The following is a 144179-nucleotide window of genomic DNA, read 5'->3' on the forward strand; positions in this document are numbered from 1 at the left end:
AGCCCCACAACTGGCACACATAAAGGGTGGCTTCAACAGGCCACCAGAGCCCACTGGGGCAAATCCCATTCAGTGGGGTAAGCCTCCCACACAGCAGTCCATAAGCTGTAGGTGTGGCCAAATGCCACAGCTAATCAGCCTGAGGGTCAATCCTATTCACTGACCTGCCAATAGCAATCAAGGCTCAACTATAACAGGGGAACATACGCAACCCACACAAGGGACACTCCTGGAGCACCCAGAGCAGGTGACCAGGGAGATTATTGCACCAGGGCCCCACATTGCACCTATTAGATAAAGCCACCCGACCAAGACTGGGACATCTGCCTAATGCATGGAAACAATCACAGAAAGGTAGCCAAAATGAAAAAACAAAGAAATACATCCCCAGCAAAAGAACAGCAGAAAACTCTAGAAAAAGAAATACACGAAATGGAGGAAAACAACCCACCAGAGATAAAGTTCAAAACAATGGTTATAAGGAAGCTCAAGGAATTTAGTGAGAACTTCAACAGAGAGACAACAAGCATGAAAAAGGACACAGAAACCATAAAAAAGAACCAGTCAGAAGTGAAGAATACAGTAACTAAAATAAAGAATGCACTAAAAGGAATCACCAGCAGACTAGATGAAGAAGAGGATTGAATCAGTGGTTTGGAAGACAAGGTAGCAGAAAACAGCCAATTGGAACAGCAAAAGGAAAAAAGAATCCAATAAAATTAGGATAGTTTAAGAGACCTCTGTGATAACAGCAAATGTAACAACGTCCACATCATAGAGGGTACCAGGAGAAGAAAGAAAGCAAGGGATTGAGAACCTAATGGAAGAAACAATGACTCACAACTGTCCTAACACAGTGAAGGAAATATACATACAGGTCCAGGAAGCACAGAGAGTCCCAAACAGGGACCCACACCTAGACACATTATAATTAAATTGGCAAAGCTTAAAGATAAAAAGAGAGTCCTAAAAGCAGCAAGAGAAAGGCAACTAGTAACTTATAAGGGAGCTCCCATAAGACTGTCAGCTGATTTCTTTTTTTTTTTTTTTAAATTAGATTTATTGGGGTGACAATTGTTAGTAAATTTACATAGATTTCAGGTGTACAATTCTGTATTACATCATCTATAAATCCCATTGTGTGTTCACCACCCAGAGTCAGTTCTCCTTCCATCACCATATATTTGATCCCCTTTACCCTCATCACCCACCACCCACCCCCTTACCCTCTGGTAACCACTAAATTACTGTCTGTGTCTATGAGTTTTTGTTTCTCATTTGTTTGTCTTGTTCTTTTGTTGTTTTTGGTTTATATACCACATATCAGTGAAATCATAGGGTTCTCTGCTTTTTCTGTCTGACTTATTCCACTTAGCATTATTCTCTCGAGATCCATCCATGTTGTCACAAATGTTCCTATATCATCTTTCCTTAACGCCGAATAGTATTCCATTGTGTATATGTACCACAACTTCTTTATCCATTCATCTATCGAAGGACATTTTGGTTGTTTCCATGTCTTGGCCACCGTAAACAAAGCTGCAATGAACATTGGAGTACACGTGTCTCTATAGAGAAATGCTTTCAGATTTTTTGGGTAGATACCCAGGAGAGCGATTGCTGGGTCGTATGGTAATTTTATTCGTAATTTCTTGAGGACCCTCCACACTGCCTTCCATAGCGGCTGCACCAGTCTTGTCAGCTGATTTCTTAACAGAAACTTTGCAGGCCAGAAGGGATTGGCACAAAATATTCAATGTGATGAAAAGCAAAGACCTACAACCAAGATTACTCTACTCAGCAAGACTATGATTTAAAATTGAAGTACAGATAAAGAACTTCCCAGATAAGAAAAAGCTAAAGGAGTTCATCACCACCAAACCAGTATTGCAAGAAATGTTAGAGGGACTTCTTTAGGATGGGATAAAAATCAAAATTATAAGTAATAAAATGGCAATAGCTACATATGTGTCAACAAATATTAGCAATGTAAAAGGATTAAATGCTCCAATCAAAAGACATAGGACAGCTGAATGGATAAGAAAACAAAATCCTCACATATCCTGCCTACAAGAGACCCACTTCAGATTTAAAGACACACACAGACAGAAAGCAAAGTGATTTTACAGAAAGTAAAATGATTTCATTTTCATTTTTCATGAAAATGAAAACAGTAAAAAAAGCTGGGGTAGCAATACTTAGACCAGACAAAATAGACTTTAAAACAGAAGCTATAAGAAGAGACAGTGAAGAACCCAGTAGCCCCACTTCAGGGTATTTATCCAAAGAAACCCAAAAGTCTACTTCAAATGGATATGTGCATCCATATGTCCACTGCAGCCTTGTTTATAATAGCCAAGATGTGGACGCTACCTGGCTGTCCGTCGATGGAAGAATGGATAAAGAGTAGGTGGTACATATATATACAATGGAATATTGCTTAGCCATGGAAGGGCATGGGTTCTTTACATCTGCAGCAGCATGGATGGACCTGGGGGGTGTTTTGCTGAGTAGAGTGTGTCAGACAGAGAAAGACAGATGCAATGTGATTTCACTTATACGTGGAATCTAAAGAACAAAATAAACAAACAAAACAGAAACAAATTCATACAGAAAACATTTTGATGGTTGCCAGATGAAGGGGTCTTGGGGGTGTGGGTGAAAGAAGGGGAAGGATTAAGAAGTACAAATTGGTTATTACAAAGTAGTTATGGGGACATAGGTATAGCATAAGGAATATAATCAATAATATTGTAATATCTATGTGTGGTGTCAGATGGGTACTAAATTTGTTGGGGTGATAGATGGGAGGGGCCAGGTGAAAAAGGTGAAGGGATTAAGAAGTACACATTGGTAGTTACAAAATTGTCAGAGGGATGTAAAGTAAAGCATAGGGAATATAGTCAATGATATGGCAATAACTATGTATAATGCTAGATGGGTACTAGACTAATCAGGGGATCACTTCTCAAATTATATAAATGTCCAACCACTATGCGGTACACCTGAAATTAATATAAAATAATATTGAATATCAATGATAATCGATCAATTTAAAAAGGGGGAAAAGGGAAAAGAGAATAAGAGGTCCAAATTTCCAGGTATAAAACAAGTAAATCATGGGGACGTAATGTACAGTATGGGGAATATAGTCAGTAATATTATGATAACATAGTACAGTGTCAGATGGTCGCTGGACTTATCATGATCACTTCTTTAACTCTATAAATGTTGAATAACTATGGTGTACCCCGAAATTAACATAATATTGAATGTTAGCTTTATTTTTAATAAAAATCTTTTTTAAAAAAGACATCATTTCTATGAAAAAGGTTGGGAAGAATTTATCTAAAGCAGTGGTCATTCTTCCACAGCAAACCTTCCATTCCCTTTACCACTTCCCTTTACCTGACTCCTTCTTCTCGTTCAGGTTACATTTGGGAAGCATCTACATTGTGTCAGGGAAGACACAAACCCCTGCCTTTAAGGAGCTCACATTTCAGCAGGACAGAGGCATATACACACACAGTTACTATGCAGCATGCTAAGTCATGTGACAGTGGCATAAAGAAAAATTATGGCTTGTACATCCATATACCTCAATTTGAATACCGGCTCTGCCAGTTGTCAGCTCTGCAACTTTGGGTGAGTCATTTAACCTTTCTGAGCTTCAGTTCTCTCATCTGTCAAGTGGAAATGAGAATAACGTCCAGTGCCACAGGGTGTTGTGAGGATTAAGTTCAGTATCAGAACTCAAAATTATTATTACTCTCAGTGGCAGTGGTAGTCCATAGTCAGTAGTAGAAGCAATAGGGATAATAGATGATGTCTAACCCACAAGTCACAGCAAAGAGGAGAGGGCCGTGACATAGGTGTTATTAATCAGGGATGTTCTCACAAAGAAAGTGACATGTGATTGGAATCTTGAAGCAAGAACAGGAGTTAGTCATGTGGAGAGGGAGGTAAGGGTACAGATGGAATAAAAGAAACCCTTCTTGGGGGATGCAAATTTGTCCAAGATGAGAGACGGAGAGTGGGGTTTCCTTATATGCCTTAGGTCTACTAAAACTCTGGTGACCATAAGAATGAGAGGGGGCTTTGCCCTTGGATTTGGACAAGGGGACCCTTTCAGTTCTTTTTAGGACTAAGACAGAAGAACTGACCTGGCCCCTCGTATTTTTCTTTGTCTTTCCTTTTTCTCATGGATTCTTTCATGCTGGCTTTAAGAGGGTCACTGATCTAAAATCTTGAATACTTTCTCATTGCCCTGAGATGCCCTGTAGCTGCCCTGTATCATCCCTCATTGCAACAAGCAATAACCCCACCCGTTTAACTACTGGTGTGTTTCTCCTGGTCTTTGGCTGAGGGCTTTGGCCCTGGCCTTGATCCCCTACTCAGCTGATTTCAGCCACATCTTTCAGTTAGTTCCCTGAAGACAGAAAGCTCCTTCCTGCCTCGGGGCTTGGTATTTAACAGTTCCCTCTGATTGAAACACCTCACCCTCAGGTCTACTTCTCATTCAGATTCTCTCTCATCATTTAGATCTCAGGGGAAAATAACCACTTGAGAGAGGCCTTCCTGGCCCCTTCTCTCAGTAATTCTATAATATTGCCTTTTAGATTTCCTATATAATCCGTATCACTCTAAATTACATTATTGTGTGTTACCTGTCTGCTCCCACCAGAATGTAAATTTTAAAAGATAAGCAATTATGTTGAACTTACCTCTGTATCCCAGTGCCTGTAAGGTTTCCATGAATGACTGAAAGGTCCTAACTTACCTTGAGCACAATGGCATCTTCTTAATGGACCTCTCTACCTCCAGCTGCTTTTACCTCTAATACAGCTCTTACATAGCTGTATGGATTATTTTTCTAAAACAGACGGTAGAAGCCAGTATCGTCCATTTTCAAATTTTTTTCATAGATTCTCTCTTGAAGTTGTCACCAACTCACTTCTCTAGTGTCATCTGAGCTTCAGAGTGAACAGTCTCGAACATGCCACATACATTTGTCCAACAAACTCAAAAGAGTCTGGAGGCTTTGGCTAGAAATAAATATACTAAAGTTTATTCAAGGGTCTCAGAGTTTGCAAGTTGGAACACAGGTAGGCAAAACCCAGGAAGTGTTCCGAAGAAAGAAAACTTAGGAGTTCTTATAGTAAAAAGTGCCTTCTTGAGAACGATCAGTCCGGCTTTCTGAGCCCTAGGATTGGTCCAGGACAGCTATCAGTCAGGTGTCAGGCAGTCTGGATGATGGATGCCCGGTGGCCTAGAGGAGGGGCTCCAGGAGGTCTGGTCATGTCTGGTGGTCTGGATATGCAAGTGCTTCCGGGGGTATTCAGAGGGTTATCTGGAGGTCTGGTGTACGTCCAGATGCATATTTAGGCATTGACACAGGACTGAAAACTTCAAAACATAAGTTCCCAGGCTGGTCTGGTCAAGAACAGTCTTTCCTCTTGCCTCAACCTTCATAATGTTAATAATTTTAGCCTCTTGGTGAAAGTGACTCCATTTTATATATTCCCCCTCTTCACTCTTTCCTTATTTTCCCCTTTAGATCCTAATTTTTCTATCAGACAACACCATAGATCAAACATAACATTCTAAAGTGCCTCACTGCCAGGATGGCAATGCCTTCTCTGGGTCCATCATGTCCCTTTGAGGGGCATATGGGCTAGAGACATGCCCGCCATCTTACATCCAGCTCAATATTTGTGCCAATTTTTATGTTGCAGTATTAGGAAAGGCCCAATTAAGACATTATTATTATGTATCAGTTTCAGAAACTTCAGAAAGTCTTGGTCTGGGTAATAGTTCAGTTCAGTTAAACAGTGGTCTCTCATTTCAGGAGGCCATGATGCAGGTGGCACACATAGAGCTATGGTACAAGCAATCAGGTATTTGATTAGAGGCGTCTCTATGAAAAGAAAAGAAAAAACAACGGCAATTATAGAAGCCAGCTATAATCCCAGTTTCTGAGTTGTGAAGGCAGCTAGTTGAGAAGATTTCTAGATGACTGGCTGGAAGCATCTTCAGATAGACTTAAAGCAGGCAGCGATGATCTGATAGATTCTCCTGGTTTGTAGTTTGAGTGTCTCTGGTGATTCTTCTACAATAGGCACAAAGATTGTCAATATATGAGCTGTTGTGGTGATTTCTCTGAAGTTTACGTCAAGTTGTCCCACTTTAGTTTGTGTGGCTTTGGGAAAAGAGAAGCTTTAGTTCTCAATGATTCCAAGTCAGAAGGGTGGGAGAAAAATGGGAAACATCAGTTTGAAGAATCATAGCCAGATACTGGAGGAAACTAGAATAATTCAGGATCTGGTCCAGTTTACCGGTAGGAACAAACTTCAAAAGATAGTGAACACCACTAGAATCTAATATCCACAAAGGTGTTTTACTAAAACATAATTTCTCTAAAATCATCGTCATTTTTTACCAAAGGTAGACAAATTAAGACTAGTTTGTTTGCAGAATAAGTCTACTTTTAATAAACTTGGCCTGTTATTTACATAGGAACAGCAACAATAGTAATTAACCATATAGGCTCTTTTAAAACTGCTTTACTGGAATTTTTCATGAGGAATCTTCATATAGAACTTTAAAACCTCTATATGAGAAAAGCCAGGGCAAGGTCTTGCCATCAGACTTCACTGAAATACTTACAGATTTGGGTGACTTTCCTCTCTTCTCAAGGTCCCCCAAATATCTTGAGGTTCCTGCACCTGTCAAGAAGGGACCTTCATTACTCATCTGGTGAGGCTGCTGGAAATCCTGTAAGGAAGGTAGCAGGATGATGTTTCCAAGAGTTTTATTGACTTCCATAAATCAATCTTAATTCCTTAAAGCTGTCTGGTCATATCTGAGTCTATGCATGTTTTTCTCAAATATGAATTCCAGTCACAGCCTCAGTAATATAACCATTTTTCAATTTTGTCCTGTTACAAGAACAGATTCTTACTGAACTAATGCAACTAACAATATTGCCATGATAATAAGAATACTCACTTACAAGTTTCCAAATTCTGGAGGGATCAAGTGGGGAGAAAAATATAAATGTTTCAATTCTGCTCACAAGGATATAACTTACCAAATTGCTCTAGGTCATAGGTAGCTTAAGAGAAAAATGTTTCTTTATGTTTGGAAAACAAAAAATTAAAGAACCAGCCATATTTCAAATAAAAAGTCATAAAAATTGTAATTGTCCACATCAGTTTGTGCAGTCTTATCTTATTGATTCTTATTGGTTTTGATCCTTTTGTTAGCAGTTTTATGAATCCAATTTTTCCTCAGAGTTCTGTAAATCCTCAATCAGATTAAAGCTATGATCTAAAAGCTTATCAGAAACCTGAATTTTGTAGTAAGTGTCAGAGTTCTCTCCAAGAATCTCTCTAAAGATGAAACATGCTTTCAAAAAGTATCAGAGTAAAACAATGACTTGGCAAATGACAAACTTAAAATGAAATGGTTAAAGACCTGATTACAATGCTATTGACAAAGAAATTTGCTTTTTTCTCTGTAACACACAACATCTGAAGATAACATTGTATCAGGACATTGTAGATTCTTTGACATTTTATATAATTTCTAGAACATTTATTTTAATAACATATGCATACAAACACAACATAATTATTTCTTATTTGACAATGTTTTCCATGTAATTTTAGCATATCAAATAGGTTAAATTGGCTTAATTTCCCCTTTTTATAAAGAGAGAGCATTTCCTTTGAAATGTTTCAGGAATCCTTATGAAAAATCTCAAATTTATAATCAGGTTAAGGAAAAAGACGATTTAATTTTGAATTTTGGGAAGTTTGTCAAATATATCAAAAGTTTTAAAACATTTGGTCAAGTGGGATCATAGGTTGAAACAGTTATCTATTTAATCATGGTGACAAAAATTTCACAAGCAAATACAAAAAGTTAAATAGTTATAAGCCAATTTAACTCTTTTAATATTACAAAGACTTGGTTTACCTAAGCAATAAAAAACCTGCTGATATAGAACATAGGAAATAATTTTAATAAAATACAAGTCTTCGCTTTCCCTTTATGATCTTTTATTAAGAGCATACCAATAGTATAGGAAAACTTTGTTCTTTTAACAGAGTGAGAAAACCAAATTCTAATTTTGTATCAATGTACTTTTGATATTGAAATAGAGTTAACTTAAATAAATCCATTCCAATTTTAGTTAGCTTGACCATATATAAAATTTTTTTCTCAAGATTTTTGTTCCACAAACCTACAACTGTCCTTATCCCTCTTAATTTGTCTCTTTTAATACATTCAGAAATAACCAACTTATTAGGACAAACCACTTGAAAAACTTTCTCTCAAAAATGCATTTCTATACTTTATACCTTCTTTTACTGAAAACACATATTATTTCCTTCCACATTAATTTGAATTATTAATCCTCAGAAACCCTAATTTCTAATGACAACTAAAGTTAACCAATTAGCATTCCTTAGATTGGCAAATGTGTTAATATATTTCATAACCTCTAGAAACATGGGTTCTTTTACTGGCAAATATATTTCATAATTTTTAGAAACATGTGCTTCTCCATGTTTCTAAGAACAAAACATATTCATTAACAGATCCAAATTTATCTTTTAGTTTCTCTGTTATAAAAAGTCAAAAGTAGATAAATTTAGACTACTTTAACAATTAATTGTTTCAGTATTTTATCTTATTTGGAAATGGTCTAGATATTCAATGAATTTAACTTGACCCATCATTAACTTGGCAAAACTCTGAGGTTTCAAGTTACAAAACGATTGGGAAACTAAGTAGACATGCAATAAAACATAAATATTGCTGAAAAGCTTACCTAAAATATTTTAATCCCATCTACATCTATTTATTTTACTTGTTCTCAATAATTATGTTTAGGTGACTTATGTAAATTTCATCATACCGAGTTATTTTTCTTGCTGACAAATTTTGCAATAGAGATAACATGAACTTATTTGACTAATAAACACAGGTAGAATAAAAGTATTATACTTAATTCTGATAACTCTAAAGACATTGTTATTTAACCAAACCAAACTCGAATCAGCTTTAACATCAAATATTCTCCCAGATTATGTGATCCAGAAAAGCATTTTGGGTTAACTTCTATTATATTTTTGAGAACTTTTTACATAAGTACTTAATTCCCTTAAGCCAATTAAACAGAGCTCTTTTACAAATTAGCAATACCATCCAAAGATAGAAAGTACAACACAACACACATGAACATACAGACAGACACAGAGACTTGATAGTTTCGTTTTTAAAATTTTAGCCATGAGACAGATACGATAAGGCAAAAACCCACTCCAACTCCACTAATTCGTTAGCAGTTGGAGTAAGTTCATTCTAAGGCATTTTCTTATTACTATTTGTGGAGAAGACAATTAAGATTTGTTATTTGTTCTTAACAAGGAGCGTTGGAGCCAGAACTGCTGTTTGTGCTTTAAAAATGGTTTTTTTCTCCTTCAGTCTGAGGAACTGAGGATGGTAAAGAAAGGCGGGCTTTTAATTACCTGCTCAGATGATCAAAGTTTCTTTTAGGATCTTTTTAGAGCTGTGTTTTTTGTTTTTTTTTAAAGTTATTTTGTCTTCTAGAAGCTTCTGCAAATCAAAGAATGCATTCTATTGTGCCCTGAGAGGTTTGGTCTAAAAAGGGGCCATGGGGTGAACTGAAAACAAAGTTTTTCCTAAATGGCCATCAGAGTTTTAAATTATTTTAGCTAAGTTGGTGCCTTTTATTGAACAGACAGAAAAGGAGGGACCAAAATGTTTGTACATATAACCAGCTAGAGTTCCAGAGAAAGGAAATTTGAGGGACTTTCAGAGGGTGAAAAATCTCACGTCAAAGATAAATTCTCCTGATAGCTGTCAACTATTGCTATACAAAAAAGCCAAAAGAGATGTCAATCAAAAGCCCCAGGTAGTCTGTTTAAATAGATGCCTGTCTAGTGAGATCCGCAAGCCCAGTAGTTTGTAGGAGGCTGGGCCTGGACAACAGGTTTATAGGACTTATGCAAATTTCTTTCTTATTTATCAGCCGAGGAAGTTTCTGAAAAAGAAGTAAGTTTAAATTTTGTGTTTGTTTAGTTCAGAATTTGCTTTAGTTAGTTTCAAATTTGTTTCTTGAAGGAGTCTATCTTTGAAACTTTTAATTTCTTAGGGGCCTCTAAATAGCAACTAAAAAAAAGCTTCTCATTCAGCTTGTTTAACATATCTTAAGACTTTCTAATTGTGCACACAAATATACGAAATTTGGAATCTCGAAAGATATCCAGAGTGGCCACTGTAATGTCAAATTGTCCTTCTTATCAGAAGTCCATCAATATAAATATTTAGCAGAGGCTAGACCGTACATCCGGGGAGCATTACAGAGTGGGGTTGTCCTTCTATAACAGACTTAGAAAGAGGGCACTCCATTACAAAAAAAGGTATGAGAGGACCCAACAATAAAAACTCTGAACCTCAACCAAAGGAAGGAGATTTGGAACCAAGAGAACTCACCACTGGAATCTTGAGCACAAAGGGCTCAAGCAGGAACCTTGCACGAATCTAATGGCAGCACTGGAATTAAAGTGGAGAGTTCTGCAGATTCCATGACCCTGACACCATATATGTCAAAGGGACGCAGGAAGAGTTTGGAGGCTTTGGCTAGCTATAAATAAAGATTTATTCAACGGTTTTAGAGTTTTCAAACTTGAACCACAGGTAGGCAAAACCCAGGAAGTGTTCCGAAGAAAGAAAACTTAGGAGTTCTTATAGTAAAAAGTGCCTTCTTGAGAACGATCAGTCCCGCTTTCTTAGCCCTAGGATTGGTCCAGGACAGCTATCAGTCAGGTGTCAGGCAGTCTGGATGATGGATGCCCGGTGGCCTAGAGGAGGGGCTCCAGGAGGTCTGGTCATGTCTGGTGGTCTGGATATGCGAGTGCTTCCGGGGTTATATCAGAGGGTTATCTGGAGGTCTGGTGTACGTCCAGATGCATATTTAGGCATTGACACAGGACTGAAAACTTCAAAACATAAGTTCCCAGTCTGGTAAGGTCAAGAATAGAGTCTTTCCTCTTGCTCAGCTTTCATCACGTTAATAATTTTAGCCTCTTGGTGAAAGTGACTCCATTTTATATATTTCCTATCTTTGTTCTTTCCTGGCCTTTCAGCAGCCAAGCCTTGACAAATGCTGCTTCTTCTACCCAAAATGTTCTTCCACACCCCTCCCCTTTATTTTTTCCTGAGTGCAAAAATCCTAGTCGTTTTCAAAGCCTAGCTCCCTCCCAAAGTGCTTCTTACGAGAAGCTCTCTCTAATCCTTCCTTCCTCTGGGCTCCCACAGCTCTTTGTGGTACTTATGGTATTTCTAACCACATTTCTGTCACGGTTGGTTGTATACCTATTGTTTTTGTCAGGAGACCGAGTGTTTGCTGGGCAGGGAACGATCAGCTCTCTGTGCCTCTGTTTCTTCAGTTGTAAAGTGAGGGTCTGTACCGTCCTCCTAGGGTTCTTGTGAGGAACAAATCAATTAGAGCCCGTAGAGCAATGACACTGATGCCTGGCAGAGCGCAAACACCATATAAACGTTTGCTGTCATTAGTATGCACTTCTGTGTCCTTAGTACTGGACCGGAGTAGACGTAATATTGTATTGCTGCTGAATTTGGTTGGTGTGGGTCTGGAAATTTCTCAATGGTAAAGCCTTAGAGCTGAGAAGCAGGCTGGGGTTTCTTTCCTAGTGGCTTGCTAAGTTATTTATGTAACTCTCATCCCTCCCTCCACCCCAAGCTTTGGGGATAGGAGCCAGGGCCTGTTGAGTAAGAGAAGAAAAAGTAGTCCTAAACTTTTCCCTAGTGGTGTGGCTGAAGGGTTGGTGTGATCTGAAGAAAAGACACCTGCCTCAGAAATTTGTTTTTAAAAAATCTTCTCTCAGTCCTTTGTTTAAATGACACATCATTTAAAGGAAGGAGTAATATATTTAACCATTATCTCAGAATGCGTCCCACTTTTCACATAATATCAGGGGAGAGATGGGATATACGACCACCAAATTATAGAAGAGATGAGGGGTGGGGTGAAGAGAGAAGTCTGTTATGAGTGGCTGTTCCCAGAGTTCCAAAGGCTCATTGGAGGTAAGGGGACTAGAGAACACTGGACGCCAGTGTGAAAAGGACATACACCGAGATATCGTTTCCTGAGATGAGGTTGGTCTAACGTGGGGAAGGCCCTGGACTAAGATCTAGTCCTCATTCTTCTACTTTCTAGCTGGGACATTAGGGCCGATTACTGAATCTTTCTGGCTCCCTGTGTTGAGTTTAATGATGGGATCGAACTAAATGAAGTTTGAGTTCCTTCCTGTATTAAGAGGATGGTGCTGGTGTATGGCAGGATGGCCCTAAGTCTAAACGCATGCATTAGCACATTGTGAGTGGAGCCGTCGTTTGCACATTTCCACGGCTCTCTAAAGAGCCTGCCAGGCTTCTCCAGAACTTGTCTAACCCGCCTACTGTGAAAGCCATCTTCTGGGTGCAATGAACCGCCCAAGTCTCAACCCTCCAGAAAGGTGGACGGTCCTGGAGGCTGTGTGAGACTGGGTTAGCCTCTAGTGGCCAACGGCCCACAGACACAACAGGGTGAAGCCTAGGCTGTGACAGATGGATCCTGGGAAGCAACTGCTTTTTCTCTGAGACACTTACGGAGCTCTCTTCATTCAAAAGCCTTACATTGGTGCAAGCTACTTGGGACATTAAATATACTTGACGTTTGGATAGCGTCTACAAGCACTTTCAGATACTCAGTTTGTCTAAACCATTAACAACCTATGAAGTTAGTATGTTATTTCCATTCCCAAAATGAGGAAGCTCAGAAACAGTGACTTGTCCCAATGTTTGGAAACATAATAGGTTTTGCCACAAAGTTTGGTAAAAGTCTATACTGGCTTTATCCAGGGAACGTGAATTAACGAGAGGGAGAACGTATTTTGGTACAAGATGACCTCAGTCGCTAGAGTCCCATGGCAGGGGTCGAGTGAAGTGAGTTTGGGAGCCAGAACTAAAACGCCAACCCGGTCATATACTAGTGGAAGGACCTTGGACAAGTTAATGTTCATTCTCATTTCCCTCATTTGTGAGAGACCGTTCTCTCAGAGGATTAAATGACATAAAATTGTGTCGAGATGCCTGACATAATTAAGAAAATGCAGTGTTCCGTTTCACACTACCTTGAACATGTAGACAAAAATACACGACCTCTTAGCAGTTTTTCATATTTTTCTCTATGTGATTTTCCACAACTTAGTTTCAAATTGACCACATACGGGCTAATCAGTGTTCTTCTGTCTTCTAAAGGCTTGACTAGGGTTCAAATACTTGATTTGAGACGTTACAAAAGAAAACCTTCCGCCTCTGCAGGCTGGCAGGTGCACGCAGGGGCAATGTACCTTTGCGAGGCTGACTGGCTTTGGGAGTTTTTCCCAGGGGCCTGGCATCGTGGAGATTTACCCAGCACTGCCTGACTGAGCCTGGCCTGGCTGGGAGGATTACATTTCATTCAAGGTTGAAATCACTTGAAATTCCCCTTGTTCATCCAAAGATACAGAAATAAAAGAAGCAACTCATGGTCTTGCTGAGGTGAAAGCTGTATTATTAGCCATTCTTCCATCTTTTATTTTCTATCTGCCAAAATTAGGTCAATCCCAGTAATAGAAGAATCACATGCACATGAATTTTCTTACCTCACACCCCACACACATTTCATCAAAAGATCAAATTATATTTTTACTCTGTCTTTCTTGGTGGAACTTAGAGCTCTATAGAAGCTTTGGAGTGGAGAGATGAAATTTTTGTCTCTTTCACTTTGAATGTACCAACAATCAGAGGATTCATTCTTGGGTCTGATACTTGCAGCTAAGGTGGGATGAGGCAGGAGGCCAAACCATTCTTTTTAAATACCCTGGCCAAAACACTGTTGGTCACACACACACACACACACACACACACACACACACACACATCAACTGAAGTGATATCCAAATTCTTCATTTCTTCCTTTCCCTCTTCACCAATCCTTTTCTTATCTTGATGGAAGCCCCCCTGTTTTCTACATTTCTACTTTACTCCTCAACAGAGGAAGAAGGTGTTCAGCTACTTCATGAGGTGAAGATTCACCAACAAAAATCATCCTAAACAACTTTTCAGATAGGTCTCCCTGAAGTATTTACTCGTTCTCTCCCTGTGTGACCAGCAACACAATGAGTCATCCGTTGGGCTTTAATCCACAGCAGCCTGAAATAACAGCAATACCAGGGCTATGACTTTACATTTTCCATTTTTATTAAAACTCTCACTCCCCTCAAACCCGATTATCTTAAAGCTAATTTTATTCCATGCTTGGCCTTTGAGTTTGTGCTAATCTGAAAATCTGCAACCACCCACTTAAATCAATGCAAGAAGAATTTATCAACTCTCACACATGCAATTCCTTGACAGATTCAGGAAAATTGACTCTCTTTACCCACAGAGAGGACATTTCTGGAGACAGTGGATGAAAGGAATCCTCTTTACAAAATAAGTTAGGGACAAAGAACTAAATTTATGCTTTTTAATTATACACATACATAATATGGTTATAATGTACATATTAACTTATAATTTCTATGTTTGTAAAAATATGATTCCCCAGAGATCTTACCCATATACAGATCTAAGAAACAGAAGAACTAAAATCTAAAGATCAAATATCTCTCTGGGATTGTGGATGCTTAAAAAATATACGCGTACACTTTCACAACGTCACCCTTATACCCATGGTATTATAACATACACAGCTACAGCACTGGCCTAATTTCTATCCCTGAATCAATCTGTTTCATCCATTTCCGATAAGCATGATGCAATCAGAGCCATGCATCCTTATGTCTTTATTACTAAGGCTCGGTGCTCATTTCCCCCTTCCTTGATCTTTTTCTGAGGAGTTCCCCCACACTTCTTTGAAATCAAATTCCAAGCTTGTTGAAGAAGAAACTGACGCACTCCGCACAGTGCTTACACACCTTCTTATTTCCTCCCATTCAAGAGCCGGTACTTGTACCTTTTTCTGGACCCTCTGCCACTGCAAACACGCCTCTCATACGTAGATATTCCTTCACACGCGACTCAGAGCCTAAGCCATGCTCCAGATGTCTGAAACTTCTGCAGGTGTCTGTACTGCAACATCTGCTGAATAGAAAAACAAAACACTCGGAGAGGGGTCAATTCCTTTCAGATTTAGCAAGTTTGTAAGCAGTTATTACCCATTAAGAAATTTTAGCCACATCTTTCTCCATGAAACAGAAAGAGCCTAAAATACTACCCAGATAAATTTAAAAATACTATCTGGATAAATTTAAAAGCTTTATGTTAATACACAGGTACTTTATCAATCAAAACTATGGCTCTTAAGCAATAGAAATCATTTCAATAAGAAAAGCTTGAATGAAATACCTCTCTATGCATTCACTGGGGATCTACTTACGCCAAAATTACAAATGAAATAAAACCAAACAAAACCTCTAGGGGTAGCTGGACCTAATCATTTATAATTGCCTCACTTTTCTTCTCAACAGGCAACTCTTTCCTGTTCCTCTTCTCCTGATTTCTCTTTATTTGGTACTTAGTCAACCACTGAAACACAGCTAGCACCACCCTCCTCCAGGAAGAGGATCCCTGGCCCTCGCTGAGCTCCTTCCCTTCACTCCCTACGCTTCCCCCTGTGCCTTACGATTCCAACCTAGTACTGACTTCTCAGATGCATACACCCTTGTTTCCGAATTAGAGAGCAGGGGCTCGCTTCCCCTGGATTGCCATAAATTCATACCCGAGTCTTCTTGTAATACGCACTTCATGGAGTTTTGGACATGAACCTATGTGGGATAGGACACAAGCTAAGTCACCCATTCCACCTCATGCAACCTGTGGAAGCTACAGCCCGCTGAGACTCAAGGTTCATTTAAGGACACAGACGCCTCAAATAAGTAAACTAAATTGGTTGGGGCCCCCAAGCCAAGGTCTCGAGTTTTAGTTAATGGGTAGGAGGGAAATGATACACTATAGGCCCGACTGCAAATGACCTTTTCCGTCAATGCCCTCATTTACGGGTTGGCACCTTTCATACTGTCTTTCTCCAGAACAGTAAACACAGAGCTCTGCCCTTTTGTTGGGCAGCATGGAGGCTTTGCTGTATGTTGTTTCAGAATCACTGGCACTCCCAGTGGGAACAGAGTAGGCCTCACCCTCTCCTCATGACTGAGTCTAGAGAATGTGTGGTGGAGTTCTGTGACTTTTTAACCTGAGTGGTAGTCCAGCCATTGTCCTCAAATGCTTGGGTTAGAGGCAGTGACATTGCACTGATTACGATACATGTGTGGGAACCTGGTATAAGCTGTGCCCAACTCCAAACTCACGAACATCAGCAGCGGACACTTTACAGCAGATTCATTACCGCCCACGCCAGCTTCCTAAGTTTGCTGGGCCTCCTTTTCTCCCCAAGCAGAATCTTAAGATTCCCACTGCTCTCCTCTTTGCCAAGTACAGACAAATACTGCCTTTGACACTAAAATTGTACCATTCAATAGGGTAGTCCCCCGATCCACGGGGTACATTCCCAGGCCTCCAGAGGATGCCTGAACTGCGGACAGTACAGAACCTTCTGTTTTGTCTTAACAGTAAGAGATTAACAATAAAAAAAAAAACAACTATAACAATATACTGAAACAGAAGTTATGCGAATGTGATCTCTCTCTCTCTCTCTGATAACTGAGATGGCTAAGTGACTAATGGGTGGGGTATAGTGTAGATACTTTAGACAAAGGAATGATTCATGTCCTGGGTGGGATGGAGGGGGAATTGGTGAGATTTCATGATGCTACTCAGAACGGCGCACGATTTAAAACTTATAAATTGCTTATTTCTGGAATTTTCCATTTAATAATTTTGGACCGTGGTTGACCTCAGGTAACAAACCATGGAAAGTGAAATTGCGGATAAGCAGGACTACTGTATGGGGTTATTTTTCCAGTGCTAGGGATAGACTACATGGATATATTTTCCAACCCTACGTGGCAGAGGTGCAGTGAGAGAGGTTCATAATCAGGCCTCTAACGGGAGGGGCACATAGGAACTTGGGAAGAGAAAGATCTGGGTGCAAACTTACTGTGCCCTTTGCTAGGTGGGTAATTTTGAACAAGTTACACATTTCCCTGAGTCTGCTATCTCATGTGCCAAATGGGACTAACACTGCCGCCCTCAACGGGGTTGTTGTGAGAATTATACATAAAGCCGCGGCACACTGCTTCAATATAGTAGATGCTCAATAAATTTATTATCCAAGAGTTTGAATTGGTTAGAGTCCATGATTTTTAGTTCAGCGTTAACAGTCTTCTCAGAAGAGTCTAGGACTAGAATTAACAATGTACTTCTCCTGTGAGGCTATTAAATGTCCGCAGAGGTTATTCAGTGGGTAGAAAAGGGAGAGCATGGGGTAGAAGAATGCTGCCCATGCCCCTGCTTCCTTCTGGTCCCAACGTCCCCCAACCTCTGCCAACTAAACCTACATGCCCACTTGTCCATGTGTCCAACCCTACTTCATGAAAATGCCTGTGGTCTTAAAGGTTTTCAAAAACTTAAGAATGGGAAAGTGAGGCCTCAGTGGACTGTGTATATTCCATTAGAAAAGAAAGGGGGAGAGAGAGGGCGAGGGTGAGGGTGAGGGCAAGGGCGAGAGAGACAGACAGACAGACAGACAGACAGAGAGAGAGAGACACAGAGAGAGAGAGAGAGAGAGAGAGAGAGAGAGAGAGAGAGAGAGACAGAGACAGAGAGAGACAGAGACAGAGACAGAGAGGGGGTAACCGCTACATTTTCTTGTCGTTAGCATGATAGTGGCCTCCACGTGCGGCGATCCCAGTCTGATGAGAAGAAATGACTCGAAGATCACGAATGGACCTCACTGTCCACTGTGAAAGCTCCTGCAACACCTTTAGTCCCCAAAGCTTCTTCTCAAAGAGACCACCATCTCCAACAAGTGGGAACATCCCATCTGCCTCACTGAGGGGGATCTTGTGTTCCAGGAGCACCATTAATTCCTCCAGCTGATAAGCAAAGGCAGCAACCTGGAGCAGAAGGGTATGTATTGCTTGATGGAAGTCCCCTTCAGCTGGAGTGAAATGCACCCGCTGGTCTTCTAAGAGCCTAGTCAACATAACATGGAAGGTACGGTAAGCTTGGAGGTTCTCCTGGAGCCGCTCTGCCTCCGTCAGCTCACCCCACCGATCAGTGCTTGCCAGGGGTACACCATCCACAGAATCCAGGTTCATGTTCTCGTTCAGGCCCTGATGCTTCACCTGGCGGAGGATAAAGAAACACATCACATCTCCTGGAATCATCCCAACATCCTCACTTACCCACTGGTCCAGAATAACTTTTCCTTCCCACTGCAAACTCCTCCTAGACACTGGAATATTTTACTCATACTGGAGTTCTAAATATTTTAAACATACTTGAAAACACTGGCCACACCTAGGAAACCCTAGAATGTAGCCACTGTAGAATTTCTCTCACTGCGCTCTCCCAATGGTGAGGATAATCCTCTAGAGAATTCAGTGGGAATTAGTTAAAAAAAAAATTGGGACTTCAGAGTCTGATGTCTTACTGGTGGGGCTGTATGAAGCTCCTTTCCACAGGGTCTGGAGTAGTTCCACAGCAGGCCTTTCGTGGACTAATGAGGACCTCCCTCTATCAGAAAAGCAACCTGAACTCCTTAAGAATGTAACACTTCCCAAGTCCCCCGTGAAACTTCTAGGGAACCCTTTTGATAGTGTAGGTGAGCCTTCTATTTAGACCCGAAACACTTTTGATATATGTAATTAAAAGGTAGTGGCCAAAACTTTTTAGGAGAAATTGGCGGGGTTTATACCGCTCTTCTCCCAATTCTATAAACCTTTCGTTTACATAGCTCAGAAATTCAGAACAATGTATACAAAGAACCCAAACTTGGAGGGCTCATGGTTAATCAATTCTGGTAGAATTCAGAGTGTAGGCAACCAAATAAGGAACATCCTCCAAGACGTAGAGCCAATCCTACCTAGAAGCCCATGTACAATTTCTTACTTAAGAACTTGTCTCCTGAACAACCAGAGAAAGAACATAAGGTCATATGAGTTTCCTTAAGGGAAGAAGGGGCCATGTCAAATGATACATGCCCAACATACGACTGATTGTATGATTAGGGCTTTCATAATTGGTAATGGGACTGGATCAGAAGAGATGAAGTGAAAACAGACAACAGAAAAATAGGCAACTTACATAAGATTCCGTAATAGCAGTCAGGTCTGAACGAATCTTCCTTGCTAGCCAGATAGAGCGGCTACAGAGGTCCCGGCGGTGAGGGGTCAGCAGTGGATGCTCTGCGAAAGCCATCCCCTAACTCAACTGTCCCAGGAAACAAGCAAGCTAGGTTTGCTTGTGTCTACACTGGTCCAAATAAGAAATGTGACTCTCAGACTGAATCCACTGGGCATTCTCTCCTAATGGACTTGTGCACCCCACCCCCACCCCTGCCTGACTCAGAGGTGGCAACAAATTCCTGGCTATGGATTTTTGTGCCTGTGGAATCAAAGGCCCCTATTTAATCTTTTTTTCCTGCAGCGTCTGCCTCCATCTCTCTCCTCCACTGAGTGTGTAGTGTACTTGTTTTTATGTCATTGTTTTGCTTTTGCTCTTAGCAACAAGGTCACTATCACACTAATCCTCATGACACCCCTGGCTAATGAAATCTATTTTATATACACATAACAGCAGTTTGTCTTATTATTACCTTCCTTGTGCTCCCCATGTCCTTTCTTTTTTTATTAGCCTCGTTTTCAATATTGTTACATAATTATTATTGATATAGCTGCCACTTATTAAGCACCTACCATGGGCAGACATTGTATTAAAGGCTTTAAAGCCTTTATTTAATCTTTAGAATAATTCTGAGATAAACATTATTTCTCCCATCTTACCTAAGAAATTGAGGCTAAAAGAAATTAAATATGTACAAACTCCAATTACTACGCTCAAAATTGAAATACAGGTCTTTGATTCTACAGCTGTTTTCCCCACAAACTTTCAAATTTCATTCTCTAGATAGTTCACATTTTGTTTAAGAAACGAAGTTTATGTGAAACAAATCCTTTAAAAATATAGCTTCTTTTTACTCCCATCCTTTTGCTACGTAAAGTTAGTTTAATTTGCACTTTGATTAAAAATCAGCTAAGAAAGCATCCCTAATCTCAACCACGGTGCTTTCCTCCTAGCTACAGGATGAGGAAGGTACTGTTTAGGCCTGTTCTTTTCCAAAGGAACAGGAAACACCCAACCCTGACTTGGTAACATTTCTAAGGCAGTCTCACTCAAGTGACAACATGCTTTTCTTTTTCTTCCTTATCGCAGTCATACCACATGCTTAACTAAATTAGAGAATGAGTTGGGCTTTGGAATGAGGGCGTAAGTTTAAAAGCACTTGGAGAGTGGCTGTTCTGTGGCATTTAACTCAGTAGATTAGAATGTGATGCTAATTAAGAGTTGCAAGTTTCAACCTCCAATGAATCAATTAGCTTTCGCTATTTCAGATCATAGACATTGTCTCTAAATTGAAACACATGCCTTCTCTGAGGCCAATTTCCATAGGTAAACAACAAGAGGGACATGAGAAAGAAACGAGGCCTGGGCAGCTGTCACAGTAGGCCTTTTAAGGTAGAAGGATTCTATTATTTTCTTTTTTTAAAAATTAGTACTTGATGTGGACAAGAGAGTTTTATGAAGAAGCACTGATATTAAATGCTACCCAGGTTTTGCCATTCTCAGAGTGAAATTAACTCACAGCAACCTTAACATTCTCGCTACTAGATTAACATGGCCACCTTTCCTAGCAGAAGGCTGCTGAAACACGGGTTTTCCAAATTTGCCAAATGTTCACAGGATCATACGGCATCTCAGCATTAGAAATCAAGAACTAAATGGAGTGCAAAGTTTACCTGATTCTCAACAAGAGCAAACAGTATCTGCCACATAAGACTCGCTGAGGGCACTTGTTTTCTTATTTAGCAGCATCAGTGTTTTTGCCCTACGACAACTGTAACTCAGTACAACCAAGGAAGACCAGTTGCTTCCATGAAGACAACTTTTATTTTTCTTCTTTACATATTTATTTTGGATATGCCTTATCTAGAGTAAGAGAAAACAAGGACTTGAAAAGCAGAGTATCCCTTTTATTATAATTTCTTTGTACATAACCTTTTCAACCTAGATTCAGGTAACTACCTGTCTCTCCCATCAAAGGAGAAGGGTCCTGCAAATTACAACAGGCAAAAGGCTTTTAGGAAATAAAATATTTTAAATTGATCATTACAATTTTTCAATTTTTTTGAGTACATTGGAAAGTGGGAAAAAGACAGGAGAGAAAAATGGTATTTCCAATCACCAGACTGTAATAACCTCAGGTTTGATACACTCTTTATATTTTTTCTCCAAACAGGTACAAAGGAGGTTCAAGTGCTCTATGTGGATGCTTTTCCATACCTTAATATATATATTTCTTACTCCCAGTAATCCCGGCCAGTGTTAATCTAAACTCTCTGAAGCATATTAAGTCAATTATGCAAAATAACCCTGGGCAACCACAAAGGGGAAGCACAGAAATAATGCTTGTATGTCAACTTCATTTTCAGAATCTAGAAATGTCCAATTCAAGATGGAGAATATGCAGTGAGGAGAAAAGGTTATAGAATTTGAGTAAGAGTAGAAAATGCAGAATTTTAAGATTAAAAGAGCTCCTTGGAAGGACAATGAAGTAAACAGCATGAGGAGCAGAAAGGAAAAAGGGAAGAGGGTTCAGTACAAGTGAATTTACTTATACCAACTCTTTCCTATGCCAGCATCCTTTTCGCAAAAAGAGATAAAGTTCATGAAAAATATTTTAAAATGTATTGCAAACTGCTATAATTTATTGAAGCAAATTATAGGCAAATTGTAGCTATGAAGAGGACAAAAAATAGAGGAGAAAGAACATAAAGTTTCTAATTATTAGCAATAACTGTTTTTGGTGGGGAGAGGAGTACGAGATAGGAAAAAACCTATTTTCCTTTATCTCATTTATACATATATTTGTAATGCAGTTTGCTTTTGTGTATGTGGCTAAAATACCTGATGACTAACCAGTAAATGTAATTTATGGACACAAAGGATAAAATAAATGTGACAAAGGTAAATGTGGGGAATAGATGCTAACTAGTGAAATGGTACTAAATGGATTTATATGTGTGGGGAACAACTTGCGTTGTAGACCCACCCAATCAATCTTACAATATTTTCAAATCGATCCAACATACCAAAGCCAACTCCAAATCCTTACTGTGGGCAGGAAACATATTCTACACCCCTCCTATCCTTAGTTGATTTTCTACCCCCACGTTGGAAAGATGGCAAATCTGCAACACTGAAAAGAAACAATAGTGCATTTAAGGCTGTTCCCTGTAGGTGTTTCACTCCCTCTTCCCTGGCATCCCAAACACTGACACTAGTGGGTGTAAAGTGAGGCTCTTTCAGAGATGACATTTTGTTACCCTTCTCTTTGGGAAAAAAATAAATCAAAGAGAAAATTGATAAACTTTGTAGTTTTAGTGTTTTTGAAAAACAAGCTGTTCCTTATTTTGTTCTCAGCAAAACTTCATTCTTTCCAAAAGCCATCGCACATTTCTGACAAACTATGAATAGGGCAAGCCTTGAATTCCATCTTCTGAGGTACACAGAAGGATTAAAAATTGCCCTTTTAATTCCCTAAAAATGAGCCAAAATTGGTTTTTAGTCTGGAGTTATGAACTTGTACAAAAACAATACCTGTCTCTCTCATGGACAGTAATAAGCAATCTACCCCACGAAAATTCCTTCTCAAAGGAAGCAGTAATTCCCAGAATTTTAGGGAAAGCCAAAGCTACAGATTAACTTTGTCTATTGAAGCCTTTCCTTGTCTGAAGTGTTATTAAAAGGAAAACAAAACAGAGCAATTTTCTTTGACTTAAAACTGTGTGACTCAGATTATTCCTTCACTAATGGCAATGTCCTTCACTAACTGGGAGCTGGAATGAACCAATGATAAGGTGAAGCAAAAACAAAAACCAAGCAACGGGCCAGAGTTGGACCAATAGGGAGGTATGTGTAAAGAAATGATGGTGACAAAACAAAAACAAATTCGTAAGAGAAAATCTTTTATCTCTAATTCAGACCCTGGACGACCTTCCTCATCCCCTCAAAATTCCTAAATCTTAATGCTCTAAAACTAACAGAGCACTAATTACCACAAACCTAACAATCTTCCCTAACAAGGCTTCTGAAAAAGCACTAAGCTACTGTAGTGATTTTATTAGTGCTGAGGACCAGCTTAAAGGCCACTGGAGAGCTATGATTTTAGAGGCTGGCTGTGCTTCTTCAACCCTATATCTTGCCTTCAAAAGTACCTCTTATGGAAAAGGAACCCATGTCAGAATAATCCACTCTCTCCTAGCCCCACACAAAATAGCAACAAAGACAAAAAAAAAAAAAAAAAAATCACTTTCCGTTAATAAATAAGGAATCTCAGGTTCCACAACACAAAAACACACATGTTCAAAGTGCAAATTTCTGCCATTAGCCTGGGACTTTACTCACTGTCTCACTGACACGCAACCCTGTCCTATGGTCAGAGACACCATTGGGAGGGCAGCCCCCTCCATCGGGAGCCTGCTTCCAAGCAAGTGAGCACCACTAAGAACCACATAGAGGTGTCAGGAGGACTGAGGTGCTGGGGTAAAATGGGAGGGAGGTGGTCCCCATGTACCCTTCCTTCCTGAAGCCCAGTGGGGACTGGAGGAAAAGGGGGTGAGAGATGTGTGCTGTTTTAACAGCTCACCCTGCTAAGGGGCCCTAAAGTGCCAAGTCAAGCTGCCAGCCTCCAAAGATTAAAATTATATGATACTTTTCAGGTAAATGTCTGCAATGGGTAGAAGCCAGAACCACAGGGCAGCAGTAAAGGAGGAGTTTGGGTTTAGAGGACAGTAATATACTAGTAGGAGTTAAAAGCTGACCCAGAGCACATCAGAGTTGCAAGGTGGAAAAGGGGATCTGCTGATGAGCAGGAAGTCTGCCTGGTTGAAACTGAGTGTGAGGATAACCCTCACTTTAAGAGCTTCTTCTTTTTTGTCTACCTTTCTGGTAAAGGCAACATTGATTTTATAAAGGGGACAGTAGAGGGAGAAGAGGGAGGGGGTGGGTGTTATGTGTGTGCTGTGATCCAAAATGGAAATAGCAGGCCCTTCAGTTATTTTACTAGATTTTAAATGCTTTAAATTTTTTTTTGTCCTTTTTATCTTTTAAGTACAAAGTCTGAGCTGTCCCAGTGTCCAGTCTTCCCTTCTCCTAAGGTCCAGTAGAGTCTGAATCTTCAATCAGAACCTCTGTGGTAGCACCGAGTATGTCCGAGTTCATGACCAGCCCTTCAGCGCCCCCACTGCTGCCACTGCCCACAAAGATCTTCCCATCAGCCATCAGGCTCACCCGCTCCGTCCCACTGCAGTATGACTTTGACATCCCTTCCGCCTCTAGCAGGAGGCACTCTCCAGAGGTGGAGTTTCCCAAGGGCTCAGGAAGAAGAGGAAGACCCTGACCATCCGCAGGTTGTGTCAGGGACTCGGGGTTAGTGCCCAAGATATCAGTGCTGGTGATGAGGGCACCCGCGTTGGCGGCCAGAGCTTCAGCGATCAGCACCTCGGGGTGGCTTTTTGCTTTGTGCGCCACTACGCTGTCCTTCTTCTCAAATTTTTTGCCACAGATATTACAAGAGAACTGGTAGAAGGAGTCTGCATCATGCTTCTTCATGTGCCAATTAAGGGATGCCTTTTGCCGACAAGTGAATCCACAGATCTCGCATCTAAGGAGAGTGGAAGAGGAAATGGCTGGTCAGACAGAGAAATAAAGAGAACTCTTATTCAGTCAGGGTGAGAATTCAGAGGTCACATATACAAGCAAAAGTCAGTAACACATACTTCTTGTGAAAGATTAGGAAAAGTTACTAGATGGAACACTAATCTGCTTTTTTTCTTGCTTGAAAGACAGAAGAAAAAGGTCACTAAGTAGCTCCCCCCCCAAAAAAATGCTCACTCTAATTTGGTAAAAATAAAGAATAGTGGCAGCTGAAATGTTTGTAAAGGGGCTAACCCCCAGGGTATCCATCCTTCTCACCCAGACATTCACCAGTAACTACTCACTGTAATGGCTTCTCGCCAGTATGAATCATCCGATGCACTGCCAGGTTGTGGGAACTCTTGAAGGCCCGAGCACAGTATTCACAGATATAATCTCTTTGATCTGAGAAAAAAGATAATGTGGTTAGTGTTCCATTTAGTAGAATCCCCATTTTTTTTCCTGGTTTACAATAAGTAAGCAGATGATCAGGCAGTTCAATTTAGAGTAAAAGTAATACTGTTTTCAATGTATAAACACTTTGGATAAACAAAATTTTAAAAAGAAATACATAGTTTCATCTTTTTTTTTTTAGTCCATTTATTCAGTATCATAAGGACCTGTTAAACACAAAACAACACAAATAAAAAAAAACCTAGATAGAAATATGACAACTGAAATCCTAATCTTAATTTTACCAGTAATCCAGATCTTGGATGAATTGTTTTAACAAATAAACAGCTACCTTTTCCATGGATTTGATTCTTTAGAATTTTTTCCACATTATCATGAAAGCTAAATGCTTATGAATAAATAACCTGGCATTCAAGCAACAACTACAACAACAACAAAAGAATTTGGCATTTCCTAGAAGAAAAGTGATCTATATCTAAAGTAGTAATCTTATCTTCCGTTGCAGGTTTAAAAAATGTTTCCCAAGATAAACGATTTACAGTTCTCTCAAAAGATTCAAGTTGCTATCAAATATGTATAGCACAGGACTGTATTTACCCTTTGCTCCTATTTCACATCTTCTATACCACTCAACTACCGCCCTCTGTCATTTCACAAGCTCCCCAAATTTCAGAGAATTTTTGATGAACTGGTAACAGGGTATGGAATCTCTGAGGCAAAGGAGTATCATACTTAATTATTTCTTATCACTTGGTTTACACGACAGTGGACAAACAGATGCTCAATATCATTTGTCGAATGAATGACCACTACAATTTCTATGCCTTTCACTTAAAATTACTACAAATAAAGTGAAAACACAAGGATAAGTTAAAAGGCAAACAATAACAAATTTAATCCTAAACTTTATCCCAGTTTTAAAACTAAATGGGGGAGAAGCAAGTTTTTTTCAAGCTTGAATGTACTTAGGAATCACCTGGGGGTCTCACTAAATGCAGATGATGATTCAGCAGGTCTGAGGCAGGGCCTGAGATTCTGTATCTAACAAGAACTCAAGTGATGCCAATGCTTGTTGGTCTGTGGTCTACAGGATGAGCAGCAAGGCCTAGAAACTCACAGTCATAACCCAGGGAGAATTTTCAGTATCTCTTAGGTCTTGTCTACTTTCCCAGCCCCGCAGGAGCATGGCAAACTAGTGAAATATCCATTTGTTTACATAAATTATATTTTCTAAAGGCGTCCATATATACTAATTTAGAAAAGGAAAACACTCAACACTGATATCATACTATTGCATTAACCAAATAAAAGTATTTGGAATGAACTGAATTCTAAAGCAGTTTGTCCCGGCAGACTTGCGATATTTAGCTGAAATAGTCTAAAAACCAGTTGTCAGAAAGTACTTTTCTAAGAGAGAGAACAGTCTAACAGAAAGAAGGAGCAGAGAAATGACAGCACCTAGCAAGAAATACAGCGCATACAGCATTTTCTCTAAAAAAACAAAGCATAATGCAAAGTCTGTAGACTTTGGAATTAGGGTTTCCAGGCGGGAATTCCCGCCCGTTCTTGGGAAGTTTTTTTTTTTTTTTCCCCATTCCCGAATCCCGAGAAAAGTTGGTTGGGAAATCAGGAATATCGCCTCTTAAACCCAGGTGGTTGGTAGCATCGGCCGTCACATTGTGGAAATGATTCATCGTGGAGAACAGAAAACAGTTTGTATCTCGGGATTCCGGAATGGGAAAGCGAAAAAATTCCCGAGAATGGGCAGGAATTCCCGCCTGGAAACCCTATTTGGAATGATTTCAAATCCTGGTGTTTAGAAAGTCTACCAAGTGCCAGGCCCTGTGCAATAAATAGCACTTTATATGTTATCTCATTTCATCTTTATAGTAACTCCTGGTATTGGTGTCATTAAATCCTTATTTTACAGATGAGGAAAAGTGATGAGAAGAAATTAAGTAACTTGCCTAAGTGACACATACATGATGCAAAGGGTACATATATCAGTGTGACCTTGGGCAGGAGACATAGCATCTCTGTAACTGGAATTCCTAGCCTTACCCCGATTGTTAAGAAGGTAACATATAACAATCAAGTGGCTGGCACGTAGTTGATTACTGATTAGCTCTAATACCCAGCTCAAATTGTTCCCACTAGCTACACTGCACGGAGATTTTCGGTGATGGAAAATGAATGGAATCTGAATCCAATCCGTAATGTGCATTACTAAGACATTCAGTTTTTCTTTTTGATAGCTCCTGCGTGAGGTTACATGTGAACTCAATAGCTTTAGATTTCAATAGAAGCAGAAGTCCCAGGAGCTATTTAGTAGTTACCATAAACTATAAGCAAACCTCTTTACCATTTAGGTTTTCTCCTCAGACTCCTCCCTTTTAATCCGTAAGAGCTACTATAAGCATCTACCTGACGCAGAATTGGAAAATCCTGGTTTTGCTAAAATGAGCTGTGTGAACATAAGGAAGTTATTGACTGTTGCTAGGCCTCTGGTTTCTAGGCTGAAAACAGGGCCAAAACAAACTTGGTGATGCTGAGTGGATGGATAAGCAGCAATATGTGTTAAGTATTTGGTCCACAGCTGACACAGAATATGTGCTCAAGAAAAGATCATTATCCAGGTCATGAAAGCTCTTCACATAGAAGTCAAAGGAAAAAAATTAAAAGCCCTAGTTTTTCATCCTTTGTAAAACTTACGTGTTATTGTATTTTATTTTCCCACCTTTCTCTCACACTTCATTGTAGACTCTTTTAAAATTTATGTTAGAAAAAAATATATCATTACCAATTTACACTTAAAAGTACAGTGCCTTAGCTACTTGATAAAACATTTTTAAAAGTACCGGTATGATGTTTGGCATGTCGTAGAAGTTGCTTCTGGAGCCTGAAGAGTCGTCCACAGGAGGGATGGGGACATACATATTTCTTCTTCAGTAAATGCTGATATTTAATATGGTGCTAACATAGTAAAAGAAAGGGAAGAGGGGTGAAAATCAAGGCTTCCTGAATGCTTGTTCCTTTGCTAAGTCAAAAGTCCTGAAAAAAAGTCAAACACTTTGTACACGGATGGGGAGGCACTATAATCAAATGGTTCAGAACATCAGCTATGGCAACACACTTTCCAATCTGGGTCTGTCATTTACTAACAGCAAGATTTTAGATGTGTCCTCAAATATCGTAAGCTCCAGCCCCCATCTGTAAAATGGAGATCATGATAACTGTCCCACAGTGTCGTTGTGGGGATCCAGAGCTCATATATTGTACGGTGCTTAGTGCAGCAAATGGCACATAGCAAAAGAATACGAGGTATCATTATTATAACAGAACCAGAGTGAGAAAGCAAGGCCTTACTCTCACTTTATACTTGCTGCTAAACTAAAGATCAAATAGGCATTTCTTAAGCTTTAGTAATTAGTATTTCACTTTCATGTTTTCTGCCAGACCTAAACATAAGCTGTATCTTTACTCATATTTTAAAAATTTACTCACTAAAAACAAACAAAACAAAAAAACCCTGCAAATTAAAATTTAAAAATTTAAACGGTATTCAAGAAATCACTGGTTTGAGTTACTAATTTTGTTTTTATAAAGGTACATATTAAAATCTGTTCATCTGTGTCTTGATATGTAGTTACAATCATTTCCTATATCAGAAGCATTTACACCACAATGGGAAACACAGGAATTTCCCAAGATTCCAAGGAAATCCTTCCTTTGGGCTCAGGTTCTTAGACACTTTTCTTTTCCTTTAACACAATGAAGTAATTTTATGTTTAAATAAAGATTTTTCTTGATATTGCATGTCAATGATAGAGCCTACACAAGTTTACAAATTATAATGTCTCATGAGGTATGAGAACTGGTAATGGAACATAACCTGAAAGGCTGCCTTACGTAACAACATCACTGACCTGCAAATAGCGAGGGTGAGCAAGAACGGTTCCACATCCTTCCATCTCACAACGGACATACTGGATTGGAGGCTTTTTTCTATTATCAATATGTCAGAGAAAAGTTAGCAACAGAAAAGAGGCAGTCTGTTGCCTTTAATTCAAACTGCATTATTAGGGAATAGCAATTTTACAGTATGAAGAATTAAAATCTCTTTACTGGTCTATAGCATGCATAGAATGTTAGAAGTAACCAGAAATTACCCACTCATTTGCATGTCTAAGTACTGCTTTGAATTAAACTCTTCAAGCTTTTGAGAAGAGTCTCTGCAATAAAACTGCCAGCTGCTTGAGGCCACAATATGTATATGTCAAATTGTGAAATGTTTAATAACAATTATAAAAATTAATGCAAAACAAACTAGTAACCCCGCAAAAGGTAAAGAAGTATTAAGATTTTCAGAAACTTTCACATCCTGCAGTGGAAGTAAAACCATAGTAACTCCGCATCAAGGACATTAACGAAGCTACTTTTGTTAAAATTTTAAGTAGCCATTCCTGCAGGATTATTATAGATAAACATGTGACTAAAGTGCCTGCCACCAGAAACAAAGTACAACATAGAAGTATAAATTTTCACCTCCTTTTGGGTAATCGTGGACTTTTGTCATCTTTTCGTCTTCTTCCTCTCCTGTAATTAAAAAACAGAGTAAACTGTCCACATATTCTGGATTGAAGCTTACTGAGTGAAGGATGGCTGAAGACATACGAGGTGTGAGAAAAAAAATTCAGTGTTTAAACTTAAAAAGAAAATTATTACAATAAAAGACACATTGCCATTAATCCCCCTCAAAATACTCCCCTTGCTTCAAACACACTTATCCCATCGTCCTTGCCACTTTCTGAAGCAGTTCTGGAAGTCCTCTTTCGTGAGTGTCTTTAGTTGCGCTGTCATGGCTGCCTCGATGTCCTGAATCAATTCAAAATGTTTACCTTTCATGGTCATTTTGACTTTGGGGAAAAGCCAGAAGTCGCACAGTGCCAATCTGGTGAATAAGGTGGATGAGGACACACTGTAATGTTTTTATTTTGACAGAAACTGTCGTACCAGAAGTGATATGTGATCAACAAATACAGTGAATGATGCTGCTAAGTGCCATCCAATGGAAAGGCAGGGATCTTCAATATGGGGACACGGTACATAGAATCAAAGTTAACAGTGTGTGACAAGTTTCAACTGTTCAGTGCAGTTGGGTGTGAGCTACAGTTGAGAGAAGGTGTGTTTTAAAGTGTGCCGTAAATCATCCGCCATCAGGACAATGCTCCGTGTCACACATCGCTTCTGGTATTCAGCAATAAAAACATTACAGTATGTCCTCATCCACCTTATTCACCAGATCTAGCAACCATGCGACTTCTGGCTCTTCCCCAAAGTCAAAATGATTCAAGACATTGAGGGCAGCCATGACAACAACTAAAGATACTTCCAGAGCTGCTTCATAAAGTGGCAAGAACGAGGAGATAAGTGTGTTTGAAGTGAGGGGGAGTATTTTGAGAGGGATTAATGGCAATGTGTCTTTTACTGTAATAAACTTTTTTTATTTAAACATTCACTGTATTGTTTGATCACACCTCGTATATATTCAAGACCAAAGAGCAGATGGCAAAACAACAGATTACCCAGAATATATAGTCACAGACATATCTTGCAAACCAAAGATTTCACTCGGAAGTAATTTCACTTTCAAATAAGTCTGCATTACAAGTTACATACACCTTCCATAAACTATACAATACTATGGAAGAATTGGATAAACCTCAAGGTCACTACCTGAAGAGTTGTTTCAGTTAAAAGTCTATCACTTAAATTTCATCAATTTAAAAAGTAGAATAAGAGTTTATTATCTAAATATCCTAAAAATATAAACTGTACTCTCCTTGCAGTAGAAGCAAAAAGTCTAAAACACTTTAAAAATCTTATTTTTGCAACAGGAAATGATGGCTAGATAGAAAATTTTTCCGATCAAGGTTATTACATCATCGGCTTTATCTGCCCTTCTTTTGAAGACCAAAAGATTTGCATACTTTTCTAGCTGTTCTACTCCTTCTGAAGCCCTATACCTACTGTCTTACCCATTCATTTGTATGTCTAAGTACTGCTTTGAATTAAACTTTTCAAGCTTTTGAGAAGAGTCTCTGGCAATAAAACTGTCAGCTGCTTGAGGCCACAATATGCATATGTCAACATTCCTCCTCACTTTCCCACCCTTTTTTCCACTAGTGGCTTCAAAATCTGTTAGGTTTCCATGTAAGGAGTAATTGCCCACTCACTTTCTAGGAGGTTCCTCATCCTCCCTAATTTCATTCTCTTCTTCTTTCACCTCTACCTCTACTTCCACTTTAATTTCTTTCTTCTCCTTCTCTTCTTTCACCTTCCCTGATTTTCTCCGTGGCTTTGGGGTTTCCCTGAAAACACAAATACATTTCAACATTGGTATCTAGCAAAGGATTTTGCCAACGAAAACTGACAACAAGGTAAAGCCTGGGATTACCACTGATTTACTGTAAAATTATGATCCTTAGCTCATGAAATGTGATTTCCAGACAACCATTCCTCATACGCAGAGTAATGATAACTATTTAAAACCTATGGGATGAATCCCCAGAGTAATGATGCCCTAGAATGAAATCTCACTATTCTTGTAAAGAGAAACAAAATAAAAATAGAAAAGTCTAAGTAATCATCAGGCAATTCATGATCTCGTTATGATAATATGCAGACATAACAATATAGATAGGATCAAAATAAAGCTCTATAAATAGAAGAGAGGGCTGTACAAGAGAGTAGTAAGATGTTAGATTTGCAAAATAAGTATACAATTATCCATTTAAAGTAAGTCTATATCCATTAGTTTGGCAACAAGGCAAAATAAAAGAACGCAATAGTTATTTTCTAACTTATTTTTCATAGACAAGTAAAGTGAGACATGCCTTTCTAAGTGGGGTTTGTAGGTCTCATCTCTTGGGTCATCTTTGAATGGTATTTCCTCTTCACTGATTAACATCTCTTCTTCCTCCTCCTCCTCCTCATCACTACTTAAAAGAAGCAAAAAAAGATTAGAAATTCTAGTTGTTAGGATTATATCTGAGTAGATTTTCTAATTTTAGTATACGTGCTGCTGAAGTGAACATTGGATTTTATTCAGGAATTTTTTTAGAGGTAGCCAAAGATTCACAGTAAGTTACCTAGAATTTTTATCCTTATAATTTAGTTGAACTGCAATCTATCTGTTTCATCCTGAAGAACTGGAACTAAAATTCCTAGATATGCTATATATACATATGAAGTATATGTATACTTCATTAAATAAAGTTAATGACTGCTCAATGGCACTTTATAATGCTATGTCTAATAATCTGCTGTATCAAAAAACACCTATCAACACACATCTTTATCACCCAAGATACTGATAAAATTTCAAAAGCCTGGTCTAAAACACACACACACGTTTCATATTACTGCCTAGCATGGAATAAGACAGAACACAGAAGATACTCAAGACAATTTCTGAACTATATAACTAAAGATTATCTGGCTAAAGCTCTAATCAAGAACAAAGAGGAATCTAAATTGAACATGAAACTGAAGTTAATTTCTCTTAGAGCTCAGAATTTTCTCAAGTAGAAAACAACTTTGACTCATTTAATGTGACTGTGCTCTACGTCCCCAAGGGTTACATAAATGAAATATGAAAAGTGTCTTACCTAATGCCACCTGGAGATTGATGCTCTTCTGTAACAACTGGAAAAATAGAGGCAAAACAAAACATAGTGTTATATCTAAAGAAGTATTTTCTCCTACAGCCAAGAGACTCAAACCAAATTACTCTCTGAAGTAATCACACGAAAGGAGAACATCTACAAAATTGTCAAAAAGGAACCCTTCCTGTATACCACTACACCCACCCCTGAAAGTTACGCTGTTCTGGTAAATGTTCAGCAGAGCAATGAAAATCAACAGACAACTGGTTCCTAAATAATCATGCTCTACTTGCACGGTACCATAGTCAAGCTGATCTGTATTTGGTTCCGACTTGCAGATGAGCTGCAATGAACCAGTCTTCGACCTAGAGCTTCGGGTGTTCTCAGTGTCACGATGCCGATGGATAGATGTCCTGCTGCTGCTGCGCCAGCCCCGGCTGGGCCTCGTTGCTGCAATCGAAACTTCCTGAGGGAGGGTAGAATCGTTTTCTTCTTCTTTCTCTTCCTTGGGATCTAGATGAAAACACATGCCATTCTTACTAAGTTTACAGTTAACCAATAACCATCGCTGTATACCTACTATTGTAAATAGTCAATGAAAAGAAGATAATTTTTCAGAAGAAAAATACCCTCAAATTTTTAAATGAAACAATAGGAACAACAAAATAAGCGAAAAATCAGGTAAAACTTATCCTTACTGTCATCTCTCTGAAGAAAAAACTTCATGTTGGAAAGTAGCAATTTTATACTGCTTTATCTACTAAGACATGGATTGCTAAGAGGAGCATGTAAAATATACCAAAGAATGTAACTGAATTCATGGAATTCTAACATTTAGATGTAAAGAAAGTAAATTAAGTCAGTGGTCCTAGAAAGATGACTGGAACTACAAGAGGCATGAAAAAGAACCCTATGTCTAGATGTTTTAACAACCAAACAATGTTGCAAGGAATCTGCTAAAGAGGAATCCCATAACAGGAATGCCTTTCCTTGACTATTTAAATAGTTTTACTTAGAAACTACAGCATGAATTTAAATTAATCTACAGGGCAAATCACGACCAAGTCCAGCGCCAGCGTAGTTCTGTTTCAGGTGTCCTATAAGACACTGAGCACAGGCACACACACAATCTGCTATTGTTACTCTGTATTACCCATGCTTTAAAGGGAGGTCATCCCCTTCTGCGCAATCGATAATAAAAACTTAGCATTAGAAATTGGCTTTCAAACCTAGAGTAGCTTATTATTACTTATATCTATGTAAGTTAGTGTATATTAGAAGTGAGCCTATTTTGACTATGGAAGATTCTTTAATAACCTTGGAATGGAAAGGGCCTAAGACTAGCACAAAATTTCACATCTTAAGACTGATACTCCTGAACGACATAAACATAAAAATTTTCTGCATGGCAAATTCCACTATAAGCGAAGTCTAACAGCCCAATAGAAAAATAGCTTGGTAAAAAATATGGCTTTCAAACATACAAACAAATAACAAAAAGCTCAATCCACTCATAACAGAGAAACTCAAATGAAAATGATAGCATGATTCCACTATTCCCCTATCATATTGGCAATAACCCAAATGCCTGACAACACACTGTATAGGTAAGGCTATAGGAAACAGCACTCTACTACAGATAATGGCATGCGTATCGGCAAAACCTCTATGAAGGACGATTTGACAATATCTATCAAAATTATAAATGCACACATCTTTTCATGCTCATTTCAACCACTAGGAATTTATCCTACAAAACTACAATCACACTTATAAAATGACTTATGTATATTCATTATAGCACTGTTTTCAGTAGTAAAAGAGTAGAAAACTATCAGAAGGAGACCAGTTATATGAATTTTGATACAGCTAGTCAATGGGCAACAGCATGGAATCAACCCCAAGACACTTTATTATGCAAAAAACCTATATCCATATAACACGCAAATATTATATATGTACCTATGTTTTATATATACACGTGTAATATATGTAACATATTATGTATACTATATGTTATGTATATAATGTATTATGCGTATGTAATATATATAAAGATGCTTCTTATGGATGATAACAATACTTCTGGAAGAATATACAAGAAACTGATAAACACTGGTCATCTTCTGGGAAGGTCCAAATATACATCCAGCAATTCTACCTCTAAGTATCTACCTTAGGAAAATAAACTGACACATGGAGGTTCACTATAGCATGTTTATAACAACTAAAGAATGGAAACCACCTAATCCTCCATCAACAAAAAAGTATTTAAATAAACCATGCCCTATTACCAAGATGGAATATTATATAGAGGAATCTGTAAAAAACGACGCAGAATTATGGCAAAAACATTGTTACACGGAAAAAATAAGATATAGTATATAAAAAACTTCTTTATTTTTTTAAAGATCTGCAAAACACAGTTTCTTCCACTGTGGAACGAGGTGGTAACTTGGGGCTACTTCAGCTTGAACTATACTGTTTAAAAGTTTTATGAGAATATATTCAGGTAACACAATAAAAAAGGTTTGAAATGTAGATGAATAGCAGCGGAACTTCTAAAAACTTGACATAATTATTAAATCAGATGTGCATTTCGGTTCAGTTTTCCTTTCCAGCCATTATTGCCTTTGTCATCCTTCTCCTATCTGGCTACTGAAAGTATCAAAATTATAAAAGGCTAGAGTTGAAACTATCTTCAAGACTTTCTAGTCTAACTACAATCAACTTGTTCAAGATCACAAAGCTAGCTAAGCAGACCTAGACTTAAAAATCATGTCTTGAGACCATTTTACACATAGGTCATGGCCACTTTTAAGAGAATTTCTTCAAAGAGAGACATTCAACACCCTCCATAAAGTATTACAACATTAAATAATGGAGGGAAAATTCTTTTATTCAACCCAACTACACTAATATGGACTTTACACTCACTCCATAACCTTCTTGTACTCAATACAGTTCTTTTCTTCTTCATGATAAAAGGCCTGTATGCCTAACCCTTGTCATACTGTGGATCTTATCCACTGGACAAATGATAGCAATCTGACGAGAATTGCTTATTGTCATAAAGCATAACAGCCCATCTTATTGAATACCACACTCATCCCCCAAAACTCTAGTGATGGTGACATCAAGCAAAAATGTTTCTCGACAGAGACACACACACACACACACACACACACACACACACCTTGCCGAATTAACTTTGTAAAAACTCTGGGAAATAGTCAAAGGTTTACAGCAAACAAGTAAACACTGAACCAAGAAAAAGAGTTAAGCAAGATATTTAAGGAAATCTTTGTCAAATCATTTATTGAACACAAGCTGAAGGAAACAGCCTTTAGGAACAGCTAAAGGAAACAAGAATATGGTCTTTAAAAAATATGCTCAAAGAGCTATAGGAAACCATCAATAAAGAATTAAAGGAAATCAGGAGAATAATGCTTTGACAAATAGAAAATGTCAATGAAGATAGTAATTATAAAAATGAACCAAACAAATTCTGGCGTTGAAAAGCGCAACTGAAATGAAAATTCACTGGAGGGTTTCACTTAACAGCCGATTTGAGAAAGAAGATGAATCAGCAAAGTATAAGAGGTCAACTGTGAGTCTCTAGTCCAAAGAATAGAAAGGACAAAGAATGAAGAAAAATAAACAAAGCCTAAGAGACTTGTGGGACCATTACGCACATCAACATATCTACCCCAAAGGGAGAGCAGAAAATGGAGCAAAAAAGAATATTTGGAGAAACAAAGGTCAAAAACTTCCCCAAATTAATAAAAAACATGAATCTACACAAACAAAAAGCTCAACGAACTCCAAACAGGATAAACTCAGAGTTCCACACTAAGACACACTATAATCAATCTGTCAAAAACCAAAGACAAAGAGAGAATCTTGAAAACAGCAAGAAGTGACTCATTAGTATAAAGGATGCTCAATAAGATTAACAGCCTGTTTCTCATCAGAAACCATGGAGACCAGAAGGCAGAGAGAGACTATTCTTTAAAAATGAAGGAGAAATTAAAACATTCCCAGATAAACAAAAGCAGAGTTTGTTGCTAGTAGGCCTGCCCTACAAGAAATGCTATAGGGAGTCCTCCAGCTGAAATGAAAGGACACTAGACAGTAATTTAAAGCCATATGAAGAAATGAAAATAGTTGTAAAGGTAATTATATAGGCAAGTATAAAATAGTATTATTGTATTTTTGGTGCCTCAGAATTCTGTCATCCATTAGTCATTAACAAAAACAATTTCCATATTTTTAGGTATTTTGTGAAGCAACACTCCACTTCTGGTACCAAAATCTGTGTTAGTTCCCTAGGGTTGCCGTAAGAAATGACCACAAAGACCTGTTTATCTATAAATATCCCATTTCCAAATAACGTCATTCACAGGTACTCAACATCTTTTTTGGGGAAATAATTCAACCCATTGCAAGTAGCTCTAATACAAGATGATACAGACCTCAAGTCAAAAACTGGTATGAGACAAATACACTGTATATTGATAACAAACGTCCATCAATCAAGAAGATATAAAAATTAGAAACCTATATCTACATAATATATAAAGCAAAAAATGACAGAATTGAAAGGAGAAATAGGAAGTACTAAAATAAGTTGGATAGGTTAATACAACTACAATGGATAGAGTAACAATCAGAAGTTCAATATAAAGAATTTGAGCAAATCTACAAAAAAATTATGCCAGACATATAGAAACAGCAGAATACATGCACACAGAAGATTCTCCAAGGTAGACCATATGTTAGGACACAAAACAGGTTTCAAATTTTAGAAGATTGATATCATATAAAGAATGTCCTCTGATCACAATTGAATGGAACTAGAAATTGGTATAAGGAAACTAGACGATTCACAAACGTGTGGAAATTAAACAACACTCTTAAACCACCAATGGGTTAATGAAGAAATCACAAAGAAAATTAGAAAATACTTAAAGATGCAATAAAATAAAAACACAACATACGTAACTTATAGGATGCAGTGAAAGCAGTGCTCAGAGGAAAATTTTATATACATAAATGCCTACATTAAAAAAAGGAAAAAAAAGCACAGATCTAATCAATAACCTAACTTTATACCTTAAAAGTGTGTGTGTGTGTGTAATGAGGGGGGCAGAAGGGGGAAACCAAACCCAAAGCTGCAAGAAAGGAAACAAAGACAGAGATAAATGAAATAAAGAAAATAAAAACACAATAGAGAAAAATCAATGGAACCAAAAGTTCACTCTTTGAAAAAAAATCTACGAAATTGACAAACCTTTAGCTAGACTAAGGAAAAAAAAAGGAGAAGATTCCAATTACTAAAATTTGAAATAAAAGTGGGGACATTATCACTTACCTTATAGAAATAAAAAGGATTTAAGAGAACACAATGAAAAACTGTATGCCAACAAATCGGATAATCTACATGAAATAAATTCCTAGACACATACGTACTAACTCAAGAAACAGAAAATCTACACACTTATAACAAGTGAAGACACTGACTTAGTAATCAAAAACCTCCCAATGAAAAATGAGTCCAGGAACAGATAGTTTCACTGGTGAATCGTACTAAATATTTAAAGAGGAATTAATACTAATTCTTCTCAAACTCTTCCAAAACAATAAAAGGAGGAAACACTTCCCAACTCATTCTATAAAGCCAGCATCACTCTGATACCAAAGCAGGAGAAAGCTACTATAAGAAAATTATAGACCAATGTCCCTTGAAACCTGAATCCAGCGGCAGATTCAGACTACGCAGGATGTTAACACACTAAGACCAAGTGGGGTGCACCCCAGGATTTTGAGGGTAGTACAACATACAAAAATCAACTGATGTAATATACCACACATTAACAGACTGAAGACAAAAAGTACACGACCATCTCAATTGATGGAGAAAAAGTATGACAAAATTACAGATTTTCATGGTAAGAATATACAACAAACTAGGAACAGAATCCACTTCCTCAACCTGATAAAGGGTATTTAACAAAACCCCAGAGCTAACATACTCAGTGGCGAAAGACTGAAAGCCCTCGCCCTAAAATCAGGAACGAGACCAGGATGCCCTCTTTCTCCACTTCTATTTAACACTGTATTAGAATTTTAGCGAGAGCAATTAGGCAAGGGAGGTGGGGGAGAGGGAAACGCAAAATTGGAAAAGAAGTAAAACTGTCTCTATAGAGGAAATGACCTTATTTCTAAAAAAATTTAGAAGAATCAACAAAAAACTACTAAAGCTAACACAAGTTTAGCAAAGCTGCATAATACAAAAATCAACATACATAAATTAGTTGTTTTTAAATACACCAGCAATGAGCAATCCAAAAAGGAAATTAAGAAAATGATTCCATTTACAATAAAGAAGAATAAAATATTTAAATATTACTAAGATGGCAATATTCCCCAAATAGATCTATAGACTGAATATAATCACTATAAAAATCCCAGCTTCCTTTTAGCAGAAATTGACAACCTGATCCTAAAATTCAGATGAAAATGCAAGGGACCTACAGTGTGGTGCTAGAGTAAGGACAGACATGTAGACCAATGGCACTGAACTAAGAGTCCAGATGTAAACCCATACATCTATGGTCAACTGATTTTCAACAAGGCTGCCAAGACCATTAACGGAGAAAAGAATAGTCTCTTCAACAAATGGTTTTGGGACAAGTGGATACCCACATGCAAAGAGTGAAGTTGGACCCTTTATACCATATACAAAAATTAACTTGAAATGGAGCAACAAAGACCTCAATGTAAGACCTAACATTAAAAAACTCTTAAGGGCCGGCCCGGTGGCTCAAGTGGTTAGAGCTCCATGACTCTAACTCCGAAGGCTGCCAGTTTGATTCCCACATGAGCCAGCACAAGGTTGCCAGTTCGACTCCGGCAAGAGTTGGTGGGCTGTGCCCCCTGCAACTAGTAACTGGAGCTGAGCTGCGCCCTCCACAACTAAGATTGAAAGGACAACTTGACTTGGAAAAAAGTCCTGGAAGTACACACTGTTCCCCAATAAAGTCCTGTTCCCCTTCCCCAATAAAATATAAAAAAACAAAAACAAAAACAAAAAAACCTCTTAAAAGTAAAGAAAACCTAGAGAAGGGGAAAAATATCTGCAGGTCATATGTCTAATATCAAGAAGATATCAAGAACTCTCTCAGTTAAACAACAAAAAGACAAACCACGCAATTAAAAAACGGGCAAAGGACTTAAACACACATTTCTCTAAAGATATACAAATGGCCAGAAAGTACATGAAAAGATGCTCAACATTAAGTCATTAATGAAATGCAAACCAAAACTACAATAAGATTACTACTTTACACTCACTAGGCTGGCTATTACTAAAAAAAAAAAAAAGAAAGAAGTTGGAGAAGGTGTGGAGAAATTGGAATTGTTGTACATTGCTGATGGGAATGTAAAATGGCATAGCATAGTCTCTGTGGAAAACAGTTGGCAGTTCCTCAAAAATATATACATAAACATAGAATTACCATGACACAGCAATTCCATTTCTACATATACACTCCCCAAATCGAAAACAGGTATCCAAACAAAAACTTGTACACGAATGTTCACACCAGTAAAATTCACAATAGCCAAAATGTATCCATCAATCATTGAACGGATAAACAAAATGAAACATTATTCATAAAATGCAATGAACTACTAATACATGCTATGAATGAACTAATACATGCTATGAATGAATCTTGAAAATATACAACACAAGCCAGACATGAAAATTACATATTGTATGATCCCGTTTATATGAAATATTCAGAACAGGTAAATTTAATGTCTTAAGGTAAAAGTAGATTGTTAGAGGCTGGGGAGAGGGGGAAATGGGGAATGACTGCTTTTAATCGGGGTAAGGGGTCTAGTTTGGTCAGGGTGGAAATGTCTGGGACTAGATAGAGGTAATGAATGCACAACATTGTAAATGTACTAAATGTCACTGAGTTATAAACTTTTAAATGGTTACATTTTTGTTACATGAATTTCACCCCCCCAAAAAAATTATATCTCTCTATCTGGGGGGGAAAAAAGCACTGTCAGGTTCCCAGAGTAGAAACTGACAACAGAAGGATAATTCTTACATTAGGATAAACAATCATGACCAGATAGAAAAGAACCACATTTCTTCTGTGTGGTACTTCAAAGGCAATTTCTAGTTGTTTCTCATAATAGCTGTTGGTCTGAGGAGACTCTTTGATAAAGAGGAGAGAAAAGCCAGAGTGGCCTAAGGGAAGGAAGACATAAGGCAAGCCATTGCCTGAGCAAGATGCAAGCAGTGAATTCAGCCACGTCCTTGAAAGAGGAAGAAGGGATAAAGTATGAGTGGTTGACAGTGTGCACTGAGACAAAAAGATGCTAGTACTACTAGCAAGAATGTTTCTCCTAATTCTTCTAGGTAGCAAAAGATAAAACGTAAGAGTGATTTATCTCAATCCTACAGCAACAGGTAATTATTTCAAAACAAGCTAACTCATTAAATTCCAAAAAGGGATAGTCACTTCATTATGATAAAATACTTCAAGTTAGAAGGGTCATCCTAATATGATCTGGTCCTCTTTCAGGGTGCCCCATTTTTCTAACTCAAGCTTAGAGAAATCAAATTACTTGTTCAAGATTACAAAGCTAACATTGACTGTTGAGTGAAAATGGAGTGGTTGATTGATAGGTTGGGAAAAAGCTAAAGGTCTTTTCACTCCTATCTAAATACTTACATTTTCTCTGAGAAACTAATCCTTAAATACTGGTTAAGTGCCTGGCAGTATAATATTTTTTTCATCTTTCCAAAGTTGGCCCGCATAACCCTGTCAAGTGTTGTTATTACTTGTCTTTATAGAGGAGGAAAGCAAGTAGCAAGCGACTTCCCAGACTCACATACAAGTTGTAGAGCTGGAATTGGAACCCAGGGATAGCTAAATCCAAAGTCTATATTCTTTCTATAGACCATACCTATTCACATAAGAGGAACGGGAAAACACCAGTCCAAGGGCTTCACTCAGATTTGGCTCATTTCCACCCAGCTCAAGTGCCAAGAGGTGGCCCCATTTATGTAATATACTGATCTAAAAGACAAGAATTACTCCCTAAAAGTGATTTTTTAAATCTAAAACTGCATGTAGTATTTTATTATGTTTCAAAACAGAGAGCTGGAGGCATTTTTTATAATTAAAACCTAGCAAAAAAGCTGAGAGATCTTCAAAGTTTAATTAAGAAATTAAATGAGCTGCACATTTCAATCTGGTTTACTCATTTTTAAATCAACAAAACTGAGTGTATGTATATGTGCTAATATTTACATTTGATTTTTCTTTCTTGTTTTAGTTATTTCCTTCACTGTTTATTACATCTGTTTTTATTTTATTTCCAGCAGACACTAGCCACTGGTGTGTTGAAAGGAAGTAAAGGATAAAAGATATTAATGAGCATTTATGAAATTTCTAGATAAAAATCAGAATCACAACCTAGTTGCATTTATTTTCAAAGCATAGGTGTTAGGTGAATAAACTGTCTCTTAAAAACATTAAAACTGCTTAGACATAGGTTTGAGAAAGTGAAAGGATGCTTTTTCTTTGAAACTGCAGCTCTGAAAATTAGTGTTCATTAACTTCATTAACTTTATAGCTAACAGTTAGCTCAAAATTTAACCTTTCAGTTTGAATAAATATGGCTGGACTCTGAAGGATGAGTAACTGCCAGCTAGGTGATAGTATGAAGGAAGAGCGCATGTAAATGAGATGGGAATGAAAGTAAGAAGACCAATATGACTGGAGCAGAGCATGACAGAAACTGTCATCACTTATAATGTTGCTGAGGAGAAAGGAAAAATTCTAATAAAGAAGGAAGCCACAGAAAGCCAGGGAAGAGTTTAAACAAAGGCATGATCAGGTTTGCAGTTTTAACGTTCACTCTGGTTGCAGGTGAGAGAATGGCCTAGGTGGGGTAAGAGGAGATTAAGGAGACAAGCTAAAAGTCTACTGCTAACAGGTAAGTCTATTGCAACAGACTAGGCAACAAATAATAGCCCAATACAGAATAACAGCATTGGAGATAGAAAGAATTGGAAATAGGTGAAATACTTAGGAGACCGACAGACAGGACTAATAAAATGACTTAATAGGAGGGGACACAGAGAGGTGTCATACATTTAATTAGTTTCTAGATTTATGTCCTGAACAATTAGATGGATAGTAGGAGCATTCACAGAAAAGGATCAGGTGTTTTTTTTGTTGTTTTGAAGACACAGTAGAGAGAACATGTATTCCATTTTGGACATATGTGTTAAGTTTGAGATGTCTGCTGAATAAAACAACTGTGCACACAGACAATCCAATCAGCATTTTAGTAGTTTACTCTAAAAGTAAAAAAAAATTAGGGAACATCCGAAACTTGAGGAAAATCTCTAAGAAGAGAGCCTAAATAAACAAATGGGAAAAACAACTTGAAAGAAATAGGAAATTCAGGGAACAGAAACGTGTGTGCATGCATGTGTGTGTACAAATGAGAAGCAAGTACATCATTAGATAAAAATAGTATACTGTTTAACAAAATACTCAAAAAGGTCTTTGAAATTTAAAAAATATAGCAAAAATTTAAACCTTGAAGGTAAGTCAGGCTGAGAAAATTTCTGAGGAAGTAGAACAAAAATAGAAAGGGTTAAGAATAGAAAGGGTTAAAGAATAATGGGACAAAAGATAAAACTAAAGGCTAAAAAAAGTAAAAGTGATAAAAGTTAACAATGAAATAAGAACATAAAATCTGCCACAAATTAAGGATATATTGTAATGGTGAACGGTATGTCACCTTAGCTAGGCTATGCTGCCCAGCTGTTTGGTCCAACACCAGTCTACATGTTGCTGTGAATATATTTTTTAGATGTCATTAACATTTACATCAGTACACTTTGAATAAATGACTCTCCATAATATGGGTGGGTCTAAGAGCAAAGAAAGGGTCCATGGAAAAGGAATTCGGCCTCAAGAATGCAACATAAAACCCTGAGTTTCCAGTACTGCGGATTTTAGACTGAAGACAGCAACACCATCTCTTACCTGAATTTCCAATCTGCTGGTTTGCCCTGTGGATTCTGAACTTGACAGCATCAGGTGAGCTAATTCCTTAAACTAAATCTCTCTATATACATATCCCATTGGTTCTGTTTCTCTGAAGTACCCTGAGTAATACAAACTTTGGTACTGAAAGTGATTCCAGAGAAGAGAATCTTAAGGATGAGTTTTCTTTTTGTTTGTTTGCTTTTTAGTATTAGTTTTCTGAACTGGTTCTGGGGTTTCTGAAATTGGTTCTCTAATCTGATTAGATTTAAAGGCACTAATGACTCTATTTCCAGTAAAAAGTGACCACTAAAAGTCCATGGCATGATGTGGCAACAGAAATAGGCAAAATATCACCAATGGATACTCCCAATCAAATACTTGTAAGAGGCCAGTTTCTGGTAATCATGTATTTGATACCTTAGAACATTTCAAAATAACAAGCATGAGATTGGCTGGTTGCTCCTAAATTGCATTGGATAAAAGTGGGGAAATATAAGGACATGCTCAAGGATTCCAATTCTCAGCTCAAGCACCACATAAATAACCTGAAAGTTTTTATGCCTGCCCTGAAAAGAAATCCTTGTCCCCTGTAACTGCAGGGCTGAGATTGCTGAAAACAACCCAGAGTCTCACACCAAGGCCAACCTGGCTGTAGGTATTGCTGAATGCCTAATCTGCTAGAGCAGAGACCAACAGAGTCCCTGATAATGGCACCATTCCCCAGGGTGATCGGTCAGCTACCTGGTGGCAGGCTCACTGCGTTGGACCACTTCCATCATGCAAGTGACAGTGCTTTGTTTTGTTCGTATTGGAAGAGACACCCTGGATATGGATTTGCCTCCCCTGCACACAACGCTTCTGCCCAAACCACCATTCATGGACTTGTAGAATACTTTATTCACAGTTATGGTAGCCCACACAGCATGGATTCTGGTCAAGGGAGCTCACTTCACAGCACATGAAATGCAGCACTGGGCCCATGCTCATACAATTCACTAGTCTTCCATGTTCCCCACCATCCTGAAGCAGCTGGTGTCACAGAACAGTGGAATGGCAATAACAAACATTTGTGAGGTTTTGAAGAAACAGAATCCATCATCTACTAACAGTGGAAACTTAAGTGTCATAGCCACCATGGAATACCATTTTGTTAGTTTCTTAAAGATGAATGGATAAATCAGACGCAATCAGGAATGTTCAAGGTGGCTGTGGATAAATCAAATGGCGTATTTCCATACAAAGGAATAAAAATATCGATGTATGCTACATGGATTAACCTCAAAAATATGTTAAAAGAAACAAAATAAAAAACACAGACTGTATGTACAATTCCATTTATAAAATGTTCAGAAAAGGCAAATCTATATACAGAACTGTATGCTTGAAATAGGTGAATTTTATGGTATAAAAATTTTGCCTCAATAAAGTAATAAAACATGCATCACAGCAATAGTCATAAAGGCCAATAACTAAAAGCTACTATCAACAGTAAAATGGATAAATTGTGATATATTCCCACAGTGGAATAATAGACAGCAATGAAAATAAACAATCTACAACAAACACAAAGAAATATCACATAAATGGTGAGCAAAAAAAACTAATTCGTGCTATTCCAAGTCAAAATGATGTTTACACTTGGGGGTGGTCGATTCATGTTCTGTTTCTTGAGCTGGGTGTAGGTTTTATGGACTGAGCTCACCTTGTGAACACTTATGGAGTGGTACATTTATGATAAGTACATTTTGTATATTTTTATACTGAGAGTTTCTTTTTTAAAAATCACCTGTAATCCCAGAAAAAACACTGAAACATCAAATCTCCTTCAATGAGGTATGGTTAAAAAAATTATGGAATACACATATATTAGTAGCCATGCTTGGATGCCCACCAAGTATCTACTCACCTCTTCCTCTTTCCTTAAAGAATCGATCCCAACCTTAGAAACATAGTGGGATTCCTGATTAGTGTAAGCTAATGGTTTACAAGGTAGTTTGTATACTCCAAAGGGTCTCCAAGATCTTTAAAAGGCCAAAACTCGACACAAAAAAAGTGCTGGGATTTTTATTTAGATTACACTGCATTTACACATCAATACGGGGAGAAATTACATTTTTTTTTTTTTTTTTACTTAAAAATCTTTTTTTTACTTAAGTATAGATGGTAAACAATCTTACAGTGGTTAAATAGTTTCAGGTGTACAATATAGTGATTTGACATATTTATACCTTATAACATGATCACCCCATTAATTCAAGTAATCATCTCTACCATGTCAATTTATTACAATATTATTGACTACATTCCCCTTCCCCTTTTCATCCATCCTTCCATCCCTTCCCCTCTGGTAACCATCCTTTCGGTCTCTGTTTATGAGTCTTTCCACATAAAAGACAATATGGGCTTTGTCTTTCTCTGCCTGGCTTACTTCACTCAGCATAATACCCTCTAGATCCATCCATGTTGTCACAAATGGCAAGATTTCATTCTTTTTTACTGCTGCGTAATATTCTACTGTATATAGATCACATCTTTATCCATTCATCATCTATCGATGGACACCTAGGTTGCTTCCTCATCTTGGCTATTGTAAATAATGCTGCAATGAACACAGGGGTGCTTATCTTTTTGAATTAGTGCTTTTGTTTGCCTTGGATAAATATCCAGAAGTGAAATTGCTGGGTCAAATGGTATATCTATTTTTATTTGGAGTAATCTCCATACTTTATTCCCATAGGGGCTGCACCAATTTGCAGTCCCACCAGCGTTCCCTTTTCTCCACATCTTTGACAACACGTGATACTGTGAACTTTTTGATAGACTATGTGAGGTAATACCTCACTGTGGTTTTGATTTGCATTTCCCTGATTAGTGATGTTGAGCATCTTTTCATGTCTGTTGGCTATCTGTACATCTCTTTTGGAGGTCTTTTCATGTTCTCTGCCCATTTTTCAATTGTATTGTTTTTTTTTTGTTACTGAGTTATATGAGTTTCTTATATATGTTGGATATCAACCCCTTATTGGATATATCATTAGCGAATATATTCTCCCATTCAGTAGGTTGTCTTTTTGTTTTGTTTTTTCCTTTGCCGTGCGGAAGCTTTTTAGTTTGATAAAATCCCATTTGTTTATTTTTGCTTTTGTTTCCCTTGCTCGAGGGCATGTTATCCAAAAAGATATTACTCAGACTAATGTCAATTTACTTGTTTTCTTCTAGGAGTTTTATGGATTAAAGCCTTACATTTAAGGCTTTAACTCATTTTGAATTTATTTTTGTGTATGGTGTAAGAAAGTGGTCCAGTCTCTTTTCTTTTTTTATTTTGCATGTATCTATTCAGTTTTCCCAATACCACTTAACAATATTGAGTTTTCAAACCCATGAGCAAAGTGCATGGCTATTGATTTAGGTCTTTAATTTCACTTAGCAATGTTTTATACTTTTCAGTGTGTAAGTCTTTCACATATTTGTCAGATTCATCCCTTAGTAGTTCAGATTTTTTGATACTATCTAGTGGTTATTATTTAATTTTATAATTTCAATTTTTTTGTTGCTAATATACAGAAATACAAACTGATTTTTATGTTGATCTTGTATCAAATGAGTCGGGGCTTCAAAAAGACTTGCAGCTTTTGCCTTCAGCCTTTGGAACACTGCCCTGGGACCATCATGACATGAAAATATCTGGATTAAAAGACCAATGAGGAAACAACCCAACTGGAAAATAACAAATTATTGTACTTTAAACTGTTAAGTTTTTGGATGGCTTGTTACACAGCAATAGATAACTGCTAAAAAGAGTTTAGGGGGAGTCACAGTAAAGAAAATAAAGTTTAGAAATTTTCAGAGGCAAAATCACAAATAGAAACAGTCAGTAACAAGTTAGGATACAAGTTCCACATTTAGGATCAAAGAAACAAGCCAGGCAGCCAGGCAGAAGACTCAACCGGTTAACTCCTAAGGAAATCGACTGCACTGAAGCCTAGGAGGTCTTTGCCTGGATGCAGTTAGATGAACCTGGCTGGTTTAATTTAGAGGAGCTTGATCTTTCTTGGACTTAAATGTCCGGGAGTATTAAATCGGAGCTAAAGCCTTTTTGTCAGGGGTTCTGAGAAAAACAATCCTGACAATACCTTTTCAAATCACCTGGGACTACAGGTGATTTTTATTTATAGTCCTTAAAGGTCAGGGAGTATTAAATCGGAGCTAAAGCCTTTTTGTCAGAGGTTCTGGTCCACTCAGAATCATTTCAGTATGAGGATAATGTTATGCTCTCATGTAGAGATGGATGTCTCTTAGGGGTTTTGGATTCTTATGGGCTGAATATAGGTTTCCCCATTCAGAACCTTAGGTTTCTTTTGCTTCAATTTTCTTCTACCAGGGCATTCTGCTACAACTCTCAAGTGGTTCTGGCAGGGAAAGGGATTTCAATATAAAATAATTACTATTATATAATAGAATAAGCTTACAATGGTGTCAGAGATGGTTCTAATATCGCAATTGGTAAATTATTATGAAGTTATTTCTTTGTATATAGGAGACAGACTCCTTACCTGATTCATAAAATGTCCCATGACTGAAATGAGCTGATAATCAAGGCTTTCTAACCCTATGTCACAATCAACACACATCACAAATGAGATATGTCTGTACTTCGGGATGTCTGAACTAGAAAAAAATCACTTAAAGGACATGGGGCATTCCTAAGAAGGAACAAGATGTGTAAGTAGATCATTCTCATACTGACAGAAATAATATGGTTCCTGCAACCTTAAGATAAAGGTTAGAAGAAAATAGGATAAATAAAATGCCTATCTAACGTACTATCAGCCATTTGAGACATAAGCATTATTATAATAGTCAGAAGCCTGAGTTTCTGAAACCTATCAGACTACTGTGTGTATTTCCATAATTATCTCCACTTTGTTTTCCGTTAATTTCCATATTGAAATACTAGCCAATCTCAGCAGTATTAAAAGAAGTCAGGGAAAGCAAGTTGTTAAAAAAACTTATCCAACTTTAGAAAACTATCATTTGTTTTGTGGAGAGCTGTTTCACCAAAAACTGGTAACATATTTAAGGGTTAAGACTGGAATTATATGTGCCTTTTTTTTAACCTAGGTATCTTCCTTGCAGAGCTCTCTTCTATTCAAACCCTATAGGATTTTAACAAGGGAAACCAAGTTATCAACAAGGAGACTCAAATTTTTTCAAGAAAGAAGTGTTAAGAAATGTTCTGAGTAACTTCTCACATCATCCTTTGCAGAAAAACTCAAATGGTAAAATTAAAAAGGTAGACTTTTCTAATTGGAGTGTGAAAAAAAGATGGGAATACCTGTTCTATATATTTAAGAATAACACAAATACAGTTGACCCTTGAACAATGTGGGAATTAGGGGTATCAAACCCCTGCATACTCAAAAATCCAGGCATAACTTTGATTCCCCGAAAACTTAACTACTAATGGCCTACTGTTGACCAGAAGCCTTACTAATAACATAAATACATTAACATGTATTTTATGTTATATGAATTATATACTGTATTCTTACAATAAAGAAAATGTTAAGAAAATCATAATTTACAGTACTGTACTTATTTTTATTGAAAAAAATCTGCTTATAAGTGGATCTGCACAGTTCAAACCCATGTTGTTCAAGGAAGACCTGTATTGTTTAAGGATACTGGAAATGAGATGATAAGAAATAACCAAATGTATTACAACACAAGAAAAATACTCTCATAAAATAAAAACTACAAAAATTGTTAATAAATTCTATTTTTTTTAAAAAGGAGCAGAATCATAATCTATAAATTAGATTAAATCAGTAAAAACAAAAACTGAGTGTGTGACCCAGGAGAAAGAAAAAAATCAAAACAACCTAATATTTTAGTAATTCTAAATATTATGCTGATTATAAAATGGATAAGGCAAATAGTCAAAGGTAAATAATCTAAGTAAATTCCCACATCTGTTATGAATTCATTTGATGACTGTCTAGGTAATCTTTTCCAAACATTACTACCCCATAACAAGGAGACTAACTGACAATAGTAAAATGACTCTGAATAAAAAGTGAGACCCAAAGGTTAATACAATCAAATTTTCAAGTACCCAGTATTTCAAAGTATGTTTTCCATAAACTCTAATTTCTGAGTTATCTCTTAAACAAAACAAAAACAAAAAAGGGGGTGGGTGGGTTCTATTAGTCAATTAAGTTAGGTAACCGCTGTATATTTTGGTAATCACACTGCATATCCCTCAAAATCAAAGTCTCTGAGGAGTCCTGCAATAAATAACCTAACATTGATGATTCAAGCACTACCCACATTTATTTGACTCTGTAATATTTATTACTATTTATGAAACACTTGAAACACACTTTAGTAAACGTTAGGATATTACAGTCTCCTTTTTTTTATGTTTTATCTTAGGCAGTTTATTTGAAGGTCTGAAATTAAAATTAGTGAATAAAGTACCGCTGGTATTAACAAAGTACATTTACGCAAACCATAACTTTACTTCACCATTGTAAGGATAATATTGGGTCAAAACAGAGAGAACAGAATAAAAGCAAAGCCATTAAATAGGAACTAGTCAGGCTCCTCCCTTAAAATTTCTGCTAACTCTCTTGAAAGTTCCACAATGATGGTAATAATCCTGTGACAGTAGGTAAACTAAGCTTTCATGTTTTAAATTTTTCCCCCTTTGCTTCTTCTGTGTGCAATGGCCTTCATCCAGGTATCTATCTGCACTGCATATTCCGGTCTGAACTCAAATGTCACCTTCTCAAGGAGTTCATCCCTTGCCATCTTATAGGAACTTAGCCTCCCCACCCCAACTTCATCAAATGTTGTATTACACTGCTTTAGTTTCTTCATTGCACTTATTTGATTACTAACACAACCCAGTACCTAGAATGGTGCTGGACACATAGTAGATGCTCAATAACTATTTGCTGAATGAATAAACATTATTTTTTGCAAAGCAACATTCCATTTGTTTTTTTTATATATACCCATCAGGGTTAACTAAACGTAACAGGAACAGGGACTAATACTATTTTGTTTTTTTACTACTATTGCAGTTTGAAAATGAACTTTGCAAGTTGATAATTTAAAAACAGCAAGTTACTTTCTTTGTGTGTGCAATAGCATTTATTTGATCCAATATGTCAAAGATTCTTATCTTCAACCTAAGGCAAGCATATAATTTCAAGTTGTTTGGAGTAAAGAAGACTAAAAACAATCCTGACAACATCTTTTCAATAATAGAACAGAGAGATAGTCTTACCTCTAGAAACTATCACTACCTATTCAAAGTGTTGAAAAAAACCTCAACCTTTGGAATGAATATGGCTACTTCAGTTAAAATTCAGCAGACTGAACATGAAAACTATTCTGGAATAACAGAATATCTCTGAGATGTTAACTGACAAGAAAAAGAGAGGAACTGAGGTGAATTTTAAATATTAAACAGCAAAGGAAAAAGTGACTACTACATCCTCCATTTATTCACTGTTCCAGTTGTATAAATGTATGTGAGATACGGTTTTTATGTACTGTTCATAGAGTTGAAAGCTACAGTAATAGGTAAATTATGAAGAGATGGAGATGGGAATTGGAGAACATCTATTTCTTTAAAATTTTACACTTTCATTGAGTGCTCACTGGATGCCAGGTATTGGAATTATTTGCAATAAAAGAAGATAACTTGAATTCAAATCCTGAGCTCTAGAACATTTAATTGGTGGATTAAAGAGGGATTGATTTTAAGACTGAATTACCCACAATGCAGTTTTAACCTCTTCACAGCCATACTACTGTTTAAGAAGTAGTTGCCAACCTCTGGTTTAAGACATCTACACAAAGAGCAATTAATTTCTCCCAACAGGAGTTCAAAATATCAGCCACCTTCTGCAAGTTCTCCTCAAGGCAACCCAAAATAATCTTTAGACATACTCTTTAGACACACAAAGTAATTTTAGCTCTGATAAAGGAAGGCTGGGATTTTTGTTTTTTTTGTTTTAGTAAGAACTGCTCTGGTACTTGATCGCCACCTGTCTCAACATTTCCCCCACACATCATAAACTTTCCAAAATGATGTCTGAATAAAGAACACAAACTCTTCCATTCTTGGCAGACACACCCTATTTTCCAAGTAAAAACACCAACAAAACCAAGAACTTGTTAGACAAAATAGTCACGCACAACTTCCTACACAAAAATTTGCTTAGTACAAAATATTTCTGCTTGGTATAGTATGAAATACTAGCCTCAGATTCTAAAATTTATAGGGGAAAAAAAACAAACCTGAACACTGGTATCTAATTATTTACAAAACAGCCACCACTTCAAATCACTGGTTCCTAATCATACTTCTAAACAACATAAAATACAAATTTTAAACTTGCCTTATACGTATTCTCAAAGCATTCTTTGTGTGTATGTGTGTGTGGAGAGAGGGAGGGAGGGAGGGAGAGAAGGAGGGAGAGAGGGAGAGGGAGATGGAGAGAGGAAGAGGGGGAAAAGAGAGAGGGAGAGAGAATATGAATGAATGAATAAATTAACCAGTTACCCCTCGGTTATTAAGTAGAGTCCTGTCAAGATTGGGCCAAGATCAGACACAATAAATGAAATATGCTTAAAAGTATATTTGTTCCAGTTTTAAGAAGGACGCTATGTATTTAAACTCAGAATCAAGGAACACAGCCAATAACTAGAAAAAATAATGAAATGAATGAGCAACTGATAGGGTCAATTTTAATAACCCAATCTGCAAAGCCAGAATTAAGTGTTTTTTAAAAAATGTTTAAAAAGAAATCATGAACAGTAGCTTCCCTTCATAATTCAGATAAACAGAAGACAACATACAATACACATATATGATTTGCTAAAACTTGAAAGAGAAATAACCTAACGACCCCAGTTAATTATTCACCAGGCTGAAATCTTAGAACACTTTTCTTTCCACATTCTTTAAAATGCATTTATAATTTGAGTCTCTACCAGCATCAAGATTTTGTCTACACTTCATATACTGTGTATCATTCTTTGTTAATGAAAATAAATAGCTTTAAAAATTGCAATAAGCTGACATCAAATAATTTGCTTTCCATTAGGTTTCTAAATAATGCCAAAATGTTCCACTTGCCCAAAGCTGCTGTTATCTAAATAGGATCTATCTACTCCAATAATTCTTTACTAAACAAAAGTCATTTTTAAATGGGAACAATTTGAATTATCAAGCTAAAGTTCATTCTATTTTCTATCAGATTATAAAATAATCAGTGTAGGGGGAGGAGGGATGGTGGTAGAGGGTAAAAGGGGTCAAATATATGGTGACAGAAGGAAAACTGATTCTGGGGGGTGAACAAATAATGCAATATACAGATGATGTATTATAGAATTGGACACTTGAAATCTATGCAGTTTTGTTGACCACTGTCACCCCAATACATTTTAGTAAATAATAATAATGATCAGTGAGTGTAATGTACATGAGATATAGGAATAAACAAGTCTTACCTTTGTCAGTTGTTACTTTTTCTACACATCTGAAAAAAATGAGAATCAAGTATTAAATGAACAATCTCACACTTTCTTACAATACAAATATTTATCTCTTTCAGGCTCATCTATAGTGATGCAGAAAGCATCTAATGCAATGTTTTCCAATAGGATTTTCTGCAATGATGGAAATATTCTGCAGCTGCACTGTCCAATATGGTAGTTGCACGTGGCTACTAAGTACTTGAAATAGCTAATATAATTGAGGAACTCAATTTTTTATTTTGATATTGTAAACTTAAATAGCCATGCGTAGCTATCATATCTCACAGCATACAGCTATAGTATCATTCAAAACAGTAGTTTCTAACTGTAAAAAGATATTAAGAACAAGAAAATATTACTAATTTTGTTATACTAAGTGGTTATATAAGAAAATGGCCTTACTTTACACAAATGCAGTAACTAGAAGTGAAATGAAATAATGTTTGAGATTTTCTCTTAAAATACTTCCTGACAAAAGAAAAAGAAGGGTAAAAGGGATAGAGGTATAAGGCAAAATCTCAGTAACTGTTAAATCTACCTGCTAAACAATAAGGTTTCATTATACTATTTTATCTATTTTATATTTGAAAATTTTCATAATAAAAATGTAATGAACCTAAAAGAAAACTCTAATATTATCATTTGTTAAACCCAAAGTCAAAATCTATTTCAAAAAAGGCAACAAGATTAGACCTCAGAAATAAATATCACTTGCACTTTACAAATAAGACAGCCAGAATAAAGAGTTTAATGTGTTATAAAGTACTGACTTAATTTGTTTTTAATTTGGGAAATTTCTATCATATGTAACTGTTGAGTACAGTATAATGAATCCCCCTTTATGCCCATTACCCAATCACATAAACACCCCTTAGAGCTTTACCATAAAGATGTCATATAGGATCTCTGAGCAGTACAAAGTTTTCTGACAATAAACCTAATACAAATGAAGACTCTTACGTTACAAAAGAATATCCAAGCAAATACAGAAGCCACAGCATAACACAAATTGTTATCTTTAGAAAAAATAGCTTCCATTTTTTTCATTTCAAATTTAAAAAATATGGAATTATACTTTAGTATTGTAACTTTATTTTAAATTATATCACCAATGGCCTAATTAGCAATGAATAAAAGATAACTGCTAGTCATCTTAATTCTAAATAAAAAGTACAGAAATAACTGCTAAAATCTGAAACAGAATAAACTTTCTGAAAATCTTTGGAATTGTTTCAATGTATCTACAACCCTATTGATCACCATATTAAGAAAAACTCAGGATTTCGTCTTGTGCAACTGAAGCCTTCTCCAAAGAGCTCTAAGTTTTTTCAATTCAGAATATTACTGCCTCTTCATTCTCACTATCCATGATCCTCACCTTTTCCTTACAAAACAGCAAAGTGTCACCCAAAGGTTTACTACCATTTTACTTTTATGAAGAAAATAAACGAAAAATGGAATTTCATATACCAGAAAATAGAGCAGTATTTGTTTTCTTCATTTGTAACCCATCTGAACCTGAAGGAGTAGCTCTGAGAATACTCAGTTTTAGTCAATATGGTTACTCAACAGCTAAATTAGAAGTTTAAAAAAGTATTTAATGGGGTTTTAAATTCTGATAAGCCAGGACTTACTGGTAGAATTAAAAGCCTTTTTGCATTTTAACCTAGTTTAACAATTACACTGCTCCCATATTAGTAGAAACTATAGATGTTTTATTTTATGAGTAACAAACAATTTGTGGAATATTTTTTTTAAAAAAATGTAAACGAGTATATAAATATCTGAATTTGAAATATAAGAATCTTAACTCTAGGATTTATTGGCTAAAACAGCAAATGATGAGCCTAGAGAGTACTGATACATAACTTTTCTTCAAATTTGGTTTCTTTTTCCTTACTATTAGCCTGTAAGTTTAAATTTATAATGACTAGCATTTAACTTTATGCCTTTCTTTTAAGTACATTCATTGAAAAAATTTTAATTTCCCATAACAAAGATATCCTACTGTTCTCATTAACATCTGAACATTTCAACTCAAATGGAAGTTGTTATAAGCTTAAGAAAGTTTATAAAAACTGGAACCTAATTATAATCTAACTAAAAAGTGCATTTCACAAATCATAATCAGTTATAGAAGCAGATTTAAAGAGGTTAAGTGACTTGCCCAAGGTTACTTACTGAGTAGTAGAAACTGGGACCTGAAACTATCTGCCTCAAGTCCAAAGCTTTTTGTACTATATTATTTTGCCTTCTAATAGGAAAAGAGGTTTCAATTAATCCAAACCTCTATATTTATTGCCCTTTCAAGCTACTGTACTTTGCTGTTTCTTCAATCAACAGAAACAAATGTAGGTTAAATAGCTGATTACTGGTCATTTTTAGGGGACAGTGTTGGGATATGAAAAAAAAATCACCTGAATGGAACAAGTAATTAACACAGAGATTAAATCTCTTCCTTTTTAAAAAATCGTCATAATGTTATTTGGAAAACAGACATGTCACGGTCAGAAGGCACTTGACCAGGATTCAGTAAACTGATACTCAAAACCTCTTGAAATGTCTTAAAGGATTAAATTATACTTCCTACTTAATTAGTTTTCAATTTTATTTTTATCACTCTGAAAATCTGTAAACCAGGCACACATTTGATAAACCTCCACTAATCAATGTCTCTCCCTCTTATACTGCAAGGTCCTTAAAAAGGTGAGGTCTGTGTCTCATGTATCTTTATAAACCCTAGCTCAGCACAATACCAGGCCCAGTAACTACTCAATCAAGGTTTAGCAAGCTGAAATGCTTTAAGACTCCTCTGATTTCCAGGGCATATAGTAAATTGAAAAAGTGTAACAAAAAGTGACTACGTGTTTCCCTGAAAATAAGACCTGGCTGGACCATCAGCTCTAATGCGTCTTTTGTAGCAAAAATTAATATAAGACCCCGCTCTTAAATTTTAATATAAGACCGGGTATAATATAATGTAATACCAGGTCTTGTATTAATTTTTGCTCCAAAAGATGCATTAGAGTTGATTGTCTGGCTAGGTCTTATTTTCGGGGAAACATGGTATGAAAAATTTAACAACCCGGTCAAAATTACCTAATCTAAAATACATAATCAAGAGATAGTTCTGAGTCTAAAGGACGGTAAAGGAACCCTAATACAGTGCTACCTCGGTTTTCGAACATAATCCGTTCCGGAAGACCATTCAAGTTCTGAAACGTTTGAAAACCATTTCTTTTATGATATTAGTTGAAGAAAGAACACTAAGACTATGTTCCTCCCCACAGTAATATTAAGGACAAAAAACTGAAAGAATTTAATTAAGTCATCTTTATCCAAGTTTGACTGTTGTAACATTTATATTATGGAAGTAAAAAGACTCAGTTAGTACTTTTTGGCCAAGAGTTATGGAAAAAAAATAAACCATGACAGTGGGTAAAACCCTACGGGTAGTTATCTTGAGATCTTTCTGTAAGGAAAGCTGGTGGACCGGTGGGAGGGAAATGTGTCAAGGTATGTTTAACTCTCAAATGGGTAGGTGAGAATGGAACTTAAAAAATACATTAAGTTATCAACCTTCCTATGTATGTAAAAAGAATAAAACAGGAAAAAAATCCAATTTGGCAGAATTTGCAGGAAAACACACCACTTATACCTCTATTCCGTCACTACCACTCAAACCAATAGCTTTGTGTTAAGTGCTTCATAAGCTGATCTAATTCTCAGGAACGAATCTTAGAGGGATTAGCATTATGTCCTATGGATGAGGAAACGGAGGAACAGACTTTCAGAAATTTGTCCAACGGATTTGTATCCAAATAAGGCTAACGATGGGTTTCAAATTTTAACAAACGCGTTTCAAATTTTAAATCTACTGGGTCTGATATAAGCCACACCTCGCCACATTCTGCTGGCGAGGGAACTTTAAAGTCAGATTCCCTCCACCTTCGATTTTCTCCGCTTTTACTAATTTGTTTCACTTGACCAATGATGTTTTCAGTAACAAATTAAATGGCTAGTGTGATTAATTTCTAGAATTCGCAAATACGTGTGCTTCGGCGTTTGCTATACAGGGAACACTGTTTTAATAAATAGTTTTACGTACTTATGTTTCTGGTTCCTCTACTATCTCTAGGAAGTAAAGGAATTCCTTTCAGACGAAGTCTAATTTTAAGGATGAAGTTTCTACAGAAAAACGTATGCAAAAACAAACAACAAAACCTATGCTACTAGGTAACACCAACAAACCCAGTACCTCTCTAAACTTGTTACACGAAAAACTACACTTAACAAAAACTGAGAGAGCCACGCACGCTTTTACCCTACGAGCAAGCAGCAGATTTCTAAAACGAGTGAAAAGTGATGTGAAAATGGACGTAAGTGAAAAAAAGGCTCCATCAAGCCCCTGGTGCGAGGGGCTCTCGCACTAATTAAGGGAGGAAGGGCCAGACGCCGTCGGAAGGCCAGGCCTGCGCCGCGGGCTGTGACGTAACACGGGAGAACGGCCCGAGGAGGGAAGGGACGGGCTGACAAAGGGAGTGCAGGTGCCAGCGTGCGGGACCGGCGTGCGGCGGCTGGGCACGGACGAGTCACGAGGCAGCAGAGCGGTGGCTCCCACAAAGAACGAGTTCACAGAGCGGGGAGTGCCCGACCGGGGACACGGGGAGAGGGCCGGGTGTGACGGGACAGCTACCCGGGCAGCAGAGTCACCGCGGGCGCGCGAGCCGGCAGGGGGCAGAGCGGGCACGACGTCACGTGGAGGGGGCGCTACGGGAGCCGAGAGGGTGGCGTGAGGACCGAGGGGGGTCTTTCCCACCGCCGGGAAGACTGCGTTACTCACACGAGTCGCGGACTCTTCTTGCCCTGAGCTGGAGACGGCGGCTTCGCGGCCTGAGACTGCTGCCCTGGGGCGTCCGGAGGCCTGGCGCTGGGGCTGCTCCTCCGCCGGCGGGGATACTCGGCCTTCCTCCGGCGGGACACAGCGGCAGCAGCGGCGGCGGCAGCCGCCGCAGCGGCCCGGCCCCGGTCCCGACCTCCCCTCAGCACGCGGCTGCTAGTGGTCCCCGCGGGCGCCGCCGCCGCCGCCTCAGGGGGCTGCTGCTGGGGCTCCTCTGGAGCCGCCTTGGCCACCGCCACCTCTCCCCCTTCCTGGTCCTGCTGCTCCGGGGGTCTCGGCTCTTCCTTCTCCCCCGGCATCGGGGCTCGTCCGTCCCCCACCCCCTCGTCCCAGGAGGCGGAGGCGGAGGCGGCGGCGGCCGCGGCGCTGCTCCCCCCGCCCCCCTGCCTCCCGGAGCGTCCTGCTTACTCTTCCTCTGCGCTCCTCTCCCCCCTCCCCTCCGCCTGGCTCCGAGGGCCCCCCCCGCCCCCTGCCACTCAAGGGCCGCTACTGCTGGCGGAGCGCGCGCGCCCCCCCGACACAGACGCTCAGCAGGCCAATCGGAGAGGAGGAATGGTTTCCTCTTCCCGCCCCCCGCAGGCTCTCACGCAACGACGTACCGGATTTTCCCTTCCACCAATCAGGAAAGGCCTCCAACGGAGCGCGCGAGGTTTCCTTCCCCGCACACCCGTTCTCACCGTTAAACGGCTGCGTCTCGCGACAATCCTAAAGTGACCTTTCTCCACCCTCCGGAGCTCCACGCGCGTTAGGGGCAGTAGGAGGGGTAGGTCTCCCGAAGAGGTTGGTGGGAAGAAAACGCACCTCTTTCCCCGCCTCGCGCGCACCCTGGAGTGGCTGCGCGCGCACCTGCCTCCCTAAGGAGCCGCTAATGACACAAGGGCTCTAGTCTTCTTAAGCCAGGGAAGTAGCCTCGGCGTTCTTCCGCCCCACCCTGACCCACTTTCCTTTAGGTGGCCTTTCTGACCCCAGCGCTGCCAAGTCTTGCAGGCAGAAAGGGGAAATTTTTTGAGCAGTCGCTTTTCCTTTAAGAAAAAAAGCCCCGTCCGCTGCCGGATGAAAGTCTCTAAAAAAAATGGCGGCAGTAGAACAGAGGCGGGGTTGTGAGGGCAAGGAGGACCCGCCTCTTCGGCGCATGCGCATAGTTAACTTGGCCAAAGGCATCTTGGGAGATGAAGTCCTACTTATCCTATGCTTTGGAAAAAAAGATAGGCAACCAGAGGAAAGGAGGATGCTGGGGAGTTTCTGACTGGTGCACTGTGGGGAAAGTAATTTAGTGTTTCCACTGGGTTTACTTTTCCATGGAGGGTGTGTTTCCGGGTTAGGGCGCGACGCCTGCGCAGACCCTTCCGCAAATGTTGAGCCCGTTGCTGATACGGTTTTCCTGGGAAGATTTTCCCTACTTTTTTATCTGTCGTTGGCAAAGCATGTATGGGGTGGGGTCATGTAACAGCCCTTACCTTGGTTTTGGTTACATGGCACCTCCTCTGGGGCTAGCATTCATGTCAGCAATGTTCGTCTCGTCATCCTGTGTCTGACCTACTAACCTGTAAGCCCCTGGAGGTCAGGGACAAAATGGTTTCGTCGCGTCCTCGGGGCCCCCGCAAAATTCCCACCACATTTGATCCTTAATAAAAGTTTGCGGAAAGAATTGTGGAGTGGCGTTTCTACCAGACGTTGTGGAGCCCACGGAGCTGGCGTTGGCCGCTTAGGTTGGCTGTGGTCCCCGGGCTGAAGGGAAGTTGTTGGTGTGACCGGAGTCACCAACCCGGAGAAACCTGAGGGCCCCCTCGCCGTCCCCCGTCGCCGTCCCTCCCTCGCGCTCCCAGCTCTGAAGCCACCTGGTTCTGCGGTTTTTAAATGTTTCTGCTGCACAGGAAGCACGGCCAGATTAGCAGCTTTGGCGGAATTTCTCTTACGTCCACCAGCGTGTGCAACTAAAGCGTCCTAAAGCGTTAAACGGGAGTTTCCATTTGCTTATTTATAAGTTGGCATCGGGTGACGGCAGTGGGCCGCTCACATTCTTTCCTGTCTTCCTTTCATCCATTATAATCAAGGAGTGATCCGCAGAACCAGTTTCTTACCCCTGGAAAATGAAGTATCCGGGGGTAAAATGCCTTCAAGAAAGCGGATGGAAACAAGAGCTGGGCATCCAATTCTACATTTCACATTAATCATTCAGTTAAACTGCAGACACAGTCCAATATTTGCAAGCCAAGTACTGAAGTGCATTTTTCCTTCCAGTATCTTGGCTAAGGGACCACTTAAGATTAGGCAAAGGTTTTCTATTTTCTACCGAGTGTTTTTGCACTTTCATGGGGCTAATGGCATTTCAGTTGTAAAAACTGGCGCAGTGTGGATAGGAATTTTTTCAAACGCCTGTTTGCAGTGAGCGGACTTTTGGAACAGCACTGACATCCGATGGCTGCTCAAAGTAATGCAGAGTGGGAATCTCCATTAAGTCTTTTCTTAATTGAATTTATTGGGGTGACAATGGTTAGTAAAATTACATAGGTTTCAAGTGTACATTTATATAGTCCATCATCTATAAATCCCATTGTGTGTTCACCACCCCTAATCAGTTCTCCTTCCATCACCATATATTTGACGCCCTTTACCCTCTAGTAACCACTGAACTGTTGTCCGTGTCTATGACTTTTTGTTTCTTTGTTTGTTACTTTGTTGCTTTCAGTTTTATATACCACATATGAGTGAAGTCATATGGTTCTCGATTTTTTCTGTCTGACTTATTTCGCTTAGCATAATCTCAAGATCCATCCATGTTGTGGCAAATGGCAGTATTTCATCTTTTCTTATGGCAGAGTAGTATTCCATTGTGTATCTATACCACATCTTCTTTATCCAATCATTTGTTGAAGGACACTGTTTTTTCCATGTCTTGACCACAGTAAATAATATCTTAAGAGTCACTAGGGAATAGAGAATGAGTGAATTCCTTTAGATCACCTAAAAAAAAAAGAAAGACGATTGTGTTGTAGAGGAAAGTCCACAGGCTTTGAAGTTAAATGTGGATTTAGTAGTAGCAAGGCTACCTATTAATTCTATTTAGCAAGTTACTGTTCCTTGAATCTATTTCACCACTGGTAAAAATGGGGATATCTATTTCATGGGGCCATAATTATAGTTCTTTTCATACTGCCTTCCCATAGTAGGCCTTCGAAAATGTTTTATTTCATTCAAGGTGAGTAAAAATAAGTGGTTTAAAAAAAGGTGAAAGTTAATCTCAGCATCACTTTTCAGAAAACTGCTATAAAGCAATGTAGCTAGGCAGGAATTATGCTTAATTGGGATGTCAGCAGCTTAGCACCTGGGGTCCTAAATCTTCCAGTTTCATTCTTTATGACCCCTATAGTTATTTGCATTTTGGACCACTGAAATAAATCAGGCCTGGAGATTTCAAACGTGAATATGCCTCTGCCACATTTAATGGATTTACAATCTATTCAAGAAATCAGGGAAATATAATTTCTGAATAATTAAGTAAATAAAGACAGTGAAATGAATCGGGTGCTCGTTAACTCTGATGGAAATCTTATGAAGGAGACTATGCTTCCACGATCCCCCAGCTTCACAGAAGAAAAAAAAAAAAAGCAGATTCCCTGATGTACAGGCACAGTGGGATACCCACAGTAGGAAAAAACACAAGTGGAAGTCTGCCATTTCCATGAATTGAAAATAAATTCTGGCACATAGTCAGTGCTCAGATTTTTCAAAATTAATTTTGAATCTTCATCACCCTGGCCAATGCACCACCAGAACTCCAATTTTAGTCCCCATCTTTCTATGTCAGTCTCAAAACTTTGACCTACAAAAAAGAAAAAAAAAAAAACCTCACCAAATCAAAAGAGAGGAAGTGCTAAGCAAATACAGGAACCAAAAATGGTTATAGAGGCTGCTTCACGCTGTCTCGTTCAGTTCCTGTGCGGTCCTCTTCTTCAGCACATGCCAAAGCAGTTCCTCACAACCTGTGGGACCAGAGCATCTTTGGTGTGTGACAATGGAAGAGTTGGGTGAGTGAGGAGCTTCTTGGAGGAGAAACTCTGAGAGAATAAAGACTTGGCTGCCATCTCCATGTGTGGTGGGGTGTACTAATAGCTAGATGGAGGGTAGTGCTGGAAGATTTTCACTTCTCTCCTGACCTCAGCCCAAACAAGAATGAAGCATAAGGAACTAGTATTGTTTGGGGGAAATACGGGTTCACTGTTTTCAGTGGCACAAAAGGCGGAGAGTTTGGTGCTCACCACAGAGTAAACTCCGTACAAATACTTTTGGATTGAATTGTAATTGAAGTTGTCATTTTATTGTGAGCATTTGCCCCTTGGGGGCTAGGGGAGATTGTAGGGTGATCACACAGTTGGCAACTGCAGAGATGATTTGAGGAGGAAAACAAAAGGGTGTTATGAGGAGAAGAAATAGTACAAGAATGAGGGATTCACAAAGGTTGGAGGAAGGCCAGGGTGGTTTCATTTGCTCCAAGATCTAGTATTAAATCAAGAAGACAGCACTATAACTCCAGTGGTTTCGTTGCTAAGCTATTTATTCAGAGGAACTCTGAAAGAACAGATTACTATGGCCTGCAAATATAACACCACTTTCCATTCCAAAGCAATTAAAACCAGCAGTGAAACTATTGGCCACATTGCTCGAGAGAGATCCCTGATTTCAAAATTTGGAGTAATGAAAGGTTTGTCATTCTTGGGACTTGTTCCATATCCTTTGCCAACTTTTGTTGCTGGCTACCATGCTAACACTGAGTCACTAACCCAATTTCCAAGCTGCATTCCACAGTGTCCTCGGTTTTGGTATATTTGAGGTATATCAAAAGTGTAAATAACAATGACAAAAAAGAGTATCTAACATATTGTCTTTTTAAAAAATTGTTTCGAGTGTAATTTGAGAGCTGGAAGAATACAGGAAGGAAGGCAAATTACAAGAGGAAAGAGGAAAAGGTTGTGTTTGATAAATATGTATTGAACTGTTTCAGAGGTAAAGTCTGTTTTGATACTTGGGGTAGAATATATTTTGGACTCTGGGGAGAATCCAAATTCTTATCCTGTGTGAGGGCTGGGGAATTGCACATTTCTACCTGAGGTCCACTGGAGTCCAGCTTTGCTTTTTTATTTTAGGGATTCCTAATGGCTTTCATGTAGGTAATTCAAAAAGGAACTACTGTTATTCAGTGACTTAAGCTAAAATTAGACATTTTTACATATGTTAATCAAGTTAGTGTCTGACGCAATCCTCTAAAATGGGTATGATCCACTTTTTTTTTTCTCAAATGAGAAAACTAAGGAAAGCAAAATAACTAGTTAAACGTCATTCTCAGGACCACCTGACACAACGGAGTAAGCTACAAGTTATTCTCATTTTAGAAGTGTGTTGGCTCTGGTGCTCCGGATGACAGAATAAGATAGATAGACAGATAGATAGATAGATAGATAGATAGATAGATAGATAGATAGATAGATGATAGATAGATAGATAGATAGATAGATAGATAGATAATTTACACAGTTTCGCATTTCCTGAGCAGGATGAATGGTAGAGAAATCTGGTCCAGAAATGTAGAAAGTACCAAGCAGCCTGGAAGGTCACATATTTCCTGTAGATGATTCAGGTGACTAAACCTCAACTACTTTTTCAAATTGTCATCAGCCCACTTAGGGTGAGTCTCTCTTCCTGCTGTGGAGAAACAGTATGGAGGACAGGCCGATATTTCTTCTCTGCTTCATTACAAGGGCATGCTAGATAAGGGGAAACCAGGAGCAGACTCTGCTCTAAATGAGATCATTACAATCCACTGTAACCCCCAAGAGACCTCACCTTACTCCTTTCACATTAATACTGATAATTATTTGATTTCCACAGATGAAGGGCTACAGAGAAGGATTGTAGAGATTTCAGGCTAGTATCCTCCCCAACCAGTCATCCTGTAATTTGTCATACTGAAATTAGTCATTTTCAAATTACGGAATCTGGCAAAAGGCAAGATAATCTTGGGGTGTTGGGGATATGTGCACTCAAGAAACAGGAAGAGAAAGGCCTGTTAACTCATGACCCAAATGGGAGAGTTCCAGTAACTTCAACTAGTAGGTGCTTCTAAAGGCAACCTTCTACTCTTAGTAGTATGCTTTGTTTCTCTTGCAGAGGGTCTCCCCTCTCTCCTGATCTTTATTATAAATCGCTTTTTATTTTGAGTCCAAGAGGATCAATGACGGGTTGGAGCAAAGTTTAGAAAATAGAAAAGAAAGGGGCTACATCTTAACAGAAAGATATAGACTAAAAATTTAAACGTCAGAATTTTGGCATTCAGTCTGGCTAGAAAAGTTGTGAGGAAAGAAGTTTTACTTCATACCTTATTTTTTCTTTTAAAAACCTTTTATTATAGAAAATTTTAAAATATAAAAAAGTAAAGAAAATAATTTAATGAAATCTGATGTACTCATCATGAACAAGCTTAAACAATCGAATTTTGGCAATCTTATTTCATTTATACACCCACCCATTCCTTTAATTCCTATATTATTTTAAAGCAATTTCAGACATTATATAATTTTTTCTGTAAATATTTCAGCATAATCTCCAAAATAAATATGTATATACTTACACAAATAATTATAGTACCATCATCACACCCACAAAATCCTTAATAGTAATACCTTAATATCATGAAATATTATCACACCTAAAATATTAACAGAAATTACTTAACATTAGGTTGCTGCAAAATTAATTGCGGTTTTTGCAGTCATTTTTAACTTTTTAAACCACAATTACTTTTCCACCAATCTAATATTATCAAATATCTTTATCACATGTAAAATGAATTAATAGTATTTACTTACTATTATTGAATATCCAGTCAGTGTTTAATATTCCTGATTGTTTCTTTTTTTGTTTGCTTGTTTAGTTGAGGTTTAGTTATAAGTCTCTAACATCTTCTTTAATCTATTGGTTCTCCTCCCCCATCTCTTTTTTCCATTACAACGTATCTGTCGAAGGGTAATTTATCTTGAAGAATTTAGCTCAGTTTGCTTATCTCTAAAATGGTGCATAAAATTCAATATTTTTTGTGAGATGGATGATTTAGAAAGATCTGTAGATTTCATTTGTAAGAAATGATTAGACCTTTTCTTATGCCATTAAGAAATATCCATCTCTCCGACATCTGAAATAAATGAAAATCTGTTTTTCATGACGTGTAAAGTTCATTTTCCTCATCTGAGGACTTCAGAGTTAGGCAGATCCTTAGAAATAATATAATCCAGTGCTTTGCAAACTTTTAAAAACTACAACCTGTGGTAAGAAATCCACTAATGGGTTTCAACCCACAGTTTGAAAAATACTGCTGTAATATAATTGCTTCATTATGTAGATGAGGAAACAGCTTCAGAGAAGAACATGTTATGCCCAAAGAACCCAGAGAATCCACGTGAGAATCCGGACTAGAATTTCTGACTTGAAGTTAATGCAGGGCCTGGGAGTCAGATAGCCAGTTTCTGCATTCAACAGCCGTGTGACCTTAAACAAGTTTATTTGGCTCTTTCTCGATCTACAAAATAAGGATAATAATATCACCTGCCTCAAAGACTTAGGATGAGTAAATTAAATATATAAATTCCTGATCATAGTGCCTGATGTGTTAATTTTATTATTATTAGTTTCACCATAACAGAAAGGTAATAATGTAATACTTGTAAAGTCCATTGGTTTTTCCCAAGAAAATACAGGAGAATCAATCTCAACAATTTGGATTGATTGCAACATCTTGCTTAATTTTGTAACATCTGTTTTTTCCCCATCTCCTTTTCTCCCCACACCCTAAAAGACAGACCACTCATCTTTGCTTTGATAATTTTATTATGTGCTTGGAATATAAGAAAAAAAATCATCAGGCTTAAGAATAAATGTTACTGTTCTAGTATATTTTGAAAAACTGTAATATAATTGCCTATATTTTTCTGAAAGAAAAAATATGTACGATTTACTTTTTTCCGCATTGGGGATTTCTATGGGTAATCCACCCCCAAATGAATGATAAAAATTAATATCTTTTGTTGTTTTCGGTTTATATACCACATATCAGTGAAATCCTATGGTTCTCTGCTTTTTCTGTCTGACTTATTTCACTTAGCATTATAATCTCAAGATTCATCCATGTTGTCACAAATGGTCCTTTTCTTACCGCCGAATAGTATTCCATTGTGTATATATACCACAACTTCTTTATCCATTCATTTATCGAAGGACATTTTGGTTGTACAAAAACTCATAGACACAGACAATAGTTTAGTGGTTACCAGAAGGTAAGATGGGGGGTAGTGGTAGATGAGGGTACAAGGAATGAAACATATGGTGATGGAAGGAGAACTGCCTCTGGGTGGTGAACACACAATGGGACTTATAGATGATGTAATACAGAACTGTACACCTGAAATCTATGTAACTTTACTAATAATTGTCACCCCAATAAACTTTAATTAAAAATTAATATCTTGCCATAAAAGAAGTCCAATTATCCAGTGAGCATATGAAACAGAATGCAATCTTAGGAAATAAGAAACAGGTCACAGTGTTTGAGTAAGGGAAGATGTTTGAAAATAGTCTTTCTGCAAGAGAAGAGGGAGATAAATGGAGGCACAGTGGGGCTATTTAAGGGGAAAATTATTCCAGAAGACGTACACATTCTATATGATGATTCTTTTGTGTCTTGTGATATAGATGCTTTATTGGAGGAACTGGAATGCTCCACCCTCCAGGACAGCAGTGAATACTCCAGCCCAGCTCCTCTCCCTGTGGGTCAGTGTTCCAGAAAGGAGAGTAACTGTGCTGACACCCTTTCCATTCAGGATGACACAAGCCCTTTGCCGGTAACTTTTGATCTACTGGAGTGATTTTAACATAGATGTTTGCATGCATTTATGACAATGAATTGTAGCTCACAAAAAATGACGTGAAAGGACAATCAGATATCCAAGAAAGAACCACAACAAAAATCCCGCAGTGATCACTTAAAGGTGGTTGTTTTGGAAAGGGGAGGAGACTTAAGAAAATCATCCTAGAAGAATAAGCCTTTGAGAACTATTTTTTTTTCTAATGAGGGCATAGTAATAGTCAGAGTATTCCCTAATTCACTTGGGATATTCTGATATTACTGCCAATAAGGCCAGAGGTCACCTGGGCAAGGCCCGGTGGCAGGTCAGACAAGTCTTTTCGGGGTAACGTGTTAGGGTCACCACTTTCCAAGTCTTCTTTGCTGCCTAATATATTAAGAAATTCAATTATTAGTATACCCAGAGATGAGGAAGCTCTAGGAAACCAACACAAACAAACTAAACTCAGAAAAGAGGATGTATGAAAACACCAGAAATCCAACTTATTAATTTCTGGTTAGAGTTAAAACCACCAAGTAGAACAGAGGCTAGTTATTTGCTGATATATGTATCCCATTCCTACGGATAAGTCTACTTTATAATTAGAAGGTTGCTTGCTAAGAATGAAATTAGTATAAGAGGAATTAAGTAGATGCTCTTCATATCTGGTGTTTTTGAACTATGGTATTCTGAGTCTTCCGTATACACTAGTACATGAAATCACCAGTGATGCATACCTGAAATTTGAACCCAGGGGCAGATTCCCCCTTTAAAGTTCTTCCCTCCAACTACACAGATAGAGTTTTAAGGAGGCACATTTATCTTTCTATCTAGCAAGCCATTGTCTTGGTTCTCCCTGCTGGATTGTAGCCATAAGCCCCTAACTGGTCTGCTACCCGTGCTCCCCTTTAATTTATTCTCAAAATAGCAGACAGGGTGATCCTGTACAACTTAGATCATATCATTTTTCTGGTCAGAAATCCACGATGAATTCCCATCTCATTTGGAGTAAAAGTCACAGTCTTTACACTGACCTTAGTAGGGTGTCCATTTGTCTTGGTTCATTTGGAACTAAGAACCCTTGGTTTATGCTGGTTTTCTTGATATCCATTTATTGGCTTTACCTTTTACCCCAGATTTTCCATATTTTATAAAGTTTTCTTATTAGCAATTATATTAAAGTAAACCAGCGTGGGTTAATAGACTTCTATGAGGTTCTTCTGGCTTCTTTCAAGGTCTCATCTAGTAGTGTATAAAACACACATACAGTGAACAGAGTTCTTACTTTATTATGATTAAATCCCAAAGATGATTAATGATAACTCATCTCTCTTTTCCTGATCTTGTTCAGACAAAAACCTAAGTGACAGCACCCTTTCAAGAATAATATTCAAGGTGCTGACTGTTAAAGCTAAGAGCTCAAGCACAGCCATCAGGGCTAGCTAATTCCTCTGGTCTTAGGTGGTGACAGGAAAACTTTTACCCCTGCTGGCCACTTGGTATACCACCATTCATGCCCTGCTACGTTCCCCGTGGTGACCTGTGAGATGCCCGGATCCTCCTTAAGGTCAGAAAGAAAAATGGTAAATTGTGGCTTAATGTCACACAAATTCTGTTTGGGAAACCGAGGCTAAGCAGTCTTGACACAGTGTGGTGTAATCTAAATGTTTATGTTGAAGCAGTTTTGTCATTAATTGTATATGTAAAGTTACAACTATTTGTTTTATTATTTGGTGATGCTTTTTAAATTTTGCAGTAAATGCTTTTAGCAGCATTTGGCTCAAAACCAAAACCAAAACCAAAACTACACATTTAATTGTCTCAAGAAAGTTGACGATGAATGTGTAATTTGCACAAAATATTTGTCAATATTTATTGTCCACTATGGAGGCAAGTAGAGATATCACTGTGCCTTTGAAAACCAGAAGACACAGACATGGTAAAGAAACGTCATCATCTGCTTCAAAAGTTAATACTAAATTTAAGAAGAATGTGTCTGGAGATGATGACTGAACATGTGTTGCTTTGGGAGGTGTGTTTACAGGTCCTTGTGAAGCATACCTTTCCATTCAGGTCAAATGACTTCTAAATTAATTTTCCTCATTTTCAATTCCAGCTTTTCCTGTACTTGGAAGTAAAGTGAACTGGTGATGATTAATGAGTTGATTCCCTTTGCAAACCATCAAATAAGGTCAGATTTATATCACTGACCTTTTATGTCCTCAGAGGCCTCAGTTAGAGAATGTGTTAATTCCAAAATGGTTTCATTTTTTCCACCAGTTCAAAGGAATAAAAAGAAAGTATTTAGAAGTTCATTCTTCTGTCAAAAATGAAACATCTGACGTTATTAATGCCATTGTAAATTTAGTTGAAAAGTTCAACAATGAAGACGAAATGTTGTTTTGGGGGTGACTGATAATAGGAATACAGCTTTTGGCGGAGCACAGCATTGTGGTAAAAACAATGTTCTTACATGCTGAAAAATCTGTGCAACAGAAATGTGGTTGGAATTCTTGACGTACACAAAATTCATGACTTCATTCAAACAAGCTGCAGTATTCTACCAGTCAAAATAGAAACTGCAATTGTCCAAAATTATAAATATTATATATATATAATATTTAAAATACATAAAATCAAAGTATATATATATATATTTTAGTATACACACACGTATGTGTGTGTATATATACTCATCTATAAAATTTTTTATGACAGAGCTGATGCTGAATCCCAAAACATTTCAGCATGGCTGTATGTATTTTCTCTCTGTAATGCCTGTCATCAATTGGATTTTAGAAATGCCTGAGGCTTTGAGAAACCTCTTTGTAAAGCAACCTAAATTTAGTTCACATTCTGTGCAAAATCAGTTGGAAATATTTAATCAAATTATTCAATGAATGTAGCATGAAATTTCAGCTTTTGAAGCTTTTAGCAAGTTGCAATTACGTAAAACAAAGCTCGCAAAAAGGCAGAAGTTCAAGTTTGTGGCCTACAAAAGCCAGGGAGGAATTGAACAGACCAATAGATGAGAGCTCAAATGATTTAATTACCTAATCTGAAAATCGTGCTTTGGAAAAATCCTGACGTTGACAGAGCTTCTAATTTTAATTGGATAAATTTATGTCCTCCACCAGAATGGGATGAAACTGTGAAGGCCTATGATTTTGCAGTACCTACATATGATGAAATGTTAAAAAGGATCACAAGTAGAGACAACTTAAGAGCTCTGTCTTGTAAAAGCATTCTTGAAGAAAGTTGCTTTGAATGTAGGTAGATATACAGCACCTGTGAAAGTTTTAGGGCTGACATATTTACACATTTTAATATAAAAAATAGAATTGAGAATATCCTTCATTTAGCAGAATTGTCTCTGAACTAATAGGCTCATCAGCATCTAGTGAGGGAGTACTTTCTCAATTAAAAATATGATGGCATACAGAGAAGCATCAATTTAAAGTCTCAGCAATTTCAAATATATTAATCATGAAATGCAGCTTTGCAGAAAATTGTCATTTTATAAAAATATGAAAATAAAAAAGATTATATTAACAAAAGACATTTTCAGAAAAATTTCTACATCACAATGTTAGAGACAACAATTAAGGTATGTGAACCTATATCAAGAATAATTATTTACTTGTGCTACTTTAAAATGCTCAAGTAATCAATATAAAACATTTTTTAAAAAAACTTTGCTTTAATGTTCATAGCTATGTGTCATTTAAAAATATTCTAGAAAATTTTATTTTGAAAATAAGTTTTCGATAGAATTATTTTGTAGTTCCACCAATACAATAAAACCAAATTTTTGGTTAATAAATACACATTTTTGAAAGTATATAATGTCTAGTAGGCTCTTTCATTCTCAAAAGTATTCCCAGTTTGAACAAAAAATTATATGATCTCCCTACTTGTATGATCTGGCCCCTTTTACTTTTTGCCCCCCCCCGCCCCCCCCCCTGTATCACAAGTTCCCTCTTCTCAAATCACACCGGCCTCCTTTCTGTCCACAGATGCTCCAGGTTGCTCTCCCTGCTGTTCCTTCTACCTGGGCCAGGTTACCCCTGATATCTGCAAACTTTTCTCACCTCCTATCAGTCTTTGCTCAAGAGTCCCCTTCTCAGTGAGTCTTTCTCCTGTCGATATATTTATAATTGCCATCTGTCCCTCATTTCCTATCTCCTACCCCCTGATTAATTTTACATAGCAATTATTTTTTTACATATTAATTTGTATGTTTGGTCCAGGGTGGACCATTTTTTGTTCATTTGTTTTGACTTGTTTTGTTTTTTGACTGGTACATCTCCAGCCCTGGCACATGACAGGTACTCAATAAATATTTGTTCAAAATATAAATGAGTTGCTGGTCAACTATCCTTTAGAGTCACACATTATTTCTTTTAGTATGTTAAGCTTAATCATGTTACAGTCTTCCCCTAGACAATATTCTGTCTAGTTAAAGGGGCTCTGATTCATTTTATGTGTTTTATGGTTTCTATCTGAGTATGGTTTCTATCTGAGTGCTTTGAGGACAGGGACAGGGGCACTTTCATTGGTGCACATAACAACTACTCTGCTTGGAATTTGGCCTTCCTCTGTGGGATGGCTGGTATTCCTCGGCCTTGTGAAAGGAGATCTCAGAGATATGCTAGTTATCAGACCCCTGATAGAAAAAGCTGAAAACATCCACTAATTCTGGATGTAGATAAGCACCAACATTCTCCTAACAGAAATTCATTCTTTGCTCTTCTCTGTCACTCTGTCTTAGGTGCAGCTCGTGTATACAACCAACATCCAGGAGCCAAATGTCTACAGGTACATTTTTAAATTAAACACTTTAAAAATTAAAATTATTCGATAACTGTTATCAATCTATGTTTGGACAATAATTTGCTTACATCTCCTACTACCCTCCTCCTCTTTCCATTGTCTTTGAGCCGAGGTGGAATTCTGCCAAGCTGACTTGGCAATTTTCCAATGTGCCTGGTTTCTAGATGGGTGTCCAGGCTGATGGGCTCTGCTATTTACTTCACCACCTGAAAAAATGTAAATAGTTCGAATCATCACAGATGTTTTGGCCTGGCTATTCCCAGTCACGAAAGAGAACACCAAAAGAAATTTCAGCAAGATGTTAACAAAATCAGAGCTAGGATCAGGGCTGAACTAAGGCAATGGGTCTCCATGGCAGACTAATGAATGTATACTTCTTCTTTCCATATTTGCTAAAAATTTATTTAGAGGGTGGAAGGATTTCCTTTCAACAAAAATTATCTATTGAAACAGATCCATTTACTAAACCATATCTGCTGGCTAAAGCATAATTGACAGTCTGAAAAAATAAAAAAGCCACTTTCCTTGTTCTCTCTTCAGTTATAGCTTGAAATTTTAAAAATCAGACAACTTTCTGGGAAACAAAGGGCTTAAAATGTGGATAGTAAATGCTCATGCTTGGTAAAGAGTGCCACACCACACCTTATTTGGTTTCAGAATTGCAGCCAATAGTGCTCACATGACACCAAAATAAGGGAAGGACCTGTGCTATCGAGAAGTCTTTTTATAACTTCCCACTTGAGGACACGTTCTACTTTGATGGGACCGATGCCAATTTATTAATAAACTTGCTAGTTAATTCCAGTCCCAGGAAGTGGCCTGATGGGCGTGCCCCCTAGACCTCCCTGTGTACCCCCTTGTAAAAAAGCAAAACAACAACAGTAAAAGAGTGCCTGGTACACAATAGGCTCACAGTAAATATTTGGCTTTTTACATCCAGGAAAACAAGACTTTAATAGAAACACTAATGAACATATGAACATATAAGATGAAAACCAGCCCAACCAACAGCCATTTTCCTGTGTATCTGTCATTTGATCAATTGACGGTACAACAATGCTAACTTATTGATACCTTCCTCCATAGTATGAGTTTTTGAACTATTTCCTACCAGACCCATTTCTCCCTCTTCTCTTGCTATGCCCTGTATTCCCCGGGGGGCTGGCTGGCCCCTGTGGGTGGCGTTTTCCAGCCTCCAGAGGCAATTGTCTCTCACTGGCTTCAGCCCACGGGAAGCACCGTAGAGAGACTGGAGGGTGAAAGGCAGGGAAATTTAAGGCATCTTTTCCCCCAACGACACTCTCTCCACAGTGTCTCTGTCAGCAGTTGTATTTCCTTTATGGCTTCATTTGGAGCAAAACAGGTCCTGCTGTGGTGGCAGCTTATGCCTGTTGACCTGGGACCCTGGACTCTGGTGACTTTGCCCCTTGGCTTTGTCCCTTTGCCCTAATGGCTTCCTGCTGTCGCTAATCTCTGGGTTCCCTCAATGTCTTCTGTTTGCTTTTTAGCTTTTTGCTGTTTGCTCCCATTTCCTGTGTAATCAAATTTTTGGATTAAATTCCTTCTATTTACTCCCAGTATTTGTATATTTTCCTGAGTGGACCTTGACTGATACACTTCCCATTGCTGAATGATGCTTGGGGTATAGACCTTTGTAGGAGAGTGATACAAAATACAGGTGATCTAGTAAATATGTAATAGACCAATACAAACCCCCAAGGCTGGTATAATTCAGAGCAGACAAGTCTGGCGCATACAGATAGAGCATGAGACTCCGAAACGAGACTCCTGCATTCTGTGTTCACCATTTTCTCTGGTTTGCTTATATGAAGCAAACATTGCTTTGGACCTTGAAAGTACATTCAATACCAATTGTGAATATAACAACGTAATAATATTTCTAATGTTGTCATGTATTAGTAGTAGTATGATCAATAATTTAGGAATGTAATTTTTACAAGCACAAAAAATAATTTTAGTAAGAATAGAGAGAAGCAATTCATAAAAATATCGCAAAGGAATGAATGGGAGAAAAAAAATCCAGCACAATGAAGCCCCCTCACTTGCGAAGTCTGAGTTCTTTTAAACACATCTCTTGTGATTTGTATTATTAAAATCTCTGAGTAATGACATTGTTGCTGGTCGCATAGCAATCCACCTTTACCATGTTCAAGAAGTGACAGGACAAATCACAGGAGCTCTGACTTGAGGTTCCTCTCTTCAGGAAATTTCCTATGGTGATGTAATCATCAACTCTTCAAGAGCTCTCATTTCTTACTTAGAATGTTATGTTGTTGACTCAAATACTATTAGGGTATCATGACAGTGATTTACTACCCTTCATATACTGCACTAGGAGTCTAGTTAAAAAAACTCTAGTAAAAAAACACTAGGAGTCTAGTTAAAAAACTAGGAGTCTAGTTAAAAAATTCAGAATTCTCTGAGTAAACACAAATACATCCCAACTGTGAGCTGGACAGGCTTTCAGAATTATACAAACCCACATAAAAAACTCATCCTATACTGGGGCACTGGGCACAAGAATGTGCTCACAGTCCAGCTGCCTTTTGTGCTTCCAAAACACATGCCTGTGGCAGCAATCACTAAGGGATTATGACTGAAGAGAGTTGTGAGGGGGTGCTCCTCTACACTTCCTTGGGAACCTCCCAGGACTGAGGCCATCACTTGTCTACCTGCCATTGTTGTTTCCAGATTAAAAAAATATATACATATGTATTTTACATCTGGCAAAAGGCCATGTTGTACCTAAAAGATAAAGTCTTTTATCCCAAGAGGGGAAGAGTTCCACTTTCCTCCTACATTTTCCTTGTTGTTAAATAAGCAAACATAAGTAAGTCAGTAGTGGGACATGTTGTACTCAAGAGAGAGTCCTTTTTTCCTTCAGAGAGGAGATAGCCATTTTTCTTCTACTTTTCTCCTGGTTGGTAATTACATAAAAATAAGTAGTAAATTTATGTTTTCACTTTTGAAAGTATATTTAGTGAAAGACTTAGAATATTTGGTTTTATTTATGGCAGAGAGAGAGAAAGAGAGAGAGGGAGAGAGAGAGAGAGATATTGGTGGGTTGTTAGCTGAGCTCTCAGGGTTAATGTTGATCACAAACATTACTCGAGTTAGTTGCCTGTATGATCCAGTTTTTCCACTTCTCAAAATTTATTCTATGGCAATAATCAAATGTGGGTGCAAATGTTTATTTAGCAGTGTTGATAATAAGAGCAAAAATCAGAAACAATGTAGTTGTCTAATAGTAAATGATTGGTTTAATAAACCACAGCACATCATATATTTGAAAACCAGCCTTTAATCATTATTTTGGAAGACAGTTTAGCATGGTGATAGAGAACATAAACTTTGCAGTCTGCACACCTAAACATAATAAAGCTGGTTACTTACCAGCTTTATTATGTAGAGCAAAGTTTTTAACCTTCTCTAAATTGCAGTTTTTTCTTCTGGGAGTGACAACACTTCGATTTTAAGGTTGTTATGAGGATTTTAAGAGGACTTGTAAAACCCTTCACAGAGGGCCTAGCTTAGTGTAGACATGCAAAAAATGTTAGCTATTAGGGTTGCAAAGGACAGATCAGGATGTGCATAAGGATATGGGGAAATGTTCACTTTAAAACATGAAAAAATATCATCCTAATTTTCTAAAATTATAAACAATCATAGAAGATTGTACAGCTATATGTCAACATGCCTAGAGTAATTAATTGCCTCTCAAAAGGAAGATAATGTGGGTTCAAATGTTTTCTTGATATTCCTCGGCAGTTTTAAATTTTTCTACACCTATCAATTTTGTGTTTTAAGAAGCACTTGTATTTAGGAATCACAACACTGTGACCATATTAATGTAGTTTGCTGAAGGTTGTTGATAGAATCATGTGACTATGATTGGGTGTATATTCATATTGACTTGTGAATGTGAATATATTCATATTGACATGTGTGTAACTCAAATACACATGAGAATTGCAAGACTGATGCTCCATCTGCTACCCCCGCTACCTCATCTGTTGGCCATGTACATTAGCTCTTTTTGAATATAGATGACCTTTGTTTTGAAAATATAACTTAGCATACACAATTATTTTATAAACTCATGTATATAAAAAGTCAAAGAAGTACCTTCTGCTCAACATTGCTGTGAACCTAAAACTGCTCTAAAAGTAATCTTAGAAAAGTCAAAGAATTCGGAAATATGCAGGGTAAAAAGCTAGGCCACTTCCCTTAGAGTCTCTTCCACCACCTACCTAATTGCCAGTTCCATAGCTAACTACTTTCAGGTATGTCTCCTGACACCCCTTTGTGTATGCATATTCACACTTACGTATATGTGCTTAAAATTATAGAAGTGGAAGGATTTTTCATATTGTCCTGGGCTTTGCTTTTCTAAGTTAACAATGTATCTCAGAAGTCTCTCTTAGTTCATTTAAATCTATGTTTGCATTCTTTTTAGCAGCTGCATGGTATTCTGTAGCATGGATGAATCACACTTTATTTGACTATATCTGCATTTAGTTTAGTTTTAATATGCTCATAAAAACTGTACTGTTTTGTGTTTTAAGGAACGTCATTGTAATTACATGTCCAATTTTCTACAGGATAGAGCCTTGGAAGTGAAATTGGTATAAGGCTCACAAATTTCTTCTAGACATATTTTATCAGTTACGGAGTTTTTCTTCTTTTCTTTGATCTTCAACAACAGGAATGGTGGTTGAATTTGTTTTCAATTGCTTTTCAACACCTATCAACATGTTAATAAAGTTTTCTCTTACTTGTTACTATAATGCATTATATTAATCCTTTTCATAATGCTAAACCACCCTTGGCTGACTTGTATAAACTCTATATAGCTACGGTATTTTTAACACATTTCTGCTGTTTTTATTTAAGTCTCTCTCCCAGCTGTGAGTTTTCCAACTCTGTAGGAAAATAGCTGGCCTATGGATCTTGATTTGTCAGTGACTGTTCTATACTCTTATTTATTTTTTGTCTTTCACCTGACAATAACTGACAGAAGATATGATATTTTATAATTTAAAAAGAATGCTATTAAAATAAAAAAATACATATTGGGCTATCGTCTTAAAGTTCTTTTCAGAGGCTACTTTGCACCTGGTTGTTGGGGGAGAATGGCTTGCCAGCTACATGTCCAGTGCTTTTCTTCATGCACTTGAGAACAGTTTTTGAGATGGCCAGAGGGAGAGAGATATATTTTTAGTCCAGTACCTATATTGTAAAATACTCTCTGTCTCTAGTTTTACTCACATTTAAGGGATTAAGAGTTAAATCTGAATTTTCTGGTATATTATGTGTGGCTTAATATTTATTTGAGTTTTGATGTTTTACCATGTGTATGTTTTGTTTTTTGTTTTGTTTTTCTCTCTGTAGTGGGGTTCAAGAGCCTAAGGAATCACCCCCACCTCCTAAAACCTCAGTAGCCGCTCAGTTGGATGAGCTCATGGCCCACCTGTGTGAAATGCAGGCCAAGGTGAGCATGGTCTCTGTGATGAAGCCTGCAGGGTTTATCTCTTTGGGACCCAGCTCCATATCGTCCTTTTAGCAACACTTCTAAGCTGTCATTCATTTTCCTAGACTACATTTAATTCAACGGATGAATCCAACTTGGTGCAATGTATTATCTGGACACAAAAGATAGTATGATCCAGGCTCTGATCTCCAGGAGCTTGGAGTACTTGGTAAAATAAGGCATAAGCCTCTGCAACATTTATAGAGTAAAAGACAGGTGGTCTTATCAAAATATGTGAAGCAAACATTAGGAATGTAGCGAGGTCAAGGAGATTTTGTCAGAGATGGGCCTGGGGTGTGGGATGGACTCTGAAGGATGGAAATGGTTTGGACACAAAGAGATGAGAGAGGAGGTCCTTTAGTTGGGGTGAGCCCTGAAGGTATCGAAGGTATCAGCACCTAAGGCTGATGAAGTGTGGCAGGACTGTCAAGGAGACCTACCTGAGCAGGGTAGAATAGAGTTGGGCCCAAGCTGGGGCAGAGAAAGGGAGATCAAAGTTTGGCTTTGACAGTAGGAAGGATGAGGAGTCTTAAACCCCATATTGAAATGAAATCCATCTCCTTCTTGTAGCCTCCAGAGTGTGAGTGGCAAGTTCACATAGCAGGCAGGAAATGGAAATCAGATAAATGGGCTTAAGAATTTGTCAAGGGAACTATCATCTAGAATTCTTAAAGTAGGGAATCCAACCCAATTGATTAGAAGATACGATATGCACACCTGAAGTGACTATGAAATCATTTCAAAGCAGTATATAAAAATGTGTGTGGGGAGGGCAAGGATCTTATCTTTGTGGCTCACCTTTGGACTCCCAATGCCCAGCGCAATTCCTGACACATTGTGAATAATATGTACTTATTAGGAGGACAAATGAATAAACATCAGAAACAAGTTTTTTTTTTTTTAATGTCTGCCATTAAGCTGAGTGCATTCCTCACTCTCTCTGTATCTGGAAATGCTAGAAAAAAAATCTACATTAGGAGTTTTAATAGTGTGGTGCTTTCTAATTGATTTAGCATGTGTCTTGGCTTATTTACATTTTAAAAATATCTGTATACTTTTTTTTTTATCTGTATACTTTTTGAATATGCCATACATTCATACTGTACAAAACTCAAAAGAACCGTTTCCTTATCAGCTCTGTCACCAGTCATCCAGTTCTGCCCCCTGGAGGTAGTCAAATATTTCCTCTTTCTTACATATCTATTCAGAAGTACTCTGGAATATATTAATACAAGCAAATAGATAACAGCTGTAAATGTAGATGTAGATACAGATATATTATTGTGTTTTTATTAGTTATTTGTATTTTGTATTAGTTATTTCTCATACTTATTATTGGTCATCCCCCCCAGGCCTTTTAGACATTAACTTTTTGAACACTAATGTTTTTCAACATTAATTAAAATTATATAACAGACGAGGAAGGAAATCTGTCAGACGATAAAAGTTTCTTGAAGGGAAATGAGCATTTTGGATTAATGAGATAAGGTGAGGTTATTCCTGGCTGTAAAGTAGGATAAGCAGAGGACTGAAGTCAGACTGTAACAGATCCCATTCGGGAGACTGCATGGAGCCTGACCAGCCTTAAACAATGGAAGATTTTACTGAGTGATAAAAGATGAGATTGGGAAGGTACAGTGAGGGCAGTACATGGGAGACTTTGAACGTCTGTAAGATATGTGCAAATTTGATGCTGGAAGCAACGGACAGTCATTGTAGTTTTCTGATCAGGAAGTATTAGATAGAGGGTAGCAGTAGACCAGTTGGAAAGGAGTTGAGAGAGACGGACTCAGGACATTAGCTGATGAAGGATAAGTTGGGCATCCTTTTTTGTAATTTGAGTTTTTTCCTTTGAATGTTTTATAATAACTATTTTGGAATTTTGCTTAAATAACTCAATCCATCAGCTTGTCTTTTTTCTTGCCAGACATTGTTTTATTGAATCTAAGATGACAATAGAAACCCAATTTCTCTACTGATATTTTCTATCTGTCATTCTCTTTGCTGAGCTTTTTCTTAGCTATCAGCAAGTCTTATCTGGCATCTTCTCACTACCTTCTCCACTAACACTGGTCCAATTCATTATTTTTGGTTTGAACTGTTAATAATAGTCTCTCAACTAACTAGTGCCTCTAATTCCACTCTATAGTTAATTCTTCATTCAGCTACCACAGGGATCTTATAAATCAAACTCTTTTACTCTCATGCTAGAAACCCTCCAATGGTTCTATCACCCTTGGAATAAAAACCCAAGCTTTTACCATGAGATTAAAACTATGATCGTTGTGATCTTCACCTCTCTCCAATATCTTCTCCAGCCACAGTCATTCTCACTCCCTCTGCTCTAGCCTCACTGAACTTTCCTTCCTCTGGGTCTCCCTGTCCTCTGGAATGCTTTCCCGCAAATATCAATATTTCTGTGTCCCTAAGTACATCACTCAAATATCTGCTCAAATATCACATCCTTGCCGGTCTTTCTCTGATCACCCTCATCTAAATCAGTTCTTCCTCAACATCGCACCTTCTATCTTGATATATAATTTATATTGTATTTCTACTTGGCATTACATCATATATTTATTTGTTTAATTGTTTATTGTCTATCACCCAGAGAATGTAAACTTCATGTGCCTAGAGCAGTGATTGGCACAAACTAGATTCTCAATAAACGTTACAGAATAAATGAATAAAAACATTGTTGACCTGTGGTCATCATAAGGGGCAGAAAAGGTATCGTCTTTATTCATTCAATTTCCTATGGTAAGAAAAGATTTACAAATGGAGAAAGATTAGTCTGATTTCATTCAGCCTGGGGATCTTAAAATGGAAAAGAGCTTAAAGCATTTTTATTGGTGTTACAATGTTGGATTCTCCATGCTTTGGAGGAAAGTTCAGGAAAGACTAAAGGGTCAGTCATCAAAGGCCTCCCTTTCCTCTGGAATGCTTTCCCACAAATATCAATATTTCTGTGTTCCTAAGTACATCACTCAAATATCTGCTTATATGAGCTTATAGGATCATATAGAAGATGACAGTGAGGATAAATGTCCATGAGGTTGACTCTCTTCATGGTTCCGTCCTTGGTACCAGGTTGCAGTGAAAGCAGATGCCAGCAAGAAGCACGTACCAGACAAGCAGGATGACAAGGCCTCCCTGGACTCAATGCTGGGGGGTTTGGAGCAGGAATTGCAGGACCTTGGAATTGCCACAGTGCCCAAGGGCCATTGTGTTTCTTGCCAGAAACCGATTGCTGGAAAGGTGGGACGGACCAGGATGTTGGTCCTACAACCATCTATGTCTGTGTCTGCGTCTCACCGTGCCACCAGGATTGCTTGTTCTTATATTCTAAGATGTTTTCCTAATAGTTAATAACTACTGATCACTTACGGTGCTCCAGACACTGAGCCAAGTGCTTTACAAGTATGCCTTCATTTAATGGTCACCTTACTCCTTTGAGGGAGACTCTATGATTGTCCCCGTTATAAAGATGAAGAAACTGAGGGCTCAGGGGACATTAGCTGACAGATCCAAGGTCTAGGAAAAGGCAGAGCGAAGATTTGAACCCAGGAGAGTCTGACTCTCAATTGTGAGATCTTATCCATTTTTTGGTACTGCCTTTACTGAGAGAAGCTTTCTCACTGCTCGCTCTGTTCAAACATTTCCAGTATGAATTGATTTAATACAGTTTTCAGCTGTGCTCAGCTCCAAATCCTGGCCACAGACTCCTGCTCTGCGTCATCCTTCTCTAAAACCATAAAAAAAGGCTATGAGACCTGAGTGTGTGGGAGGTGAGGTGAGATGTTCAGACCAGAGGAATACAGACTGTCATTTGGCCTTTTTCTCCTCCGGGGAGCCCTTCCATGCCACGGCTGTAGTTATCACTTGTCTGTGTCTACCGTGCTCTATTTTGTTTCTACCACCCTCTGGGGCAGTAAGGTGGTGACAAACACTTACAGTCTTTTATCAACATGAGCAGTCAGAAAAGTGGCACCTTGTCCTATCCATAGAGCAGACAACAGACGGCACAGGCAGAACCTAGGTGTCAGCCTGTGTTGTGTGACTCCAAAGGTTGTCATTTACGTGGAGTGCTGAGTGGACAGTGCCCTCCAGAGCTGTGCAACGCGGAGGCCCTAGAGCCCCCTACAGGGCTCCCATGCCAGGCCTTGTTTCATTCTCCAGGTGATACATGCACTAGGGCAGGCATGGCATCCAGAGCACTTCGTCTGCAGTCACTGCAAAGAAGAGATTGGCTCCAGTCCCTTCTTTGAGCGAAGTGGCTTGGCCTACTGCCCCAAGGACTACCACCATCTTTTTTCTCCACGCTGCGCTTACTGTGCTGCTCCCATCCTGGACGTAAGTAAATCCCCCTCCCCCTGCTTTCCTGTAGCTTGTACTCACTCATTTAGAACTAGGGTCATGTTTCACTGCTCTGCAGCATTCTAATATCTCTGTGTGTGTTCTTTTTCCAGAAAGTGCTTACGGCAATGAACCAAACCTGGCACCCAGAGCACTTCTTCTGCTCTCACTGTGGAGAGGTGTTTGGTGAAGAAGGTATGACTGGGGGGAACCTCCATCTGCCTTTCTGGATCTGCCATGGTAGTCCACGTTCCTGCCATTGCCATCCAAATGCCTGTTTCAGTACTGAATGCCATCTCTCCCTATCTCTTCCCAACATTTATAAATTTTGTTTAAATTGAATTTTTGAACCAAAGAAATATGTATGCAAAATTTAAAAACTGAAACATTACTTCAAAGGTAATATTGAAAAAAGTTGGTCCCCTACTTCTCCTTTCTCCACCCCAAATCTAGTTCTCCTCGCCTAATTGTTTTTAGCTTTCTCTTCTGTTATTTACTTGTGTTTCAAATACTATATTACTATAGATTTATTTTCCCCCTAATTTTAATCTTTATGTATTTAATTTCTACCAGGGAAGATGAGGATTTAGAAATGTCATTACTATCCCACTTTACCCCCAATATTTTTCCCCTTCCCCATTCTCTCAATATATAATTCTATTTCTAACTATTATTTACTTCATCCCCACTACAACTTTGTGAGAGTAATTTTATTCCACATTTTACCTAGTTACAGATGAAAACACTGAACCTCAGGGAGGTAAAGTGATTTTCTTAATGTCATACAACTGGAAAGTCAAAGAGTTGGAATTTAAATTCCAGTCTTGTTTCTGCAAATTCTATGTTTATTTTTTTACAACATCATAACTGCCCCTTGGTGGAGTCTCAATTCCTCTTCTGTTGTTGGATCTTTTTACTTTCTTGGCACCAACATAATGCACTGTATTTGAAGACAGAGCCAGATCCAGTAGCACTGACATCGTCCACTAGCAAAGTGCTTTGTAGTAATTTGCTTGTTCACTGAAGCTTGTTCAATGCTTTTCACAAATCATTAGGTCTTTCGATTCCCAATTACACTTTAGTTAAACAGCATTTTTCATTGAGATGTAACCTAAAGCATATTGAAATGTGTCACGGTAAATTTATATTGTATGGGTAGTCATAAAGTCTGAGAGTCAGTTGTGTAGAACAACCAGCAAGTGAACACTGCCCGGGGATGATTAGGATCTGGAAGTTGCCTGAGAACAGAGCAACAGAATACAGGCCTATTTCAAGACACATAAGTTAGATACAAGAGAAAAACATCCTACCTATAGGATGACCAGGAAGCACCATGAAGGTAGCTAGTTCTCACTGTTCTTGACTTGGGCCCCTTCTAAACAAGCAAGGCTGATTGGGTGACTTATGACTTTACGTAAATATGACACCACACCGAAGATATATTTCTTTAGACAACTGGTAAAAAGGCCATTTATTAATCAGAAGCTCCTCTTGGGTAGTATTTTTGTTTGTATCCTCTGCTTTGTGTAAATGGGTCTCCTACCACAGGTTAGTCCATTCAGTAGGTGGTATCCTGCCTGACCCACCCACACCTCACAGAGCCACACACAGTTTCTATAATGACAGCTTAACCACTAAGCCTCCTGGAAAATTAAATTCATCTGCATTTTTGTTTCAGTTCAGGGAATTCCTCTTAAAGGTGCAAGTTTCTAAGCACACAGGCCTTAGCCTCAAGTCCTCAGTGACTAGGTCTCTCTTTTTAATTGTTCATTATGGAGCCCATGTAGGTGCTCCCTAATTTCCCCTGTGGCTAAGAGCCTCAGCAGAGTATAAACTCCCTCCCTCTCGCTGTGGCAATTTTAATTGTTAGTGTTTTTCATCCATCCTCCAGAGGTAATTGGCCCCAGAGAGAGCCTCTAGGAAAGTAAGTTCTGAAACTTTCTCAATTTATTGAGTACTGAATTGGGTATCACGGAAAGTTTGGCTGACTGCTTTTGATTCCTCTCCTGAGACTCACCTGAGTTCAAACAGAGGCTGTTATTTCTCTGCTATTTCATTCTTGGGACTGGCTACCTGGCAAATGCCTGGATGAGGGTCATTCCTAGGTCAGTTGGCACGCCTTACAGTTTTCTCAGGTAATACCCACTTATAGGCAAGCTCAGTTTTAGGTCCTTTGCATCACTTGAGGACTTGTCAGAAATGCAAATTCTCAGGCTCCATCCCAGACCTACTGAATCAGAAACTCTGGGGGTGGGGTCCAGCCTGCAGTCTGCATATTGACACGTTTTCCAGGTGATAGACACATACAAATGTTAGAGAAATAAATACTGTGTCACACAAAAGCAACAAAGATAGTTGTGTGTATTGGTTTTTCTTAAACAGTAGGCCTTTCTGCGGTCAGTTGCATTTGGTTAGACTCTAGACATGCTTTGATAAAGTGAAAAAAGTGAGCCCTTCTGTGTCTCAGGGGTTTGGAAGAACACAAGGAAGCTTATAAAAATTATTAGTGTAGCTTCTTAAATCTATAGGCCTCAGAAGACAGTTCAATTGTCTACTTTTCCAAGACAGCATAGTTAAACAAGGCAAGGCATATCCAATAGTGACCAGAGATCATGGAAAAACTACAGCTACCTGATTTGGGTCCCAACTCCTGGCTGCTCCTATTACCGTTTTTGTTGTTGTTGTTGTTGTTGTTTTGTTTTGTTTTTTGTTTTTTGTTTTTAATCTGGCTGCCACTGTCAAAGTGGATGTCTAGAAATAATGTTCTTGGATGGGCTGCTTTCCAATGCACTGTGCATGCTTTGTTTACATGCTATTTTAGTGAGGCACAGGTAGAGCTCTCATATTTACAAAGCTATTGAGTTATGATATTTGGGCTCAGCTGATAACTATCAGATCCCACAGAAAGGTCAAGTCACGATGCATTTAAATTAGGGGTGTGACATCCAAGTTAGGTTGTGACTTTAGGCCTTGATTTGAATCTCAGCCCTTCCACTGACTGGTTGGTTATATGTAATTTTTCTGAGCTTTCCTTTTCTCACTTGTAAAATTGGAGGGTTGTTGTGAAGAATCTAATTTCAGTTTGTATATATTCTAGTTAATCTTTGAGTGAGACTCTAGACAACCTATTTCTGGAGCTGATGATCTCGATTTTGCTATTGTAATATTGTTCATATGACTACTCATCACTAAATATTTCTTGAGCAACTACTATCTATGTGTCAGGTACTATTTTAGGTACTTGGGAGACAGTGACCAAAAAAACAAAGTTCCTGCCCTCATGGAGCACGTGTTCTAGTGCGATTAATTAAACTAGCCAACTAACTGACTAACTAACTAACTAACTAAAGAGAAAGAGAGACAGAGGGAGAGAAAGAGAGAGAGAGAGAATTATAGGGTGCTATTTGAAATAGTTTTTTCAGTGGACAAAGCGTAGAGTCCCTTTTTGTTTTAAAGAAAAATAAATCATAAGTTCATACTGATATTTCAAATTTAAGTGTAAGATTACATGTTTTTTCTTTACTTGTTTTATTTTGTACTTGTGTCTTTTTTTGCACTCAAAATCTTGCTTGCCAAAGACATTACTATCATTAATTATTTTATTTATTATAAATCTACCTATAATACTTTCAAAAAAAGCAATATAAACCTTGCAAATAACAAGATTATTGAAAACAGCTTAAGATATCTTTGTAGTTCTTTTTGTGTTTAGATTATATCCAGTAAGACTGTACAGTTAAAATGCTATCTGTTAAAGGTACTGGAATGAATTATTGCCTTTCTTTGATAAGATCACAAATTTGATATACAGTTAAGTTAGTTTGTTTCAACTTAATTTAATTTTTTTAGGAATTAAATTTTTTCTGTTTTTTTTTTTTAATTTTATAAAACAATAATTGAAACAGTATATTTATTTAGGGGCTCTTTGTATTCACTATATGTTTTTGAGATATAATTAGCAAATGTTTTCCTCAGTTTGTCCTTTCTCTTGGCTTTGCTTGTGGTGGTTTTTGGTCATGCATAAATCATTCACATCTATTTTTAATGTAGCTAAATTTATTAACCTTTAACTTGCTTTTGAAATTTGAGCCATTTATGACATTTTTTTCATTCCCAAATTAAAGAGGAATCCATCCATTTTTAATTCAAGTATTTGTATAGTTTAAATTATTGTATTTATATCTTGTATCCATTTGGAAATTATTATTTAATAGTGCTTTATTTTTCAATATTAGGCACTTTTCTCCAGGTGCGGTATTAGCTACTGGAGATATAATGTGACATGACCAACTATATCTAGTTTCTCTCAGAGCTAATGTTCCAGTGGGGGAAGACAGATCACAAAGATGTTTTCAGATAATGGTAAATACTATAAAACAATAAAAAAGATGAAGTGATAGGTAGGGCTGAAGAGATGCCTCTCTGATAAGATTTTTGAACTGATTGCTGAACTACAAGATGAGGCTAGCCACATCAAAGCTTGGGGCAGAACTGTACAGGCCAACAGAATACTTTGTGGTAATGCGTGGAGGAGGAATAGACCTTGACACTGTTAAATGCTCACTAGGAACCGGGCACAATACGAAAATACTTTACCTGCTTTATCCATGTGTTTCTTATAACAACCCTTTGAGGTATCTATTACTAAGCCGTTTTGAATATGAAGACACTGAGTTTGAGAGAGTTTAAACCATCGTCCTCTTTGCAGCCTCCACCTTGACTTAAGATCTCAAATGGCAACAGTGAACTCTTGATTTTCTCTCTCCAGGCTTTCACGAGAAGGACAAGAAGCCATATTGCCGAAAGGATTTCTTAGCCATGTTCTCACCCAAGTGTGGTGGCTGTAACCGCCCGGTGTTGGAAAACTACCTTTCAGCCATGGACACTGTCTGGCACCCAGAGTGTTTTGTCTGTGGGGTGTGTATACTCACATATCTTTCGGATTTAGGGAAAATCAGGGGTCCTTCTGTGGGAGTGGCAGAACTGCAACAGCTAAAAGGGTTCAGAGCTCGGGATGAGGAATTGATGTGGGCTTCCTAAAAGAGACATAAACCACAGCATCCAGTGCAGGCATTTTCTTGTCTGTTTTGCAAGTGGGCGATATTCTAGCCTCCATTTGGCAAGGACCTGAGTGAATTCCTGCAAGTGGCAGGTAACTGGCAGGAGTTCCAAGGCTGAAAGTTTTACCTTGCTAATGTTTTACTTCTTGACATCTGCATTCCTTTTCTTTCTCTTCTCACCATCCCCCAGGACTGCTTCAGCAGCTTCTCTACTGGCTCCTTCTTTGAACTGGATGGACGTCCATTTTGTGAGCTCCATTACCATCAACGCCAAGGCAATTTATGCCACGGATGTGGGCAGCCCATCACAGGCCGCTGCATCAGTGCCATGGGCCACAAGTTCCATCCTGAGCACTTCGTATGTGCTTTCTGCCTGACACAGTTGTCAAAGGGAATCTTCAGGGAACAGAATGACAAGACCTATTGTCAACCCTGCTTCAATAAGCTCTTCCTACAATAATCTCAGCTGAACCTACAGCCTCTTCAGATGCCTGATAAATTTCAAACCAAGAGAGGAAAGAGTACATTTGTAGTTACTGATCTTCTGCTTAATAGGCTTATAGAGAAAGTAAAGTTGAAGAACAAATAGGGGACCTTCTAGATGTTGTGTGCCTAGGCTTGTCTTAAGTTTTAGAGTTCTCATCTTATTTTTTTAAATGGGTACTTGAATTTAGATCTGGATTCTGCTTTCTAGTGCCTGTGCAGATGCACTTTGCACAGGCACGCATTTATTTCACAACTGGCTTTCTCAGATTTCTTCATTTTTCACCCCTCTGATGGCCCTGCTCATATCGTCTTTCCTTTGCCCATCATAACTGGGCCTTTTCAAGCTTCCCACATTTCCCTGTGACTCACTTTCCCCCAAGCACTGCTGGGGACTCTATCCTTGCTGTTGAGAATCACGGCACCACTCTTAAGCTCCTGGCATCTCCCTTTAGAGTATTTCTCCCTTTCAAGAGGAAGTAGACTTTAACTGGACAACTTTGAGTACTGACATAATTGATTAAAAAGTGCCTTGTGTTTTAATGGCTCAATGTCGGATCAGTTTGGTAGATAAACTTTGTACTTTTCGTGTTAATATACTGGGCACTACGTGCAATTAAATTTTTACCAATCTCGTTTACTTCCATTACAATAAGCACTTTTTTTAATCAAAAAAATAAAAGGAGGGATTCCTATTCACTAACTTTTCTTTTAACTTGAGAAGTTATTCATTTACTCATAATATTCAAAAGTCATTCATAATATTCATTTTATTTTATTTTGCATTTAGATAAATGAATTATCTTGAAAGATGGCAAAGCTTCCTAAAATTGTTTTCCTCACTTTGTTTACCTAAGGAGAAAAACTAGATCTCCGCTAGGCACTTGTAAATTCATATTTACATATGTATGCTTATCTCTGAACTCACAAAATTGTATGTATTAAATATGTCCAGTCTTCTTGTATATCAATTATATTTCAATAAAGCTGTTTTAAAAATGAAAACACATCTTCCTCAACTTCCCACTTGACTCATGAAAACAAACAAGTTGGCTATTCTTAGAGCATCTCTGAAGAAAAATACTATAAAAGATCATTTGACCATTCTCTAGTTTGGACTAGGAAATCCAAGCTCCAAATAAAAATATCCAGTTAATTATTTGTTCCTCTGAAAAATATTAAAGTTGTAGAGAAGCTAGTCAGGTTATTAAAGAATCTGACTTTCTCATGCCCTATCTTAGGTAAGGTTTAGAAGGAGTCATCCATTCTTCCTCAAAAGAGATATTAAGGTCTGTACTGTATTGTTCTTACCATGGTCTTAAAGATACTGTATGATTATTTGTTTAAAAAAAAACGGATTAAATTGCTGAGGAAATCTCCTTTACTGAAGGTATTTTTTTAAAAAATAGAACTGAATTTGGTGTCTTTAGGTTGGTATGGGCACAGAACTTGGAGAACTGACGAATTAAGTAATTCTTGCCAAGCTTATTATATCTGTCTCCTTTATTGGAATGGATGATAAGGGGGTTTGAGTGTTAAAAGGAAGTGGTAACAGTTAATGCTATGAAATAGAAACTTCAAATGCGCCCAAGCTCTGTGGGAGGCTGCACAGTTAGGCAGCCATCTGGCCTCACGTCCTGCTTTGTCGCTGAGAGGACCGGACTAAGCAAAATTGACATTCAACTTCTAAGCATCCACTTTACTGCATTTGACTATGATGTCATATGCAGGTGTTAATATGCTAGTGTTCATGGGTGTGTTGGCAATTTGACAAAGTAAACTTGGGGTTTTAAGCCCTTAAGAAAGAAATGTTCAGGTGTTAAAATTTTTAAGGATTAGCTATTTTGAGATTGCAGTAGAATCTTAATATGTTTAAAATGTCAGAGAAAAGCCAGAGTTCCCTAAGGTACAATTATGAAGTAGAGGCGTTTTCTTCTCACAATGAATGTAAGCAATTGTACTTGTTCAAAAAGAGATGCTGCCTTCAGGGCCAGTGTGTTAGCCACAAGAAAGCCACTCACAAGTCAAAAGTTCTTTTAAAAAAACCAACCAGAAATAGTATCATTCAAACTGACCATTTACCTGTTTACTCTTGGTTCTAAGGAACTCCTAGCTTTTTAAAAATACAACATATCCTCAAAGGACAGGGCTTTCCACAGTGAAAATATATACGAGGTCAGACAATTAAATTCGTGAACTCATCCTAGAAAAAGCGCTACATACCTCATTGCTGAATATCACTACGGTCACCTTCGAAGTACTCCCTTGGGAAGCTATACACCAAGACCGGTGCTTAGTCCACCCTTCAAAGCAATTTTGGAACTGTTTTTCTGGAATGGCCATTAATGCTGTCATCATATTACCCTTGATGTCCTGAATGTCATCAAAATGTCTCCCTTTCAATATTTTCTTTATCTTCGGGTAAAGAAAGAAGTCCTTGGAGGCCAGACCAAGTGAGTGGGGGGAGGGCGGGTTCCAATACAGTTATTTGTTTACTGGCTAAAAACTCCCTCACAGACAGTGCTATGTGAGCTGGTGCATTGTCATGACGCAAGAGCCATGAACTGTTGGTGAAAAGCATTTTTGTCTTTTTCACACAGCCTTTTCAGCTCTTCCAAATAGTGGATTTGGTTAACCGTTTGTCTAGTTGGTAGAAATTCATAATGAATAATCCCTCTGATATCAAAAAAGGTTAGCAACATCGTTGCAACAAGTTCGCGAACTTAATTTTCAGATCTGGTGTGTATACACACACACATGCACACACACATTATGAATATGCTGTAGACTGGGAGCTCTAGTCTCAAAGAGGAATATCTCAATTAGTTTGGCCAATTATTTTTTTGGAATAAGTATATAATCCTCCAAGGTGACACTTTGGTAAAAACAATTATTTTTGCATACGAGTTCTGCCACGTACTTTTCTTACAGTTATAGGATGGCTGTCAGCCACACGCTTCCCTTTTCATGACCAGTAGAGGGAGAAAGAATGATTTGTTTTCTAGCTTTGCAAGAAAAGTCTGAGATTCATCCTGACTGGACTAGTGTAGGTCACACATCCACCAGTGATTTCTGCTGGGGGAATGGACTATGGAGCTGGGCTTAAACCAAACTGGGCCATCCCCAGAGTTAGGGGCAGAACTGAGTTCCTGAAATCACAAGGGTTCTGTGGAGGAGATGTGAATGCTTCGAAAATCTGGGTAGTAGCACAAAGAGGATAATGAGTCTCACATTCCTGTGAATATATCTTCAAAACCAAAAGTATTAAAAAGTTTCTGAGTTTCAAGGTAATATAGAAAGCAAGCAAGTAGACGTTTCCAGTGCCCTCAGGGAATGTGTCTGAGAACTTTACAGAGTTCAAAAAGCAGAGGAAAGCCAGGGATAATGGAGTTATAAATCACACGAGGCAGAAATACTGGTCTTCCTTAGGCCCCTAGGGGCATAACAGTAGGAAGCATCAAAAGCAGCTTCAGTCTGGAAATCTGGACATCTTCCAGCTGAAATGAAGGTGAGAAGGAATGACAACTTTCTTTAGGGGCAAGTGTTTTAGGCATGAGCAGCTCCTTAATAAGGAAGGGGTGGCAGCCACTTAAATGTAGGACTGAAAAAGCAACTGCCTGTTCCCCTCACTCTCCAATAATGTGGAGGCTGTGTTACTAGATAAAACTCACCATCAGGGCAGCATGGAAGTGCTGAGAACACAGAGCTCAAAGGAGAAATGGAAAGTTACTGGGGATCCGGTGGATAAGAAAGAAAGAAATCTCAGATAAGAGCTGGTACTTGAGTTGTGCTTATTGCTAATGTACAACCTTGCCAGGTGGCAGCAACTTCTCAAATCATTTCTGTATGAAAGGAGAGACAGTTTATGTAGAAGGTTCCTCCTCCCCAGTTTTGGTGCCTAAATTAATTCCTGTGGGAAGATAACCCCTGTGTTTAGAGTCACAGACTGCGGATTTGGACAATTGCAGAATTCCTGGCATCCTGGTGAAAACAATACATCTTCCCTTTATATTTTGATTATCACCAAATACTAGTGAACACTGTATTCTAGGAATAACTTATTTTGTCTAGGATAAGTAGCCCAATTCCCGTGAAAGATATCTTAGATCACAGGTGCTACTGAAACAACTATAGCCGAGAATGGGCAAACTAAGAAATCAGAGGACTTTATTTCCTGTAAATTTTAATTCAGAGGAGATGAGACCATTTGATTTTGGATTTTACTGCCTTTGGACTTTGATATGATATGATCACTAATGACTGGACAGAATCCAGGATGTGACATAGAAGGGGAGAACACGTCTCGGCATTATTTTTTTTCATCCTAGTTTCTCCACAAGTTACCACATTACTCCCATATTTGGTCCATGTGGTTAGGGGAGCTAACTTTACCTTTAGCTCCTGGGATGAACACAAGCCTCAGGCCTAACTATACTTTGTTCTTCTGAAACAAGGTGATTGGATCAGGGGTAGACATGTGATCCTAGCAAAGCCCATCAGATTGCGCCCCAGGACTTCTGCTGGGTAGATTGGAAAAGAGATACTCTACATTCATTTTGTTGGGATTCCAGCTGTAGAATAATAAAAACCCATTGCTGCTGAGAATTATCTTTATTATCTCTTAGAAGGAACTTGCTTGACAAAAAAGCTAACACAGATGAAAGTAGAGCTGAGTAATGGTGGGGTAATGTCTTCTTTTTTTGAACCACTCAATCCTACCACATCAGCATCTTAACCCCAGACTGGGAAGTTATGTGAGCAAATAACTTCCCTTTTTTGCTTAAACAATTTGAATTGGAATTCTGTCACCAATTAATTGAGTAAGCAGAACAGACATATTTTGTCTAAAACTTAACTTATTGTGAAAGAATGAATAAATGAACAAATAAACTCAATAGCGGCACACAATGTGCATTGCATGTAACCATGAAAAACAAATAGACTAGATGATGTCATAGGAATGGCGGCAGAGAGGTGGTCTTCTTGAGTTTTCCTCCGGAACTTAACACAAATTGAACATCTATAACCCATCAAAGAACTCTGCTCATCACACAGCTAAGACACTCGTGCAAAGATTACTTGAAGGTGGGCAAATTGGGTGAGCAGGGGAAGAGGGAAATGAGCAGAGTGGAAACATGACCCGAATACGAGGCTGAGGAGATGCAGGGAGTCCCAGGACAGAACAGAGACCACAAGAGCCAGGAGGTGGGCTCTTTCCCTGTTCCCACAGCTGATCTCTCTTTCCGAGAGAGCAGCATATCCAGCATTTGAGGCAGGAAGCTCAGCTGAGGCCTCCAGCTGGGCCCTAGATTGGACAAAGGAAGTAAACACCATACCTGGGCCCCTCTCCCCACTCTCCCACAGCAATTCTACCCCTGCCCTCCCAGAGACTCAAGCTGGCCCCTCAACTGAGGAGTGGTGTCAGATTACAGAGGAGAAGTAAAGCTCAGGATCTGGGAAGACCGGGTTTGCAGCTGTGACCCATGGAAGAGGCTGGGAGGAGTGTGACACTGCTGGGCTGGGAGAGAGAAGACTCTTCCATCCCCAGCCCCCACCTTTTCTGGCCTGCCTAGGGCAGGACAATTACAACTGCGGAGATACACCCAGGGGTCAGCAGCAAATGGCAGAAGCAGCTCTGGGCTTTCAGCAGCTCATAAATCTCACACCCTACACACACACTCACTCACACACACACACACACACACACACAGAAGAAGTGCCCTAAGACTCAGGAGACATGGGCACAGGGCTGGCTGTGTTACTCTCAGTGAGCATATGTGCAGGCAAGAGCAGAAACTGCACTGATTTTGTGAAAACTACCATCCAGACCCCATAGTCCCCCTCATCTAGAACTGCAGTGCCAGGTTCACTCTGGGCACCAGGTGGCCAGCTCTGGCTCTGCCTGCACAAGACACAGAGGACTCTTTGGTACGTACAGCAGAGGATAACCTGGAGATTACTTGGTGGGCTTAAGCCAAGACTGGTGCTGCTTTTTTTGTTCTGTTTTGTTTTTGTATTTTGGATATTTTTGCCTGTGTTGAGTGTGGGTTATCGGTTGTTTTTACATGTGAATGTATTTGGTTTTTTCTTTCTTGTTGTTTTTGTGCTTGGTGATTTGCTTTGTTCTGACATTTCCCTACACCAGGGCCCAGCCCAAGAGGCACAAGATTCAACACACCCAGAGGCCAACTCCAGACCAAACCAGAGTATTACCGGGTTTGACCTACAAGTGACACACCCAGAGGGAATTCTCTACAGTCACAAGAGCCCATAGAGGCCAAGCCTCATTTGAGTGGTCAACCCTCATGCAGCAGATCACCCACTGTGGGTAGAGCCAAGTCTTACCACTTGTCAGCCTAGGAGTCAATCCCACCTACTGACAAGCCAAAAGCAATTAAAGCTCAATTTTAAAGGGACAATATACAACACAAGGGTCACCTTTGGAGCACATGCACAGGAGAATAGGGAAGTGATGCAAGTCAAATATAAAGGACACATACTACATAAGATCACCCAGCAAAGACCAAGAACCTTAGGGGATCTAACTAATACATTGAAGCAAACAGAGAGTCAGCCAGAATGGGGAAACAAAGAAACATGTCCAAATTACAAGAACAAAAGAAACTTCCAGAATTGGAACAAAAAGAAATAGAGGTAACCAACCTATCAGAGACAGAGTTTAGAACACTGATGATAAGAATGTTTAAGGAGCTTAGTGACGACATAAAAGATAGGAAAATCATAATGAACACCCAGTTAGAACTAAAGAATACAATAACTGAAATAAAGAACACACTTGAAGGAATTACCAGCAGGTTAGATGAAGCAGAGGATCGAATCAGTGACTTAGAAGAAGTTAGCAGAGATCACCCAAGAGGAACAACAAAAAGGAGAAAGAATATAAAACCGTGAGAATGGTTTAAGAGACCTCTGGGATAACATCAAGCGCAACAACATGCGCATCGTAGGAATACCAGAAGGTGAAGAGAGGGAGTAAGGGATTGAAAACATATTTGAAGTAATAATGACCAAAAACTTCCCTAACCTGGTGAAGGAAACCGACATGCAAGCCCAGAAAGTGCAGAGAGTTCCAACCAGAATGAACCCAAACAGGTCCACACCAAGACACATTATAGTTAAAATGGCAAAGGTTAAAGACAAAGAGAGAATCCTAAAAGCAGCAAGAGAAAGACAGCAGGTTACATACAAGGGAACTCCTATAAGACTATCAAATGACTTTTCTACAGAAATTTTGCAAGCCAGGAGAGAGTGGCAGGAGGAACTCAAAGGCCTACAACCTAAATGGCTTTATCCAGTAAGGCTATCGTTTTAAATTGAAGGAGAGATAAAGAGCTTCCCAGAAAAGAAAAAGCTAAAGGAATTTGTTACCAGCTAGCATTGCAGGAAATATTTAAAGGGCTTCTGTAAGCAGAAGAAAGATGAAAACAATCTAACAACAAATAAAAAACATGGCAATAACTATGTACATATCAATAATCACTTTAAATGTAAATGATTAAATGCTCCAATCAAAAGACATAGGGTGGCTGAGTGGATAAGAAAGCAAGACCCTTGCTATGCTGTATATAAGAGACTCACCTCAGCTGAACATACACAGGCTGAAAGTGAAGGGTTGGAATAAGATATTTCATGCAAATGGAAATGAGAAAAACGCTGGAGTTGCAATACTTGTACCTGACAAAATAGACTTTAAAATGAAGAACATATTAAAAGACAAAGATGGGCACTACATAGTAATAAAGGGATCGACCCAACAGGAGGACATAACTCTAGTAAACATCTATGCACCCAACATAGGAGCACCTAAATATATAAAACAGATATTCACTGACATAAAGACAGAGATCAACAGTAACACTATGATAGTAGGGGACTTCAACACACCTCTGACAACAAGGGACAGGTCTTTGAGACAGAAAATCAATATGGAAACAACGGTCTTAAATGAATAATTAGACCAGTTGTATTTAATTGATATTTTCAGACCATTTCACCCCAAAGCTGCAGAATACACGTTCTTCTCTAGCACACATGGAACATTTTCCAATACAGACCCATGGTAGGCCACAAAACAAGTCTTGATACATTTAAGAAAATTGAAATCATACCAATTGTCTTCTCTGACCACAGTGCTACAAAATTAGAAATCAACTACAGGGGAAAAAACTGGAAGACACACAAATACATGGAGACTGAATAACATGTAACTAAATAATGAATGGGTCAACAATGAGATCAAGGAAGAAATCAAAAGATATCGTGAGACAAATGAAAATGAAAACATGACGACCCAAAATCTATGGGATTCAGTGAAAGCAGTCCTAAGAGGGAAAATCATAGTAATGCAGGCCTACTTAAAAAAAAACAAGAAAAATCACAAATCAACAGTTTATCCTTACACTTAAGGGATCTGGAAAAGGAACAGCAAAATAAGCTCAAAGGGAGTACAAGGAAGGAGATAATAAAGATCAGAGCAGAAATAAATCAAATAGACACACACACACACAAATACAAAAGTTCAATAAATTCAAAACTGTTTTTTAGAGATGATAAACAAAATCGACAAACCTTTAGCCAGACTCATCAAAAAAAGAGAGAGAGGACCCAAATTAATAAAGTCAGAAATGAAAGAGGAGAAGTGACAACAGACACTACAGAAATACCAAATTTTAAGAAATTACTATGAGCAATACATGCCAACAAATTAGACAATCTGGAAGAAATGGACAATTTTCTATAACCTTCCAAGGCTAACTCAAGAAGAAACAGAAAACCTGAATAGAATGATTACTACCAGGGAAATTGAATCAGTAATCAACAAGCTCCCAACAAGCTACAGCCCTGGACCAGATGGCTTTACAGGTAAATTTTACAAAACATTCAAAAAAGAATTATCACATATTCTCCTCAAACTATTCCAAAAAATCCAGAAGGAGGGAAGGCCCCCAAATACTTTTTATGAGGCTACTATCACCCTGATCCCCCAAAAAAGAAAACTACAGGCCAATATCCCTAATGAACATAGATGCAAAAATCCTCAACAAAATATTAGCGAACAGAACTCAGCAATACATTAAAAAGATCATACACCATGATCAAGTGGGATTCATTCCTGGTATGCAAGGGTGGTTCAACATCCACAAATCAACTAATGTGATACACCACATTAACAAAATGAAAAATAAAAATCATATGATCATATCAATAGATGCAGAAAAAGCATTTGACAAAATCCAGCAGCCATTTATGATAAAAACGCTTAAGAAAGTGGGAATAGAGGGACCATATCTCAACATAATAAAGGTCATATATGATAAACCCACAGCTAACATCATACTCAATGGGGAAAAGCTAAAACCATTCCCCTTAAGATCAGGAACAAGGCAAGGTTGCCCACTTTCTCCACTTCTATTTAACATAGTTCTTGAAATTCTAGCCACAGCAATCACACAAGAAAAAGAAATAAAAGGCATCCAAATTGGTAAGGAGGAAGTAAAATTGTCATGATATGCAGATGACATGATACTATATATAGAGAACCCTAAAGAGTCCACCAAAAGAACTATTAGAGCTGATAAATGAATTTAGTAAAGTAGCAGGATACAAAATTAATATTCAGAAATCAGTTGCATTTGTATATATCAATAATAATATATTGAAAGGAGAAATTCAGAAAACAATCCCATTTACAATTGCTTCAAAGACTATAAAATACCTAGGAATAAATTTAACCAAAGAAGTAAAAGATCTGTGCTCAGAAAATTATAAGGCACTGAAGAGAGAAATTAAAGAAGATACAAATAGATGGAAACACATACCATACTCATGGACAGGAAGAATTAATATCATTAAAATGTCCATACTGCCTAAGGAAATATACAGATTCAATGAAATTCCTATCAAACTACCTAGGACATTTTTCACAAAAATAGAACATATAATCCTAAAATTTATACGGAACCATTAAAGACCCCAGATAGCCTCTGCAATCTTGAGAAATAAGAACAAAGTGGGAAATATCATGATACCTGACATCAAATTATACTACAAGGCTACAGTAATCAAAACAGCATAGTATTGCAATAAAAACAGACACATAGATCAATGGAACAGAATAGAGAGCGCAGAAATAAATCTATGCCTATATGGTCACTTCATCTATGACAATGGAAGCAAGAATTTACAGTGGGGTAAAGATAGTGTATTCAATAAGTGGTGCTGGGAAACCTGGACAGACATATGCAAAAAAAAAAAAAAATGAAGCTGGACTACCTCCTTACACCATATAAAGAATAAATTCAAAATGGATTGAAAACCTAAATGTATGATCTGAAACCATAAAACTCCTAGAAGAAAATATAGGAAAAAAGTTTACAGACATTACCTGGAGTAAGATTTTAGCTGATATATCCCCTCAGGCAAGGGAAGTAAGAGAAAAAATAAACATGTGGGATTATGTCAAACTAAAAATTTTTTCACAGCAAAGGAAACCATCAATAAAACAAAAAGGATCCTACTGAATGGTAGATGATATTTGCCAATTATATATCTGATAAGGGGTTAATATCTAAAATTTATAAAAAATCTCACTCAAGTCCATAAAAACAAGGAACCCAATTAAAAAAATGGGCAGAGGACATGAAGAGACATTTTTCTAAAAAGGACATACAGATGGCAAACAGACATATGAAAAAATGCTCAACCTTACTAATCATCAGAGAAATGCAAATAAAAACTACAAAGAGATACCACCTCACCACAGTCAAAATGCTTATCATCAATACATCAACAAACAACAAGTCCTGTTGAGGATGTGGAGAAAAGGGAACCCTTGTGCACTGTTGGTGGGATTGCAGATTGGTGCAGCCACTATGGAAAACAGTATGGAGGTATCTCAAAAACTGAAAATGGAACTATATTATGAGCTAGCAATTCCATTCCTAGGTATCTCTCTGGAGAAATCCAAAACTCTAATTGAAAAACATATATGCACCCCTGTGTTTATTGCGGCACTATACACAATAGCCAAGACATGGAAACAACTGAAATGCCCATCTGTAGACGACTGGATTAAGAAACTGTGGTACATTTATACACTGGAGTATTACGCAGCCATAAAGAAGAATGAAATCTTCCCATTTGCAACAATATGGATGGACCTAGAGAACATTAAGTGAAATATGTCAGACAGAGAAAGATAGATACCATATGATCTCACTTATATGTGGAATCTCAAGAAAAGAATAAATGAACGAACTAATCAGAAACAGCCTCAGAGTTATAGAGGAAAAACTGAGGGTTGCGAGATGAAAGGGGTGGTGGGGATGAAGGAGAAGGTGAGGGGATTAGAAAGCACAATTGATAACCACAAAATTGCCACGGGGATATGAAAGTCAGGTTGGGGAATATAATCAATAATCTTGTAAAGATTTTGTAGGGTATCCGATGGACACTTGTCTTATTAGGGAGACCACTTCAGGCATGGTGTTGTAGATGCCTGATCACTTCACTGTACACCTGAAGCTGAAGCTGAACAATAATGAATGTCAATTATAATTTTATATATATATGGCTACAAGAAGTGGAGTACAGCATTAGGAATAGAGATAGTGGAAATGTAACAGCTGTATGCGATGTCAGAGGGTAGTAGTTTGGGGGAGGGAGGTTATCACTTTGTGAGGAATATAAATGATAAGTATCTAACTATTACATTGTTTTGTATACCTGCAACTAATAAAAACAATAAGAATAATATCTGATCATTTCCCGGTGTTCATAACATGAGAGCACAGTGAAACACTTTGTATTTTAAGTCTGATGCATCCCGTGGATAGCTCATATATTTAGAGTACACACTTCTTGTTCCTGTCCAATTTGTTAGTAAAATTGAATATGTATCAATATCACTAAAGGGAAAAAAAGGAGAGGAGGGTGCTGTCACCCTATAAAATGCAAAAATGTGTTGTAAATCATGTCATGTATGCTGCTTTGTCTAATGCTCATCCATAGAAAACTATTAAATCTTACAGTGCTGTGTATTGGAGTGAAAAATCGTTTTAAAACATCTGATGTCTTAAAAAAAAGAAGAAAAATTTTAAATCCTAAGAGAATTGGATTTACATTTACCCTGAAAGTTTGTGCTTGAAGAAAATTGAGTTTGCAAGAAGTTGAAGAAGAGAAAGAAGACACTTATGATGGTTCTGAGAAGAGATCTTAAGGACACTCTTTAGGGATATGGAGGTTGAGCGTGATGGTTTTCATTATGTCCAATAACACGTGGAAATATGACTTTCTCACTCCAGTGCTCTTGGATTTTCAGACATGAGTTAAATATTGGAGGCTTAAAAATAAAGCGAGAAGCTTAGAGAGAGAGAGAGATTTCTAAGATAACCTGAACATTTTGAAAGACAGGAAAGCAGAAGGGGAGAAAGTTATAAGACATATATTTAAAAGCAACAACAAACTTGTGAGTTGGGCAAGGTGAGATTTCCAGAGCTTCAAGCAAAGAAACAAGAAGGATGACATATAACACTTTCTCTGTGAGGAAAAGAAGGCAGTGGTGGGGAAGAGGAGGTGTGTGTCTGTCACTCAGTTAATTCCTTTACACAAACTGCCTGGGGAAGCTATCACTTACCCTGAAGTATCTCTTAGTTTGGGTTTTCTTAGAAGTGCATCCGGAGACTAAGACTTGTGTGCAATGGTCTATTTACGACAGGAACGCTGAATATACAGGTAGGAGAGTGGGAAATGAGATAGCAAAGGGAAGAAGGTTAATTCAGTATGTATTAATGAGCAGGTTACTGCTGTAGGAAGTTGGAGCTCAATATCCTTGAGGACCTCTGGGATTTATTGTAGGACACGTGGGATGTCAACCAATATCACCACGCCCCCCCCCCCCACTCCAGCTCTGCTTCCTTTGGCCTGCCCTGTATGCAAGCTGGACGTGTTTCTCTGACAAAAGAAAGCTCTTAGTCTAAGTCACATGTGCCTGAAAGCATCAGCCTTCCCCTAGCAGTGAGTGCCAACAGAAATGGGTGGGGAACTTACAGCATCTGTTGGGGAAACTTATGAAGGGGTAAGCATATAAGAAAAAAGTCCATTGGAAAGCTCTTCAAATCATGCATAATCTCAATACTTTGAATGTGTGATAACACATTTATTTGCAAAGCTTTAAAATATTCCTAGCTCCAGGGATCTTGATGCATTTTCCCTAGTGTAGTAATGGTGGAGAGCACTGAGAAAGGGAGTGGACAAGGATTATTATATCCATTTACCTATGGAAAAAATGATCAATTACATGAATAGGCCAAGATCACTCAATTTTAGTGATAACACTAGAACCAGACCAAAGTTTGCTTAGTCCTTGCCTGCGACAATTTGTTAAGGCTCTACATCAACAATACAAAGCACATCTCAGAAATATAACCCACGACGTGAATTTTCAAAGTACAAGTGAGTGCACTAGGGCAGGACTCCTGGTTATCCACTGCTACAGCTTATGTTGTTTTTCAGTATAGTAACAAGAACAGCAGGCTTGGCACCAGACAAACCCAAGTACAAATGTTGATTCTACCACTTACAAACTGTAAACCTTAGTTAAATCATTTATCTTCTCCAAACTTCAGGTCCATAATATGCGAAACGTGGGTAATTACACCTCTCACTGTGGGTTTCCTGTCAGGATTAACCAAGATAACAAGTGAGAAAGGGCTACGTAAACCACCAAGAACTAAATGTAAAAGGCATTCACAAGACAGTCCAAGAGATAAGTGAAGCAGTCAACATAACTTCCATCTCTGGCATTTCCATGGAGACCGTGAAATTGTAGCAGGCTTGTTTTGAGATGATTTTAGAAATCTTTTTTAAGGCTCGGGATGAAAGCTGATGGAACTGAAAATGCTGAGAGATTAGGAGAAGAGCTTGAGTTTGAGCTCATAATCTTACTTTACAGCAACATATTGACAAAGTAATGCTCAAGAGTGAATGATTTCCATGGCGCAGAAAATCCATCCAGTTAGCCATTTCCCATAGGTAGAAAACAGCTAACTTCAGTCAAGGAAAAAAATTCAGGAACTTTCCAATGTCATGATTTTCACGCCAGTCAATGGTCTAACAATAATTCAATGGAAATTCCCAGGAAAATTCTTGTCATCGTTACTTGTATTAGTTTGCTATGGCTGCCATAACAAGAACACAAGATTGGGTGGCTTAAACAACAGAAATTTATTTTCTCACAGTTCTCTAGGCTGAAAGTCCAAGATCAAGGTTTTGTAGGTTTGGTATTTGCCTGTAGTCTCTTTCTTTGGCTTACAAATGGTCGTTTTTCTTACTATGTCCTCACTTGGCCTTTTCTCTGTATGCCTCTTTAGTATCTCTTCCTCTTCTTAATAAGGACACCAGTCCTGTTGTGTTAGGGCCCCACCCTATGACCTCATTTAACTTTCATTGTCTCTTTAAAGGCCCAATCTTCAAATACAGACACATTTGGGATTAGGGCTTCAACGTATGAATTTTGTGGGGACACAATTCTGTCCAAAACATTATTTAAAAGCATACAGTGGCAAAGATACAATGCCACATCTGGTCACCAGCTAGGTGGTGTCCCTGTGTACCAATCCCAAACTCACCAACAGGCAAATTTGGGTCTTTTTTCTTTCTTTCTTTCTTAATAGTCACTTTATTATATCCATAGGTGATAAAAATCCCAGAGCTATTGTTAGGCACGTAAGTACACACCCTACTAGATACTTAACGCTATCAAGCTTGTGCGACTTGAGCATGGTTTTGAGTCCAGCAACCACAGTGTCTGTCTTCCTGTCTGTCTAGGTGAGGGAGGGCCTGATCTTGCGGGGCCTTCAGTGCCACCCATTCTGTCCTCATTTCCAGCAGCTTCCTTTCATTCAGTGAATACAATTCTTTTACTCTGCTCTTTTCTAAATTGACGTCTGACTGGACATCTGTTTAGACTTTGATCACTTCACCCGTTACTTATCATTTTCACTGGTGGAATTCAAAGTTTATTTTCTCATTTTCTGCTCTGAGGGATGAAAATTCATTCTTCTCCAAAACAACTATTTCCTTTTTCACATTAGCAATCTGAGACATTATTTGCTGAGGAGTGATCTCTGGCTGTGTCTTGGTGACCACATCTTTGTAGAACACATTCATGTTGGCTTCTATGATCTTGACCAATGCAGATATGCTTGCTGAGTAGTCAACCCATTTTCTTTAAGTTAAGACACTAAGTCATGGTTCGTGCCTTAGTGTGGTTCGCTTGATGTATTTGAGTTGTATGTTGTATTTGAGTTGTAGTTGTTTTTGATGTATTTGAGTTGTAATTGAAAGGTGAGGAAGACTGGATAATATAGGTCTTGGCTTCGGAGTGGAATCCAACCCTGCTTTACTGCTTACTAGTTCTATTACCTTTTGTAGCATCAATTGGTTTTTAACCATTTGTTCATTCATTCAGCGAACAGAGCATAGTCTTCAAAATGTTTTGTGGCAAAGAAAGGTGCATTAGAAAGGTAGCTCTAAGGATAATCGGAGTTGAGTCAGAGTTGAGAAGTATTTTCGAATGTTCGTGTACTGAGAGGAAGAAGGTCACAGTTAGAGACATTAGAGACTTAAAATGAAGATGAAGATGAATAAGAAGATTTTAGATGATAATTTGATTAAACCAGGGTCTGAAGGACACATGAGATGGAGGCAAAAGTTCAAATGACAGTGTTGCCCCTAGGAATAAGAATGGGCCTCCTATGTGTTCTATACACAAATGTGCTGTGATACAGCTGATGGATGTCAGTGTCCTTTGCAAAGGTGAGATGGACATATATTTCAAGGTACCATTAAACTGTTTCTTTTTATTTTTCACCAATAGATTAGCCCTCAAGGTTTACAAAGTTACAAATAGATAATTTTCCACTTACGTTCCTAATGAGAAGCACATGGTGCTTTTTAAAAACTACCACATCTGCTAGTTTGTTGAGTTAAGGACAAATAAATTTCTCTTAAGTAAACTCCTTAAGTGACATCTCTGTGCTTAGTCCAATTTACTAAAAAGAGAATCAGAGACGATTTACACAATTCAGTAGGCCCATACTGTCTATAGGCACTATTCTAGGTTCTAGGAGAAAGCCTAAGATGAGTGAGACACAGTCTCTGTCCTCAAGGAGTTTACAGTCTAGGAAAGGTCATACATTCAGTCCTAATATGAGCTTGTCCATAGGGAATAATTTTTCTCTGGCTGTAGAGGTCAGTGTAGTGAAAGACGTAGCATGTGCAGTGGGAGAAGCAAAAGTATTAAGTTCTGGGAAAGAAAACAAAAGGAGACAGAAAATGAACAGAACTAACTATTACAAGACAACGTGAAAAAGTGTTATACATAGAAGAACACACCTATGTTTCTTATCACCTCAGAAAAACTTCACAGTGGAGATGACTTTAATGTGAATCCATAGGTGAAAGGGATAAAATTGGGGCATTCCAACCTGAGGGAATAACATGAAATAAGGCAAAGAGGGAAAACATGCAAGATACAATAGGTAGAGAAAGGAATTTGTTTAATGACCATCCACGATGTGCCAAATATGTGCCAAATGTGAGAGGTGCTTTTCTGTGTGTGTGGATAGAAAGTAGGATACTAGATGTTTATAAGAGAAATAAAACTGGAAAGGTTGATTGGGTCTAGTTTGCTTTGAATATCAGGCTAGAGAGGCTGCCCATTGTCTTATAGGCAACAAGAAAGTCATCATGGTTTTAAACAGCGTGGACTGAAGATAGAATGGGAGACACTGAGAAGTGTGACCACTCGTGAGCTGAGGGTCCAAGCTTCCCATGCATGCATGACTTTACTTACAAAACACAGATGCAAAGATTAAATTATTAATAATTTGAAGATGGCAACTGCAGAGTGCTAAACCCCAAGTATGGGCCCCTTCTGAGCACAGGGCCCTCTGTGACAACAATAGATGCCTATCTGTGAAGCTCGCTCTAGAGTGACCATTAAGAATATTGTTTTAAAAACTCACAGACATAGACAATAATTTAATGGTTACCAGAGGGTAAGGGGGAGGGAGTGGTAGATGAGGGTAAAAGGGATCAAATATATGGTGATGGAAGGAAAATTGACTCTGGGTGGCACACAATGTGATGTATAGATGATGTATTACAGAATTGTACACTTGAAACCTATGTAACTTTACCAACCATTGTCACCCCAATAAACTTTAATTTTAGAAAAAGAATATTGTTTCAATAGAGTGGAGGTGGAAATAGTTAAGGCTGGAGTAGAGTGGATTGATGATGGAATGGGAGATGATGGAGATCACTCTTGATAATTCTGAGGGTAGAAAGAGGAATACTTGTGTAGCACAAAGGTATATTAGGCTGGGTAAAAGCCTCTTGAGAGTTTTGGGGAATGAGATGGGTAACTTAATCATGTTTGTGGATAAACAGGGTAAGAGCAAGTAAGGGAGGATATAAAGGACAGGAACTAATTGCTATAGTAAGATCTCACAAAAGAACATAGAGATAGGATCAACAGTATAGATGGAGGGGGCAGGAAAATAAGAGCGGAGATTTTGAGACAGGAAGGCAGAAGGAGACTAGATGGATTTAAATGTATGAGAAGCTAGGGTGAAGTTAACATTGAATGGCCCCAATCTTAGTAAAGGACAGGAAAATATCACCCACATGGAGTGCGGATGCCTGAGTGGGGCTGTGGACCTGACAGAAGCTCAGAAAATTCTGGAAAAATTGATAGAAATAAATCAGGAGTCTTAGAGCCACAGGTTTCATTGTGCCGCTAATCATCTATGTGGCTTTGAGCAGATCACTTCACCTCTTGAATTTCAGTTTATTCCTTCATCAAAATAGATATTTACACAACACATTTATGCAGTGCTCAGCATTATATGTACTTTTTTTTTTTTTTACATCTTTTAACTTAATTAATTCTCACAACATCCCCACAACAAGACAGACAGGAATGGAGAGGTTAAGTGACTTGTAATGAGCCTTCCACGCACTCGGGGTAGAACTGAATCCATGCATCTGGCCCTAGGGACTGTACTTGTCACCTCTGGGCTACGCTGTCTTGTGCACCTTAACACCTAGTGTTCTCTTAGGTCTTAAAAGGTGCTGACATCCAATGTTTCCATGAACTTAACATTTTTAGGCTAGTAGCTTCTTGATTTTTCTTCTAAGTCCAAAGCATTTTTCCTCTGTGACCTTATTGTGACCTCTTCTTCAGTGCCTCAGAAGAACAGCTCTCCTGTTCCCAGCCAGCACCACTGGAAATGGCTCATCACATGAAAGGCTTAAAATGGCCACAAGGTGGAAGCATTAACTCATAGATGGATGGACAGAAACTGACATCAGGCCTTGAACTAACCCAAAAGTCAGAATTGGCCCCTTTCTTTGTTTTTCTAGAACCCCAATGTATACGTATTTGAAGGTAAAGTTACTATTTGATTTTGTAAGAAGACCAACAGTGAAGGAGCCAGAGAAGTCAAAGCGGAAGTATTCTCCCAGGAATGAAGAGACTCTGGGAGGAAAACGAAAGAAGAGAAATTCAGTGTCACGAGGAGCTGATGAGGCTTGAAAAGATTAATGATTGATCTAAGTTAGCCATTCAATAAGCAGCAGATTCAGTCCAGGACCATTCCTTTTTACTATACTAATAGTCTTTACTTTAGGCTGCGTAATTTTTTAGAATATTAAACACAGTTAAAGGAGAGTACTAAATTATTTTATAGAGCTAGATTTTTTTGCTATATTGTCTCAGTTGTTAGGGGATAGAAACTACAGGTAAAGGTTTATCCTCCTTTGTCTCCTCCTTTTCTTACTCTTCTTCTCTATTCTTCTTTTTCTTTTTTATTCTCTCTACTTCTTCCGCTCTCTGTTTTTCCTTGGTTGTTGTATTGATCGAGAGCAATAATGAGGATGAAATCTAGTCTTTGGGGTCAGGATATTCGATGTTACAAAATTCCTAGAGTGGTGCAAAAACATCCTCGCTGCATACAAGTACTACCTAGCTTGCCACCTATTTGGCTCCTTCTTATTTCTTCTTTTATCCAAAAAATTAATTCATTATAACAGGAAATTCTTTCATGAATATTGTTTCATGAAAGAAAAAAGTAGGTAAATAAGCTTCACTTTCGTAACTGACTTTATTGGAACACACATTTGTGAGTCCCCATGGGAAACAGGACACTTTTCTGGATTCTGACAGAGTCCCTGCTCGTCTATATTGATTGGCTACAGCAGGAGCAGTAGAGCACAGTGTGAAGGTGCATAGACTTTGAATTAGACAGACTTGAGCATCTCCTTGCTTTTTGGGGGATGCTCCAGCTTTGTCTGGTATGTTTCCAGCTCTAGTCCTAGAAGCAGGCATTTTTCCAATCCAAGGAGCCCTGGTTCCTTTTATTGAAAAATATTATTACAAACCAAGATCTGGGTCCTAGGTGGACACTAAAGTTTTCACATGTATAAAACTGGAAAGAATACATTTTGTAAAATATTTTTATTATTTTTTTATTATTATTTTTGTGTGTGTGAACATTAAGCAAACTAACAGATACATAGCACTTAATAAGGTTTCCAAACATAGAAGACATCCAATATGTGATAATTCAGCAGGGGCTGACATAGAATCTTTTGCTTTCTATAAGCTCCATATTAAAGCTCATTTGAAACCAAGTTGATGGGGATAAAATGTTCTGAAAGGATTTTGATCCACAAAGCTCCTTGGAACTTGGGGTCCTTTAGTTAGATCTTGGTTTAGGCAAAAGGGAGATTCTAATGTTTATCATCTATATTTTGCATTTAACATTTTCTCCCCATTTGGTTTTAGAGAAAGAACCAAATCCCAATACACACAGGAAGTCTTTTTGGGCTGAGTGGGGATGGTTGGACCCTCCAGCTCCTTTGAAGGCATTTTTGATGGAACTTGATCATCAATAATTTTAGCTTGTGCTTGAAGAATGGGGGGCTCCCCCGGGGACTCTGAGTCTCTTCCATACCACAGTAACATTTCAGTCCCTCAGGAAAACAGTGTTTTGAAAGTAGTGCTTGTCTGATTGTCACGGAGCCTTTTTTTGCTGGACTTGGGTGGGAGGAAATACACCAGCAGCAGCAATTGGATTTGAGTTGGGCCTTGCAACCCTTCAGGGATGGTGCTAAGTAAAAGAAACCTTTCCTCTCTCTGCATGATTCCAGATTTCTCTTTGCTGCTCTGGATCCAGACACATTTATTAACAGTGACTGCAATGCATAATGGAAAGGGTTTTCCATCCAGGGAACAAAATGCCTTGAATATTAATTGCTAACGTATGAAGATGGCAGTGTGGGGCGGTTCAATGTAGGGCGTGTGTGATAACTGTTAGAAATCAGATCTATAGATTAGGTGAATACAATCGAGTGGTCAATATTAACCAAGGAAATTGATTGAATAAATGTTTAAGAATAGAATTCAGAATCCATGCCAAGTCAGCTGCCTTTCATTCTTGGAGTTTTTCCAGGTTGGTTATTCTACCTTGTGTTGGGGAAGAGGTTGGTTTATGAGAGGAGGATGAATATGTTTTTAGTTGAAGGATCACAGTACTTGGACTCCCCCACCAATGAGCAGCAACATTTGGCTGGCACTCTCGACCTTGAACTAGCCACTTTATCTCAGATAAATATAAAATATATGTGTATGCTGTAAAATACATTATATAAAATATGTAACATAGGGAATTGCTGTGATTAGATGACAAAATGAACACAGAGTTTTATAAACTGTAGAACAGTGGTTCTCAACCAGAGACAAACCACCACCCCAGGGGACATTTGGTAGTTTCTATAAACATTGTTGGTTGTCACAACTGGGGAAGGAGGTATGTTATTGGCATCTAGTGGGTAGAGAGCAGGGATACTGCTAAACATCCTATGACGCACAGGACAGCCTCTGCCAGCCCCCCAGCCCCACCTCCAACCAAAGATCGAGGAATTCTATTCTGAGATATTGCAACTAAGTAATCGTGTGATGTTAAGGGGCACTACATACCTCAGTTTCCTAATATGTAAGATCAGGAAACTGCTTGTCACAGGTTATAGGATATTATGTCTGCTAAATTAGAGACTATACACACATGCCAATAGTCAAAAGGAAAAACAAATCGAATGGGCTGAATAAATATAATGGACAGTGCTGCTGGTTGGAAAGTTAACTGATACATTACTGGATGGAAATATATCAATAAGCAAAAAGCGGATGGAAAATATAAAATTCTAGGAAGTTATCCCAAGGAAAAAAATGGTGTGAGAAGACATGTACAAGCAAGGATATTTACTCACTGGAGCACTGATCATAAAGGTGAAAACTTGAAAAGGAAGGAGTGTAATATCATCATGGTTTCTGTTCAGTAATGTTTCACAAGCTGGCTGAGCCAGTTCTTACAATCCCAGCCACAACACTTGTGTGTGTGATTGTCATCCGAGCAGGACAGGCGGGGCTGCCCCATTCTTTTTGTGGTATAAGAAAGTTTCCTTGCAAATCTGATCAATGCAGTTGCTTGCCAAGGTAAGCCAAGGTCAAGTGGAGCTGAAACATTTGTCTCTTTCTAGTCCCTTGCTTCTTCCATTCTTTTCTTCTCCACACATTTTCTCTCTTCCCTTGTCTCAGCCTGTTTCCATCCACCCTACTACCAGGGACAGGAAAAGCCTGTAAACCACCTCAGGCTGAGGAAAAACAGTAGTCCTAATTATAGGACTACTGGAACAGTCCTAATTCTAGGACACAAGTCTCTCTCCAGGCCTGTCCATCCCCAGTCTCACTTTACTTCTGAATATTTTTCATACCACAAGTCTAAGCTAATATTTTTGCAGAAAACATGGATCCAACTGGACAAGAGAACAATAAACTGTTTGTCGTAGAATTAGCATGAAAACAATATTTAAACACTTAGATGTTCTATGCAATTCACCAAATACTTATTTACATGTGCAAGAAGCCACAGTCCACTCAGTGACCAGAGGGGATAAAGACTGTCTCTGTCCCAAGGGGCTCAGCACCAGGTGAGGAGCCAGGTGACTGCACACTACTTCTGCGATAATCAACCAAGACTCAAGTGCTTTGAAAAATCAAGGAAGGGAGGACTTCATTGTAACGAGCATCAATAACAAAGACTTCTGACAGGAGATAGAGATCTACCTATCTCCCTGTAAATATATGAATTTCAACTAAATCACTGTTGAAGGATAAATTCATAAAGACATTGAAAGTTATAGTTAAGAGCCCTGGATTTAACATCAGACAGACCAAGATTTTAATTCCACTTTTAATGGAATTAAAGGTTTTAACACTTACCAGTTATGTGACTTTGGGAAATACTTATTATTATTATTATTATTATTATTATTATTATTATTATTATTATTTTATAATGCTAGCTCTCCAGTCCCCATCTAAAATCTACTAGATTTTAGGATGAGATAGTAACTAGAAAAAGGAGACTAAGTGTAACATATACTTTCAACTGAAAATAATCTAAGTAAGAAAGCAAAATGCTCTGTTTGCATGTTTTATATTATGGAGTATTATTTACAAAGGTGACAAATCTGAAACAAGGGAGTGCTTGTGTAAAATGAAGAAAATAATAGAATCAACCCGAAAGAGTCGGTGTGAGAATTAAATGAGTTAACCATAAGTAAGGCCCTTGGAACAGTGTCTGGGATGTAGTGAGCTATTATTATGATTAATGCCATGTAATTATATGTGCATAGAAAATGTCAGGAAATTGCCACGAGGCTATATTCTTGGGAGTGAAATACACAGGCAAGAAATGAGGGATTTATACTTTTCCACTTCATACTGTTCTTTTTTATTTTTAAAAATTGAATAAATAAAATCTTGGAAACAATGCTACCAGACACATCATAAGTTGTTTTACATGATGTAAATAGGTAGAATAATCCAAGCTGTGAGTGTGTGGACTTTGGATTCCAAAACACAAAGCTGTGAACTCTGATTCTGACCTTGACTAATTAGGCTATTTTGGTCCATATTAGGCTCCCCAAGCCTTAACTTTCTCATCCATCAAATGGGCAGAATAGCACTAATCTCACAGGATTAAATGCTATTATATAATGGAAGAGTCTAGCATGTGCCTTACACATAGTAGTACACTCTTAATATGCAGATGGTGCCAACAAAATGTATACACATTTTAAGAGAGGAAAACTGTATTAAAATTGTAATACTCAATATATACTGATAACAAAAGATAAATATGTCACGTTTGACTTCTGCAGTTACAAGAGGTGCGCAGGGTAGTTACCATCAGCGTCCAGACACTTCTGATTATGGCGAACTACTGTTGGAACAACATTAATCAAAGTGTCCATTTATATACATTTTTTGGCACCCCTGGTGTATTAGTTGTCTGTATGTATATTGTCAGGCCCAGCACAGGAAGCCCCAAGTTAGCCCACAATAGCAAATTGTTTGTTTCAAATTAAAATGACTTAAGAAGGAGCAGGAGCAGGAGGAACTCTCTGACTCTCCTCTGTCTCTCTAAATGCAGGAAATAAATCTCCATGTGACAGGTGCCCTCCCTGCCCTTAAGGGCTAAGAGACAACCTGATCACAGAGTTAAAAATCTAGAGTCGAAAGAAAGCGTGTATAAACAAACCTTGTAGCCTTGACTAATTTATTGTCTAACCCCAAACCTTACTTAGATTCCTTTCTAATGAGCACTAACTTTCTTTGTCCTGTCAATTTCTCACAAATTTCATGTCTCTTTGTCTGAAAAGTATGAAAAGGTGCCTAGTTTGATCATTTCTTTGAGCCTCATTTTATGACCTGAGCATCATATTCTCCCGTGCGCACGTATTAAATGGGTTTTTCTCCTGTTACTCTAATTGTGTGTCATTTTTATTATTGTATTATTAATCCAGCTGTAAGAACCAAAGAAGGATAAAGGGGGAAATTCTCCTCTTCCCCAACACTATCATCCCATCATTCCTCTTATACTTTCATCTGCTTTGCTTTGGCTGCGCTTCTTTAATCACTAGGCTAAATTGAAGTTGACCCCAATGGAGAATAGCACAGAAGCGACAGAGTTCATCCTCTTGGGATTAACTGATGACCCCAATCTTCCCCTTTCCCTCCTCCTGCTGCTTTTGTTCATCTACCTCATCACTCTGGCTGGAAATGGGGGAATGATGGCAGTCATCCACTCAGACTCCCATCTTCACACTCTGATGTGAAGCAACCTCTCCTTTGTAGACCTGAGTGATTCATCAGCCGTAGCTCCTAAGATGGTGGCTGCATTGCATTCAGGGAACAAAGTCATCTCCTACAATGGATGTGCTGCCCAGTTCTTCTTTGTGGGTTTTGCCACGGTCGATTTCTACCTCCTGGCCTGCACGGTCTATGACCACCACGCAGCTGTCTGTAGACCTCTTCCTTACACCACCACCATGACAGCAAGTGTGTGTGCCCTGCTGGCTATTGGCTCCTGTCTGTGGCTTCCTCTACGCTTCCATCCACACAGCAGACACCTTTAGATTCTCCTTCTGTGGTTCTAATGCCATTAATCATTTTTTCTGCAACATCCCCCCACTCCTGGCTCTCTCATGCTCCAACACACGCATCAGCAAGTCGGTCGTTTTCTTTGTCACTGGCTTCAATGTCTTTTCCACTCTCCTGGTCATCCTCATCTCTTGCCTCTTCATATACATTGCCATTCAAAGGATGCGTTCTGCTGAAGGACAGAAGAAAGCCTTCTCCACGTGTGCGTCCCATCTCACCACAGTCTCCATCTTCCATGGCACAATCATCTTCCTGTACTTACAGCCCCCCTCCAGGCAGTCCCTGGACATGGACAAAACAGCATCTTTGTTTTACACTGTAGTGATTCCCATGCTGAAATCCTGATCTACAGCCTTAGGAACAAAGAAGTGAAAAATACTCTCTGGAAAATACTCAACAAACTTTATCCCCAATCTTTAAGTGTGAGTAGAAGGCACACGGGTAACCAAAGGAGAAACCTTTCCTCAGGCAAGATGCCATCATGATTTCTGATATTTGGCAGATTTCAGTTCTTTATTCTCCCAAAACAGTGGTTACTTCTGCTATTAGGAGAAGTCATATAAAGCAGCTCTTTGAAATATCTCATTCAGGAAGATAATCTTATTTTAGTAGAATGACAACATGGGACGCTTATCTCCTGCTTGCATTTGTTTCTTGACACGGTTTAAAGCAAAAGAGGAAAAAAAAAAAAACTGAATGCACTGAATTTCCCCTCTCCATTTTTAATTGGAAGACATTTCCATTCACTATTAAATTTTTTTTTTAAATTAATTTTATTGGGGTGACAATTGTTAGTAAATTTACATAGATTTCAGGTGTACAATTCTGTATTACATCGTCTATAAATCCCATTGTGTGTTCACCACCCAGAGTCAGTTCTCCTTCCATCACCATATATTTAATCCCCTTTACCCTCATCACCCACCCCCCACCCCCTTACCCTCTGGTAACCACTAAATTATTGTCTGTGTCTATGAGTTTTTGTTTCTCATTTGTTTGTCTTGTTCTTTTTGGTTTATATACCACTATTAAAATTTGGTGTCAGGATCACATCTTCCTTGTATAGTCTTTGCTGGAAGGCACAGCATGATGCTTTTCATTTCTTTGGTCCATGGATTTAAAAGTAAAGTTTTTATGCTGACAAACGATGTTTCAATGTTTTTAATAATGTCTCAGAGAAGGTTGTAATAAAAAAACAGAGCACTGGATCAAGAGTCAAGTGACCCTGTATTAAATCCTCCCAAACACCCATCCTTCTGAGCCCATCCACATGCCCACTGTCACTCAAGGGTTGTGTGCCACTGTATTCTCCATGTCCTTCTGCTAAAGTGTTGGGACAACTTTGGTAGAAACAACAAGTCACTTTGTGTATATAACAGTTCCAGTAAATACATTGTTTGAACTTTAAGGTGAACAAACGTACCTTTCTTCAGAGAGACTGCACTCTGTTCTATGTTTTTGGCCTTTGTCTTACATAATTACCAAAACTTGCAGAAGGTTTGGAGAAAAAAATAATTTTCACCCCCCAAGGGCTATGAAAGAGGATATTTGTCTTTTGAATTAAATGCTTACATTTCTCACCTTAAGTTTGGTGAATCTATTGTGAATAGACGTTAGCTTTCTATGCCCTCTTTGGTTCTATTTTTCAATAATTCAGCTCACCTCTGGAGCCCTGTTGCTTTCTGACGTTCTGTAATTAGAGGCTACAAAAATAAAAAAGCCTGCGGAAATTCACTTAAGAACGGCACAATGACGCACGGCAGACGTCCACCTTCCGTCTCGTTTCACGTGCTCGAGGGTGTGAGTGAATGTGTGTGTGTGGGGGGAGTGGTGATTAATTTTATTTCTCACATATCTACTGCTCGATGGCGTTTATAGTTACAATTAGTCCAAGTCATCACGTATTTCATGATTTCAAGATCACACCCAAAAATGACTATTTATTTTAAATGTGAAAACCAGAAATCTTAGTGGGATAAATCAAGGAAATTAGTTTTGAGATGCTCACATGCCATTCTGCACAGGTAGCCTCTGCCTGGGAAGGGCGGGTCATGAGTCTTGTGGAGAGAGGAACAAAGAGGAAATTTTGGAACATGAAGCTGACCTACATGACAAGCTTTCTCTGGCATATGGCTGCCATCTCCTAAAGAGATAAGGAGCTTCTTCTGGATCTTAGACCTTGAAAACCTAGAGCTGCCTCATCCATCCTCCTGCCTCCCTCCTCCCTTTGGCAGTGGGACCTACCCAACAACACACATATAGGAACAGTCTTCAAAGGGCAGGATCCACTTCACGTAAGAATCCTTCTCAGTACTTACTGAAGTTACAGAGCTCAAGGGTACCTACATTCAGAGATTTGACAACCAGCATTGAGCGCATTCCAGTCTTACCTCAGTTTCTTTTCCTACTTTGTTGATATAATCGACTTCTTTTTCCTCCTTCTCCTCTTCTGCTTCCTCGTGTTCTTTCTCCTCCTCCTCCTCCCCTTTCTCTTCATTTTCTCCTCAACTTCCTTGTATCTTCAGCCTAAGCAAGAACTTCCCTCACCACTAAGCTATTAAGTCTCTATAAAAAATTAAAGTCTACAGTTTGTGTATCATAATTGTGACAGTACATAGTAAGGTGTATTTCTGGGTGTGTTTATTTCTGCCTCTCTCACTGTAGGCAAAAAATAAATGTGGATCTACTAAGATATGAAGGCCTAATGACGACATATTTCTATTTTCTGTTGAAGTTATCTCAAACTTGTGTCACAATTGACTGCAAATGTGTATAAAGGAGTACTAGCTCTGGTATCAAGAGTTGAATGAAAATCCTTACTCTTCTTGTCAGTTGTGTGACCTCAAGAAAGTCATTTAATTTCTTTGAACCCAACATACAGAATAAACTGTGAAGACAACATGAAATAAAGTCTGTGAACATGCCCATCATAATGAATGCATATTTGATACAGCTGAGATTTCTGTAATATCTGCTCTTATACTTCCCACTTTTGACTCCTTAGCTCCCTCCTCTTTCCATCCCACCCAAGTCCAAGCCTTTATTTCCACCCATTGTTTGACTTCCATTCCTTCAACCTCCATGTTCTACAGCAGACACATTTCAAGCTGACATTACACAAGCATTCACTTACAGAAGCTACTCAGAAGGAGGCGTCTTGTCGCCAGCAAGACATCAATTTACAGAATACACATTACTGTGGGGAGCTTTTTCACTTCCACATAGGAAATCTGTCAAATAGAGACTAACTGCCCATTTGGCTATCAACAACACGCTCTCCCTGCAGGAATGGTCTAATGAATGAAAGACACTGTAAGGTCTGTAGATCAAAATGGTACAATAAAAGCACAGAAAGAGCTCCTTCCTGAAATGTCCAAGAAAAGAACGTGTAAACACATAAATCAGGACAATTATTTATATCAGGATAGATAATCATCATAATGATCTATTATGATTCAATAATGATTCATGATTGAATTATTCTAAATAGGAGGCTCCCTTTGTGCATTACGTGATTTATTTAGCTTTATGTATAGGAAAAGGAAAATTAAAATGTTAATTCTTGACAATTGAAGCTAGCATTACAGTGTCAGAACTCTTAAACCCTCAGAGAGATTTCAAAAATAATCTAAATGAACCCTCTCATTTTACAATAGAAAACACTGATTCCCACAGTTTAACTTGCTTAAACACAGAGAACCAAATCTTATTTGACTCTTACTCATGCTTTAAATTCTAGAAAGTTTTTGATGTGTCAAAAGACATTTTTACTTTCATTTGTTCACCACGAGATATACTTTTGTGCTTTAATTTCGCAGTTGAGGAAACCAAAGCTTTGAGAAGTTCACTTGCCTGTGTACTGTTAACAAGAGGAGCCAAAATCGGATGTAAGTCTTGCTTTCCTTGCCCAATTCTCTGAGAAAAGAAAAGTAGCCTTATGTTTTAGTAAACTTCAATAGAGGACTGATTTGATGTATAAATCATTTACAGACACTCTTTTATGATAAGTTCCTGCTATGTGGAAAGGTGCTCTGGAGAATACAAATATAAGACTGTAAGACGTAATTCTTACTTCAACAAAGCAAATCCTCCTGCATCTATGGTGACTGATGAAATGCACTTGGAGATTAATGACTCAGTGTTCAATAACTTTGTCGGCAGGAATTTTTCCTATACTCTGTGGAACATGAATGGACTAGGGCTCATTTGTTTTTAGTCTTGGTAGTTGGCATTGGCTCTTTGAATGGGGCACACCCAGTGATGGGATTCTGGTCAGGCCATTCCAAACAGGAGACGGTCTCTTTGCTTCTGATTTCTGTTCCTCTGCTCTGATAATGCCCTTGGTTCCTGTCTTGTGCCCAGTTTCTCTTTGATTCTGTGAACCTCTTTATAGCCTTTCAATTACCTCCTGTTTTTTTTTTTTCTTTATGTTAGCCTGAGTTGGTTTTCAGAATAAAACATAACTGGTATATCTAGCACATGAAAGTTACTCCACCAAGGACTGTATAGTAAATAAGAGACAAGTTCCTATCCTCCAGAAATTGAAAAATACAGTAGAAATGTAAATGCTAAAACAATAGGATTAAAAAACTCTTAGTAATATAAGAGATGTCTGTACGCATTTCAACTAGCAAATCAGTAGGAAAATGAAAAATATAGAGTAAGCATAACCACAAAATTTATCTTCTACCAGAAGAAGTGAAGTAATTACAAGTCATCTATTTTGTAATCATGTTTTTCTTGCTAACAGTACTGATAAAGATCTAGAATTATTGGTAAATAGGTATGAAAGAAATCTTAGGGCTATTTTAGTTCCGCTGTTGCTTGCTACAGACAAGGAAGCTAGGCCTGGGGAAGGGAAGTGGCTTCTGAGAGCCTCATGTCCAGGAAGTGGCTGAGCCCTATTTCGTGCCGTTTCCCACCCTTGCAGACCACTGCACACACCACAGCTGCCCTGGTTGGTGGCCACAGCCCACTTCATGCTTGCTTCTCCCTGGATGTTTCTGACAGAGTCATCCTTTGTTCTTATAAACACATTACTGGTTCTCTCCTCAGATAACGGTCACTTCCTACCTCAGTGATATGTTGGCCTGACTACAGGTGAAGAGCAAGACATATCCAAGAGCCAATGTGTTGCTTTTCAAGTTAATAGTAGCAATCTCTTCACTGTAGTTTTCTAGTTAGCTACTCTTTACATTTCCCCTTTTCAATTCCAAACATCTCGTGTGTCAGCAATTACGTAACCCGTAGTGCACGCCACAGGTGAGCTGCCTGGACCTCACAGATGAATTCCCTCCAGGCATTGCCTTCGGCTGAAGGGAGCCACCTCATCCCGGGTCACTGCCTCTAAGACGGACCAGTGAGGGGTACAGAGGCCTTGTCTCCTTGAGACAGCTCCTGGGGGCTGTCCTAGCCCCAGAGTTTCCTGAAAACTTGGCTGAGGCCTCTGTTGTGACTGCCTCACAGCCCAGCTTCTCCTTCTTTCTGATTCTGCTGCCATCTTTCCCTCACTAGTGCTGTTCCCAAGGACATTCCCCAGTGAGCCACCTGCTCGCCAATGTGTTTCAGAGCCTGTTTCCCAGCAAATAAAATCTAAGACGTCCCTTCACCCACTCTCAATTCAACGACAACTTCTGATAGCCAAATAATATTTTTAAATTTCTTCAGGATTGTGATTTTTATTGCTAACAATCTCAGAGATAAAACCCTCAATCCCCAAATGTGTTTTCTGAAGTAAGCTGAAAATATTAGCCCTGAGGTTAGTGCACCCAACAGTCACATTTCTAGTGAAGTAAAGATCCTTAGAGACCACCCCTGTGCCTCCCCAAACAGTTCCTGAGGGTTTCCTCTGTGCTAGGAGCTCTGCCTGGCACAGTCATCTACGTTGTTTCTCACAGCTACTTGAACAACTTAATTTATTATCATAGTTCTTAGTTGATAAAACTAAGGCTCGGAGATGTGAAGGGACTTTACTGAAGGTCAAATAAGCTGGAGAAGTGTCACCGTATTCTATGAAATGATAAGGGGTTTGAGGACATGCACTCTGTATCCCTAGTACCTAGATGAGTACCTGGCACAGAGCAGGTGCTCGGTGATTCTTGCTGAGTGGCTGAATGATTGGACATTCAAAGAAAGGGAATTACAACTTTATTGAGTATCTTTATCATGCCAGAGGTGTTTTCTATATTTTAATGCACAATATTTCTTTAAAATTCACAACAAATCTGTGAGGGGCCAGTTAAATTTTCCATTTCACAGATGGTAAAACTGAGGTTTTACCATCAGCTACACAGGTGCTAAATGGTAGAACCAGGATCCTAAGCTACTCTGTTTTCTGGCTCTGCATGCCTTCTACTGTATCTTGACCTACTCCCCCATCTCTTATTCCTCATTTGAGGAAACCAAGGCACAAAATCTTTAAATAGCTCTCCCCAAACCATATCACAGTGCAGAGGCTAGAACCCAGATTTTCCATCTCCCATTTCTCAACACCAGCTAGTTCTCCTGTTCAGCATCCATAGGACTCTGGTTGCCTTTCCCAAACATGGCCAGTGGAATGGCATCCTCACTTAGACTGCAAAACTCCTCACCAAACATGAAACTGAAAATGTAGGCCACCTGCCCATGCGATTGTATTTCATAACTCAGAGCTAAAAATAGCTCTCAGCTTACTTGGCCTGTTTATAAAATATTAAAAGCTCATATTCAAAGTCACTCGCCTCTTGGATTAATGTCAAGATTATCGCTTTCCATGTTTCTTTCTCTCTCCATCTCTATCTCACTCAGCAGGGAATGGATTATGCTTGTCCAAGTTATTTTCTACAAGAATTACTGAGCGCTTATTTTCAAAGATGAGCTTTGTGACCTTATTCTCTTTGCTGTGCCTGCAGAATTCATTTTAGAAGGCAGGAGAGAGAAGTCATTAGGGGCACAGACTTTAGAGACAGATGGGAGCTAAAGCAGTGTATTCTTGGGCAAGGCATGAAACCTTTGTCTTTGTTTCCTTGTCAGTGAAATGGACACCAAATAAGGTCTTATCTCCTAGGATTGTTGTGAGGATTAAACAGAAGAATTCATGGTCAGTGTTTCACTCAATTCCAAACACAGAGAGTGACAGTGCACACATAAGACAACTAAGGACAAAAATCAACAAACAAATAATCGCCACCACCTAGCATGACCAACTTGGCCCATTTGCCTGGGACTTTCTGGATTTAGCATTAAAAGTTCTGAGTTCCAGGAAACCCCTTAACCCTGGGCAAATTGGAATGGTTGGTTACTCTATTCTCCATTAAAGAAACAAACAAAAGGTTCAGAGTTATTCATTGATTCACATAATATTTCTTGATAACTAATACATTCCAGACATTTTGATTTTGAAAGGTAAACGTGATACAAACGAGTCCTCAAAGAATGCTCAAGCTAAGAGAAAGAATCATGAAAATGGGCAAATTATATATGGCTCCCTGAAAGTTGTCATGAGTGTTCAGAGCACAATCCTGAAATGCATTGCCCCCAGGGGGACACTAGGTAGGAATTTTATGAATTACACACTTCTTTCTAATAGAGAATTTTTTTCTCAAACACTAACGCTTTGGGGAGTTAAGAGGTTTACATAGGAAAAAGCATTTCCATGAACAATTTATAGTTAAACAGCTTTTAAAAAATTTTTTAAATTAAATTTATTGGGTGACATTGGTTAGTAAAATTATATAGGTTTCAAGTGTACAATTCTATAATACATCATCTACACATTGCATTGTGTGCTCACCACTGCAATACTTCTAAGCGTCTTTATAGGCTAATGAGTACTTGACTTTCTAGGATGTTTTAAGTATTGTTTCCAAACTTAAAAAAAAATTTTTGATAACACAGAATTATTTTTAGGACTTATAAAATGACACCAGTGTTCCACAGAACTTTGACAGAAAGAAAATCTAGGTGGTATCTGGCATTGAACACAGAAAGCTCAGACTAAGGATAAAGGCACCCAATCCCAGCTTCTCATAAATAGAATAGCCACGCTTCTGTCATCATAGCCCAAGCTGTGGTTCTTAACCATTTTTTTTTAAATTCATGAACCTCCTTTCAGAATTTGATGAGCACATAAATGCATAGAAGATAAAAGACACCGATCCAGAGGCTTGAACTTTGCAGAGCAAATAGGAGAGATGCTATGTTTTCTTTGGAATTAAAAATATCTTGTTCTCTAAGAGAATTTTGAGGCTTTATATCAGCAGGGATGGAAAAAAAAAACCTGCAAAGACTGAAATAAATTCTGACACAAGAAAGAAATACTCAAGTGTAGACTGGTACAAAGAATAGTGTGAATGCACAAAGGCAGTACTTAGACAAAATAATAGTGATCACTTTGATATATGGAGTGCTTGCTATTATGTGCATTACTTTATTCAGTCGGGAGGTAATTTACCATGGTAGTTCAGGCCTGTGGTTTCTGAAATCAGACTTCTCAGTTTTGAATATTGTTTTATCATTTACTAGTGATGCAACACAGGAAATTACTAAGATTTCTCTGAGTCTTAGAATTCCTATCTATAACGTCGAATCACAAAAGTATGTGCTTCATAAGGCTTATAGAGGTTGCATGACATAATTCTTGCAGCCAAGTGCCCAGCTCATAGTAAAGCTCAGTAAACACTAGCTATAAATATAATTAGTAGGTGGGTATTATCATTATCAATTTCATTTCACAGAAGGAACCGAGGACAAGCGATCTGCAGCAGATTAATCCAATCAACCACACTCATCTCTGAGAATGAATTAATAAAATCTGATGCACAATTCCATTGTTTATGCAACCCTTCTACCAGGATGGCCAAAAGGAACCTCAGACTCGGCATGACTAACCTGCAATGGTCTCTCTTGTTCTTTGCCAAACATCTGCTTCTTTTACATCATTCCTTGTATTGCTATATAAGAAATGGAGTCATCATTGTTCCACCTTTCTCTAATGCTCCAATGCAATATGTTGGAAAATCCAGCCAGCTTTACTTTTGAAATATATCCAGAACTGGATAATTTCTTATCACCTTTCTCACTACCACACTGGTCCAAGCTATCATTATCTCTACACTTGATCTTAGCCAAAAGGCCGAGAAGCGATAACTATCATTATCTCTTACATAGATACATTAATTAATTAAATTAATGCAAAGGAAAATGAAATGGGTGAGATCACAGGATCCCAGATTTCATTTGCACGTGGAAGCCCTCCTTAACCTTACCTACATTTTGGATCCCTAGATAGAGCCTGTCACTATCTTCAAACAATAAGAATATCTACATTTATTGAATATTGCTGAAGTGCCGGGCAATATAGCTATCTCAATTTTACAGATGGGGAAACGGAGGCTAAGATACCTTAGTTAATGTGAAGATGACTCAGAAAATAAATGGACTCTTACTTGGCACTGGCCAGTAGGTAGACGAGGAATACTGTGTGAAAAATTGGAGAAAGATATAGAAGGAATATGAGAATGGAAAGACTTGAGAAAGAAACAAATGGAAATAATAGTATCATGGTAGCTAAACTACCATGATAAATTACCTCCCGACTGAGTAAAGTAATACACATAATAGTGAGGACATAGGATGTTAGGTTTCACACTTTTCTGGAATTCCTTCTATTACAGCATTCAACCCTCTAATCTATACATAGGCCAATAACTGTCCTAGTCTTAATGTGTGAAAATTTACATCAGATTGCATTATCAATCCAGTCTGATAATGAGTTCAAGGGAAAACTGATGGTAAAGTGATATTAGGGAATATCCAAAGTCAGCCATTTAATATATGGTGGAGCTAGAATTTGCACCAAGATGTCCCTAGTCTGGACTCACACTTTTAACTTTAATTCTCTAAATGTCTTTATTTCTTTTACATGATTTGTATGGTATCCCACTGTGTGGTAATTACGCATTCTATGTATTTTATTATCCTGTGAGAGTATTGAAGGCTAGAACATGATTAAACTATGTTTTGCTAGCATATAATACTGCTCTTGATGCAATAGAGACGATGGCAAAGTGGTAATTAAAGTGAAATGAATTAAATTACGTTAACCTAGTTTATTGCATGAATATTTTGTGTCAGTGTTTGAAAATCTGAATTGGGAGGTCAAGATATCCTAGTCAGTAACAAGTTGTATGATTTTGCGTAAGTCCCTTTTCTTTTCCCCACTTTAGTTCAATCATTCATGAAGATAGAAGATTCTGCTATGTTTTCTCCAAAATCCTTTTGCCTAGAACACTCTATGCTTCAACCAAAATTTAAGAATTACATTTTGTGATTATGTTCACGTTAAATTCAGAGAATTCCAATAAAAGGCATACATTGGTCATAATGATGGCTCTAACCACGCTTACTACCCAGATCTCTTTTCTCTTTGCTATAGGGCATTCACATAATCCACAAATGACTTCAATGGAGAACAGTACACAGGTGATTGAATTCATTCCTGTGAGAATAACTGATGACCCAGAACTACAGATGCTATTCTTTGTAATGTTCACCCTCATCCACCTTATCACTCTGCTTGGGAACTTGGGATCATATCGATCCTGCTGGACTCTTGTCTTCACACTCCCATGTACTTCCTCAGTGATCTTGCTCTGGTGGACTTTGGTTGCTCCACAGCTGTCACTCCCAAAGTGATAGCCGATTCTTTATAAAAACAAGGTCATTTCCTACCATGCTTGTGCTGCTCATATGTTCATTATTTTTCAATTTTTCTCACTGTAGAAATAATATGACCCCTCTTGTGTTCTTGGTAAAGAGATAGATGAATGAATGAGTGAGTGAATGAGTGAGTGAGTGAATAAATGAATGAATACAATAGTTGAGCAGTGATCAAAACTATGAAGTATAAAGGAATAAAGCAAGGAAAGAACACAGTCATTCAGGTGGTGGGGTGACTATGATATGGTAATATTTAAGCAAACACCTGAAGAAAGTGAGGGAGCTTTCTGAGCACACATAACAGCAAGTACAAAGACCCTGAGGCAGGAGCATGCTTGGAGTTGTCCAGGAAAAGCAAGGGACTCGGTGTGAATGAAGTGGAATGGTTGAGTAGGAGAGGGGTAAGACATGATGGAGCTCATCTACACCTGAAGTATCCATGAGTGAGTAGCATTAGTTTTTAATAGTATTTCCAACAAGATAAATAGATAACATTATTAATCAGTGACTTCTTTTTCAAAACATAAAAGTAGCCACATTCAGAAAAATTGGAAAATTCCCTTGTTATTGACTAATCACCTTTTCTTGTACTCTGGCCTTCTTCTTTACGAAAATTATCCCACAACCAACTATACCTGCCAATAGACTTATTGAAGACAGAATATTAATTCCTTTATAATGTTCTATGTATTTAGCTCTGAATAAAATGAGCCAACAAAAAGCATGTATCTTTATTTAGAAATCCATGCCACATTTTCTTCATTTGGGGCTCCTAAAATAGTTTTTAACTAGAGACATAAATGATGTTGGATGTAAAATTCTATTCTGACATGTAATTTATTTTAACTTTTAATTTAAAACTGGCCATATTCCATCCAAATCTTTTAACAAATTTCCATCTTTTCTGAGTATATGCACATATGGGATTCTTGCATGTGCTTCTATTCACGTGTTTGTGTGTGCCATGTTTTACATAAATGCTTGCACTGCCATATGGTGGAGAAAATATGAACATGTGACTAAATCAAATATAATTAATAAAGTTTATTATAAACAAGGCCCCAAATTTCTTAAGGTCCCCCTTGGCCATCCTAATTCAGATATCACACATTTGTATATAATATTTTTTTTCTAGATGATAGACTTTTGAAAATAAATGGTATTACCTCAGTAATTTAGACATACTGTGGGCCTTAAAATGTGAGTTATTGCATATTGAAGATCTGACAAGACAAAATTAGATTATTGTGGAATCTACAACTTTACAAGGTGAAACCTAAAGACAACTTTTTCTTCTCAACATCCTTCTTGAATGCATTTTTAATCTCCTTGCTACACAAGCTATAGATCAGGATGCTCAGCACGAGGATGAGCATAGTATAAAACACAGATGCAATTTTGTCTGTGTCCATGGAATGGCTGGAGCTGGGCGGAGAGTATATAAAGATAACTGACCCATAGAAGATGGAGACTGCAGTGAGGTGGGAGGCAAAGGCAGATAGAGCCTTCTGATATCCTTCAGGAGGGTGACAAATATGAACAGGTAGGAAATCAAGATAATCAGGAGAGCAAAAAAGATGTTGAAGCTTGCCACAACAACAAGAACCAACTCACTAACATGTCTGTCAGAGCAAAAAAGAGACATGACTGCTGGAACATCACAGAAAAAGTGATGGACCAGATTGGCCTCACAGAGAGAACGAATGTGTCCGTAATGTGGATGGAGGCATTCAGGAAACCATAAACATAGAGCCTATGGCTAGTCGTGCACACACACCTGTCGTCATGGTGGTGGTGTAATGCAGGGGTTTGCACACTGTTGCAAAGCTGCCATAAGCCATTGAGGCCAAGAGGTAACTTTCCACAGTAGCAAAGGCCACAAAAAAGAACATCTGAGCAGCACATGCATTGTAGCAGATGACCTTGTCTCCTACAAAGGACCTAGCCATGACTTTGGGAGTGACAGCCGTAGAGTAGCCAAAGTCCACCAAAGACAGGTTACTGAGAAAAAAGTACATGGGAGTGTGGAGACGAGAGTCCATGAGAATCAAAATGATTATCCCCAGGTTTCCAACCACACCGATGAGGTAAATGAGAGTGAACATGATAAAGAGGGGGACCTGCACTTCTGGGGCACTGGTTAGTCTGAGAAAGGATGAACTGTATCACTTCTGCCCTGTTCCCCATCAGTGTTATTTGGGAATCATGTGATGTCCTGTGGCAGTGAGAAATAAAGGAACAGAGTGATAAACAAAAGTGAATTGAAGAAAAAGTGAAACTGATAGAAAGTTGATAGACATACACCTTTATTATGGCAATAATTCTTACTTCACTGTTATTCAAATCTAAAGTATGGGTTTGACAACAAAATTTAATGTATACATTATCTATAGAGCTACACACTATTGAAACTGAAGGATTTTTTATAGATCATTTCCCACTTTCTAAATTTTATAAATTGGCAAACTGATATGTGGAAAAAGTAACGTCTTGAACAAGATGACATATCTGGAAGGAATATATGTGTCATTTCAGTTCTCTGAGCCTAGTAAATGCTTATTCTTCTCTGTCTCTCACATGCCAGGAACTGTTCTAGACACTTTGTCTATATCCACTTATTTTTCTCAGTAACTCCATAAGATTGACTAGTTGTTACCCTATTTAACTTATGAGGCACAGAGGTTGAGCAATGTATTTAAGTTTACACAATTATTACTGCCAAAGCCTAATTACATACCCAGGCAGAATGGTTGTTCAGTCTACTGGTGTTAATATAAAGGAAATTGAATTTAACTCAACTTACAATTATTCTTTGTCTCCATTAATCCAAACTCAGTGTGGGGACAGAGCCAAGAGTGCAGTTTCCAGGCTCTCGGCCTCATGTGGAAAGGTGCTGGCTCAGGTAGTAAATGGCCATCAACTGTGATTGGATGGCCATCAGCTGTGGCTAGTTGGCCATCAGCTGTAATCAGTGAGCCATTGGCCACTAATGTAACTGCTGTGACTATGCTAGTAGGAGAATGGGCCTAGCAAGAAGGTGGTGGCTGAGCTAGCAAGAGCGGATTGCAGAGAGGCGGATGCCGCCAGCGAGAATATAATGGTATGACTCCCCTATTTATGGCTCCATTGGTGTTCCTGTTTAGCCTCACCAGGTCCTGTGTTCTTATGTGGGGAGCGGGAGCTGAGACCCCGCGTGACACCCTGCATGACAAATGGCGCAGCGAGCAGGGTCTCCCGCATGACTCCCCACACGACACTCATTGTTTGAGATTTCACAGTTAACTGAAACACATATGCATAGTAGATGTACTGAGAAAACCGGAGAGGTAGGAGTGTATACAACAAGCAGAGACCATTTTGAGGAGAAGACATACCACATTGGTAATAGACCATGGGCTTTGGGAAGAGGTGCATATCAGCCCTACCATTTACTACCCAGGAGTTCTTGGTTCTAACCTAAGTATCCAAACCTGATTTTCTCCATGTACAAAATCAAGATTGTAATGAGGTAAATCTGAAGGTATTATTGTGAGAACTAAATGAAATAATGAATTAAAAACAATGAGTAAAATTCTGGGGATTTAGCATAGCCTGGTAAGTGTTAGCTATAATATTATTATCAGGATCGAATGAATGACGGCCGTTATTTTTGTTTGAGAAACATGGGTGATGAAATTCAGGGATTCAGGTGTAAATGTGTTTTGAAGTTTTATAGCCTCTCTCTTTGATTTTCTTTTTCTCATACACTTGGTCCACTGAAATATTTTGTGTCCTCCAGTGTTTCTCTGTCTGTCTCTCCTCTGCCAACATGAGGGGTTATTCTAGCCATTCATTATGAGCCATTCTTTCATGTATTTTTTTTCTTTTTACATTTTTTTGTATTTTTAAATAGAGTTGACATACAGTATTTTGACACACAGCATTACATTAGTTTCAGGTGCACAAAATCATGATTAGACACTTGTATAACTTATGTATTGATCACCCCAATTAACCTAGTCCCCATATGACACCAAACACAGTTATTACAATATTATTGATTATAATTCTTATACTTTACATCCCCATGACTATTTTATAACTACTAATTTGTACTTCTTAATCTCTTCATTTTTGTCACCCATCCCCCAATCCCCTGTAATTTCTTTCTTAAAAATCTATATTTTAGCATGAGGAGAAAAAGTCTCCTTTCTTAAACTCATTCTTTCTCTCATTGCTATCATCTCATAGTTGAACCGCAGAGATCAAGACCTGAAAGTTCCTAATTTGTTGGCTGCCTTTAGTCTCCAGGTCTGTTTTGGGGTGAGCTTCATGTTTAAAAATTTTTATATAAATATGTTCTTGCGTAAGGACAGTGTTTTAAATCCTTTTGATTTGAATTTGAGGCCTTCAGAAAGATGGTGGCCAAGACATGGAAATAACTAGCCCAGAACACATGGGATAGATAATTGGATAAAGAAGATGTGGTATATACACAATGCAATACTATTCTGCCATAAGGAAAAGTGAAATAGTGCCATTTGACACTACATGCCTGGATACTGAGATTATTATGCTAAGCAAAATAAGTCAGACAGAAAAAGTTGAGAACCATATGATTTCACTGATATGTGGTATAAAAAACTGAAAACAACAAAGAAACAAGACAAACAAATGAAGAAACAAAAACAACAGACACAGACAACAGTTTAGTGGCTACCAGGGGGTAAGGGGGGAGGGAGATGGTAGATGAGAGTGAAAGGGATCAACCATATGGTGATAGAAGGAGAACTGACTGTGGGTGGTGAACACACAATGTGATATATAGATGATGTAATACAGAATTGAACAACTGAAACCTATGTAACTTCATTAACAATTGTCTTCCCAATTAACTTTAATTAAACAAAAATACATGACTGAATTAAAAAAATTCAGTAAAGAGCTTATAATCAGACTTGATCAAGCAGAAGAAAGAATCAATGAACTTGGAAACAGGTCATTTGAAATTATCCAGGTAGAGGAGCCAAAAAAAAGGAAAGCCTAAATACTTATGAGGAACCATAATGCAATACGTGCATTATAGGTGTTCTGGAAGAAGAGAAGCTATTCCTGCTGGACAAATAAGCCTAATGATTATCACGACAGGAGAAAAGACAAGTGAAGGGCAATGTGTATGCTTCAACTAATATGTCAATTCTTCTCACAGTGCATTGCCTAGAACTATTATGTCTCTCCCCAGCTGAAAAACGGGCAAGCACATATGGGTAAGCAGATCTATTGTTTGAACTGCACTATTTTTATGATCTCTGTGGTATCAATTTCTATAAAAAATAAATATTAACATTTAACCTTATGAAACACCTGATACATGATGAAACTAGTGCTACAGTTGGTATATGTTTCATGTGATAATTTTGAAAATCCTATGAGGATGACAAGTTAATTATTTTCTTCCTCCTATAGAAGTTGAAGTGTGAAGAGGCTATATCACTTACCCAAATTTAAAGTAAAGCAAATTTGATTTGTGCAAAATGTGCCCAGAACACATGGGTAACCATGACTCTTGCCTACTTTAATAAAAGTGTAATGTGATGAGTCAGCTTAGAAATGTGGGCTTGAGGTAACTGTCAAAAGGAAGGACTAAATCTGTATCGTTTGTTGGAGAAAAACATTCCTAATGCAGAACTTGATGGTAAATTATGTAGGTGTTTTATAAAAGGATTTGCTAAGGAGAATTCTTGAGATGTCTTTGAGAAAAAGCAAAAAGGAAAAGGATATAAAAATTAATTAAATTTTAAAAACTTTAAAATACCAAATAATGGTAAAGATGTAAAACAATTGGAATGCATTGCTGGTTGGAAATCAAAATGGTAGAGTCACTTCAGAAATGAGTTTGACAGTTTCTCATTCAAATACACATATATTTACCATATGACCAAGCAATCCAACTCATAGATATTTACCCAAATGACATGAAAACCTATGTTGACACAAAAATGTTTAGGCAAATGTTTATATGAGCTTTGTTTGTAATTACCAAACACTGGACCGAACACAAAAGTTCCTCAACTACGGACAGGATAGACAATCTGTAACATAATAGAATACTACTCTGCAGAGGGTAAGTGGGGAGAGGGGTGGTAGATGAGGGTAAAGAGGATCAAATATATGGTGATGGAAGGAGAACTGACTCTGGGTGGTAAACACACAATGGAATTTATAGATGTTGTAATACAGAATTGTACAACTGAAATCTATGTAACTTTACTAACAGTTGTCACCCCAATAAACTTTAATTAAAAAATAATAATAATAAAAGAATACTACTCTGCAGTAAAAACTGACACAGGTAACAATGTGGACGGACCTCAATGCCAAGTGAAAGATTACACACTCAACTTGTATATATTCCAGGATTAAAGTTAAGGACATTCGTACAAAGGCAAACTTATTTGGACAAAATAATTTATTGGTTGCCAGAGGAAGTAGGTGGGAGAAGGAGTTTACCAAAAGAAGATCATAGGAATTTGCTGAGGTGGTAGTGATTACTTGACCATATATTTGTAAAAGTTCTTAGAACTATACACTAAAATTGTGGATGTTAGTTCATGAAAATTATACATTAATTATAAATGGACAAAAATAAGAAAAAACAAGTAATACAAAAACATGTGTACAATGAAAATAATCAGCATGTCCCTACAATTACACAGCAAGGCAGTGTAATTGCTTCTTTCTTGGGAAAGTGGGAAAAGGAGCGGTGGATGCCCTCACAGAGGAGATTCCCAGAGAGCTCCATCTTTCTGGGAATTCACATACCCACGCTTTAGCCTCTGAAATGCTGATAAGACTCAATGTGACATCATTATGGAAGGACCAGTCTGCACAATGAACCCATTTGGTGATCATCTATTCATCTGAATATTAATACTTGTTGGTACACAGAGGCCTTACCCAAGGGTTTGCTATGAGCCTGAAACCATAGTCAGGAAAAACACCCCAACATAAAAAGTATGTGCATTGATGTTAAAATGAGAATCCTTATTGAGATGTTTTACAGATTTTCCCTAGCTTGTTATTTATAGACACAGTTCTGTGAATTGTGTGACAGAGGTAATATGATTATCTTACAAATAAGGAGGAGGTAAGTGAGGACTCTAAGAGCAAAGAAAGAATGCCTGGTAGGTTCAGAAACTGAACCATGTTAATATTCTTTCCTCCAACTCTCCCTGCCTTAGCAACTTTGGAACCTTAATACCACTACCTGAGAGAGAGCTCCACTAATAGTGTTTGGGAATATTCTACAGCTGATATTCTCATTTCGGACTCACTTTTCACAATTGACTATTCCTTCTCTCCCAGCAGACAGGCAAGCATTTATATTCCATAAAAATTTTTAGTGATAAGTGTAATTCGCACAAAATCAGTGGGGCAGCTATACCTACTTCAAGTTATTTGATAATAGAAATAGATATTTTCAATGTTTTTCCAAAACACTGAAGATTGGGGTATAAATGTTAACATTTCCATCAGTAGGGAGTGTACTCTGATACTTATGAAACATCATTCTGCTTTTCTAAAGCTATTAACAAAAAATATAGCTATGTTGTTCTGTAAACCTGAAACTAATTAAAAACTTGTTTAAATTACTTTAAAAAATAGCATAGATGATTCTCTGATGATCAAGTGATAATTTCATCTTGTTCACCAAATGTTGGCACTCTCATTGGAGGTAAAAAATGAACAAAAAAACCAAAAAAGAGCAAAAGACAGAAATGATCCTTACACTACTAAAATATCTAATATGAATTAACAAGATCCACATTGCATTTTAAATGTTTCCCTACAATATCATGCTTCTTATACTAATTCATCTACGCATGTAGACAGTGAATGGCTACAAACATACAGTTTTGATTAGGTGAAAAGTGGATTTCACTCTGGAATCTCGACTCTCCCATGTACCAGCTGTGTAATTTTAGAGCCTCATGTAACTTCTCAAATCCTCAATTTCATTAATGGTAAAGTAGAAATAATAATACTACCTACCTTGCACATACACACACACATACACACACACATACACACACACACATAAAGCCCTTATTGTTTCTAAAATGTACTGCATGGTAAAGTGGTTGAGTGTGTTAAAGTTGCCAAACATAATGTTATCGTGAGATAGGCTTGTGAAGTGAAATTGCAAAAGTTTTAGGAGGAAAATGTTAGTAGTTAGCAGAGGACACATCCCTTTCAATTTGAAACAAAACATTTAAAATACTATTCCTACACAAGAACAGATTCAAAGAAAATATTTTAAAACACAGTGCTTGCCTCCAAAATAGATCCACAGGCTAAAGACAGCTCATAACAAGGAACTTTCAACCCTGATCTCCGTGACTCTGCTATGATATGACATAATGTGAGAAAGAATGAGTTTAAGAAAGGGGGGCTATTTTTTTAAATTGTATTTGTTTATTGAAAACAATTCTTACCACATAACTTTTTAATTTTATCAAAGACGTGCACATGATTAAAAAATCAAATCCTATGGAAGGGCTTAGCAATCCTCCTCTACCCTCACTTCTTCACCCCCATTCTTTGTCCCCAGGGACAACTACATTTAAATATTTTAAAGTTCCCCTGAGAGCCAACTACATATCTGTCACTAAATGATACACTTAAATTGATAATTCCTGATTTAGCATGCTTCGTTAGACATTACCTATTGATTCCTGCCACGATAGAAGATGATTTGGCTCACTGACCCCACCTGATCACTTCTCTATCCCCACCTTCATGTTTTGATCATTCTATTAATAATTTTGGTTCCTTTACTAATTACTCTTATAAGTATAAATAACATGTTGAAACTCCTATCTATATTTTGACTATCATCTTTCATTGGTATTACTTCACTGCCTTGTTTATAAGTGCATATAACCTAATATTAGGGCTCCCAACCTTTACCGCTACCTCTCTTTCCCCTTCCATCTCACAACATCTAATAGCATATGCTTACTTTTTAAAAATTAATTTCAAATGTACAAAACAATGTAATAGTTATACCCCTCACAAAGTGATAACCCACCCGCCCCAGTCTGCTATCCGTCTGACATCCTATATAGCTGTTACAATTCCGTTGACTCTATTACCTGTGCTAAGGGGGCTATTTTAATGGAAAATATGGATTGGCTTTCAAGGAAGAAATAAAGTAGAAGAATGGCTCACCTGCAATTGTGGGAACAGCCAATAGTATGGGAGAAGCAAAGACAGACAGAGAAAACACTGGAGACACAAAAACTCTCAGTGACCCCAGTGTGTGAGAAAAGGCAAATTAAATGGAAGGCGTCAAGACTTCAAAACTCTTGCACACCTGAAACCTGCAGGTCACCACCCATTTTCCCAGACCAACATAAACAGTTATCCCATCCTAATGGTAATATTATAGCTAGTATTCATCCAACTGTGCCAAACACCCAGCATTTATTGTCTTTTTTAATGTTACCTTATTTAATTCTCACAATAATACTATAACTAAAGTAGATCTTATTACTGTCTTAATTTTGCCAACGAGTACATGAGGTTCAGGTGAGTTAGGTTAAGATTAATGATTCCTAGATAGTAAACATTAGGGCTGATATGCACCTCACCCCAGAGCCCAGGCTCCATTCCCAATGCATTGACTTCTCTTCAGAATTGCCTCTGAAATCCAGCACCATTTATGAAAAAAATAAAATAAAATAACTCTCAGCAAAGTGGGAATAGAGGGAACATATTTCAACATAATAAAGGCCATATATGATAACCTCACAGCTAACATCATACTCATTGGAGAAAAGCTCGGGAATGTTCCCTTAAGATCGGGAACAGGACAAGGATTGTCTCTGTTGGTTACATGTGTTCCTACTGCTCCAATTACCCTACCATATCTACTATGCATATATCTGTTTCTCAGTTACTTCACCGTGAAACCCCAAGCACTGAGTTTGGGCCAATGGAGACAAAGAATACGTGTAAATTGAGTTAAATTCAATTTATTTTAGATACAATTAAGACCATTGGACTTAGGATCCACTCAGTGTGGGTTCAAAGGTTGGCTGGGATCCAAAGCCTGGCTCGTCCATTCACATATGATTGAATACAAAAGATTACTCAACCTCTTTGCATAATAATTGAAATGAATGTAATAACGAAACAAACTCATGATGTTGTTAAGAGGATATAAAAAACGTACATTTAATGTGTCTAGAGCAGTTTCTGGTAGGTGAGCAACATGCAAGGATATGCTTTTAGTAGGCTTGGGAAAAGTGAATTGGCAAATATAGTCACTATGGACAAGCCATTTATTAAGTTATTTAATTTTCTATATCTCAACTTACAAACAGATAAATTTTAAAATTGGGCAGATGATCCATGAAGATCCTTCAGAATCAGCAATATGTAAATCTATATATAATTAATGCACTCAGTTTTGTTGTTAGCCCCTCTTTATCTGGAGAATTTTGAAATACAAGTTATTGTATAATAAAACAATACATACTGTATGTACACTTTTCGAGTTTCTTTGTTTATCACTGTTTCTCCTCATAGCCACATTGCATTTTGTGATTCTCAACATTGATGAAGAATAGTACTGAAGTGACACAGTTTATATACCTAGGACTAACAAATGACCCAGAATTGCAGGTCCCTCTCTTTGTAATATTTACCCTCATCTACCTCATTGGGAATTTGGGGATGATCATGTTGATTCTCTTGGACTCTCGTCTCCACACTCCCATGTACTTTTTCCTCAGTAACCTGTCTCTGGTGGACTTTGGTTACTCCTCAGCTGTCACTCCCAAAGTTATGGCTGGGTTCCTTATAAAAGACAATGTCATCTACAATGCGTGTGCTGCTCAGATGTTCTTTTTTGTAGTCTTCGCCACTGTGGAAAGTTACCTCTTGGCCTCAGTGACCTATGATCACTATGCAGCAGTGTGCAAACCCCTGCATTATACCACGGCCATGACAAGTATGTGCGCACGTCTGGTCATAGGCTCCTTTGTCTGTGGTTTCCTGAATGCCTCCATCCATGCTGGAGACGCTTTCACTCTCTCTTTCTGTGACGCCAATCCGGTGCATCACTTTTTTGGTGTTATTCCAGCAATCGTGGTTCTGTCTTGCTCTGATAGATATGTTAGTGAGCTGGTTCTTATTTATGTAGTGAGCTTCAACGTCTGTTTTGCTCTTCTGGTTATCTTGATATCCTTCACATTTACTTTGATCACCGTCCTAAAGATGCACTCATCTGCAGGATATCAGAAGGCTCTACCCACTTGTTCCTCCCATCTCACTGCAGTCTCCATCTTCTATGGGACAATCATCTTCATGTACTTACAGCCCAGCTCCAGTCATTCCATGGACACAGACAAAATGGCCTCCGTGTTCTACACCATGATCATCCCCATGTTGAACCCTGTGGTCTACAGCCTGAGGAACAAGGAGGCCCAGAGGGATCTCATGAAGGTTGTTTTGGAGGCAAAATTATCTCTAGAATTGTGATTTTAATGTTGTACAATGTGTAGTAACCTAGTTTCATTAAGGCCACAATGAAATTAAGTTCCTGAAGTGATATTATTGCCTATTCAAAAGTCTCTTGTCCTGAAAAAATACACATTATGTCCCAAAATGTAATACCTGAACAAGAATGCTAAGATGTCTTGGGGCCCGCTTTTCAATAATCTTATTAAGGATATTGGTTTATTCATTTATTACACATGCAATTTTTCTACCACCTCAATGCAAATGCACACAGAATAGGGCTACAAGTGAGACCATGAACATGGTGCATATGTGCCCCATGAGGAAACCTACCTATGGAGTAGTAATCAATAAATGATGAACGTCTAAGTATTACCTTGTTTTGTACACCTGAAACTAATAAATAAATTAATTAATAAAAAAAAAAATAAAAAAAATAAAAAAAAAAAAAATAATGTACACCCTATTTCTGGAATATAATTGAAATTGTTAATGCTGATCTTACATGTTTACTTTTGTTGATTTAAATAATCTTTAGTTTCTCCCCAGTTCCTTTACCTTACTTCATTCACACTGATTTTCTTCCTTTTTTTTTTTTTAAACCTGACAACTACAAACATGTTCCTGCCTCAGGACTTTTGTACTTGCTCCACCTTGTGTGTGGAATGTTGTCTTACCATTGACGTTGGTGCTTAAATGTTACTCTATTACAGATTTCTTTCCTGATTATTTTTATAGAAGAGTCACTATATATTCACATGCACAGTTATGTATTATTCTTCATAGTTTTTATGAACCATCACCTATTATATATTTATTTGTTTACTTGTTCATTCTCTTTCTTCCCCAACTAGCACTTAGATTCCACAAAAGCAGTGGCTTTATCAGTTTTGTTTAGAACATGATTCACAGTACCTAAATAAGTGTCTATTTCGTATTAGATTCTCAATAAATATTTCTTAAATAATAAATAAAATAATTAATTAATAAATAAAATGAATAAATAAAATAATGATACAATTTGAGTCCAATTGTATCAATATGTGAACCTTTAAATAACTAATGATTATAGTGTATAATTCATAATATAAACCTAGATAGCTGTCTAGTGAATTTCAAGAAGCACAGCTAATTTTCTGCTTTGCTGAAATATTGTTTAATTACAATTATTGGGGTGATAATGCTTAGTAAAATTACATAGTTTTCGATGGACCAGATCAAAATAGCGGCGTGAGGTGAGCCTCTGTAAAGCTCTCCTGGAATTTACAACTAATCGGACAACAATAACTCCACAAAGGACTCCCTGCACAGCAGACAGGCAAGACGAAGAGGCCGACTACTGAATTCACCTCCAGGTGGGTGAATCGCGGGAGCGGGGGAGGAGGGAAGGGAGAAGTGCGGGGACGGAGCCGCGCGGGCGCAGGACAAAGACCTAGCTCAGTGCTCGGAGCCCGCTGCTCCCAGAACCACCGCCGCTGCGGGAGAGGGAAGGACTCGGACTGCTAGGGCTCCGCTTACGGCCCACAGGGCTGAGGGGGCAGCATACAAAACCGCTGAACCCAACGTTCGCTCACGGCAGACCTCGGAGCAAAGACTGAGGGAAGAGGGCTGAAATCGGTGGTTTAAGCCCTCACTGCCGAGCGGAGAACAGAAGCCTTAGGCACTGAGACTAGCCGCCCCCTCCCTACCCTCCCAGAGCTCGCCCCGCCCCAACCTGCCCGGTGCTAGAAGCGATAAAGTAGCAGTGTCAAATCACAAGGACAGGATCTTTGCTGTTCTGAGAACTGTGGACCGCAGACACAGATTCGCAGCCCAACTAGTTCGGGCAAAGGGGAGGGAGCTGTGGAAGCAGGACTGGCTGTGGTGGTGGTCGCCGCCATTGCTCTGGGCCACCTCTCACAACTCACCCCGCCCCTGGCCCCACCTATCTGGGTGGATCCCTGCAGGAGTAAACAGAACTGCTGAAACATACAGGCTCTGAATCGGGTGCAGAAAGAGCTTTGAAACTTCAAAAGCTCTCCGCACCCCCACAGGGACGTGGCGCCCTAAGACCCAGGTGAACTGTTAACAGAGGAGAGGCCCGTCTCCCAGGGAATCCCCCCATTGTGTGAGAAGCTGGAAAAGTGCAGAGAAAATATAGCACTACTGTGTCAGAGAGACTTCTTCCTATCAACTTGTTGCAGAAGCCACTCCTGTAGATGTCTAGGAAGAGAAATAATAAATCAATAATTGCCATGAATAACCAAGGCAACAAGACAGCTCAGAAAGAAAGTGAAAATTCTCCAGAAAAGGAACTTAGAGATATGGAAATATGTGACTTAAATGATAGAGAATTCAAGATTGCAGTTCTGAAAAACCTCAAAGAGATGCAAGAAAACACAGAAAGGCAATTTAATGAACTCAGAAATGCAATCAAAGAACAACATGAGCATTTTACGAAAGAGATTGAAATTTTAAAAAAGAACCAAATGGAATTTCTGGAGATTAAGAACTCAATAGAAGAAATTAAGAATGAAATAACCAGCTTAGGTAGTAGAGTTGACCAGATGGAGGAAAGAATCAGTGACATCGAAGATAGAAACCTGGAAATTACACAGATGGAAGAAGAAAGAGACTTGAGACTTAAAAGAAACGAAAGAACTCTACAAGAACTTTCTGACTCCATCAGAAAGAGCAATATAAGAATAATGGGCATACCAGAAGGAGAAGAAAGAGAGAAGGGAACAGAGAATATACTCAAAGAAATTGTCAATGAGAACTTCCCAAATTTGTGGACAGAACTGGATCCTCGAATCCAAGAAGCAAATAGAACACCTATTTACCTCAATCCCAACAGGCCTTCTCCAAGACACATTGTATTCAAGCTGTCTAAAATTAACTCCAAAGAAAGAATCCTCAAGGCAGCCAGGGAAAAGAAGACGGTAACCTACAAAGGAAAGCCCATTAGATTATCATCCGATTTTTCAGCAGAAACTCTACAAGCCAGGAGGGAGTGGAACCAAATATTCAAACTATTGAAAGAGAGAAATCATGAGCCAAGAATAATATATCCAGCAAAGATATCCTTTAGATATGAAGGAGGAATAAAGACCTTTCCAGACATCCAGAAGCTGAGGGAATTTTCTAATACAAGACCTGCACTACAAGAAATACTAAAGGAGGCTATTCGACCACCATCAACAGGGACAATTTGTGGCAACCGAAACATAAAAAGGGGGAGCGTAAAGGCCTGAACCGGAATATGGGAATGGAGAAAGTAAGCGTGCTGAAGAAAATGGAATACTCTAAATATCAAACTTTCTTTTACATAATCTTAAGGGTAACCACTCAAAAAAAATCCAGAACTGAAATATATACTGTAATAAAAGAAGAAACAGAGGGAAACATCATAGAATACCACCACACAGAAATAATAGACAACAACAAAAAGGCAAAGAAACAATGGAGTCACAGCCTTACCAGAAAACTAAAGATAGAATGACAGGAAATCCTCACGTATCAATAATCACCCTAAATGTAAATGGACTGAACTCACCAATAAAAAGGCACAGAGTAGCAGATTGGATCAAAAAACTAAACCCAACCATATGCTGCCTACAAGAGACACATCTCAGCTACAAGGACAAGCATAGACTCAAAGTAAAAGGGTGGAAATTGGCACTCCAAGCAAATGGTACCCAGAGAAAATCAGGTGTAGCCATAATGATATCAGATGAAACAGACTTCAGGGTGAAAAAGATAACAAGAGACAAAGATGGACATTTCATAATGGTAAAGGGGGCTATACAACAAGAAGACATAACAGTCATCAATATTTATGCCCCCAATCAGGGAGCACCAAAATACACCAAGCAACTACTAACAGAACTAAAGGGAGAAATTGACCAAAACACAATTATACTAGGGGACTTAAATACATCATTGACAGCTATGGATAGATCATCCAAACAGAAAATAAATAACGAAATTGCAGCCCTAAACGACACATTAGATGAAATGGACATCATTGACATATATAGAGCACTTCATCCTAAAACATCAGACTATACATTCTTTTCGAGTGTTCATGGAACATTCTCAAGGATAGACCATATATTGGGACATAAAATCAGCCTCAGCAAATTTAAGAAGATTGAAATCATACCAAGCATATTCTCTGATCACAAGGCTTTGAATTGGATACCAACTGCGAAAAGAAAACAAAAACAAACACAAATACATGGAGATTAAACAACATACTTTTAAAGAACGACTGGGTCAAAGAAGAAATTAGAGGAGAGATCAAAAGATATATAGAAACAAATGACAATGAAAGTACATCCTACCAAAATTTTTGGGATGCGGCGAAAGCAATTGTAAGAGGGAAATTTATATCGTAACAGGCCTATCTCAAGAAACAAGAAAAATCCCAAATAAATAACCTCATGTTACACCTCAAAGAACTAGAAAAAGAAGAACAAGCGAAACCCAAGGTCAGCAGAAGAAAGGAAATAACAAAAATCAGAGCAGAGCTAAATGAAATAGAGAACAAAAAGACAATAGAAAAAATTAATGTGACAAAGAGCTGGTTCTTTGAAAAAATTAATAAAATCGACAAACCCTTGGCTAGACTCACTAAGATAAAAAGAGAGAAGACACTAATTAACAAAATCAGAAATGAGAAAGGGGAAGTTATCACGGACACCACAGAAATACAAAGGATCATCCAAGAATACTATGAAGGACTATATGCCACCAAATTCAATAACCTAGAAGAAATGGACAAGTTCTTAGCCTTCCAAGGCTGAACCATGAAGAACTGGAAAATCTAAACAGACCGATCACCAGTAAAGAAATCGAATCAGTCATCCAAAACCTTCCCAAAAGCAAAAGTCTGGGACCAGATGCCTTCACTAGTGAATTCTACCAAACCTTCAAACAGGATCTAATACCAATCCTGCTCAAACTCTTCCAAAAAATTGAAGAAGAGTCAGTACTCCCTAACTCATTTTATGAGGCCAACATTACCCTGATACCAAAACCTGGTAAGGACAACACAAAAAAAGAAAACTACAGACCTATATCTCTGATGAATACTGATGCAAAAATCCTAAACAAAATTTTAGCAAATCGAATACAACAATGCATTAAAAAGATTATTCATCATGACCAAGTGGGGTTCATCCCTGGGGCACAAGGATGGTTCAACATCCGCAAATCCATCAATGTGATACATCACATAAAATTACAGATGTTTCAAGTGTATAATTCTGTATTACATCATCTACGTATCACATTGTGTGCTCACCACCCAGAGTCAGTTCTCCTTCCATAACCATATATTTGATCCTGTTTATCCTCATCTACCATCTCCCTCACCCATTACCCTATGGTAACCACTAAACGACTATCTGTTTCTATGAGTTCTTATTTCTTTGTTTCTTTGTCTTGTTCCTTTGTTGTTTTCAGTTTTATATCCCTCATATCAGTGAAATCATATGGTTCTCAATTTTTTCTGTGTGACTTATTTTGTTTAGTATAACAATCTCAAAATCCATCCATGTTGCTGTAAGTGGCACTATTTCATCGTTTCTTATGGCAGAGTAGTATTCCATTGTGTATATATATCACATCTTCTCTATCCAATAATCTATCAAAGAACATTGTTTCTTTCCATGTTTTGGCCATCGTAAATAAAGCTGCAATGAACATAAGAGAACATAGATCTTTACGGATAAATGTTTTCAGATTTTTTGGGTAGATACCTAGGAGTGGGATTGCTGGGTCATATGGTAATTCTATTCTTAATTTTTTGAGGAACCTCCACATTGCCTTCCATAGCAGCTGCACCGATTTGCATTCCCACCAACAGTGTATGAGGGTTCTCTTTTCCACAGGCTCTCCAACACTTGTTATTATTTGTCTTATAGATGATAGCCATTTTAACCGGTGTGAAGTGATATCTCATTGTGGTTTTTATTTGCATTTCTCTGATGATTAGTCATGATGAGCATCTTTTCATATGTCTATTGGCCATCTGTATATCCTCTTTGGAGAAATGTCTGTTCAGGTCCTTTGCTCAATTTTTAATTGGGTTGCTTGTTTTTTTGTTGTTGAGTTTTATGAGTTCCTTATATATTTTGGATATTAGCCCCTTATTGAAGGCGTTGTTTGCAAAAATCTTCTCCCATTCGATTGGTCACCTATTTATTTTGTCAATGGTTTCTTTTGCTGTGCAGAAGCTTTTTAGTGTGATATGGCCCCATTCATTTGTTTTAGCTTTAGGAAGTATCCCTTGCCTTTGAGGTCAAATTTATAAAATCCTCTTTGAACCCAAGGACCATAAGTTTAATACCTATGTTTTCTTCTATGCAGTTTATTGTTTCAGGTCTTATGTTTAGGTCTTTGATCCATTTTGAGTTAATTTTGGTACACAGTGACAGATAGAAGTCTAGTTTCATTCTTTTTCACATGGCTTTCCAATTATCCCAGCAACATTTATTGAAGAGGCTTTCTTTTCTCCATTGAAATATTTTCTATCTACAGTCTTTCTCAGTGCTTGCATTCCAACACAAATGATTTCCAGGATCCCATAAGCAAATGAATCATCTGAAACAAGCTCATAATTTTTACTTAGAAGTTATGTCTGTTTAAGTGGCAAGTAACATATCAAATAAATACTATTTAGTAAATCACAAAAGTGCATTAAATATGAGACTATTTAAAGGTTTAGTTTCTGAATATATTTGAAAAGTACTTCATACATATGAAATATAATTAAATAATTCTAAATATCAATATAGAACATAAACATGACAATATCTGTCAATAATAAAGTTAATGTATATTCAATATGCCAGTATAGTACATAATCTTTATGCTTTTAATTTTGATCCTAAGGGAGCTATATGCTATACAAAAGCTACCCACATAAATGTGTAGTCTTGTCTATTTTGTTGTCTCTATACAACAAGAGGCTTCAATATCTCAGTGTTTTAAGATTGTACTTGAATATGTTAATATTCTCATGCTGGTACTCGTGGGGTACTGTAGAATAACTTAAATATTCTCTTCTATCTTTATGGTGATTATTTGCCTCTTGGAACCATTTCTAATTATTGTTTTAAATAATTATTTAATTTTAGAATTTTAGAATTACAGAAAATTTTTAAAAATGGTAAAGGATGTTCAATGTAATCCTGTGGCAATCTAAACGATGGACTGCAGAAAGATCATCTTAACTCCTGCAACCTTCCAATATTACTGTCATGCGGGGCGGCCTGCAGGGTCTCTGCTTCCATTCCCCACATAAGAATGCAGGATATGGTGAGGCCAAAAAGGAACACCATGGAGCCAAAGATGGGGGAGTCATACCACTATATTCTCACTGGAGGCTGAATCCACACTGTCCGCAACCCGCCATCCTAACTGCAATCCACGCTTGCCAGCTCAGCCACCATCTTCTTGCTAGCCCCCATTTTTCTGCTAGCATAGCTACAGCAGTTATATTAGAGGCCAATAGCTCACTGGTTACAGCTGATGGCCAACTAGCCACAGCTGATGGCAATGCAATCACAGTTGATGGCCATTTACTACTTGAGTCAGCACCTTTCCACGTGAGGCCGAGAGCCTGGAAACTGCACTTTGGGGATCTGTCCCCACAATTACCTAAGAGGGTGAAAAGGGACTATGAAGATGTGAATAAGTTAAGGACATTGGGATTATTTGTGTGCACTGTAAAAGGCACTCCCATAGGGAGTCAGAGAGATCTGACCACATATAAAAGAGGTATGGGCAATGTGACCTTGGAAGTAGAGATTGAAGTGATATGACCAAAAGCCATGGAATGCCAAGTCACTAGGAAATGGAAGAGTCAAGAAATGTATTTTCCTTAAGAGCCTATAGAGAGAGCATTGCTCTTCCAAGACATTGTGTCCAGGGGAACTGATTTGGACTTCTGGATTACAGACTGTGAAAGAATAAATATATGTTCTTTTAGCTTCCAAGTTTGTGGTAATTTGTTATAACAGCTATAGAAAACTAATAAAATTCTTCCCTAGTTTCCCCTACAGAGTAATCTTACATTACCATGGTACATTTGTGCAACTAAGAAACCAAGATTGGTACTATATTATTTTCTAAACTTCAGATTTCATTAGTTTTCTACTAATATCCTTACTTCTTCTTGCATTTAGTGATCATGTCTCCTTAATTTCTTCTGGTCTGTGACAAGCTCCCTGACTCTCCCTGTTTTTGATGATCTTGAAAGTTTTGAGAGTACTGGTCAGGTATTTCCTAAAAAGTCCTTCAGTTGTGATGTTCTGATATTTTCTCAAGATTAGACTGAGGTTATAGTTTTTAGAGAGTAATACCACTAAGGTGAAGTGTTTTCCTCATCACATTATATCAGCAGTACATGCTATCAACATGAATTATCACTAATGATGTTAACCTTGATCACAAGTCCTAGGTAATTTTTGCAAGTTTTCTCCCTTGTATAGTTACCCCTTCTCCCCCTTTTCTATATTTTATGCTTTAGAAATAAGTCCCTAAGTCCAGATCACAGTCAAGTGTTTGATAACTACTTCCTCCTCCTGGAGAGGACAGTATTTCAATAACTTATTTGGAGTTGTCTTAGCAAGACTTGTCTCTTTTTCCTCAATTATTTATTTACTCCGTCATTTATTTATTTTATTTTGTGGGTAATAACCAATACTGGGTTATTTATTTTTTGCTCAAATTGTTCCACTTTCACCATTCACAGCTCTTTCAGTTTGCTGCTGTGTCCCTTTGACATAGCTTCATCTTTTTGTTGTTGTTTTTAGCACTTTCTTACTTTATGTTACTACACAATTCTTCAGGCTTATCTGGTGTTTTCCCTATCACTATCACAGAATCAACTATTCCTACAAAGAACCACCTTTCTTTTATTAAAGAGTGGTATTTAAAAGCCAAGATTTGAACCCTGATTGTGCTTACTGATACTGGAGTTTTACTTCCAGGCCCTCTTGCCCACAGAGATAGAAAGTATATATCTATGTAGTCTGTATACGTTCATAATTACACTTATTCTCTACCTTTCCATCATATCTATATTAATCTAAACATGAGTGTATATTGACATCTCTGACTCTAATTTATTTCATCCCAACTGTTTCCCTTTCATAACTTCTACCTCTGACAGTGAGAAACCTGGCTCTCAACAAGTGCCGTTCATTAATTTATTTGTGTGACTTTTTTTATAAGTAAAGCAGTTCCATAATTGTTAATGTATACCTCCATGATAAACAACTTCAGTAATTAAAGAATAGAATTTTTATAGTTTCTTTTACTTTTAGCCTTGTAGTTTCTGATCAACACATTATTTTCCAACATTATTTAAGGCAGCTTAATTTTTTTCCCTATCTCCGTTCAGTAAGTTTAAGTCATACATTTGTAGTACAATTAGATTTTTTTTTTTAACACTCTGTGTTCACTCCTGGAATTCGCCTGTACTCCTGGATGATTCTTTCTAATTTGTGTATATTAATATTTGCTCTTTGCTTTGTATAGTTCTATGGGTTTTAATAAATGCAGGGTCAT

The 144179-nt window shown here is 38.1% G+C and overlaps 5 protein-coding genes and 1 pseudogene across 11 annotated transcripts; 3 read left to right on the forward strand and 3 right to left on the reverse strand.

Moving 5' to 3' along the window:
- Window positions 1-13632: 13632 nt before the first annotated feature.
- On the reverse strand, window positions 13633-21241 carry CNTF (ciliary neurotrophic factor). Of its 2 annotated transcripts, none has more exons than XM_081062415.1 (4): window positions 19348-21241; window positions 17902-18386; window positions 15098-15225; window positions 13633-14292 (listed from the first exon to the last, which is right to left on the reverse strand). In XM_081062415.1, the coding sequence occupies exons 1-4, from the start codon at window positions 19459-19461 to the stop codon at window positions 14264-14266; spliced, it is 756 nt and encodes a 251-aa protein (XP_080918541.1). In that variant the 5' UTR covers window positions 19462-21241; the 3' UTR covers window positions 13633-14263. The 2 variants fall into 2 exon arrangements, with proteins under 2 accessions (XP_080918541.1, XP_080918542.1); XM_081062416.1 differs by having other exon boundaries at window positions 13636-14292; window positions 15098-15222; window positions 19348-19724.
- ZFP91 (ZFP91 zinc finger protein, atypical E3 ubiquitin ligase) lies at window positions 21188-59087 on the reverse strand. 2 transcript variants are annotated; one of them, XM_081062400.1, is made up of 11 exons: window positions 58590-59087; window positions 53720-53748; window positions 33399-33611; window positions 33102-33138; window positions 32328-32429; window positions 31668-31802; window positions 29977-30027; window positions 29358-29436; window positions 28290-28404; window positions 25323-25422; window positions 21188-24985 (listed from the first exon to the last, which is right to left on the reverse strand). In XM_081062400.1, the coding sequence occupies exons 1-11, from the start codon at window positions 58943-58945 to the stop codon at window positions 24475-24477; spliced, it is 1728 nt and encodes a 575-aa protein (XP_080918526.1). In that variant the 5' UTR covers window positions 58946-59087; the 3' UTR covers window positions 21188-24474. The 2 variants fall into 2 exon arrangements, with proteins under 2 accessions (XP_080918526.1, XP_080918525.1); XM_081062399.1 differs by having other exon boundaries at window positions 32328-32432; window positions 58590-59065.
- A 3445-nt stretch (window positions 59088-62532) lies between these two features.
- Window positions 62533-89199, forward strand: LPXN (leupaxin). Of its 4 annotated transcripts, none has more exons than XM_081062401.1 (9): window positions 62533-62674; window positions 67386-67534; window positions 72309-72355; window positions 77783-77882; window positions 81012-81179; window positions 82101-82274; window positions 82391-82472; window positions 87046-87194; window positions 87528-88814. In XM_081062401.1, the coding sequence occupies exons 1-9, from the start codon at window positions 62662-62664 to the stop codon at window positions 87795-87797; spliced, it is 1152 nt and encodes a 383-aa protein (XP_080918527.1). In that variant the 5' UTR covers window positions 62533-62661; the 3' UTR covers window positions 87798-88814. The 4 variants fall into 4 exon arrangements, with proteins under 4 accessions (XP_080918527.1, XP_080918528.1, XP_080918530.1 ...); XM_081062403.1 differs by lacking the exon at window positions 62533-62674 and adding an exon at window positions 64689-64753; XM_081062402.1 differs by lacking the exon at window positions 81012-81179 and having other exon boundaries at window positions 62583-62674; window positions 87528-89199.
- Window positions 89200-111916: 22717 nt separating this feature from the next.
- OR5B21 (olfactory receptor family 5 subfamily B member 21) lies at window positions 111917-112900 on the forward strand (the record flags this gene model as incomplete). Its single annotated transcript, XM_081062663.1, is given in 4 exon segments — window positions 111917-112087; window positions 112091-112341; window positions 112343-112749; window positions 112752-112900. Coding segments are annotated over 4 exon segments (978 nt in total).
- An 11475-nt stretch (window positions 112901-124375) lies between these two features.
- LOC308503254 (olfactory receptor 5B3-like) lies at window positions 124376-125300 on the reverse strand (annotated as a pseudogene). The gene has a single exon. The product of its transcript is annotated as an olfactory receptor 5B3-like (transcript).
- An 8415-nt stretch (window positions 125301-133715) lies between these two features.
- Window positions 133716-134639, forward strand: LOC308503253 (olfactory receptor 5B3-like; the record flags this gene model as incomplete). The annotated part of the gene is made up of 1 exon (XM_081062410.1): window positions 133716-134639. One exon carries the CDS (start codon window positions 133716-133718, stop codon window positions 134637-134639), a length of 924 nt encoding a protein of 307 aa, XP_080918536.1.
- Between the last annotated feature and the right edge of the window lie 9540 nt (window positions 134640-144179).

The sequence above is a fragment of the Rhinolophus hipposideros genome (assembly GCF_964194185.1).
Source record: "Rhinolophus hipposideros genome assembly, chromosome: 10".
NCBI classification, from domain to species: Eukaryota; Metazoa; Chordata; class Mammalia; order Chiroptera; family Rhinolophidae; genus Rhinolophus; species Rhinolophus hipposideros.

What these genes read in the sequence shown, in the direction of transcription:
- CNTF (XM_081062415.1), bottom strand. Translation starts at nt 19,461, where the DNA reads ATGGCTTTCGCAGAGCATCCACTGCTGACCCCTCACCGCCGGGACCTC. An exon ending in CTGCTATTACGGAATCTTAT is followed by an intron (nt 18,387 to 19,347) that starts GTAAGTTGCCTA and finishes ATCCTCCGCCAG; the next exon opens with GTGAAGCATCAGGGCCTGAA. An exon ending in GGCAGAGGGTCCAGAAAAAG is followed by an intron (nt 14,293 to 15,097) that starts GTACAAGTACCG and finishes CTGTTATTTCAG; the next exon opens with GCTGCTGTGGATTAAAGCCC.
- ZFP91 (XM_081062399.1), bottom strand. Translation starts at nt 58,945, where the DNA reads ATGCCGGGGGAGAAGGAAGAGCCGAGACCCCCGGAGCAGCAGGACCAG. An exon ending in AAGAAGAGTCCGCGACTCGT is followed by an intron (nt 53,749 to 58,589) that starts GTGAGTAACGCA and finishes CATTTTTTTCAG; the next exon opens with ATGTGTAGAAAAAGTAACAA. An exon ending in AAAAGTAACAACTGACAAAG is followed by an intron (nt 33,612 to 53,719) that starts GTAAGACTTGTT and finishes GTTTTCATCTAG; the next exon opens with ATCCCAAGGAAGAGAAAGAA.
- LPXN (XM_081062401.1), top strand. An exon ending in CAGGAGCCAAATGTCTACAG is followed by an intron (nt 72,356 to 77,782) that starts GTACATTTTTAA and finishes TTCTCTCTGTAG; the next exon opens with TGGGGTTCAAGAGCCTAAGG. An exon ending in AGAGGTGTTTGGTGAAGAAG is followed by an intron (nt 82,473 to 87,045) that starts GTATGACTGGGG and finishes TTCTCTCTCCAG; the next exon opens with GCTTTCACGAGAAGGACAAG.